The sequence below is a fragment of the Trichosurus vulpecula genome, chromosome 1 (genome assembly GCF_011100635.1).
Source record: "Trichosurus vulpecula isolate mTriVul1 chromosome 1, mTriVul1.pri, whole genome shotgun sequence".
Lineage (NCBI taxonomy): Eukaryota > Metazoa > Chordata > Mammalia > Diprotodontia > Phalangeridae > Trichosurus > Trichosurus vulpecula.
Window position 1 is genome coordinate 51,284,132 of NC_050573.1, and position 141,347 is coordinate 51,425,478.

A 141,347-nucleotide genomic window follows, 5' to 3' on the forward strand; every position below is an offset into this window, starting at 1 on the left:
AAATTCAGCACTCAACTTTCCTTACAATCCAACTCTCATAGCCATACATTGCTACTGGAAAAACCATAGCTTTGACTATACGGAGTTTTGTTGGTAAGGTGATGCCTCTGCATTTTGGTATGCTGTCCAGATTTGCCATAACTTTCCTTCTGAGGAGCAAGAATCTTCTAATTAGATCTCTACCATTTTTGTCTTTTATCATGCTCATTCTGTGCATGAAACTTTCCTTTAATGTCTCTGATTTTCTTAAAGAGAGCTTGACTTTTCCATTCTGTCGTCGTGGTTGTTTCCCCTATTTCTTTGCATTACTCATTTAAGAAAACTTTCTTATTTCTCCTTGCTATTCTCTGGAATTCTACATTCAGTTGGGTGTATCTTTCGCTTTCTCCTTTACTTTTCACTCTCTTTCCTCAGCTATTTAGAAAGCCTCATCGGACAGCCATTTTGCTTTCTTGCTCTTTTCCTTTGGAATGTTTTTTGTTGCTGCCTCCTGCACAATATTGTGAACCTCTGTTCGTAGTTCTTCAGACACTCTACCTACTAGATCTACTCCCTACTCATCGCCTCCACTTCATATTCAAAAGGGATGTTATTTGGGTCATCTCTATGTGATTTGATTACTTCCCCTATTTTCTTCAATTTAAGTCTGAATTTTGCAATAAGCAGCTCATGATCTGAGCCACAGTCAGCTCCAGACCTTGTTATAACTGACTGTATGGAGCTTCTCCACCTTTGACTGCAAAGTCTATAACCAATATGATTTCTATATTGACCCTCTGGTGATGAGCATGTGTTATCGAAAAAGAGTGCTTGCTATGATCAGTGGTTATCTTGACAGAATTCTATTAGTCTCTGCTCTGCTTCATTTTGTACTCCAAGGCCCATTGCCCATTGTTCCAATTATCTTTTGATTTCTTAGTTTAGCTTTCCAGTCTCCTATGATGAGCTTTTTTTGGTGTTATCTCTAGATGGTATCGTAGGTCTTCATAGAACTGATCAACTTTGGCCTCTTCAGCATCAGTGGTTGGAGCACAGACTTGTATTACTATGATGGTGGATGATTTGCCTTGGATTTGCACAGATATCATTCGGTCATTTTTGAGATTATACCCCCGTACTACTTTTTTTTTTTTTTTTACCTTTTATTGACTATGAGGGTTACTCCATTTCTTCTAAGTGATTCTTGCCCAGTGATCATCTGAATTTAATCCACTCAGTCCCATGTTCACTGACACCCAAGATGTCGATGTTTAATCTTTCCAAATCCTATTTGACCACATACAGCTTACCTTGGTTCCTGGATCTTACATTCCAGGTTCTTATGCAATATTGATCCTTCCAACATTGGACTTTCCTTCTGTCACCAGATGCAGCCACAGTTGAGCTTTCTTTTGGCTTTGGCTCAGCTGCTTCATTAGTACTGGAGTAACTTGTAGTTGTTCTCTGCTCTTCCTCAGTAACATACTGAACGCCTTCTAATGGAGGGGTTCATCTTCTGATGTTATCTCTTTGATCATTTTAGCACTGTCCATGGGGTTTTCTTGGCAAAGATACTGGAGTGGTTTGTCATTTCCTTCTGTGGATCACCTTTTATCGGAACTCTCCACTATGATCTGTCCATCTTGGATAACCTTGCGTGGCATAGGTCATAGAGCTGGGGGTCGGGTGGGAGGCTCAAAATTCTATGAGTCTGTAATTAGGCAAGGGAAGGAAGGTTCCTGAGGCAATAACTGTACATAGGAGGCAATAAATAAAAGTTTTTTAAATTTGGTGTACGGACTTGAGAGAAGGAGAAATTATTCACAAGCCAGGCAAGCACTGGATCAGATAATAGAGTACAGTTTGAGTCCCAACATCTAATTCTTTGAATCTAGTCTTTCCTTGGGGTTTATGACCTAAAGGCTGAAGGTGATGGGGGAACAGGATGGGTTCTGGAGGCCTTGTAGCACTCTGCGGCTCTGGGGCTCTGACCTTCCTAGGGTTGGTTGGGGGAGAGAGAACAGACAAACATATGGAGAAAGAATGAATAGTCTAAGTATTAAAGGTGGCTAAGTGGCCTGCAGGGCTGGTGAGTGCCTCTGGAGGGTGGGGTTCAGGTGATTGCCTGAAGCAAGGCAGACTGTGAGGGAGTTATCTGTGGAAGGAAGGTCTAAAATTCCAGCCTGGGGCTCTTGACTTAGTTTTGAGCTGGGCTGGGCTCCGAGCTCTAGAGACTCAGTTCTAGGGTAGATTCTGGGCACTGCAGTGACTCCAAATGGGCAGGGCTGAGCTCTGGCCTCCAAATTGGCTTCTAGTCTGAATCCTGGTCTCTATTTTAGGTTAGGCTCAAGTCTTCAGTTTGGGCTGTATTCTGGTTTCCACTCTGAGCTTTCCCGGATTGGTTCTGGGCTTGATTCTGAGCTCTGGTCGGTCTTCTCCCTGGACTGGGTTCTGAGCTTTGGGCTCCATTTCGGGCATGGTTGAGTTCTGGTTTAGTTGTGTCTCCCTGGTCACAGGGCTAGGTTCTAGGTTCTAAGTTCTCCAGCAGGCGCTCGGGACAGAGGGAACTCTAGGACTGGGGTGGCTGGGTCAGGATCAGCCGGTCTGGCCGAAAGCAACCCGCAGGGAGGGGCTTGGAACTCTGTCCCCTTCTCAGTTTGAGCTTAGAGAGGCAAGATCAGCTTTCGGATCCCCCGCCCCTCACCAGCCCTTACACTACTATTGGTCCTTCCGGAACCCTGCGGCTGCTGATTGGTTGATGCAGTTGCCAGTTCTAGTCCCGGGTTTATTAAGGAGAGCATCGTATTCTGGCGGAGGCTCCGGCGTCGGGGCCAGGAGCTGTTCAGGTAGGAGAGTTTGGAATTCCCGACGGGATTGGAGGGCGGGGGAGACGGAAGGATCGGAAGAACCAGGGGTAGGGGTGTAGGGGTTGAGGGAGCAAGAGATGGGGGGCAGGGAGGGGGGGGACCTAGGATTGGAGGTTTGAGGGCGCATGGATTGAGGATCTGGGGCGGAGAGTTGGGGGCGGGGGACCAAAGTGGGCTGCGCGGGAGAAGACAGGAGTGGTGGGGGGCCCATGGAGTAGATGAGGGTGGGAATGGGGTTGCAAGTTCAGCCCAATTCAGGGAGTATTTCCTAGGCAGGTCGTCCTCCCTGGAAGGTTTGAAGAGAAGGGTACGAGGGAGGCCCTTGAGGGGAGTGGGCTCTCAAAGATGTTCCAGGAAGGACTGAGTAGCTGGACAGGGAAGGTCTGCTATTTTTGTCACCCCCAGTAGGGGAGGATGTGATTATCCATCCTTGTGACTAGACTTGGGGCGCGTGCGGGCGCGGGTGCGTAAGGTGGGCGGGGGGAAGTTGTTAAGGCTTTGTCCTAAGAGAAGGAGGGGGCTGGCCAGGGTGCGGGGTGGCTCTGACCATGTTCCTACTCCTTCCTCAGGTAAGGGTAGGGGCTTACACCTGGAAATGTATATTGCACAGCTTCCTACCAGGGGTTGGTACCAGACCTCCTCTGCTTAACCTAGCTGATGCTTGGATATCACCTATCTTTTCCCCCCAGCCCTGGAGGCCAGGCCTGGAGGTGGGGGGGGGGTGCCCTAACCTCTCCGGAAGCTGGGGCCTGGGAAGCAGCCCCAGGGGCCCTGAGAGACAATGGGCAGGCGGATGAAGCCGCCTAGCTAGGAAGGAAGAATCTTTGTCCCTTCCGTCCCCTCCCACTCCTAAGGATAGTGAGGGAGCTCTAGGGGGGCTTGGGACATCAATCCCTGAATCAAGTGGGGCCTCACTGAGGTCAGTTCCTACAGTCCTTCATGCAGGAAGGGAAAAGCCAGGCTTTCTTCCTCTGATCCTCAGGTGGGCAGCCTCTAATACCTTTGGGCCCCTCATAATAGGACCTGGGACAACCACCAGGGGCTTAGGACCACAGGATTTTAACCTGGAAAAGACGGGCAAAGTCTTCTCTTCTACTCATGTTATAAAAGGGGGAAAGTGAGACTCAGTAAGGAGAATATTTGCCTCAAAGTATCCATATATGCAGATAGGAGATAGAAGTCTGTAGTTGCAGATACCCCACCCCTCCCATCTTAGTTCTTTTTGCCATTTATCCAAGGTTGCACACCTAGTAATTTTGCCTCTTGAGTCTCAGTTTCTTTATCTGTAAAATGGGGATAACTTAACTCTCAGGGTTGATGGGAGGAAAGCACTTTGTAAAACCTTAGAAGTGTGAGCTATTACAATTCATCCCCTCATCAACAGTTAAGGCCTTTCTTCTTCCTTCTTCCTTCTTCCCCCTCCCCAACTTGTCACCCAGTGATAACAGCAGTGCAGGATCCCAAAATAGCTGGCAGGGCCCTGGGAGTCATGATGGGCTAATGAGGGGCTCTTAGGCAGAAGCATCTGGCTTCCTTGACAGCCTAGGGCAGGGGGTAGGCGGGTGAAGCAAGGGAAGCTGTTTACTAAAATCGGGGCTTGGATCTCACTCTGATACACACACATAACACACATGGACATGCTCTATAAAGTGATTGGGTGGGGAGGTGGGTGGTGTCACATGACACTGATAGGCTGTGGTGGTGGTGGGGAGAGCAGACTGTGTGCTTCACACATACATCACCAGGTTCACAGAATCCTTGAATCTCAGACCTGGGTGGGACGCAGAGGCCTTAATGGTCCTGTAACCTCTAATCGAAGAATTCTGGTTTACTATTAGAGACAGCCCCTTCTATTGAAAGGTGCTGGCCCTGAGAGCCAGGGTCCAAATCAGGCCCTGAACTCCTTCATCCTCCTCTCTAAACCCCAAATAGACCCAGCTCCTGAGCTGTTACTGACAGAGACTGAGCAGCTCCAAGTATTCTGGGGCCTCTTTCCTCTGGCCTTTGGCATCTGGCTTTGCTGAGCCTGAGCCATCACCATTTGGGGGGCAAGGGAGCAGACAGGGGAGGGGCACTTGCTCTGGCCAGTTGAAGGAATCCGGGAGGCTGGTATGGACAGACTCTTGACTGGAGGCAAAGTGAATGGGGTCAGAGAATTAATTCATCCAATTCAAGTGACATTTATTATGAATCTGTTAGTTATATCTAAGGCCCTGGACTGGGGATACAAGAACCCACGTTTACATAGGTTTACAAAGCATTACACATTATAACTCATACCCTAATCCCAACGAGCTTCCAACATGACATCTAACTAGGGAGGAACAAGTAAACAAATAATTCTGCTACTAGGGAGTGTGAGAAGTATAGAAGAGAGCAGTGAAGGCACTGTGCTGAGAGTTGTCCAAGAGGCACATTCTTTCCTGCAGCTGGGTCAGAGAAGGCTTCATGCCTTTCTCAGGTTGGCATCTGAGTTGGCCCAGGTGAGGGTAGAGCTTACAGAGCCTTGGGAAGGATGGCCCAGCATCCATATCCATCTCTTGGGTCGAGGGCCCTCCCCTCCTTCCCCCTTGGTGCCTGCCTGTCCAGCTTCAGGGAGCTGGCATGCTTCCAGATGAGACTGGAATGTCTGAACTATGTATCACTGGCTTGGACAGGGGAGGAGTCTCAGATCCCTGTTTTTTCTACTGGCCCCAGCATTCCTGATCTCCCCTTGGTGAGGCAGGGTGGACCTGGGTCCCAAAGACTGCCTTCCTGACCCTGTGACTGTTTTGGCTGCTTAGAGAGCTCAGGCTGCAGTTGCAAACAGATGTTCCAGCACCCTTGGCTTTGTGCTGTGTGCTCAGCTGTTCCTTTTGGCCTCCTCCCTGATTCTGGGCAATGAAGTCACTTCTCCCATTTCCAGGATGTTAGACTCACACATTGTTCCAGCTGGGAGGGCAGGGAGAGGCCAACTTCCTTGCGTATAGATAGGGAAAGTGGGGGCCAGAAAAGGAGGGACTTCCCTAAGGCCAGTGCTGCAGTCAGGACTGGAACCCAGTTCCTTGGGTCCCAGGCTGGGCCTTTCCTTTCCTCCTATTTGGTGAGAGTACTGGACATAAGTGCCCTTGGAGGTTAGGTCTCTTGGGAACCCAAGGCTTGGGTGTTCTCCGCCTACAGCCTTCCTCCCCTCCCCTCCTGCTTGCCTGGATGCCTCATAATGACTCATTTGTAGAAAATGTCCTTAGACCTTTCATCCTAGAATCATGAGATTTTAGAGTTGGGAGGGATCTTGGATGCTGTCTGGCCCAGACCACTTCCCCATCTTACAGAGAAGGGAGGTCGTTTACCTAAGGTTACAGAGGTTTTAAGCATCTTTTGGGCAATATAAATTTGACTTTCTTTTACAAGTGTGGATAAATGTAGTGACCAGTTATTTCTAGGTCCTACAATCATAGGGGAAGGAGGGAATAGGCATTTAAATAGTGCTTGTTATGTGCCAGGCATTGTGCTATGCTTTACAGATATGGTCTCATTTGATCTCGTAGGCTGGGTGGCCTGTTTCCCTGGGATCCTGTATTGAAACTCTGAGTCTGGTCTTACCTTCCTTGGAGCCAGGAGGCCAGCATCCCCAAGAAGTTACTCCCTTTTTTGGTCTAGTGTCATCCCCCTCCTTCCAGAGAAGGTGGTCTTCTTTCACATATCCAAAGTGTCCTCTCTCTGATCACCTCCTAACTGTTTCTTCTTGTTGGAATAACTTACTCCTCTGATCTTTCTCCAACTCAAAGGTGTTCAATGTCTCCTGGCATAAATGGGGGAAGGAATCATTATCTGCTCCTGTTACTACATCTCTTAAACACTTCTTTCTCATCATTACAGCCTTAGGTTTTTAAAACTGGAAGGGACCTTCGAGGTCATCTAGTCCAACACTCTTTACAAAGGAAGAACCTGAGGAGGGATAGTAGGTGAGGACACATCAAGATAATCTCCAGCAGGGTCCTTGGAATCAAAGCAGAGGCATGATTTGAATCTAGGTCTTCTGACTCCAAATCAAGTGTTTATTCCTTCTGTACCATATAATTGACAGTACAAGCATTATGGCTCCTACTTTTGCCCTTTAGGTAAAAGGCAAGAAACTGCCAAGCCTGGACTTGAACCTAGGTCTCCCAACTCTTAGGACCAGGACTGTTCTTTCTTGCTAGGCAGCTGGTGGTGCAGTGGACACAAGTGCTTGGCCTGGAGTCAGGAAGACCTGAGTTCAAATCTAGGCTCAGACATTTACTAGCTGTGTTAAGTCACTTAAACTCCATGCCTCAGTTTCCTCAACTGTAAAATGGGGAGAATATTAGCACCTACTTCCCAGGGTTGTTGTGGGGACCAGATGAGATATTTGTAAAAACAAAACAAAACAAAAACCATTTCATATAGTGCCTAGGATAGAGGAGGAGCTTTATAAATTCTCCTATATTCTCCTTCCTCCCTTCCCCCTACCATACTGTGCTATCTCTCAAATAGATTGAACGTTCAAGCACGGTTATAGAAGCCAGTTTTCTCTCTGTGCCTTTCCACCCTCTTGGTTCTTGGCTCCCTAATGGTGACATAAGTCCTTTGGGCTTCTTGCTAGCCTCAGCAGTAATTGTGTTAATAATAATAATAATAATAATAATAATGATTGGGATGGAAGGGGAGAATCTTGGTTTGGGACCTGTGATGTCATCAGCATAGGGGATTCCTGGTATGGGAACTCCTTCCACCCATACAAATCTATAGCTGTTCTGTAACTTTTAATCTTAGAGAGTCTCCTGAGAAACTTTCTGAGAGCTTTACCTCATGAAGAGGTTAAGTGACTTACCCATCTACGGTCATACAGCTAGTAAATGTCAAATTTGAAACCGAGGTCTTCCTGAATTTAAGGCTGACTATTAGACCATGCTGCATCTTGACCTCCTTTTTTTTGTGGGGGGGGAACCAAACTATTTACCAATACAGATTGGTACCTGCTTTGCAGCTTGTATGCCCAGGCATTGAGAAGTTAAGTGATTTGCCAAGAGTAATTTAGAATAATAATTTTTAAAAAATGAGTGGCCATGGTATATAGGTATGGGTGCTGCATCTGGTTGCTGAGGTTTGGATTCGGGCTCTGCTGCTTGTTAACTGTGTGACCCTGGGCAAGTTCTGGGCCTCAGTTTCTCCATATGTAAAATGAAGGGGTTGGACCCAATGGTTCCTAAGGTCCCTTTGAACCTCACATCCCATGATGAGAGCTCCCATTTCCACATGACTGCAGTGGGCAAAGTGTTTTCTTTGCAATAACCTTATATAATAGGTCCACTCCACTTTATAGAGAAGTTCTAGAGCTAGGAATTGAACCTGGGTCTCCTGACTCAAGTCACACCTTCTTGCTGCAATGGCCAAAGACCTAGTGTGAGATGGGTGTTCCAACTGAGCGTGCTTACTAGATGCATCCCATTCTAGCTGCCCCTCCATCCACTTAGAGTTTCCAGCTTACCTTTCCAGCCCTATTATACATTCATCCCATTCATGCACTCTGTGGTCCCTCCACACTGGCCTGGCTATTTCTTGAACATGGTTCTCCATCTCCTCTCTCCAGGCATTTGCACAGGCTGGTCCCTGTCTACAGCACATTTCCTTTTTCGTCTCTGACTCTTAGAATCAATCCCTTGTTTCCTTCAAAGCTCAGCTCAGGCTCCCCCTGCCCCCTACAATGTGAGACTTTTCCTCATCCTCCCAGCTGCCAGGGCCTCCCCTGCTCCCATTACTATGTATTTACTTCATTGCTAGTTCATACATATTCATATATGTTGTTCCCCCCAAGGAATGTAAGCTTCTTGTGGGCAGAGACTGTTTCATTTCTCTCTTTGTATCTCTAGTACCTGGCATAGAGTCTGGCACACAAGTGGTGCTTAATAAATGCATTTTGATTGGATTGATTTCAAGGATCCTGCTGGGGATAATCCTCATGCCAGCTTGTTTCTCCTCTTCTTCGATGCTGAGAGAGGGGATCTGGGGAAGCCCCATCAGTATAGCCTTCTAAGTCTCACCCCACTCTGCCCCATCAGGAGGTAGGTCACCATGTCCTAGAGGCAGCCAGGTGAGTAGAAAAGGGAGCCTGGAGACTCCACTGTATTTCCTCCAAAGAGCCATGAATTCTCAAGCAAAATGGAGGGAGTGCCTTTGATAGGGGTTGGGTGGGGAATGGGGTGCTCCCTTTAGTCTGGCTTCTCATTGTTTTTGCTTTTAGTCTTTAGGGGTCTTGACACTCCCTGGGGAAGCATCATTTGTAATAGAGTTGGAGTCACTGGAACATAGAATGTCAGAGCTGGGCGGGACCTTGGTTGCAAGTCAGAGTTGGGAGGGATCTCAACGATCATCTCATCCAGGGATTCTTAACCCTGAGGGGCTCGAGGCTAGATTTCAAGTCTATGAACTTGGATGAAGAAAAAAATTCTATTTTTATTTTTAATCATCTCTAACTGAAATTTCTCATTTCCTTCAATTAGGAACATGATTCTGAGAAGGGGTCCCCAGGCTTTACCACACTGACAAAGGGGACTGTGACACAGAAAGGTTAAGGACCCCCAAACTAGTTCAACCTCTTCATTTTATAGAGGAATAAAATGAAGTTTAAACAGGTTAAATGATGTCCTCAGTCACACAGGTAGTAAGTGATTCAGAGCTGGCACGTGAACTGAGGTGCTTCTGACTCCAAATCTACCCTCCCCTTCCCAGCTGCAGAATACTGCCTTAGGCTAAAAGGCCTAAGATCCTGGAGGGCCAGGGAAGGGGCCACTGAAGACTCCATAGTTCCAGGGGAGAGGGCAGATTGGACAGGATCAGGGTTAAACATTTTGTAAACTTGCTGGCCTAGGTTAATACCATTTTTTCCTGCTTGTCCACAGTGACAATGGCCAAGTTTGCTATGAACCAGAACCTGCCAGGTGAGAGGAATTGGGGGTAGGGAAAACTTCCTTCTTTTCCCAAGGGGCTAAAGTGGTTGAGCTGGTGAAAAGGGCAAGGAAACCCAGGCCGTCCAGGCCATTTCCTTTCTGTAACCAGGAAGGGGAAGTGGTGGGAAGATGGTAGTTCCAATATTCCAGCAGGGCATCCTTTTTGCTGTCCTGGATATGAGTGAACTCTGGGTTCCCCCTCCTTCTGGCCTTTGAGTTTGGCCCTGCATTTGCTCCCCAAGTACCTGGGTCTGACCCCATGTCACCTTTTTGGTCTCTAACCCTGATTGTTGCTAGTTCTGAACCATGTATCTCTCCCCACCAGACCTAGGTGGACCCTTTCTATACAGGGACCAGGATGGTGGGGCTCGAAGTCCATACTCGGTGGAGACTCCTTATGGCTTCCAGTTGGATCTAGATTTCCTGAAGTATGTGGAGGATATTGAAAGTGGGCAGGGCCTCCGTAGTAGAGCCCCACTGCCCACCCGTCGACCCCGGGGACCTCGGCCTTCTGGCCCCCGAAGTCCCCGTAGCCCAGGACCCTGGACTTCCACAGAGTCTTTAGCTAGTGAGGATGGACGGGGGTCATCTCAGGGCCTGGGGGAATCTGGGGGAGCCTTGTCCGTTGCCCCAGCACCTCCCCTTAGCCTTGGCCTCCTGCCACCACCATCACCCCGAACAGTCTTAGGGAGAAACCCCAGAGTGGAGAAGACACTGCTAGAGACGAGTCGGCGGCTGGCACAGGAACAGGAGCAGGCACCTGTCAGCACCGGACTTGGCCCTGGTCTGGGCTGGAAGAGCCCACTGAGCTCCGGCCGCAGCAGCCCTGCCCCAGCTGCCAGCCCAGCCCAGCTACAGCATGTCCGGGAGCAGATGGCAGCTGCGCTGAGGCGACTTCGAGAGCTGGAGGGCCAGGTGAGGTCGCTTCCTGCTCTGCAGCAGCAGCTGCGCACCTTACGTGAGGAGAGGGCTCGTCTCATCCAGGCAGGGCACCAGCTGGGCCCTGAACCTGAGCTCGAGCTGGAGCCAGACTCCGTGGCTCGGCCTGGGAAACTGGCTGAGTTACGCCGGCTAACTGAAAGACTGGCCACATCAGAGAGGGGGACCAAGGCCCGAGCTCAGGCCCAGGGGGCTTCCTGTGAGACAGGCATGTTAGCAGTGCCTGAGACCCGGGAAGTAGGCACATTAATGGCGCTCAAGACCCAGGAGGTGGGTGTGTTGGCAGTATCGGAGACCTGCGAGGCAGGAATACTGGCAACACCCAAGACTTGTGAAGAGGGCACATTGGCAGTGCCTGACACCCATGAGGCAGCCACATGGGTTACAGAGGAGCTTTTGGGGGTGCCAGATGCAGCTGAGCGGGAACTAGAGATGTTGAAGAACAGTCTGGAACACCAGCGTGGGGTGAGTGCCTTCCTGCAGGGGCGACTCCAGGAGCTAGAGGCCGTTCAGCTCCTGAAGGAAGAGGAGGCAGCTTTGAGGTTACAACGACAAGAGGCTGCCACCCAGACCCCCAGCCACCTGGGGCAGGAGGCTGTGGCTGACAAGGGCACACAGGCTGAGCTGGGGTCCCTGGAGCTGAGCCTTGGAGAGGCTGCCCCAACGGGGCATGAAGTCCCGCATCCAGTGCCAGCTCAGCAGAGCAAGATCACAGCCCAAGCTGGTAGGTTTGGCTTACCCCTCACCTTCCATTCTGCCTGGCTCTGGGCATACCTGAGTGGTGCCCAGTCCAACAAGCACACTTTGTCCTTAGGTACCCTCAGATCCATCATGAAGAAGCGGGATGGAGCGGCGGAGCCCAGCTCTGGCCCTAAGAGCTTGCAATTTGTAGGCGTCCTCAATGGAGAGTGAGACTCTAGAACCCAATTCCCTCCTCCTGGGCTCTGGGTTCTCTCTTGGTCCCAAGTAAAGAGCACTGGATTTGAAATCAGGGGCCTGGCTTCCCGGTCTAGTCCTTCCACTCACTAGTGGTGTGACCTTGGAAAAGTCACTTGCCATCTTTGGCCTTAGCTTCCTCATCTACAAAAGAGGGGGCTAGTACTAGATAATCTCAAAGGTCCCTTCAAGTCTAAATCCTATGATACAGTGCTTGACTTTCTCTAGCTTAGAGCCCTTGTTCTGGACTATACATTCCTTCCATGATTCAAACACGGAATGGGCTTCCTTGGATAGATGTAGTTTCCCCCTCACTAGAGCATGGTTGATCACTGGTCAGGAAGGTTGGGCAGTGGAGATGCCAGTCCAGAAACACATCATATGGCATGCCTGGAGATTACATTCAGTTCTGAGAGTTGGAGATTCTAGACTTCTATTTGGCACTTAGGGCCTCTCCTCTTTGTTTTCCTCCACCCACAAGTCCTTCTTCCATCAGGTATGAGAGCTCCTCATCCAGTGAAGAGGAAGAAGCCAGTGATGGTGACAGTGATTCAGAACCAGGGGACCCTGAGGGCTCCTCAGATGACAGCTCTGGCTCTGCCGACCACTCCCCACCTCACTCCCCAGTGAGCGGTTCATCTGGTGTCCAGGACCAGTCAGAGCCTGGACATGATGCCCCTGACAGCCGGGAGAAGTGAGTAGGGGTGAAGGGAAGAGTAAGTCAGTTTTGTTCTGTCTCTGGGAGGGTCTCCATCCTATCCAGAGTCTTGCTCTGCCCCTTTTCCACCCCTTTGGGAGCCTCTTCCCTGTGCCTTAGGGCCCCATTATCTAATTTGCTTCAGGTTTGAGTTGAGTCCCCGCCTGAAGGAAGCCTGCCTGGTGCTCCAGAAGCAGCTGAGCCAGCCCAGGGGCAGCCGGGACCAGGAGGGGGTAAGTGCTCAGTCCCCCAGAACCCCTCCCATCAAGGCTCTAAGGAGGTGAGCAGGGTCATGGGTAAAATCTCCTGTCATTCTCTGCTTTTCCATCTCACTTCACAGGCCACCTGCACTTCACGTCTGGTGCAGCAGGAATGGTTTCGTGTGTCCAGCCAGAAGCACTCCCGCCCTGGTCCTGTGGCAGCCCTCCTGGCCACTCTGAATGCACAGTCACCAGCCTTGCTGGCCCACGTGGTCAACCTGGCTGATGGTAACGGCAACTCGGCCTTGCACTACAGTGTCTCCCATTCCAATTTTGACATTGTACGCCTACTGCTGGATACTGGTCAGTGGGGCCTGGGGCCTAGGTTGAGGCATGGGAAGCAGGGCTGGGAGCTGGTCAGTGGGCCCTCAAAGTCCAGGTCTGACTGGAATTTGTAAGGGGTTTCCACTGAGTATGTACTTTGAACCCGGCTATCCTGGTTCCTGTGGGCAAAGGGGCTACCCAGATCTGAGGGAAGAGATGCGTGGTTCAGGAGTCAGGGCCAGAGATGGAAGTCAAAGATATGGCTAGGTCTGGGGTCTGAGAGCTGGAGGTGACCACGACTGTCACCGCTTTCCCTTTGGGGGCTTCATTGCATCAATCAGTATCCTTTGAATAGCCATTTGTGATGTGGAAGAGGAAGGGGAGATGGGAGCTGTACAAGAGTATAGAAACCAGTGCTGGAATGTGTGTTATGATTCAGACTCAGGGCTCCAGGAACTCTGAGGGGAGGGGGATCCATGAGGGTTGCTGGATTAGTCAGAGCCTAAAGGTTCCTGGGTGAATCAGATTCCTAGAGCCAGAAAGCAACCTTGGAACTCTCTAATGTGATCCCATTCCCCAAACAGGGGTTCTCTTTATAATCGCCCCAAAAAGGAGCCCTCCACCTCTGCTTAAATAATCCCAGTGACAGAGAGCTCACTACCTAGAGGAATCACAGAATTTGGAAATGGAAAGGGGCATTCGATTTAATAATTCAATTCAACCAGAACTTACTAACTTATCTACTATGTGCCACCTAGTGTTCTAGCTGCTAAAGATACAAGGACAAAAATGAAACCGTCTCTGCTGTCAGAGAGTTTGCATTGCATTGGTGGACAACAAGGTGTACCGAAAAAATTAAATGTGAATTTACATCAAGTTAATTTCTGGGGGAGGGCACTAGCAAATGAAGGGATAAGGACAGACTTCATTTGTGAACTGAGCTTTGAAGGAAGCTGGAGATTCTGAAATAATCAGGAGGTGAAGAAGGAGAGGATGGGAGACCAGCTGAGGCTGGAGATGGAATGAGTGTTGGGGCAACTACTAGTAGACCAGTGTGGCCGGGTTGTAGTGTGTGTGAAAGAAGGAAAATGCACAAGAGGCCTGGAAAGGTGGGCTGGAGCCAGACTCAGAGGAGCTTTAGGAGCCAAATAGGTTTTGGATGCTACCTCAGTCCAGCTGAGGCAGCTAGGTGGTGCTGTGGTGCACAGAGCGCTGGTCCTGAAGGTAGGGAGACTCATCTTCCTAAGTGCAAATCTGGCCTCAGACCCTTACTAGCTGTGTGACCCTGGGCAAGTTACTTAACCCTGTTTGCCTCAGCTTCCTCATCTCTAAAATGAGTTGGAGAAAGAAATGGCAAGCCACCCCAATATCTTTAAGCAGAATACCCCAGATGGGGTGATGATGAGTCAGGCATGATAGAAAAATAACTGAATAACTGAAAGTCCACTGGAGCCTCACAGAAGTAAGGGCCCACATTTGAAGTAGGGTCTTCTGGCACCATCCAGGGCTTTTCTCTTTATATCTCCATGGATGATAGGGGTTCGATGTTGGTTGTTTCATTGTGGGATGACTGTTAGGAAGTCCTTGCTTCTATTAAGCCAGACTCTGGCTGTGTAACTTCTACCCTTTACCCCTGGTTCTGTCCTCGGGGCCAGGCAGGATAAGGCTTGTTCCTCTTCCTTGTGACAGTCCTTCAGAGGTTGGAAGAAAGCAATGAATGTGAGGCTATATGGTTAACCTTTGCTGGTGAGGTACAGGGCATCCTTATCTAAGTCAGGTTACCTTTCTTGGGCTTCATGGGCTGAAGGAGTAGAACAGAATGCCATCCTGGTATTGGAATTTAGTGAACACATCTTATTTGAACCCCTTTCTAGTATTGTAAACTCACACTGTCCTTTCTTCTCCCCAGATGGGAGAGGCCTCATTCTTTTAGGTCGCTCCCATCTTTAAACCACCAGGACTACATCCAGCCCTTTTCCCAACTCCCTTCCGTCCCCTCCCCCTTGGAGGGCAGGACCAGATCCATAGCAGTGCCTATTCCAGATATGAAATGGATGCCCCAGAGTCTAGAGATGGGAGGACAGGATGTAGAGCTGGAAGGGACTATCCAGGTTACCTAGTCCAAACCCAGCCTCCGCAACATACACAGATGGAAGAAACTAAGATCCAGACAGGTCAGTGTCAGAGTTAGATTTACAAGTCAGGTTTGTGAGATGCCTGTCCAAGTGCTTATTCTATTATCTCATGCTACCTCCTTCCCACAGTCAGAACCTCAGAGCTCAGAGAGACCTCAGAGGTTATCTGGTCCACCTTTCCCCAACTTCTGTATTTTACAGATGGGAAAACTGAGGCTGAGAAGAGGGGAAGGACTTGGCTGTGTCCAAGAATTTAAGAGTGGGCATCTAATCCAACCTGGGATCAAAAGAAATTCCCCACCATAACAAATACACTATAACATATACATATATATAACATATACATTTATAACATTTCCTCCAAAAGGAGGAAAGGTGGGGAGACTCATTTTCCCAAGTGCAAATCTGGCCTTAGACCCTTACTAGCTGTGTGACCCTGGGCTGAGGGAGTTGGACTTCATTGCCTGGTAAGGTGTCTTTCACAAAACCCTGAATGGGGTCACAAAGAGTCTTTCCTCCAATGAAAGGAAACCTATCACCTCTAGAGGCGGCCCATCGCCCTGTTGGATGGCTTTAATCCTTAGGAAGCTTTTCCTGACATCAGACCTAAATTTGCTTCCTTGAGACTTCCACCCATTGTTCCTGGTTCAGACTTTTGGGGCCAAACAGAACCAACTTAATTCCTTTTCTACACAACAGTCCTTCGGATGACTTGAAAGCAGCCATCATGGCCTCTGGAGCCTTCTTTCCTTCAGAATAAACATACCTAGCTTCTTCAGTTGATCCTCATTCAATGTGGACTCGAGGCCTTCGCCATCTTGATTGTCCTCCTCTAGGCACTCCAGTGTTTCAGTGCTCAGACTGTGGTGCCCAGAATGGAACCAAGGCTCCAGATGAGGTCTGATGAGGGCAGAGGATGGTGGGAGTATCATGCATCTACTGCAGGAAGCTAGGCCCCTCAGTGCAGGCCAAGGTGTTACCTTTTCTGGCTGCCTTATCACGCTGCTGATTCGTATTGTGTCTGCAGCTCATCCTTGTTTTCTCTCATTTCAATCACATCTGACTCTTCCTGACCCCATTTGGAGTTTTCTTGGCAAAGATACTAGAGTGGTTTGCCATTTTCTTCTCCAGCTCATTTTACAGATGAGGAAACTGAGGCAAACAGAGTTAGTGACTCATCCAGGGTCACTCAGCTAGTACCTGAGGCTAGACTTGAACTCAGGTCTTCCTGACTCCAGGCCCGGTGCTCTCCCCACTGTACCACCTAGGTGCTTGTGCAGTCTTCTACACCAATCTTCTTTCAAAACAACCATTGTCTATCCATGCCTTTCACCTTTTGCCCCCTTCTGAAATTGACTGTTTTTGTACCTAAGGTTAGAACTTTACATTTATCCCTATGGAATTTCATCTTAACTAGATTTAGCCCAAATGTTTTAGCCTCTCAAAAGTCTTTTACATCTTGACTCTGTCATCCAGTGTGTTAATTCTGCCTCTCAGTTTTGTGTCATCTACAAACTCAATGAACATGCCATCTATGTCTTTATCTAGGTCATTGATAAAAGTGTTAAACAGCACAGGGCCAAGCAAGGATCCCAAGGGGGCCTCCTAAAATGTTGACACTGAACTAGGGACCCTTTGAGTCCAGCCATCTAACCAGTTCTGAGTCCATTGGACTGTATTATTTTCTAATCCATATCTTTCTATCCTCTTTACTTTATCAAAAGTGTGGCTGAAATCTAGACAAAGTATACCTACAGTATCCTTATCTACTAGTTTAATAATCCTGTAAGAAAGGGGGGGCAGCTAGGTGGCATAGCCCATTTTTCATGATCTTTTCAATGTTGCTGACAGTGGCTCAGCCATCACATCTGCCCATTCTTACAGAACCCAAGGATGCACTTCTTCAGGGCCAGGTGACTTGACAATTAAATGCTCTCTTTCTAGCTCCCTGCTCATCCTGTCTCACAACTCCCTGTGAGTCATTTTTGTTCTGCTATTTCCAATGAAACCCAGGTCTCCCAATTCCCAGTCCAGTGCTCTGCTGGGCATTTATTTGGCTCCATCTCTGTACTATCCCTTTCTCAGTGATGAAGTCAGTGTTGAACTCCGGCCTTCTAGGCAGGACATGATGAGGTGCCCTGCATTCTGTGCTCCTGCGGTGGCAGTCAGGGCTCAGTGTGACTCTCTAGGTTAACCTTGGGGAGCTTAAGGGAGCTGGAGATATATTGGGGACATTGTGCTAAAGTGGGAAGCAATAAATATGGAGTCAGAAGAGCTGGGCTTTAGTCATGGATCAGCTATTTAGGGTTATAGCTTTAGAGCTGGAGACTAAAGCTCAGATGACCTCAGACCCCATCTCGTCCAACCTCTTCATTTTACTAGTTGGGTGACTTGGGCCAGATTTTTCCCCTCCCTGTGACTCATTTCCCCTGTCTATAAAATGGGGAAGTGGAGGGTTTGGATTCAAATGCTCTTTTAGCTCTAAATTCTCTTGTCCTACGTTTGAGTCCTTCCTCAGACATTTACTAGCTGTGGATAAATCACTTACTCTGAGCCCCTGGGTAGTTTTCTCAGCTGTAAAATGCGCATGACAAAACACATATTGCCTACCTTTGAAGAAATCACTTTGTAACCTTAAGGCTTGGTGGGAATGGGAGTTATTTACAGAATTTCTTGACATCATCCACACCTTCCCATCTCTAAATCCTGTGATATCTAGATCATAACCTGTAGAGGGTGCAACCCATGTGCTGATCCCTGTTGTCCTTGCCAGGAGATGAGCAGGCTCTCCTAAAGTCTGCTGGGAGAGGAAACTCCTCTTCCTCCAAGGCGCTTATAGCCATGACTTGAAGTCCCTAGGGAGGTGTCTGCTTAGCAGTTTGCCCAGTGAGGCCCTGAGCATAGTACCCCACCCAATGGTACTGGTACTAACATACTGGGAACTCTCCCTGGTACTGACACAGTTCACTGCTAATAATTGTGCCTCACCTAAGTGATCATTCCCATAACCTCTGCTCTTCCAATGACCTCCTACCTCTCTTAGAATTCAGATTCATGCAATCAACACAAATTGATTGTGCCTAATATTTTGCAAGTCATCATGTTGGGCAACAGGGATACAAAGATAAAAAATGACATGGTCATTGGTCTCAAGGAGCTTCCATTCTGCTAAGCAGCATGGGATTTAAGGGATCTAAACCCTTTTGCTTGTTTTGTTTTCATTTTATAAATCTGATCTTAAACACCAAATAACCTGGATTTCCACATACATAGGATAATAGAAAGAGAGGATTGTACAGGAAATTGCAGGTCTCTGTTACGTACAGTTTACATTTCTTTTGAAATGTACTAGTTCGACCTGTAGCTTTCAAAGCTGTCTTGCTTGTGTTTTTTTTCCCCCATTTCTTCTCTGCATAACAGCTCTAAATCTGAGAGAGCTAGTCTGGGGTCCTAATTTTAGAGGTGAAACAACTGAGGCTCAGACAAAAGAAAGGCCATTGTTTTGACCTTGTCCCTTGTGTGAATTCACATCTCCACCTGCTAGATAATGGATCTTGCCTTCTCCTCCTAGTGTGTGATGAAGCTTGTATGTTTGTCCAGTTCCAGCCTGTGCTGTGTGCCCAATCTCTCCCCAGCCTGCAAGATGATATGAGCAAAGGCACAGCAACAAGAATGAGGGGCAAAGCAGTCTAATTGTACTGAGATGTGTAGAGTATATGAGAAGACCTGCGGTGTTGTGGATAGAGGGCTAGATATGGAACCACTAAGACCTGGATGCAAATCTGGCATCTAATGCTTTGTAGTAGGGTGACATTGGCAGAAGGTGGGATGTGCATGTAGGGTCCCTGAGCCTCAGTTCCCTCATTCAGAAGGAAGATGATCATACCTGCAGTACCTTCCACATAGGGTTGGTTCAAGGCTGAGATGAAATAATGTGTGTGAAGTGCTATATAAGTCTCAGTAATTATGTGAAGGGAAGCAATATGAAAGAAGAATGGATAGGTAGGCTGGAGTCGCATCTTGGAGGGTCTTTAATGCCAGTGTTAGGAGTTGACATTTTGCTAGACACTAGGAAGATGCAAGAGGGCTGAATGAGGAAGATCCGATCAATCAATCAATCAAGTAAGCAAGCATTCATTCATTACCTTGAATTGTGCTGGGCAGTGGAGCTAGAGACAAAAATGAAACCTCTCTACCTTCCACAGAAGAATTCAGATCCTGTTGTTTAGAGTCTGGGGCCTGGCAGACATGGTGGCAATACTCAAGAAGGGGTAGGTCCTAAAGCTGGGAACCTTCCATCCACATCCATATACCTGAGGTATTCTGGACATTTCAATATTGGAATCCTACTAAGCTTAGTCCTCAGGGCCTCTCCTGAAGCTTATGGCAGATTTTCAACAAATGTCTACTAAGTGCCTACTAGGCGCAAGGCACTGTGTTCAATGGTGGGGGACAGTCTCTGCAATCAGGGAGCTTATAATCTATGGGGGAGGGGTAGAATATGAACACATAGGACACAAACAAGCTAAGTACAATACAAACGGGGACAAAGTGCAGATAATGTTCCTTGGGAAAAGTAGAGGTGGGAGGGAACACTTCGCTGGGAAAGTTTCATGAATGGCACCTGAAGAAAAAAGATTTCAACAGGCAGGGATGAGGAATAAGCATAGGAGATGGCCTGCACTGTGTGGAGGCAAAGGATGGTAGATGGAGTTTGGGGAACAGGCAGCCCAGTTGTATAGAACATGGACTGTGTGAATGGGAGGAGTAAAGCTGGATGGGTAAGCTGAAGTCACAATGAGGAGGCCCTTTTCCTTGCCAGGGCACACCCCCTCCCTACACCCTACATGCACATCCCACCTTCTCTCACGTGTTGCTTCCTGTTGTCCCCATTTCAGTCTCTCCCCATCTAAAGGCTGTTTCTCTACTGCCTACGAACACACCCGTGTCTCCTTCACCCTCAAAAGATCCTCCCATCCCTGCTGTCATCCTATATTGCCTCTACTCTCTGTGGATAAACTCCTTGAAAAGGCTGCTTACAATAGGTGCCTCCACTTCCTTTTCTCTCTTTCTTCTAATCTGGTTTCCAACCAACACTACTTTCTCCAAAGTTAGCAGTGATCTGATCTTCAAACCCAGTGGCCTTTTCTCAATCCTGATCCTTTGTGACCTTTCCACCGCCTCTGACACTGTCATTCACACTATTCTCCAGTCCCTTCTCTCTAGGTTTTTGTGACACTCTTTCCCGGTTCTCCTCCTACTTATCTGATCACTTCTTACTCTCCTTTGCTGGATCCTCATCCAGGTCATGTCCAGTAACTGTGGGAGTCCCCAATAGGCCCTCCTCTTTTCCATCCTATTTCACTTTGGGATCCCATCAGCTCCTGTGCATTCAATTATTATTCTTATGTTGGTGATTATCGAATATACGTAACCAGCCCCAACTTCTCTGCTGACCTCCAGTATCACCTCTCTAAACCGCCTATTGGACCACTCAAACTGGATAGTCTATAGACATTTTAAACTCATTGTTGGCTCCTCTCATCAATACAAGGTTCAAAGACAGCTCCAAAATACTCATGATAGAAAAAGCTATGCACCTCCAGAGAAAGAATTAGAGTCTCAGTGCAGATGGAGGCAAACTACTTGCTCTTTTTTTCCCCTTCTTTCTCACGATGCATTCCATTGGTTATAATTCTACTTTACAACTTGACTACTATGTAAATAAGTTTAATGTGAAGGTATATATAGAACCTATGACAGATTACATGCCATCTTCCGGGGGAAGGAGAGGGAGGGAGAGAAAATTTGCAACTCAAAAGCTCGTGGAACTGAGTGTTGTAAACTAAAAAAAAAAATCAAATGCAAAAACTTACAAAGCACTTTCTCATTTGTCCATCAGAATAACCCTGTGAAAGCAGATGCTGCTATCATTCCTATTTTACAGATGAGGAAACTGAGGTTGAGGTTGATCACCCAAGGTCACACAGCTAATAACTGTCTGCACTTCCAGTCCACTGTTTACCTTCCAGGGCTCTGTGAGAGGCTGGAGAGCACAGGTGTGATGCACAAGTTTGCAATCGGAGGATGAGAGCTAGGGCATCACCCTCACTTTGTCTTTTCTTCCTTGCAGGAGTGTGTGAGGTGGATCATCAGAATAGAGCAGGGTACACAGCCCTCATGCTGGCTGCTCTGGCTTCTGTGGATGGAGAGGCTGACATGGATGTAATTAGGAGGCTGTTCAGCTTAGGAAATGTCAATGCCAAAGCCAGCCAGGTGAGGCCCCTTCCCTGCTCCTAGGGGAGCCCACAATCTCAACATCCAAGGGATCCAAATAAATCCATCCAGGCTGCTGTAGGGTGTCCAGACTAACAGTACTTCCTTATTCTGATTGGGTAACCATCCTTGGCCTTGGTCTGGTCCCTTCCCCTATGAGCTGGGGTAGGTGCTCCCAGCCCATGTTCTATCCTTGGTTCCTTTAGGCAGGACAGACAGCCTTGATGTTGGCAGTGAGCCATGGTCGGCAGGATATGGTGGCTGCCCTGCTAGCCTGTGGGGCTGACGTGAACCTGCAGGATGAGGAAGGGTCCACAGCCCTGATGTGTGCAAGTGAACATGGGCGTGTGGAGATGGTAAAGCTCCTTCTGGCCCAGCCAACCTGTGACCAGGCTGTCTTGGACAATGTGAGGCTAGGGGCTTGCATGATTGGGGGAGGAATGGGATTCAGACCACCACCCTCTAACCTGCCCAGAATTCCAGCTCCACTTCTCACCTCTTCTTCCTGGGATCACTGTGGGGCCCGTCGTATCATTCCCTTCCTCCCTGATGCTACAGATGAATTTAACCTACCCTCACCTCAGGAGCTGTCTGGGTCAGTCTCATCCCCCAGGATAGCTTGTCCTGATCCCGCGCCCCCCCCCCCACCTCCCCCCAGGAAGGCACCAGTGCCCTGGCCATAGCCCTAGAAGCTGGACAGGAAGAAGTCGCTGCCCTGCTGCATGCACACTTAAGCTCAGCTAAATCAGGGCCTTTGGTAAGCCACCTTTTCATGAACCCTACAAAGATTCTTCCACCATTAGCAACACCCTGTAGAGGAAGGAAGACAAGGCAGATTGATTGTGTTAAGTGCTTTGAGACTTTTATTTGGCAGTATGGGACAAACTGGAATAGGAAATCTGAAGTATATAGTAAACAAACTATTGTAATTGTCCAGGAAAAAGGCGATAAATGCTAGGGTAGTGGACAGTGTCAGAGGCCGACATGAAGCATTTTAAAGACGTGACAGAATTGCTGACTGGCTAGACCTGGGGAGAGGACGGTAACATAAGAAATCAAAAACCACCAGCTTTTCTAGCCTTAGCCACTAGAATGGTGCTCACCAACTATTTGGGGGTTATTGGATAAAGGGAACAGCCGCATTTTAGACATCCAGATGGTGTTGAACATAGACTTGGAAACATGGGGACCCTAGGCAAAAGTCAGAGCTGGAGATAGAGGTTCAAAGAAGGGAAGCTATAGGAAGGACTGAAAACAGAAAAATCATAATAAATAGAAGGAAGAGTAAATATTCTAGCATCATAGATTGGGGACCTCAAAGCTTCTTGAACATGGGCAGAAAACAATTTAAATTGTTTCAAAAGTAACCTTTTCTGTAGGGGGAAGGGATAAGTCAAATACAGTGCACCTTTTTTTTTAAGGGTAGGAAACATCAAAATATATTTGCAGGCAAAGGAGAAGCAGCCAGGGTGGAGTGAAGTTAAAAAAGATCCCATCTGGAACATGGTCCTAAAGGAGAGGATGGGAGGGAAAAAGACAGGCTAGGATTTCATATTCGATACCACCTATCACAATAGGCACTAGGTTAGTAAATGGGATGGCCTTTCCCATCCCATTCAATTCATAACTACAATCCTATTTTCCAGACACCACCAGCTTCTCCTGATTCGGAGAGCAGCGATACTGATGACAAGTGCTGTGAGAGCAAGCAAGATGTTGGGTCTATGTGACTGGCCACATCATCTCCCTGGCCCCATCCCAGCTAAACATAACTTAATGCTCTGTTCTTTTTTCCACTAACCTCCCGATAGAGAATAGCTTGGACCTGGTATAGGCTTCCAGTTAGTGTCCCACAAAGCACCTTAAAGTGAAGAGCCTTTATAAACTAGGGGAGCAGGCACAACGGAATCCCAAGGTTCTCAGGAATTAGGGACTTGATCGGAAAATGGGAATGAAGTACCTCAGGGAAGGGTGCTGGAAGTCACCCAGCAATAACCTTGCTCTCCCCAATTCCAGGCTTGCAACAGGCCAAGAGATATACAAGAATGCCGAGAATTATCCCTAGCACTCTTTGTCACTCTGTGAACTGCTAGTTCTTATTTTCCCCAAGTGCTCCATCGAGCCACCATGCCATTTAAAATGGTTTCTCATTCTTAGTTCCTGTCCCAACTCTGTATCAATCAAAACCCTCCAGCTGCTCAGAAAGGGAAAAGGATGGTAGTGTAGAGCATACCAATTTAGGCTCAGGTGACCCGTACTTGAGTCCTACTGCAAGGTCCAGCCTCCATTTCTTTAGATAGCCATCTACACAAGGTCTCTCCTGCTTTAGACCTTACAAAGGCAGAGCTGGTTAGCTCTACGGTCCTCACCCCAGCCCAAGGTCATGAATAACCAGGTTTCAGTGCTGTCCTGTTCTGAGATAGGAGGTTCCCCATCCAATCTGGGGAAACAGAAACTTTCCAATAAAATGCTATTACATGGTTACGTTTTCTCCTTTCTGTTTTTGGGAGACACACTAGCTTACAAAGGATACCTGTTTACATCCTGCTTGGTTATGTCCAGCGTTCCATCCTCCCCTTCTTTATCCCCTCCGGGGAATAAAAAGGGCCTGGTTCTACCTGATTATCCCTCCTTTAAAAGGTCACACTACTCAGCAGCTTAGACAAAACTCTTTATTTTACACATCCCTTAGCAGTCCTTCCACGACCAGCAGCCTAGGGGCCTCCACCTGAAAATAAAGTCAGTGTAAGGTACTAGGACTTTTCTAGGAGAAGTTCCAGCTCACAGCATCTACCACAGTCACCCCAACCACCACCAGCCTTTTAATTTTACTAATTGGGGTCTGGCCTAAAACCAAGCTTCTTTTGAGAGCCCCGGGCCGGCCTCCCCACGGTACTATCTAAGCATCTGTTGGCCTTTCCCAGCTCCCCTACACGTTGTCTGGGGCTCTGCACGTCTCTCTGGGTCTCAGCTCCCCGCTCTGTCAAAAGGGGTTGGGCTCTCGGACCTTCTGGGGGACAGTGCGGTATGATGGGTAGGGTTAGGAAGAGCCCCCCCCCCCCTCTCCAATCACCGGAAGACCCCGTCCCTCTTCCCCCGACGCAGGGCGGCTCGGCGGCACTCACCGGTCGGTCTCACCGCAGCCTTCGGGCCTCACGTTCCGACTCCAGCAGGGTGAGCACGTCCCCCTCCCGCACGGGGCCCTTCACGTTGCGGATGATGGACCGGCTTGTGTCGTCCATGAACTCCACGCGCACCTGCGCAGAAGGCAGAGAGGCCTCAGCAAGGCGCGGAGGCCGAGGGAAGGGGCCGGGGCCAGGGCCTGGGCAGGGGGCGCGAAGAGGGGAGCGGCGCTTGGCCGGGGACTTACCTGGGTGCACTGGCCCTGAGAACCGGTCCTGCCCAGTACCTTGGTGACCTAGAGACGGACGGCGCAGAGCGTGAGGCCGGGGCCACCCCCCCGCTGCCTCCCTCCCCTCCCAGGCCCCGGAGCAGCTCGGGTTCTCAGCCCCCTCGCTGCAACCAGGCAGCCGCCCCTTGCCCTTCCTTCCTCGGCCCCGAGCCCCCGTCCCGGCGTCTTCTCCTCACCCGAGCCAGCTTGATTGGCTGCACGCGGCCGGTGTCCATGATGGCGGCGGCAACAGGAGAAAGCGGAGGGACGAGAGAGAGTCACGTGCCCCCAGGCGCTTCTTTATACGCTTCCTCAAGTCCCGCCTCCGACGCTCGCGAGACCTCGGCGCGAGCCCTCCCTCTCTTCCTTCCCAGCGGCCTTTGCGTCTGCAGTGGTTGCCCTTCAGCCCGGACCCAAGATGGCGTCCGCTACCGGCTTCATCCAGTGGCTCCGGAATTCGGCCTCCGGGGTGCGGCGACGACCCTAGGGACGAGGGCAGGATATGATGACGCTGGGGGTCGGAGAACTGATGGACTGACGGACTGACGTCCCCGTCTTCCTCCTGTGAACCCCCTGCCCCCTCATCTCGCGCTTTACCTTTACCTGCACCCTCTGACCTGTAAACCCCGCCCCCTGCCTCTTCTGTACCTGTGGCCCTCCCGCCGCATCCCAGCCTCTAACCTTGTCCCCTAAACCCCCTCCGTTTCTGCCGCGGACTCTGCCCCGCTCCTTTTCCGGGACCCTTCTCTCTGCCCTTGTCCGTCCAACCTCCCACCCCGCTGCCCCTGGCCCCTGACCCCTTGACCCTGTACCTGGGGCACCTAGCGGTCCTTTGTCACTGTTTCCACCTCCTTCCTCATGATCTTATATCCCTCCACCTTTGACTCCGTACTTACCCCGAGCTCCGACCTCCAGTCCTCCCAGGCACCTTCCTTCACCCCTCTCCAGCGCATCCATCCCTGTTGGAGGCTCTTCGCGTCCCCGTCTCAGTTCTTGCCCTCCATACCCTCCCTCCTGCACACTCCACTTTTGCCTGTGCCTTGGGATGTACATATTCCTCCCAGGGCTTACCTGCCCTTCCTACCTGTAACCTCTTTCTCCTTTTCTCTTGGGTATGACCTCATTCCAATCTCTGCCTTCCAACTTGTGGAGTCCACCTACCTCTCGAGAGCCTTCATCTCTTGCTCCAGGGTGTGCTTCTCCCTTCGTTACCTCTTTCTGCCCTGGGATATACCCCTGACCTAACCCGCTGGGCACACCCCCTGCCATATATTCCCTGCTTTTACCCCGTGGTCACTACTGTTTTCTCTTCTTCACAGCATAATCTCCAAGCTAAGTTGCAGTTACGTTACCAGGAGATCGCTAAAAGGTGAGCCTCCCATCACTTCCTTCTTTGTCTAGCTGCGGAGTCAGCTCTGTCTGTCCAGAAATTTGCCTCAGGGGTAGACAGGAGAGGAAAGGAGGAAAAGTGGGAGGGAAGAAGGAAGAACAAAGAAGAAAGGAAAAATAATAATTCCATATTTCTCCACCCCCCCGTTACTATTTTCTGTATGCTTTTTTTTTGTCTTTATTTTATTCAGACAGCTCTGTGAATGAGACAGGAAAGATGAGAAAATGAATACTCAGAGCTGAAATAACTTACCCCAAGAAGGAGCCAGAATTCATAAACTAGCTTATTAGTTACAATAAAACTAGCTTACTGTGAGATATGAAATCAACTTATTAGGGCTTAAACTTAAACTCCTTTAAGGCAGGGACTGAGTTTTGCCTCTTCTTGTAACTCTAGTGTTAGAAACTAGTAGGTGCTTAATAAACGTTTATTGTTTCTTTGATTAATTGTACTAGCTGCTTCTTGGGAAGAGGCTTGGTAGATTCTAGGAATTTAGCGACAGTAAAAATGAAGGTCAACCTTGAGGGCTTACATCTTTGAAACAGGATACTAATGTACTTTCATGGGGAATTCTTAAATCCAACCCTCACTTTTGGCTTTCTGAATTCCTACCTTTAATTTGAAATAAAAAATAATAAAACAAGCTCACAATTTCTTATTTCTTAGTTTTCTTTTAGAATGTTCTTTGTGCTCCTTGAGGGTGACTTTTATGAAAATATTAGACAGGAAGGCAGCTTTTCATAGATTTTTCTATAGAATAACACATAAGCTCTTATGTCTAGAAGTAGAAATTATCTCAGAAGCCTCTAGTCCTCACTTTACATATGAGGAAATGGTGGTTCTGGAATGAGAATTGACTTGTTCAAGGTTATATAGGCAGTAAGCATCAAGGATGGGATTTGAACTCTGGTAATGACTTCAGAGCTGCTGCTCTTTCTGTGTTTCACTCTGCTTTTGAGACTTTATCGTCACTTAACTGACTGAGAGATGCAGACAATACAAGGTCTTTGTGTGCGTCGATTACAAAAAAAGGCTTTGTCTTGGTAAAACAAAACATAACCTCAGATATTTCTTCAGTAAGGTTTTTCCTATGTATATATTATTTATATAGTAATAGAAGATTCCTTCATGGATACCTTGATGTTCAAAAGAAAAAAATGAAAATATCAAAATGTTTAATGTCCTAGTTGAAGCTCCTGGCTTCAGGGTAGGAGAGAACAACTCAGTATAATAAAAAAGCTTTGCATTTTTCATGAGAAGTCTTGGGTTTGAATTTTGGCTGGTTCTCACTTATACGATCTTTGGCATCATTCACTCCCTGAGGCTCAGGCCTTCCTAAAGTCTTCCTTCAAGGAAGCTGCTTAGAGGTGGCAAAGTGGATAGAATGTTAGACCTGGAGCCAGGAAGATGAGTTCAAATCCAGCTTCATACATTAGCTTTGTGACCTTAGACAAGTCATTTCTCTGTGCCTCATTTTCCTCAGCTGTAAAATGAGGATGACAATAATAGCACCTACTTGACAGAGTTGTTTTAAGTACCAAGTGAGATATTTGTAAAGCTCTTTGCAAACCTTAAAGCATTATATAAATGCCAGCTATTATTAAATCCTCAAATCAGAAAGATGTGAATTCAAATTCTACCCCTGACACTTGCTAGTTGTATGACCCAGGACAAGTGATTTCACCTTTGTCTGTTTCCTCATCTGTAAAGTGAAGGTTCTTATGAAGATCACATGAGATAATATTTGTAAAAGGCCTTTGCAAACTTTAAAGCGCTAGGTAATTGCTAGCTATTATTGTTAATACTAGAGGAGACTCATTAGGAAAATGAAGGAGCTGGGCTGGGTGGAGTCTTAGGTCCTTCCAACTCTAAGGCATTTTGTAGTTAGTAGATAAGGCTGTACATGCTGTGAAGGCTTCGCTTCATTCTTTTCATTTCGTGTCCGCCATGGTCACACCAAGAACACTTGCCGCTGCAACTGAAGTTGTCTGGGCCTGTTTCTCTATCTGGAAAGTGGGGTAATAATTCCTGTCCAGAAGAACCAAATGAGATCCTGTACTTAGAAGCAAAATAATTCATAAAGTCCTCAATGGAGAGAAAATGTGGAAACCCTTGCCAAAGTACCTGATTTCCTGAGCCAGTAAGGCTGTGTGGGATTTAAGGTCTGGAGTACTGTGTTCACTTCTGGGCAACACATTTTAGGCAAAGTAGAGGAAGTGCAGGGCCAGGTACTAGAGACTGTCACATGAGGGGACATGAGAAGAGCTGGGCATGTTTGATTGGAGAAGATGTAGGGGACGAGGGACAAGGCTTGTTTGGCTTGGCTTCTTGAGAGCTGAATTAGGACTAGTAGGGAAGGAGCTGCAGAGAGGCAGATGTGGGGCTCAGGATGGAGGGACTTCTTAGCACTTAACACTTCCTGGGAAGACCAGAGACCTTTACAGATTCCTCCCAAACTGCAGTTCTGTGATTCTGCCTGTAAACCTTTCCAGACAGAAGAAAGCTCCACTTAGCTGGTCAGCAGCAAGAATAAAGAACACATAGCTCCCAATGATTTCACTGTGCAGTTGGTCCCTTTCTTTATACTGCCCTGGTTATCTCTCAGACACTCCAAGGCACCTAGGCCGCACAGAGTCTGGACTTGGAGTCAGGAAGACTGAGTTCTAATTTGGCCTTATGAACCTCAGTTTGCCTCAGTCTTCTTGTTGTAAAATAGGGATGATAATGGTACCTACCAACCAGGGTGGTTCTGAGGATAAAGTGAGATAACATATAGATGCCTTAGCATAATGCATAGCATATAGTAGGTGCTTAATAAATGCTTATTAATATTTAAAAAGTATAGAGGCATAGGATTGACATTGACAGATGCATGTGAGGGCTATTGCTAGCACAAGTTATAACAATTAAAGTATATTGTTTACTTTAGAACTCAGCCACCTCCTAAGCTGCCAGTGGGCCCTAGCCATAAATTTTCAAACAATTACTATTGTACTCGTGATGGACGTCGGCAAGCCTCTCCTCCTTCAATCGTAATGACCACTGTGAAAGTTTTGGAGTCTGGTCTTCTTGGTAAGAGGTAAGTCTTCTCTGAGGGAGACTGGGTGTCCCCATCTAGTCCCCTCAGGACTAGATGATCCTGCCCAGGTCCTTCTCTCCTTAGCTTGTATTTGCACGTTGCTTTGAGATTTGCAAAGCATTTAATCCTCACAACCCTGGGAGAGAGGTATCCTAGGTGAGGACAGTGAGGCGTGTGGGAGTCCAGCATTCTATCCATTATGGCACACTACCCTCTCCCACCCCAGATTTCATGTGTGTGAACTTAAATTTGCCAACTCCTTTGCCTGATTTTAAAAACTTTTATAATGTAACACCGTCTGATCTCACCAACTGCTCTCTGACCTTATTCATCTTTCAGGCAAACTGTTGGTTTTTTTCTCATCTTTTCTCCTCACATGTTCATGTTCACAAGTATCAGTTGAAGAAACTGGGATGTTTAACTTGGAGAAAAGATTTAGAAGGGTCTTAATAATTGTCTTAAGGATTGCAAAAGCTGTCCTGTGATAGCCTAGGGCTCATTCTCCTTGGCCCCACAGGGCAAAACTGGGGACCTTGCCTAGAAATTGCTGAGAGGCAGATTCAGCCTTGATGCCAAGAAGAATTTCTGAACTGTGACAGCTGTTTTAAAGTTGAATGGACTGCTTTGGGAGTCAGGCCCTTCTCTCATTAGAATCCTCAGGCAGATGTGGAGTTACTACTTCTGGATATCCTTGTTCTGGCATGGGTTGGCCTAGAAGGTCTCCGAGGTCCTTTCTAACTCGGAGATTCTGGAGTTGTCATACAGTTTTTTGCATTTCGTAGAGCACCTCATAGTTTTCAAAGTCCTCTTACCCTTTATTTGATCGTATAATAATTATCTGATGACTTGAGTCCTCACAGTGACTCTGTGAGGTTGGTGAGTAGGGGTTATCCCCCCTTTACAGGGGAGAGAGTGGGCTTAGAGTGAGGCAGTAACCTAGTGAAGTTCACTGGCCTCCTTGCTGTTCTTCATATAAGACGGAGACTTATATTCTGAGACTCTCTAAGGTCAGGCCAGGAGAGAGGAGGAGTGCCCATGGCAAGTTATTGGAAGAGTCGGGGCTCCTGCGCTTTTTCCACTGTATTCCACCATCCCTCAAGAGAGGCCATGGTGCTGAGCCCTGGAGACCCTGTTTTTTTCTTTAATCAGCTGGACTAGAATCCTTTTGTGGATGGAAGGATGCCTGTATTGAAAATGACCAACAAGTAGCTGGGAAAAAGGACATGGGGAAGAAGACTGACAAGTCCTTGCCTGGTTTTTTAGACCTTCCACAATGTAACCCCATCCTACTTCTCCAGCCTTTTTTATTAACCATTTTGTAATAATCCACAACCTAGATCATATTGTAAAAACATGAAAATTGACCCTTCCTTTTACACAGGTTGGAGTATTGCAGCTCACAGCGGTATCAGGTCACATAATGTATTATTGTTAGACACTAGGTCTTCTACCATGCTCAGCTGCCTCGTTAGGACAATGTATGTCTCATCTAGACTTTAGATTTCTATTTGCACTGATCAGTTTTCTTCAGACAGGAAGATTATAGTAAAAATATGTTGAACTGAATTTAGTAATTATACTTCCTGTTCTAAAAATGGAAATTTCAAAAAGCTGCTTGTCGCCTAACCCAAATATAGTCTCTTTTGTGTGCTGGTTTTTTTAAAAATCTCTTTTATAAATTAGGCCCTCCCTAAAGCTATCTTCTTTCTCTAGCTCAGTTGAGACTATGAAAACATCTGGGAAAAAGCCTGCGATACCAGGACCCCCCATGAAAAAGTGGGAACTGTCAAAGGATGAACCATATTTGTGAAATGGACATGGGAAGATGGATATACAGATGCTGAGAGATTGTTTTTAGGGGACTGACTTGAAGGCGCCAGCTCAGCTGCAGAGGCATCGTGGAGGACCATGCAGTGAACATTATATCATGATATTTTATCTTGGGGGTAGGGGAGAAACATATATTCTAATACATGATAAATACACTGAGCTCCAGTATTTGCATTTTTATTTGATTCATTTGAATTGATTGTTAATTATGCTATGGAAATTGTTAACTATTCTATGGAAACTGTCATCTCTGAAATTTGTCAGCACAGCGGATAGGGTGTGGGATTTGGAGTCAGAAAACTTGAGTTGAATTCTGACCTCAGAAACTCCTAGCTGTGTGACCCTGGGCAAGTGATTTAACCTCTCTCAGCCTCAGTTTCCTTATCTGTATGATGGGGGTAATAACAGCACTCACCTCTCAGGTTTCGAGGATCAAATGAGATGATAGTTGTAAAGCACTTTGCAAACCTTAAAGCGCGCTGTCAATGTTAGTTGTTGTTATGCCTGAACTAGGAGTCTAGAAGAGAACTTCCATTTCAAATGAGATTATTTTACAAGTGGAGAAACTGAGATCCAGGGAAAGAAAAAGTTACCCAAGGTCTTCCCCTAATTCTGAAGTGTCAGTAGCATAGCTAGGACCAGAGCCCAGGTTTCCTGGCTCCTACTCTAGAATTCTTTTCACCACATCTCATTGCCCACTTTTAATATGAGTCGTGGTGAACATGTAAGAAAATCCTCCTCCCCATCATCATAGGGAATGCTTCTCTGGGGCTTGCAAAATGCTTTACATCACTTTCTCTCTCTCTCCAGCCTCACTATGCTCCTGTTAGGTGGGCCAAACTGAGGTTTTTATACATGAGAAAGGACATTGCCCCACAGCAAGGTTAGGTGACTTGTCTGAAAGCCATTATTACTAAGTAAGTGATAAAGCTGGCCATGGCATCTGGACTTCCTGACCCTAAATCCTAGAGCTTAACAACATTTCTGGTGCCCTCAGAACCAGATCCAAATGACTTTTGGATTCTTACATCATTCCTGAAATCCCTCCTCTCCTATAGGGATGGGGTGGGGGGTGTGTGTGTGCATGGCAAACTAAATGCAGTTATGTTTGAACACTACATAATAGTTCTAGGCCACATGCAGCATAGCCAGTAAGGAACTGGCCCTTGGAGTCAGGAAGAGTTGGGTTCAGGTCCTACCCCTGACATACACTAGCAGTGTGACAGTGGACAAATAAATCACTTAATCTCTTTGGGCCCCAGGGAACTCTTAATTGAAGAATAGTGATAAATTTGTATTAGTAGAGGAAGTTCCTCTGCCAGTAACATGACAAGTTCAGACTAAGAAAATAAATGCTAATAGATGTTTGTTGAGTTGAGTTGCAAGCTGGAGCATAGTCAGATGATAGCTATGGAGAGGTCTGTGGGAATTCAGAAAATGTCACACAAAGATCAGTTGAAGGTCCTGCACTATTTAACCTCAAGAGAAGACCTCAGGAATATGTGAGCACTATCTTCACATCCTGAAGATCTGTCATAGAAAAAGAGGGAGCAGATTTACTCCTTGGCCCCAGAGGGCAGAACTAGGAATGGTGGAAAGCTATGGGGTAGCAAAATACAACTCACAATAAAGAACTGTTCAGAATTTAGTTGAGCTGTCTTAGAAGAGGGAGAGATCACCGTCTCTGGAGGTTAAGTGGAGCCTGGGATGGCCATTTGTTGGAGCTGTCATATGTACAGGGCTGAACTGAATAAATGGTACTCAAACCTTCTTGAGTTCATACTCATGGACCCTATTTTAATGGGAAAATTTTGAACTCATTCGTGATAGTAACTGCATAGTGAAGTAGCTGTACTGTTAATATTTGTTGACATAGTATGTGTATGGCAATGCGACAGGTGCTGGGGGTACAAAGATGAGGAAAGTTGGTGCCTGTCTTCAAGGAGCTTACTTTGGGAGGGGGAGGGGCTCAGGAAGGGCTTCTGGAGAAGGGCTTCTTTTGAGTTGGGCTTTGTTGGAAGCTTAGGATTCCAAGAAATGGATAAGCCAGCAAATACATTTCGGGCAGTGGTATCATCCTACCTGAAGGTAGGGAGATGAGATAGAATGTTTGGGGAACCACTATCAGGCCAATTGGGTTAGGTACCAAAAACCAGTGCCTGCCTTCATGGAGTTTGCCTCCTCCGTCAGGGGTGGGGAGAGAACAAGATAACCCATGCTGTATGATGGTGGGACAGTGTAATATGTGCCTGGCACATAGTAGAAGCTAAATATTTATTGATTAGTTGATGTGCCAGAAAAAGTAGTTAGAATGCCAGGATTATGAGTTTGTATTTTGTCTAAAGGGAGCTCCTGAAGAGTTTTGAAGAGGAGAGAGACAAGTCTGTTAGTTCATTCCTGGGCTCATACTGGAAGGCTTTCCAGCTTGGTTGGACTTGGCAGACCTCTCCCACCAGCAGCATGGCCTTTAAGAATAATAGCTAGCACTCAAAAACCCTTTAAGGATTAAGAAATGCTTTCTTTACAAACATCTCACTTTATCTTCCAAACAACCCTGGGAGATAGAGGCTATTATGGGCCCCACTCTACAGTTGAGGAAACCGAGGCAAACAAGTTAAATGACTTGCCCAGTGTCACACAGCTAGTAAGTGACTGAAGCTGCATTTGAACTCAGATCTTGACTCCAGGTCCAGCGATCTTTATTCGGGCCACCCAGTTTCCCCAAAGTCCTCTGATGCCTCATGCTAAAGATGATAGCCAGTAATTTATATGACATTTTAAGGTTTGCAAAAGTCTTACATACATTGTCTCGTTTGCTGCTCATGAGGCAGGGATTATTATGCCCATGACGGAGAAACTGAGGCTGAGATTAAGTTCATGCCCAGGGTCACTCGGACTAGGAAGTGTCCAGACAAAATTCACACTAAAGTCAGTGTCGCGTGGTGGGAGCTGTCTTTAGGCGCTTTCCCCCCTAACTTCTCTGAGCTGGGGAGTTCGCATGGTGCTCCCGGTAAAGTGGGAACTGCCGGGGACCGATTCAAGTCTCCCCACCGCCCATCTCGTGCTAGTGATGCGCTGAGCTCTGGTATAACCTGGCTGAGCGCGGAGCTGGGGGTGGGCGTGGTTTGAATCTCAGCCTGCTCTACCTTGGGTCTCTTTATAAGTGAAAGGGGGACGTGCAGCCCCGTCTCAGCCCCTCCGAGGTGGTGGGGGGCGGGGGGCGCGCCCTGCTAGTGCGAGCCAGAAAACAGCTCGGATACGGGAGCGCATGCGCACCGTGGATAAGCGGCGCTCGGGTGACCCGACCGCTAGGTATCGGGCGAGGGGCACTGCAGCTGCGCACGCGCTCTCCCTCCCGCTCTTTGGCAAGTCGCGGAGGGGGCGCGTGCGCGTGCCCTCGGCTGGGGGCGGAGAGAGGAGGACGCGCGGAGGTCGGCTGGTCAGTCAGTCAGGCGCAGGGGAATGGCGCGTGCGCTGCTGCGGCTATTGCCGCTGCTTCTGGCAGGACTGCAGCGAACTCTGGCTCTCAGCCTGCCTTCGGCCCCGGCGCAGCCCCGGAGCCTAGCCCGCCGAGGTGAGTCCAGCCCGGCCCCTTTCAAACCCCTTTCCCCTAGTCTCGCCTCTAGTTGGGGGGTGGGGCGGGCGGTGTTCTTTCGGCAGCTGCTAGGTCCCGCCCCCGTGCCGCCCTGGCCCGCCCCGCCGCCCACTACCGCAGCCCGCTATTGGCTCTGCCGCCCGTCAGTCAGGGTCACTCCCCCAGAGCCGCCACATGGTTTGGGACATTGTTCTGCTCCTACCTGAGTGCAGACCTGGAGGAGGCCGGGGGTCGCCTAGCCAAGAGTCTTGCGACCACCGCTCAGCCGACACTGAAACCCTGCCGTGATGGAAAGGTCCGGACTGAATTAACCCCTACGGTCATCCGGTCCAAGCCCCTCGTTTTGTACTCTTCGGAAAACCGAGGCGCAGAGATGGAGGCACTGGCAGTGGGTCACCCAGCTGGCCACTGGCGACCCTCTCACTTCCGAAGGCCCCTCAGGAGCCTCTTCTTTGGGACAGCCCTGACCCCTAGATGGCTCCTCCTCCTTGAGAGCTCAGATCTGTCTCTCTCCATTTCCATGCGGGCCCTGCTCTAGAAGCATGGCAGGGGGTACCCCTGTTTGCTCGTACTTTCCCTGTCCCTTTGTTAATTGTGTGTCTTATGTCTTGCCAGCTCACTGATGTCGGCCCGGCCTTCCTGTTCACATTCCCCCTCCCCCCTTAACAATTACTAAGTGCGTATGTAAAGCCCAGTACCAGGGGTCCAAGGGCAAAAATGGAACCCGACATTAAATACTAGATAGTTTGAGAATTACCGGAAGAATCTGGAAAAGCTTCTCTTGGGAGAAGTGGCAGCTGACTTCAGCCTTAAAGAAAGCTGTTGCCCTAAGGATTCTTTAAAAAAGAAAAGAAAAGGTGAGGAGGGTGGACATTCCAGATTAAAACTACTCTCCTTTTCTAGGAAACTCAGGCAGGTTGGGAAAAGAGGCATTGCCAAAGATTGGCTGGCAATCATAGTACAGGCTCAACCATTGACTCTCTCTGTGAACTTGGAGAACTCTGTGACCTGAACTCCACTGACTTCTCTAAGATGAGTGGGTTTGGCCTGGGTGGTCTCCAAGGTGTGCTCTGCTTCTGCTGTCCAGTGCTCCTAAAAGCCTCCCAGGCCTGTGGGAAAATTCCATTCAATTAAATTTAGTAAACATTTATTAAGCACCTACTGTGTGCCAGGCATTGTGCTATCTGGGGATAGAAAAAGAGGCAAAGGAGAGTTGCTGCCCTCGGGGAGTTAATGGAAGTCTGATGAAAGAAAAAGCCCATGGAGGAATGCAGACTCCGGGATAGTTGGGGTGAAGGATCATGTCAGAACCGGAGGGCATGTTACAGATTATCTAGTGTAACCCTGCTTTTACAGAGGGGGAAACTGGGCTAGGAAGGAAAAGACTTTGTTGGTGCCACTCCCAAAGAACTGGGAGTCTTTGGCTCCACAGTGTTATTTTCCTTTTTAGTACCGCTCTCCCTCCCCACACCCATGCTTTTTACTAGCCTCAAAAATAACCGCCACTGCCTGTTCAGCTCAAAAGTTGCACCTGTTTTCTCTCCAGTAAAGTCGCTGGGCTGCTGCAACCTCTGACCATGGGTTTTATGACCTGCCTTCATTCAGTTGAGATATCCAGAGCTTAGGGGAGAATGTCTGGGCCCTGCCTTCTAGTCATACAGTTAGAGAAGGAAGACATTGTACACAAAGAATACAATGTCTCAGTATAATAGGAGTTAAAGAAGTCTGGGGTCCTTGGGCTGGAGATGTCTGGGAAGGCTCCAGAGAGGTCAGGCTAGAGCTGGACCACGGTGAGGAGGTAACATTTGGCTTGACGGAACTGAAGGTGACCAAGGAAATGAGCAAATATTGAAGAAATGGAGGCAACTGTCTAAATAGTCCACTGGAGATATTTTGTTAATGTAAGAGGCTCATAGTGGGAAGACAAGACCTGTACTCATGAAATGTCTTTGGAAAGAGCCCCGCCCTGGGAGTCAGAAAGCCTGGGTTCAAGCCCCAGCTCTGTGATGAACTCAGTGGGTGACCTTGAGCAAAAAGAGCCTCATTTTGCCTTCTCTGCAAAATGAAGGGGCTGGAATAGAGATTCTCTGAGGTTCCCTTCAGGTCTAACACTGTTCTGTGGAGCTTCCTGGCCTCTTTCCTTCTTGGGTGTATGTCTTTCCAGTAATATGGTGACAGAGTGAGAGAGTGTGTGTGTGTGTGTGTGTACATGTGTGCATGCCCATGTGTGCGTGTGTGTACATGTGCATGTGTGTGCCTTATGTGCTTATCCCCTTGGAGAGGGAAAGCCTAGGGTCCTCTACTGAGAGATCCCAGTGGGAAGGAGACCCTGTGTGATCCATCCTTTGGCTCTCCTTGGTGGCTGGGAGGTGAGGTTTGGTCAATGAGATTGTTCACTTATGGGCAATAAAGGTGGGAGACAGAGAAAGTAGGGGTGGTAGTAGTGACAATAACACTGAACATTTATTACCTGTGAAGTTCCTCCATGAAGGGAGGCTTTTGAAGGAGTTGACTGCTCTCCCTCTGGCACTCCAATCCAGGGAGTGGCTGCTGAGGGAGATGAGGAGGTTCGGAGTTCATCTGCATGGTGATGAGATTTCAGGTGGTGAGGAGGCAGGATAGGAAGTGAAGAGCTGCAGGCTAGAGTGCAGCCTGCACTTTCTGGTTTGTTCTGGTACCAAGAAAAGGGCTTTAGTTTGGGCAGGAGGGCCCTGCCTAGGACTGGCGTGGCTCCCTCAGGTTGGGTAGGCTCTAGGCCATCTTGAGACCTGGAGATCTCCCGTGGGGACCCTTCCCAGGCTCAGTGCTGGTAGTCTAAGCCTCAGAGCATTAGCTCAGATGCGTCAGTTATAGGGACTGAGCCTCCCATTTCCCTAAGAGTTGCTGAGCTGGGGCTGGTTTCATTTCACTGGTCATGGAAGCTCTTGGAGGTCACAATACCTTATTAGCTGTGTCCCCCAAACCAGGTAATGGGAGTCCTGTCCATTCAGAAAACAAATGGACCAATCACTCCAGCTGGTAGCTTGGCTTGACTTAACTCTGCCTGCACTCTGACTGTTGGCTCCACCAAGTCTGAAACCTTTATTGATTTACTCTTCCCTTCACTGCATAGGGCTGTAGGATATATTCAGGGGCCTGTTATCCCAGAAGGGGAGAGGATCAGGGCTAAGGTAGTCCTGTTCCCCTGCCCAATTCCCCTGGGGGCCCCCTCACTTTGGGAACAGCACCTCGTTGTTGGAGAGGGTATGCAGCCTGGGGCAAGTCCCTTCCACTTCCCCCAGGAAGTACAGCAGGTTCTCAGACTTTGGAAGAATTTCTGTGAAGCACTTCTATGAGGGCAACTGAGTTCCTGAATTTTGAGGATGGAAAGTGACTGCTGGGAACCAAGCTGAGAATAAGGGGTTTGCAGCCCCCCGCTTTGTTTCCCTCGTGGGGGGTCCCTCAAACAGTTCCAGGGACAGGTTGGACTCTGGGGTATTTGGGAAGCAGTATAGGACAGTCATGGACACTCTTGGAGTTAGAAGATGTGGGGTTAAGTTTAATTCAGTCCTTGAATTTAAGTCAAGGACTTAAGTCACTTCCTAAATTCAGTCCTCAATAAAGTGATCTTTTTCTCTGCCCTGGGGTGCATCATCTCAGTAGCTTTAGTAATAGTAATAGAAATGGATGTTTATAGAGTCCTTTATAGTTTGCAAAACACTTTATGTACAGTATTTCATTTTAAATATACAACAGTTGTGTGAGGTAAGCATTATCATTATTATCATTTAGGTATTGCAGTGGATAGAATGCTGGGCAAGACTTGAGTTTAAACACTTACTAGCTGTGGGACCCTGGGCAAACCACCTGACCTCTGTCTGGTTCAGTTTCCTAAACTGTAAAATGGGGATAACACCCCCCCTCAGGATCAAGTGAGATAATATTTGTAAAGTGCTTTGCAGACCTTAAAGCACTATGTGTTAGCTACAGCTATATTTATTGCTGAAGAAACTGAGGCACAGAGAAGTGACTTACCTATGGTCGTACAGCTAGTGGCCAAGGCAGGATTTGAAGCCAGGTTCTTTAGACTCCCAGTCTACACCACCTGGCCCTCACTGTTCTGCTGAGCTCATCTAGCTTTGGCGTGGAAAGGTGGCCCTGCAGCTTCCCCCTCCCCAAGCCCCTTCACCAGAAATGGCATATAGCCCCTGAGAATCCCTTCCCCCTTTTGCAGTAATGCTGAAGTGGCCGCAGCTGGTCAAGCTGTCACCAAGGCTCAGTCAAGTCAAGCAAGCTAGCCATTTCCCCCATGAGTCTCCATAATAGTGGGGCCACTCAGCTTAGAGGGTCCATGTTGAAGGGGGAAGCTTATGTAATTTTGACGAGGAGAAACTTTGGGGGAGCTGAGGTAGAAAGGGGTACACAGCTTCCAGGAGAAAAAAAAAACCAAGAATCCTTCCTTGCTGTCAATGTTTCTACATTTGCAACAAACTCATTTACAATTAATGAAAGTCCAGCTTTTCCAGGAGAAAGTAATGCGGTCCAGGACATTATTTTGTTATTTATTTATTTATCTGTTTCTCCAGTCTTTCATTCTGTCCTTCCTTCTCTTTTCCTCTCCCTTCCCTTCCTCCCCCCTCACCTTACCATTTTAGAGAGAATAATCCAAGAGGAAGAAAGCTTAGAGCTGGTATGTAGTAAAACCAAGACTCAAGGACAAGGGCTTTTGGTTCCCCATCAGGCTCACACTCACCCCCATCGTGTTCTCTTGTCTCATCTGCCTTCCTAGCTGTGCTGCTTTGGCCTGACTGGTGATGCTTTGTTATCTGGGTTTTCTTTTCACCTGTTTCCCAGGCACTGAGGAACCATGCCCACCCTCTAAGTTCCCATGTGGCGGTGGCATCTGCATACCCTCTGAGTGGCTGTGCGATGGTGACAAGGACTGTTCAGATGGCAGAGATGAAACTCACTGCCGTAAGTGGACCATGCAGGCCTGGAATGGGGTGGGCTGGAGGTCACCCAGACTGGGGCAGGACTGAGCTGAACCAAACTGTATAGGTGCCTCTTTGCCCCTTCTGGCTCCGCAGCTTTCTATGCTACACATGTTTGCTAGCTTGCCCTCAGGCTAGTAAAGGATTATGTTTGTGTTGTGGAGAAAGGAGTAGAAGTTTCTATAAGGATAATGTAGACTAATTCTAGAAGACATGAGTTAACCACCTGGGGAGGGAAATCTGTTTGGGGCAGAGTAAGTGGTACCATCAGTCAGTCATATCCCTATAGATTACAGTGGTCTGAAGAGAGTCTCCAGGATTAGTCCTCATTCCACTCACTAAGGCCATCCTGCCTCCCTCTCCTCTGCCAGCCACATTCCACAAGACTTGGGGAAAGATTTCAATTTTCAATACAATTCCTTTAGCCTGTAGCCTGACTGCTATAATTTAATCCCTTCTTACCTGTGAATAGCGGCTGACTCTTGTGCCCCTGGGGAAAAGCGGTGCCCCTCTGACACGTGTTCCCCAGTCAGATGTGAGGGACCTGAATGTACTGATGTATGGATTGAGGCCAGCTGCCCCCTGCCTCCCTGCCTGGCTGAATACCGATTTTGTGATGACATCAACGACTGTCCCAACGGCACAGATGAACAGCTTATGGACTGCAAGAAGCACCGTTCGAAGATGTCCTCCCCACGGTGCACCCGGCAGGACTTCCAGTGTGCCTCAGGAGTGTGCATCCCACATGCATGGGTGTGTGATGGACACCCAGACTGTGTTAGTGGCAATGATGAACTTCATTGTGGTGAGTGTTCGTGTGTGTGTGTGTGTGTGTGTGTGTGTGTGTGTGTGTATGTGTGTATGTGTGTGTGCATGCGCTTGTACCCTTTCAATCAGCTAGAGAACCAGAGAGAAGGAGAACTTAAGAGCCTTAGGCCTTGGGTGTCCCAGGAAGGAGAGACTTTCAGAAGCTCCTGTGGGATTCATACTTTGGCTTTGGTGACAAGATAAGGTACGATGAAGGCAGAGACTGTACAGTGGATTAGAAAAGCTTGAGTGGAATGATAATGGGAAACAGGAAATGTGGGTTGTCTTCCAATCCCAGCCAGCTTCAGTGCCATGTGCCATTAAATGGGAGAGTTACAATTTAGGGAGGGAATCTCCTGGAGTCTAGATCTGGCCAGTGCTGGCTGGAGTCCCTCAGGCTGCTGGACCCTGGTGCATCTCTAAGTTTACAGACATCCTCTGTAACATTGACTAGGGTAGGTTCCCCCACCCAGCTACTGGCCCTTTAGTCTCAGATGTAGCCAGCCATGGTCAGTAGTCAGTAAACATTTATTAAACACCTACTACATGCCAGGCACCATACTAAATGCTGAGGATACAAATGTGAAAATGTGCCCTCAAGGAATTTATAATTTAGTGGGGGAAGCTGAAAGGATGCTGAAAAGCTTGGGGGTAAGGAACACCTGACTTGGGGGTACAGGGGGTAAGTCAGTCAGACAAGTCCTGAAGTTGTTCAGCCAAATGAGAAAGGAGATGTTCTGAGCTGACTTCCCTCTCTAAGGGGGGGTGGGTTGGAGTTCATGGCCCCCCCTCCAGTCAGAGGGACAGAGGGTAGTGATGAGGTGAAATCTCACAGCCGGATGAGGAGGGTTTCCCAATAGTGAGTTCCCTGAGGCATGGTGGAGGTCAGTGAGAGAAATCCCAAGGTGAAAGACAAAGTCCATAGGGACTGAGGCTCCCTCTCCCCTTGGGGCTGCTGACCGGAGGCTGCCTGGTTTCATTGCAGGGACAACAGAAGCTCCCGACAATCAGACTACCACCTTAACTATGTCTTCCACTCTGGGTAATGAGAGTGCTGTCCCTTCAGGAAATCAGAATGCCAGTGGGATGACTATGGCCACTGGTAAATATCCCTGAGTGTGGGCAGCATCTCCGCTCTGTCAGCTTTTCAGAATAGTGGTTCCATCAAATCTGGAACCTCCACGGACCCTTTGTGATGCCTTACCCTGTAGTAGTAGGTTTAGATTTTCTCTGCTGTGGGGAGGTTGAGGGCTGAGGTGGCCATAGCCTCTTGTGCCTCCCATAAGGAGCCTTCACTTTGAGAGGTGAGCCACCAGCTGCTGACTGGATAGTCCTTCCTCTTGCCTGGGACAGGGGCCAGCAACCCCTTGTCTCCTGCCAGGAAGCACCTGGAGTCCTCAGCCTTTGGAACAGTTTCTCTGAGGAGGCCCTGGCACTTATTTCTCTGCTGAGGGTGGGGAGTAGAGAATGCCTTAAGGCATCTCTTTGTAGCTTCTTCAGGGACTTCCTCAGACAGCCCAGAGAGAGGTAGAAGGGCCAAGCCCAGGGAGGTGGGACAAGGGGATCCGAGACAACTGTGCCTCGTGGCCTTGGGCAGCCTCCTCTCCTTTTATCGCCCTCCATGTTGTCCTCTTTAAAATCACTTAATTTTCCTCTAAGGTCCTTTCCAAACCAGAAATTCCCTGAATCTTTGATTCTGTTTCCTTTCTGGGCGGAGATGAGCACTGAATCAGACAATAAGTGTTGGTAGAGTGATGATGGAGGACAGAGGCAGTGCTGGGAGAGGGGGAAGTCTGTTGACTCCCATTCCAGCTCCAGTTGGGGGAGGTATATGTGACTGTATGTCCACACCTGACTAGCTCTGGCCTGTATCGCTCAGGTGGTATCTCCAGGCTCAGAGATGCAGGAAGCCTTTGATCCCTTTAGCTCTAGCTGTAGCTGACCATGGGGGCTAAGGCTCTCCTTCCTCTTGGGTGTTTCTTCCATTTCAGGGGTGACACAAACTGCTGGAGATCAGACCACCACCCCAGGACATGGAAGCCTCACACCTTCAGAAAGACGAAGCGCATATGGCCTGGTCATGGCAGCAGGTGAGACCCCTTGGGCAGGCGGTGTGACTGCTGTGCTCCGCCTGTGTTGTGACTTAAGAGTCCTTCAAGCTATCTAACTGGAACTCATTCACAACCTCCTCAACAAGCAGTCATCTAGCCTGTGCTTAAAGATCTCCATGGAAGGGTGACACACACCTCTTGGGCCGACCCCTTCTTGCTAGGAACGCTTACACCTAAGCATGGTTTGCTCCAACTTCTGCCCACTGCTTTTGGTTCTGCCCCCTGGGAGAAAATGAACAAGTTAAGTCCCATATCCACATGCTGGCCCTTCAAGTCTCCCCCAGCTTTTCTTGTTTCTAGGCTAAACATGTCTAGTTTCCTAAATGAGGTAGCTCAGTCACATAGTGATTAGAGCCCTGGACTTTAAAAAAGGAAGCCTTGAGTTTGAATCCTGGCTCAGACGTGTACTCACAGTATGACTCTGGGCAAGGCACTTTTGGAAAAAAAAAAACAACAACAAAACCCTTCTCCTGCCTCAGTTCCCCCAACTGTAAAATGGGGATTATAACAGCACCTACCTACCAAAGTTGTTGTGAGGATCAAATATCAAATATCAAAATATGCAGAATGCTTTGCAAACCTTAAAGCAGCAATATGTGCATGTTAGCTATTGTTAGGATCTCCAGGCCTTTTACTATCCTGATTTCCCTTCTCTGGACACTCGAGTTTGTCAGTATCATTCCTTCAGTGTGGTCCCCAGAGCTGCCCTCCATACTACAGATTTGGTCTGACCAGCGCAGAGGACACAAGACTGGCTCTTCCTAGGCATCTCTTGGCTGTCGCCTGAGATCATATTAGCTGTTGGTGCTGCTGGAGCACACTGCTGACCCGTTAAATCTTCAGGCCACTAAAACTCCCAGCTCTTTTCAAATGAGCTGTTCTCGAGCCTGCTTCACCCATCTTGTACTGGGGAAGTTGGTGTTTTGAACTCAAGTGTAAACCTTTTCATTTGTCCCTCTTAAATTCATCTTATTAGATTCAGCCCAGCATTCCATCCTGTCAAGGTCTTTTCTATCCTGACTGTCATCTGATGTGTGAGCTTTCCCTCCCAGCTTTATGTCATCAGCAAAATTGCTAAGAATGTCATTTTTGCCTTTATCCAAAGCAAAGCAGAGATCCCAAGGGTGCTGGTCTGGAGAGGTGTCCCAGAGTTTATACGGAGCCATTAACAAATGATCTTTAGGTTCGTTCACTCAGCCTATTCCGTGGCTACGTTACTGTGTTATCATCTGACCCACATCTCTCTGTCTTGTCCACAAGCAGGGGACAAGATACTTCGTCTTGTCAGTTATGGTTTTTTAAAAAATATCAGATAAGCCATATCTGATCTCCCAGTCTATTAGCTGTTAAAAAGAGCTGCTGAGATTAGTCAGCCATGATCTATTCTTTTTTTTCTTTTTTTTTTGTTGGGGTGAAAGCAGGGCAATTGGGGTTAAGTGACTTGCCCAAGGTCACACAGCTAGTAAGTGTGTCAAGTGTCTGAGGCTGGATTTGAACTCGGGTCCTCCTGACTTCAGGGCTGGTGCTCTACTCACTGCACCACCTAGCTGCCCCACCATGATCTGTTATTGATGAATCCATGCTGCTTCTTTGTAATCACCACTTACCTCCTTTTCTAAATGTTCACAAAGCATCCCTTTTATAACATGCTCTAGAGTTTCACTAAGAATCAAAGTTCTGTTTGTTGATGCTGTTTTCTTGCCCTCTGTGACAGTCAGCCCACATCTGCCCCTCTCCAGGCCTGCAACACCTTCCCTGTTCTCCACAGTCTCTCAGGGATCAAGACTAGGGCCTCAGCCTTCCTTCTGTCTGTTCATTCCCTTGATCCCCACTTCTGCTGTCCGGTGACCTAAAATCAGGCAGGTGGTTTCCTTCTGTCATTTCCCTGCTTAGCTTGGACTTCAGCTCTCTTATTAGCCATTCCCAGTCTGATGCTCATTCTTGTGGGAAGAGAAAGTGAGCCAATTAAGAATGGAGCTGCCCTATTTTCAGTCGCTAGGAGCAGTTCTATCCTTCTGTAACTCTCTTCCTTCCACTTTTGGTTGTTCCTGTCAGAGTCAGAGTCAATAAACATTGACAGGGTACCTATTATGGCCAGGTACTCTGCTAACGTAAGCCCTGGGATGTAGGGAAAAGCTTAAGACAGCCTCAAGATGGAGGAAGCCAACATGTAGAAGCTGCACAGCCTCCTTCTTTGGTGGAGGATCTGGGAGGGGCTCCCTGATGTCCCTTCCCTTCCCTCCTTCCGTCTTCCCTGGCAGAGGGAGGGAGTGGCCCCAGGGCCAGAGGGGCCTGAGGAAAGAACAGTTTCAGAATTGATGTCATCTTGCAGAAAGGGAAGGGAGTTTCTGGAGAAGATGAAGTCCAGGAAAGTATCCTGGTTGGAAATGTTCTTGGCTTTCCCTAGAAAGCTACAGCTTTGTGCCCATCAGTGCCCAGTGTGTTCTCCCTGCAGTCTGATGCCCCTGTTTGTATTTAGCACCCATTATGTTCTCGAAACCTGGACTAAGCCCCTCTTTCCTGCTCTACCCCATGGGAACAGTTCCCTCTTCTGCCACTTCTCTGGAAGTCTTGGGAGTTTCTGGCCTTCAGATCAGCATCTGTTAGGAGCCTAAAGTGACCTTTGCTAGTGTGCCCCGGGGTAGAGCAGGCATCGGAGCAGGGCTGAGTGTAAGGTGCACTTTCCCTGTGCCTCTGATAGCAGTGCAGAGAAGGACAGGTGGTGAGCTCTACACCTGGAGTCAAAAGACATGGGTTCAGGTCCAGGCCCTACCACTAATCTGCCATGTGGCATTGGGCAGGTGACACCTTTCTCCAACCCTCATTTCAGTCCTCTGTAAAATCAGGGGGTTGGACCAGATTTTCTTAAGATCCTTTCCTGTGCTGACCTTTTCTTAGTCTATGATCTTTTTTCCTTTTCAGCTGCCCTGAGTGGAGTTCTGGCTGCTGCCTGTCTCCTTGTATGTTGCCAGACGTGGGCTCAAGTCCGTTGGCGCCTCCTACCCCAGCCAAACCTGGTAGAAGTTGTGAAGGAGTCATTGCTGATGCCTGAGAGGACACCTTCTTCCTTAATCTGAGGGCTTCCAGAACGGCTTTTGGTCTTCCGGGTCCATTGTGAAACTGGCCCAGGCCTCCCTAGGGCTGAACCAAGAGTCCCCCAGGAGGAGAAAAGGCAAAGGGGTGGGGGAGAGAGACTGTTAGCTACACAGAACCCTCTTCCCTTTGGGCCTCCATCACAAGCTATAGCTCCTGACCTTGTTGCCTTTTTCTGCCACCCTGGGAGGCCTTGCATCCGGCACCCCTTGGATAGGGCCGGATGGGCGTGGATCCTGGTTCCTTCCAACAGAACACATCCTGCCTGCATAGGGGTGGGTGGGAATTGGCTGTTGGCTCCAGAGCTGGTCACACAGCCCGATCGCTCTCTCATGCAGCTGGTTTCAGGGGCTGTACTCTATGTTGAGCAAGGCTGGGTGTCCCTGGCATTAGCCACAGGGCAGGGCTAGTGGCCCAGGGGTGAGACACTCCGTTCAGCTCCCAGGTGGACTGCAGGTGAGGGGGAGGACAGCCTCAATACCTAGGATGATCTACAGTTCAGTAATTAAAATAATTTCTCACAACTTAAGCCCTTTCCTCTAGTCTTTCTCGTGAACTCCTTTCTAGATCTCCCCATAGAAGAAAAAATCTGACCTAGAGCTCCCAGGAGGTAGGGATGGATGCAAGAAGAGAAAGAAGACTTACCCTCACTCTAGAGGGATTTACATCCTCCTTCGGGCCAATGGAGTATCACAAGTGGGGGGAGTGGGTCTAGACAGTCTCTAAGGTTCTAGGAGTCCCTGTTAACGGTTCCCTGCCCTCTTCCCTCCATTGTGAGAAGTTACAGATGCAACAGAAACTCAAGCCGGGCATTTTGAAGGTAGTAACTTAGAAAATAGAGGCACAGACTTTTAAGTCAGACTGACTTAGGTTCATGAAAATCACTCCCATTTTGGTAACACTGTAAGGTATACAAAGTGCTTTCCCCATAGTAATCTATTAGGTAAGTAGTACAAGTGTTATTATTCCCATTTTTTTGGACAGGAAGACTGAGGCCCAGAAAGGTTAGATGGTTTATTTGTTGGCATCATGCAGCATCAGAGCTGGGATTTGAACCCTGATTTCTTGACTGCAAGTGTATATGCCATATTTCCTCCCATAGAATTGAAATCCCTTGAAAGGGATCTTTGAAAGCTAGTTCAAGTGTCCACTCCAGATGGTAATCCCTTTGATAGCATCCCTGCTAGGTAGGAGCAGGCAGTGTGGCATGTGGAAGTCAGAGGGTCTGGGTCTGGGGCTCACCGGACCTGCTTGACTTTGCCATTTAAATCGTTTGACCTCATCCAAATAACCCAGTCTGTTTCCTCATCTATAAAGCGAGGGCTTCAGTTAGATTCAATTCAGCATTTATTCAGCATCTACTATGTGCAAAGTAATGTAATAGGCACTGGGGATAGAAAAACCAAATTAAAATATGAGGAATTCACTACTGAGGGGTGCGGGGAGGGAGACAACACTGAATCACAAGAGTTGGGTGAGACCTTGAGGACCATCTAGTTCAATCCATGCCCAACAAGCAGTCATCATGTCTTTGCTCAAAGACCACCTAAGGAGGAGCCCCTAAGACAGCCTATGCCCTCAAGGAGCTAGCAATCTAATGAAGAAGTCAACACGTAGAGAAGTCAATTCTGTGTCATTTTAGGAGGGAGAGGGCTTTCCTGGGGTCCATCAGGAAATCCTTTAGGAGGTGGCACCTGAGCTGCACCTTGAAGAAAGCTAGGGCTTCTTAGGGGTGGAAATGCATTCTAGGCATGGGTCAGGGAGGGGAAGAGAGATGGAGACCACCTATTTACAGGTACAGAGATCGGAGGTTTCTGTTGTGTGTGTGCAGCTTGTTGGAAAGCGTGAAGGGAAGTAATATGAAGTAATCAGCCCAGAAAGGCAGTAGGAGGCCATATTGAGGAGGAATTGAAATGTCAGCTTTGTATTTTACCCTAAGGGCAATAGGGAGCTTTTGAAGATTTTAAAAGGAGAGTGACACAGTTAGACTTACATGTTAGAAGTGGTAATCTGGTGGCTGTAGGGAAGATGGATTGGAAAGGGGAGAGAGTGGGAGCAGAAAGGCCAAGTAGTAAGCTACTGCAAGAGCCTAGGTGGGGCTGGGGTTGGAGTTCTGAGCTAGGACAGTGGCTGTGTGGGTGCAGATGAGGGATGTGTGTGAAGGTGAATTGGTACGATTTGGAAAATGCTTGGATATGTCAGATGAAGGGAAGGGAAGGGTCAAGGATGACTCCAGGCTTTCCAACCTGGGTGACTGGAAGGATGGTGGTGCTTTCAGCAGAAATGGTGACTTGGGGAAGGTCTGGGCGGGGGGAAGAATCGTTGCCCATACTGAGCCTTGAGTATTCACTGGGGCCCATGGGGGGAGTGACCCACAGGAGAGGTTTCAGGAGATATCCCTGTCTGCTGGAACCCTTGAACCCAGACAGGAACTTGGAGCTGGAGAGGTAGCAGGAGTGTTCAGGGGGCTTTTTCTCAGGGATCCTGCTTCTGCCAATTCACTAACCACGTGACTTTGGGCTACTTAACCTCTCTCCCAGTTTCTTCATTTAGAATTCCAGGACCAGGGAAGTGTCAGCCCACTGTCCTCTGTCCTGGTCTGACTACTTGTATTCAGTCCAGAGTATCCCGTTTTAGGAATTATAGTCTGGAGTGTCCAGAGGAAGGCAATCAGGATGATGAAGGTGTCTGTGATTATACCGTATGAGTTGGTTGAAGGACCTGGGAATATTTAGCCCATAGAAGAGAAGGCTCAGGGGAATGTAATATTTGTGAAAGAGGGTTTTGACTTGTGCTTGGTTTCAGAGGGCCCGCACGCCCAGGCGCAGTGGGTGGAGGTTGTAGGAAGGCAAAGTTAGGATTTGCCTAAAGAAAAATGTCCTAAAAATAAGTTAACCCAAAGTGAAAGGTGTTTTGCTTGGGAGGATGTTTCTTTTTCCTGGAGGTCTTCAAGAGACAGCTGAATGAGCTGCTGTAGGGTATGTTGAGGGGATCCTTGTGGGAGTCCAGGTTGGACAAGTTGGCCTCTGAGGTGCCTCCCAACTCTGAGATAGTCTCATTCCAATGAGTTCTATTTTACACGTGTAGTCAGTCAATCAATAAACATTTATTAAATGCCTGCTATATGCCAGGCACTGCTAAGGAAGGTTGAAGACAGTCCCTGCCCTTGAGGCTCTCACAGTCTAATGGAGGAGACGGCATGCAAACAATTATGTACAAACAAGTTATATACAGAATAAACAGGAATAATCAACAGATGAAGGATGCTGGAACTGAGAGACTGGGAAAGGCTTCCTGCAGAAGGGATTTTGCTGGGCCTAGAAGGAACTCAGAAAACAGGGGTGAAGAGGGAAAGCATTCCAGGTATGGGGACATCCAGTAAAAATGTGTGGAGTCAAGAGATGGAGTGTCTTATATGAGGATCAGCACGATCATCTGGAATCTGAGATGCTGCTGGGATGTCCTGGCATTTTGTGATAGACTGGAATTTGGGAGGGAGTATTATGACTGAATATATACATCTCAGAGCCATCTTCACAAAAATATTAGAATGTTTGGGAGTGGATGAGATCACCCAGAGAAGGTCCCAGCTCTAGACAGGTGATCCTGTGGTCATCCAATCTCCAGGGTTTGAACATTTCTAGTGATAAGAAAACTTATCCTCTAAGGCAGACCATTTCACAACCTTCTGTGTTGGAACAGCCTTCAGAAAGCTAACCCATACGGGCCCAAGAATCCCCTTGTTCAACACACCTGGCAAAGGGTATCCAGCCACTGCCTGAAGGCCTCCCTCCAGAGGGAGCTGTTTGCATGGGTCTAATTATTATAGCAATTTCATGGTGTTTGTCATGAAGGTTAGATAAGACAGGGCATGTGGAATGCTTTGCAAACCTTAAAAATCCATTGTTTTACAGAGAAGGGTGGCAAGGTTTATTTGATTCATTTCCTCTGCTGTAAAATGAATAGTTTGGTCTACATCAAAGGTTCTTATATTTTGCTAGCTGTATTTCAATACAATGGGTTTCTGTCATCATCTTACATATTTTATACATCTAAAAACATTGTTCTGAGAAGGGTTCCTTAGGCTTCACCAGAATGGCAGAGGGGTCTATGACGAGTTTAAGAACCTCTGGTCTAGATGACCTTTCAGCTCTGATAGTCTCTCTTTCATGACTTCCTACCATTGTCTTGGTGACCGCTTATGCATTGACTCAATTTCTGCCCTACTGGGGCAACAGGGAAGTTGACAATCTCAACATAATGGGAGTTAGTTCTGGTACAAGGAAGAGAATCGGGGAGAAAAACCCGTTGCCACAAGGGCCAGACGAGCAGAAGGTTATGAACCTGCCATGTCCTTTCTGGACACTGGGGGTCCTCAAAACCCAGGCTGTCAATGCAGGATGATGGTATGGTGTCCAAAATACCTGACTTTGAGGTAGGAGATTTATTTAGAGTCAAATCCAAGCAAGAGGGACAGTCCCCCATTGGATGCCCATGACCAAATCACTTCTCTTGTCTTATTCGCAGCTTCCTCATCTGAAAAAATGGAAACCGTGATAACCTGTTATACCTACCCCATGGGGTTGTTATGGGGATGAAATGAGAGAGCATAGTGCTTTGCCGGCCTTCCTTGGTTACTAGGTCAATCCAGTTCACTCAGTAAATAAATATTAATATAATTAATACAGCACCTGTTATGGTGTGTGTAGAGCCTAACACAAGTACAATAAATGAAATTTATTTCTAGTACCTATCAAAGGATCCGATCCCTCCTATTGGGCTCTTGGGTTAATAGCCATTTTCAGATAGTTAAGAACTTAGATCAAGCTGAAATCTACCCTCCTTGTGACTTTTACCAACAACTGAGCTTACTTTTGTTCTTGGGGTGCCCTCGATTCCAAAGTAGATGCCTCTCATCTCCTCCCTACTCCACCAAGATTTGAACACTGAAATGAAAATCATCTCCTGCTTAAGAAGTAGATATGTCATTGGACCTCAAGTCAGGAAGACCCAAGTTCAAATTTGGCCTCAGATACTTAGCTGGTGACCCTGGGCAAGTCACTGCCTTCTCTCTGCCTCAGTTTCCTCATCTGTAAAATGGGGAATAATAACAACAGCACCTACCTCCCAGGATTGTTATGAGGATAAAATGAAATGATAATTGTAAAGTGCTTTGCAAACCTTAAAGTATCATTTAAACACTAGCTTTTGTTACTGTTTTATTATTATCTAATTTTCCCCAAGCTAACCACTCCCAGTTTCTTCAACCAAACCTCATATGACACAATTCTGAGACCTCTTATTATTCTGGCTTCCTTCTCTGGGGACCTAGAAAGAATGGAACAAAATATTATAGGTGTGGTCTTACCAGGGCAGAGAACAGTGGGACTGTCACCACCCCCTAGAAACAGATTTCAGATTTTGTTGTAGCTAGGTTTATTCCTCCTCCTCCCCCACTTCTTGATTTTTCTTTTTCCAGTTTCCAGGAGGTCAGCGCCTTTCCCTCTAAGAATCTCAGTCCAAAACTTGTTAATAATAAATCTTTTAAAAATCTTTCCCTTGGCTGTTTCCCCATTTTTTCCACTCCAGAACATCTCATTCCAGCCATCACCCCCTCCCCAGGGGATGTTTTCTAATTGTCCTAGAAGGAGAGAGATAGGGTTTGGAGACTGATGCAGAGTGTGGAGGTGAGATTCAGCAGATGAAGCTTATTCAGTATATTGGGCGGGGCAGGGTGGAGTGGGGAGGAGACGGAGAGGATTTTTTTGAGAAACAGGTGATGGGAAATGGGGGTGGTGGTATTGAATTAAATGTTCTTTAAGGCCCCTTTTACCTATGACATTCTGTGATTTTATATACCAAGTGTTAAATGACTAAGACATTAAATACCAAAGGAGTTTAGAAGAAGAGATTACTTTCAACCAGTGCAATCCAGAAAAACTTCACAAAGGAGGTGAGATTTAATCTGTTCCTTATGGGGGGTGGGGGGAGAATATCAAGAATTGGAAATAATGATGTTGGGGACTAGAGGTTGTTGGGTATTTCCAGCAGAGTAAAGTTGTTAGCTAAAATAGAGCTCAGGAAAGTACAAGATATATTTGAGGAATGGCCAGTGGAACAATTGATTGGAGGTCAGAGTTTATGAAGAGTAGGAAATCAGACTGGAAAGGTAAAAGGACTGGAGAAGACCTTGAATACCAGGCTAGAATTTGGTTTTTATTTGGAAGTCAACAGGGAACTATTGAAGATTTTGGAGTAATGGAATGACCCAATCAGAGCTATGCAATAAGAGGATTGGATGAGAGGATCTGTCGTGGTCCTTATCATTTCAAGTCACACTTCCCTGGCCACCACTCTTCTATAACCCTATTAGAATGTTAGCTCCTTGATAACAGGGTCTGTCTTGCTGTTTGTATTTGCCAACTCCTGGATACTCTGTCCTCCCTGGTTTTCATAATACTGTTCCCTCCCGGTTTTCCTCATATTAATGTGACTACTCCTCTTCTGTCTCCTTTACTGGATCTTTATCCATGCCACACCTTTTAACCACAGATATCCCTCAAGGTTCAGTCCTGGACTATCTTTTCTTGTTCCTCTCTATTATCTTGCTTGGTGATCTCATCAGCTCCCATAATTTCAATTATTATCTTTAGGCAGAGGATTGCCAGATTGTCTCTGTCCTGCACCCCAGTCCTATATTACCAATTGCCTCTTGGACATTTCAACCTAGATTTCTCAGGCATCCCAGTCTCAATGTACAAAATAACTCATCCTTTCCTCCAAACCCTTCCAGCTTCCCAATGTTTCTTATTGCTGTTGAGGGTATCACCGTCATTCTGAGTCATCCAGGCTTGTGAACCTCAGTGCTATGGCCTCCTTCTTACTCAGATTCATCCCACTTGTCCAATCTTGCGTCAAATCTTATTCTCTCATCTTCACATTTCTCTACTCACAGAACCACCACTCTGGTTAGTTTAGGGCCTCATCACCTCTCACCTGGACCATTGCCTCCCTTCCCCACTTCAATCCATCCTCCACTCAGCTAAGTGCAGGTATGACCATGTCACACCCCTGTGTGGCTCCCTATTACTTCCAAGGTCAAATATAAAGTCCTCTGGTTGGCAGTTAAGACCCTTAATAACCTAGCTAGCCCCTTCCTAGCTATCTTTCTAGTCCTCTTATACTTTACTCCTCTCCAAGCACTGTGTGTGTGTGTCTCTTTCTCCTGCCTGGAACTCTCTCCTTCCTCACCTCTGATCCTTATTTTCCCTTGCTTTCTTCAAGGTTCAGCTCAAATCCCACAATATGGGGGGTCACTCCTGGCCCTCAACACCAATGCCTTTCCTCCTGAGATTCTTTTATATATCTACTTAGTTCCATGTTGTCGCTTTCATTCCAATGTGAATTTCTTGAATACAAGGGAGAGTGGTTTTGCCTTTATTTCTCAAGTGCCTAATCCTGTGCCTGGCACATAGTATGACCTTAATAAATGCAGGTTGACTGACTTCCTGGCACACGAGTGCTTTTTCATTCATTAGTCACCCATTCATTCATCTCAAAGGTATCTATAGTGGAAGGAGCACTGGATTTGGAATCCAATGACCTGGGTTCAAACCCTAGCTTTGGCACTTGCTATCTGATCTTTTCCTTCTTCTCTGACCCTGAATTTTCTCATCCTAAAATGAGAGTCTAGGTAATCTTCCCAGCACTAAATGATGTTAGCTCTGACAGACAGTTGGGGTTTTTTTGGTTGTTTTTCATTTTTTTTTTAAGGCAATCAGGGTTAAGTGACTTGCCAAGGGTCACGCAGCTAGTAAGCATCTGAGGCTGAATTTGAACTCATATCTTCTTGATTTCAGGGCTGGTGCTCTATCCACTGCACCACTTAGCTACTCTCAGAGAGTTGTTTTTTTTTTTTAAAGGACAATTGTTCCTTTGGGTTCCTGCTGTGACATGTGACATTATATTAATTTGTCCCTTGAGAATGTGAAGGCTTCTTTCTCTTAACCACATCAACTGCTGGACCTTAGACACACTCAGCCTAGATTAGAGGGGCTTGGAAAGGTGTTTCCTACCTCAGCTCTGTCTTGGTTGTCAGTCAGTCAATAGACATTTTTTAGGTGCCTACTCCAGGCTTTGTGATGGGGATACAAAGCAAGAATAAATCTCTGCTCTCAAGGAGCTCAGTCTAATGTCACATGCAAACAAATGTGTACAAACAAGCTATATGCAGAATAAGTGGGACAGAATCAATAGGGAGAAGGCACTAACATTTACGGAAGTAGAGATCTTGTTCATTTCATTAGATCATGATCTTTTCTTGATGACAGGGACTGTCTTTTGCCTCTTTTTGTATCCCTGGCACTTAGCACAGACCCTGGTGTGCAGTAGGTGATTAAATAAACATTTACTGACTGACTGGCTGATATCCTGGCCAGGGTGTGGGAGGGTACAGATGAGAGCACAACCAAGGTCCAGTGCCAGTGGGTGGTTGGGTGACAGGCTTTCTCGGTTCTAGTCGGTCTACCTATTAGGGATAAAGGGTGGGTGCTGTGCCTTGCCTGGGATATTTCCTTCCTTAATTTAGCCCTTTCTGTAGTTGTCTCAACTGTGGTGGACTCCTGGGACCTTGAATTTAGGTCTCTCTCCTCCTGCGTAGCTAGGGGAATCTGGATGGATTTCCTTATCTGTAAAACTCAATTTCATTTGATTCTCACAACAACATTGCAAATGTGCCATTATTATCTTTTTTACAGTTGAGGAAACTGAGGCATATAGAATGTGTACAACTAGTGCACACACGACTAGTAAAGGTCTGAGGCTGGATTTGAACTAATTTTTCCTGACTCCAGGCCCAGAGCTCTACCTGCTTTGCCAGCAGCTGCCCCAGAGAGATGAGGTAAAACTAGAACCCGGATAAATAGAAAATAAGGTCATTGGAGGAGAGAGTGCACCAACAATGGTGGTGGTGGTCAACTGGGGGTTGAGAAAACTTCATGTAGGGAGGAGGGGCTGAGCCTCAAAGCACTAAGTACTCAGAAGTCTTCCGAGAGGCCAAGGGAGTGGGGCATTCTAGGCACGGGAACAGTTTGTGCCAGACCATGGAGGAAGGAGATGGAACGTGAAGTTCCAGAGACAGTTAAGCATTTCAGCCTTCCTGGAACAAAGAACACCTGAGGGATTATGATACGAAATGAGGCCATAGTCACACAGGGATAAGGGTCGGTGCGCCACTGCCCTCATGGGGCAGTTGGAAGGAAAGCACATGATAAACTTCAGGTGTCAGAGGAATGCGATGTATTTATCAAACCACAGTGGATCTGATCCTGGGCTCCCCAGGAACAAAGACCGGGTTAGAGTGAGAGAACATTAGGGAAAAAATAAGGGATGTAGACAGAATCAGGGCTTTTAGTGGTTGCCTATAGGCCCTGAGATGCTGGGGGGTGGGGATCAGACTTGCTTCTGTTCCCAATCTAGGGTTGGGGCTCTGGGTCTCACCCATTGGATCCCTGTACTCGCTGGGCAGGCAAGCCCTGAGAAGGTCCTTAAGGTCCTGGAACTGACTATGGGACAGGGAGAGATATGGATCCAGGGCACAGAGCCACAATTGGACTGAGATCCTTTCCACGGGACACATCAGGTGAGGGCCAACCAACACCTGGGCCTGACAGAACTCTAGAATGGAAGGAATCCTAGTCTATCTTCTGACCTTGGCTTCACTAGATTGGCTGCATGGCCGTGGCAAATTCTCTACCCCCTCTCTGGACCTGTTTCTATATAAAATGAGGTGGTTGGACTGTAAACCGTGCCTTCCAGCTCTACCATTCTGTGTCCTATATTCCAAAGTCCATTCCAGTGTACAAAAGGCTCGTGCCCCTAGAGTATACCGGTCGTACAACTCCTCCGCTTGATACTAGCTGCTTTCTGAGGACTCCCGGGGAGCAACCCTTGAATAAGGGAGCGTTGCTCCCATGTAGGCTCCTAGAAAACACTACTCTGGGGGCAGAAGATTCTAAGGACCTCTGAGAAGCATCGTTTCTAGGATCATAGAATCTCAGAGGTCATTTAGGACAATCCACTCCTGAACAAGAAATCCCTTCAACCTCATAGAGTCATGGGATTTAGGGCTGGAGAGGACCATGGACCATTTTATAGATAAAGAAATAGGACCAGAGAGGCCAACATTGCTCAGTAAATAAGCAGGGCCAGGATTCAAACCTAAGTCATTTAACTCCAAATCTTTTGCTTTCCCCACTTCATGAAATATCCTGTCAGAGGGCCCGGCCCCATCATAATTGTGAAGGAGGATGAACATGAATTCTGTGGGTTTTGGGAAAACATCTCCCCAGATAAAGAAAGCTCCAAGGACAAAGACACAGAGCTATGGGGTTGTATCAATGAGACCCTCAGACTGTATTTTATTCTTCACTTTACTGGCAACAACAAGATGAGCCAGACCAATTCTGTCTTGAAGGAGGCATCCTCTATCTTAGACACTATTAACTAACCATATGGTGGGTGAGATTTTCCCTGGATTCCCATGGAACCCAAGCTGGGAAACTCCTACACCACCACCACCACCACCACCACCACCACCACCACCACCACCACCACGCATTTATTAAGTGCTTACTGTGTGTTAGGCACTGTGCTAATAAGCACTGAGGATTCAAAGAAAGGCAAAAAAAAAAAATCTCTGCCCCGGTCATTCTAATGGGGGGTACAACATACAAACAGCTATGTAATACAAGGCATATACAAGCAAAATGGGAGGTTATCTCAGAGGGAAAGGGCTAGGGAAGCCAGGAGGCACAGGTGAGGAGGAAGAGCATTCTAGGAATGGGGGACGGCTGGTGAAAAGGAGATGGAGAACCTTCTGTAAGAGCAAGAAGGCCAACGTTATGGAGAAGTCCGATATGAGAAGAATGGAAGAGGAGGGAGGGGCCAAGTTTGAAGGGTTCTAAAAGCCAAAGAGAGGATTTTATATTTGATCCTGGAGGTACTAGGGAGCCCCTGGAGTTTACTGAGTAGGGCAGTGACATGGCCAGCTCTTTAGGAAGATGACGACAGCTGAGTGGAAGATGGATTGGATTGGGCATGGGGTAGATTTGGGGTAGACCAAGCAGCAAGCTTCTGCAGTAGGAGCTTGTCTTTCTCAGCTCTAGATATGGGCTCCTGCTTTGGGGGTAGAGGGTCAGATTTGTAGGGTCTCCTTTCTTGGAAGCTCTGATGTTTAATCAATCAATGAACGAACATTTATTAAGTGAATGCTATATGCCAGGCACTAGACTAGAGTTGTGGATACAAAGGTGAGATAGTCCCTGCTTTCAAGGAGCTCACATTCTAACGGGGTAGACAACATATGTAAATATGAACAAAATAGAGTAGATGGAAGGAAACTTGAGGGTGGGAGGGCATATCTCAGGGCCAACTGGAGTCCCCTGCCCGCTGAGACTCTGCTTTGTTGTGGGGCACAGATAATCTCTGGGATGGAGCTGATAGAGCCGGGGGAGGAATCACCTGGGGTGAAGATGTGTCCAGGGTAAATTGGGCTGATGGTGGAGAAAGCAGAACAAAGAGTTCAGCACTCCACACGTGTGCAGCTTTGTGGGAACACATCCTCCCCTGCCTGCCCCTCCAGCTAATGTCTGGAACCTCACCCCTTCCTCCATCTGACTTTCTTATCTTGCCCAAGGCTTGTGGAGGGCTGAGGTAGTAATCACTTTACAGAAAGAGGGTTCAAATGCTGCTTTTGAATTTCAAGAAGCTTTATCAAGTTGCCATTTCCATGGGATTCATAAATATACGAAAGAGGAAGAGGATGGAAGCTTTAGTCCCTGATGGGGTTTTATAGAAAGGATGATGGCAGCAGGGGAAGAGGATTTAGAGGGAAGTAAAAGGAGGCAAGGATGGCTGGGGGAATGGCCATCCTAAGATCATACCTGGAGGCTAGGATTATTCCCAGCTCCTCTCTGAAACTCAGCTTTATGCTGTTACTCTGGCCTGTTTGAGGGATAACCCTGGGAGAAGGGCTCTCCAGGCTTCCCTCACCCTGGCAGGACCAGGTTGGGGATTCTAACTGGTTAAGCTGGTACCTCACTGTCACAACCAACATTCAAATCTGGGTCTCCTGCCTCCTCTCTTTCAGGGGCAGGAGACAAGTCTTTACAAGTACAATTAGGGAGGTGAGGGAAGTCACTTTTCCTTTTCTGAGACCCCATGATTATTACATCCCTTCTGCTCCCTCCGTTGGGAGACCCTCCCACCACACTCTGGGTCTGGCTGCCCACAAGTGCCCAAGGCAGTCTGCTGGACCTGAAACATAGTTGGACCTGGCTTCATTCTTTTGCACAAACATGTACTGTTAGCACACCCATGTCAGTCTTTCCCAATTGGTTCTTGAGTGAAACATGTGAGGGTTGGGAACCAAACTCTTTCCCTTCTGTATCTTCTGAGACCACCTGGGAAGCAAGCTCTTCCTTTCTGTTTAGCAGGGATCAGGTAGGACAGGAAATGAGTGGGGGCACCCAGTAGCCCCAGTCACTGCGATGGAAGAAAGGAGATGAGGGAGAGGTGAAGGGGAACGTGGTGTACCATAAAGTACACTGCATCTGGAGTTAGAACACCCGAGTTTGAATACTGACTTGGTGGTTTACCAGTGTGTGACATAGGATGAGTTTTCTCTCTCCCTGCCTCATTTTCCCCACCTGTATGGGCTAGATGAAATCTAAGGTCCCTTTTCGGAGCCAATGCTTGAGGCCCTATGAGCTGGGGGTGGTTAAACTACCAGGGGAATCTCTCCAGCTCTTTATCCCCAACCTGGAGTTCCTTTCCCACTCTCATTCCTAATACCATGTCAGAGACTCACTTCCTAACAGTGTCCCTACTTCAGGCCACTGAGCTGGGAGCTAAGGGAAGGGGGAGGTTTTGCCATGTTTTCTCTCTACATATCTATCCAATTTTCAATTTTGTATGTTTAAGCAATCTGCTTTGGGGAGGTAAAGGAGAGTGTGTGTGTGTGTGGGAGGGGGGAGGACGGGACTTTGCTACAAGCAAGGAGTCCCAGACACCACTGTCTGGCTTGTCTTGGGGTCGAATTGTCCCCAACTGAGGTCAACCAAAGAGCTTCTCCCCAACTCCATTGCTATCCCATGGTTGGGGGAGGGATGAAATTGGGGATGGGCGTTAGTGGTAGGAGGACTCAGAGGAGTGAGGGAGATTTGGATTTGACAGAGGAAAGAACTTTTAAATTCTTAGCAATAATAGCTGTTCTAGAAAAAGAATGGGCTGTCCCCATAGGCAGTGAGCTCCTCATCATGGTAGATATGCAAGCAAAATCTGAATGATCACATGCTGATTGGGATGTTGCTACTAAAGTAAGGCTTCAAATAGAGGCCCTTTGAGGTCCCTTCCAGTTCTGACATTTTAGGGCTCTATGATTAGTACCATCACACAGGAAGGCTCTGGAAGAGTGAGCAGTGAATGAAAGAGGCTAGGATCTCAGAAACAGTGAAAACTACTCCAATTCAAGTTTTATTGTTCCCTCTCTGAGTCTGGGGAAACCCAGGATGCACACCCCAATCCCTATCCTGAATGGGCTTCCCTGTTCCCTAGGGTTTGCAGAGGTGAGGCTTCAGACTGGGATGGAAAGAGAGGTCTTAGGCTGGTCAGCCCAATCCAGACCCAGGCCTACAAGCCCAGGTTCCTCTCACTGGCTCAGGAAGAAGCCTGCTCCTTCTTAGCCTCCATGGGGATGTAGGGCAACCCTGGGAGGTGGGGGGAGGGGGTGCTCTGAGGGGTCCCTCAGTTCTCTCCTCAGGTGTACCTGATTAGCAGAAATGGAGCCTTTCCCTAGTATCCCCCATCACCCTGGCTTTCTAAGGCCTCAGTAGCCAGTCCAGGGATACTGTCTCAGGATAAAGGCTGTTCAGGAGAAAGATCATTAAGCCCACCCCCAAATCTGCAGAGATTCTATCTTTCTTCCTCCTCCCTCAGGTCCAGCAGAGGTGGGGACAGAGATGAGATGGAAAAACAAGTAAAGGCCCTAGTCCAGGCCTATGGAGTCCATGCTCCATTAGATTCTGGGAGATTTCCCATAACAACCAAATCCTCAGTGTGCAGACCAGTCATCCAGATTTCATCCCTGAGCCAAACCATCTGATAGCCCTGAGCCAGACCAGGCTATGTTGCTGGGACGTGCCCATTGGCCAGCTGGCTGGACCCAGCCCCCCGAGCACCCCGAGCCCGGGGGAAGTTACAATTGTCTGTTCTGTCACTGGGTTGGAGACTCCCATTCTTCTGTCGGGGTGCCTCGGACTGCTCATCACTTGTGTTCTGCTCTTCCAAGTCACTCCTTATGTCATTCTCCATCTGAAAACCGGAGGCCAAGAGGGGAGGCACCGACAGGGAGACAGGGGGGTGGGGAGAGGGGGAGAGAGAAAAGGGATGAGGAAGAATGAAAAGAGACAGATGGAGAATGGATCAAGAAAGAAGGGGAAAGTGGAGACGAGGGGAACAAAAGAGACAGGCAGAGAGGGAGAAAAGAACCAGGAGAGACAAGCAGAGGAATGGGGAAAAAAATATGCAGGGAAAGAGATGAGAAGAGAGATGGAGGGAGAGTAGGGGAAAAGAGATTGTCAAAGGTTCGGGCTGAGACTCCTTGCCTGGACCACCTGGGTGCCTATTAGCACTAGGATGCCAGCCCAAGTCTCTACCTTTTCCACCACCCAGAATCCCTTGAGTTCATAGTTCCCAGGGACCAGGCTTCCTGTTCACCTGCCCCTGATCTGTCTGAAATGGGCTTAGGACAGGAGACTTACTACAGTATCAGGGACCAAGCAAAGTCAGGGACATAGCCCAGCTCCATGTACATACCCTGCCAACTAAAACAAACTTGTAGACCATACGGATGATGAGGCCGGACCAGAAGACATGGAGAACCTGAAGGACCATGAGGAGGATATTGAAGAAATAGTATCCAAAGAAGGGCTTGAATTGGATCATGGAATCATAGTAGGTAGTGTAGAGGATTCTGAGGAGAGAGAGGAACTTGGGTCACTGTGGGGCCAGGCTCTGAGAGACCTGTCCAACTCATGGTGAAGGCTTGGTCTCTAGACAAGTCTTGGTCAACAGAGGGTCTTCATTCCCCCAGAATCGCGAAGGAATGGAATAGAAACCCCAAGAAACCACCAACTCACGGTGAGGGCTTGGTCTCTAGACAAGTCTTGGTCACCAGAGGGACTTCATTCCCCCAGAAATGGGAGAGAATAGAGTAGAAACCCCAAGAAACCACCAACTCACATTGAGGGCTTGGTCTCTGAACAAGTCTTGGTCACCAGGGGGTCTTCATTACCCCAGAAATGGAAGAGAATGGAATAGAAACCCCAAGATATAGGAGAATAGCATCCTGAAAGACCCCTAGACCCTTCTGGTCTGGCCAGGGACCTGCTCTATACCCTCATTAAGCAGAAGCCACACTTCTCTCTGGAGGGACAGCTCTGGGCAACAGAAGGTCCTAAATGAGGAGGGTTTGGGACCCCAAGTCTTTCCCATGGATCATACCGAGTCCCCCTATGCCCACCCTACCCCATCTCTTGAGACTAGGCTCACTTGGTTGGGAAGACAATGAGCCGGCTAACGATGAACACCAGGGCAAAGATGACGAAGAGTGTGTCACAGATAAGCCTCCGCTGTGCATAATTAAACATTTTACAGGCCTAGGAGGGGAGGGAAGAGAGAAAGAGAATTTTAGAACCACTTCATCTCAAGATTTGGGAAGGGCCTCAGAGAACATCTAGTCCAACCCATACTGGACTAGAAATCCCCTTCGGAATTCAACAAGTGGTCATCCAAGATCTGCTTGAAGACCTCAGATGATGAAAACTTACTACTGGGGACAGTTCATTCTATTTTCAGATTACACTGATCCTTAGGAAGTTTTTTTTTTATACCTGGCCTCTATCTGCCTCTCTGAAACTTTCCCTCATTGTTCCAAGGTTTGGTTTCTTAAGCCATCCTGAACAAGTGACCACTTTTTACCAAGTCTTCTAATTCCTTCATTTGATGCATGTTTGCCACAGTGCATTTGGCATCCTGGTTTTCTGTGGCTAGAAGCTCTCCAATTCTTTACTTCCTAAGATACAGCACTCAGTCTTCTACACCATGCTCAAGATGGGGTGTGACCAAGGCAGAGCCCAGAGGGACCGTTACCTCTCTCATTCTGGACACTGGGCTTTTCCAAATGCAGCCCCCAACATCATGTTATCCTCTCTGGGGCCACCATATCCCACAGCTGATTCATACTGAGCTGCCATCTACCAAAATCCAAAATCCCCTGGGTATTTTCAGAGCCTAGCCACACCTCCCCCATCTTGTCCTTGTAAACTTAACAGAATTACTACATACTGCTGAAGATTGTGAGGGACCCTAACTGTCATGTGGCCTGTTGGAACTATACCCAGCAATGGTTTGCTAAGCTACTTCTCCTGCTTTTATGGAGCCTCTGCAGGTTTCCCCAAGTTAATATCTACCCTGTTCCCCCTTCTTCCAGACTTACCTTCTGTTTAGTTATTCAATAAGACCTACTATATGTCAAGTATTGTTCTGGGGAATATAAAGACTACCCCCCCTGCTGCCAGGGAGCTTAGCTGCTCTAGTAGAGATAACAGGTACACACATAGGTATATAAAAATGATATTTAAACAGCAGTTGGGAGGAATTAACAAAAACCTCCTGCGGGAGGCAGCCTTTGAGTTACACATTCAAGGAAACTCAATATGCTAAGAGGTGGAAATAAGAGGGAAAGTGTTCTAAGCATGGGAGATAGCAAGGAGATGAGAGATCACCGTGTGTGAGGAACAGCGGAAAGGCCTGTTTGGCTCGACTGGAGAGTATGTAAAAGGGAAGAGCGTGTGAACAACCTGGAGCGGTAGGCCTGAGCCAGGCTTTGAAGAAAGGGCTTTAAGTGCCAAACGGAGGAGCCTGAAGAGTCCGATCTGAGAGGCCACTGAAGCTCTTGGAGTAGGTAAGTGAAATATTCAGACTATTTTAGGAATGGTGTTTCAGGAAGATTATACATGGTGGAAAACAGATTGGAGCGGGGAGAGATTTGAAGGCAGGGAGGTCTATCGGGGCAGTTCAGTTTCCTCATCTGTAAAAGGAGCTGGAGAAGGGAAGGGCAAATCATTCCAGTATCTCTGCCAAGAAAACTCTAAATGGGACCACAAAGAATAGGTCACGACTAAAATGACTGAACAATCAGGAGGCTACTGTGATAGTCCATACTCCAGATTAGAGACAATGAGGTCTTGAATTAGAGTGGTAGCCATGTGAGTGGGAGAAGGAACATTTATTAAGCACCTACTATGTGCCAGGCACAGCACTAAGCACTTTACAAATGTTATCTCACTTGAGCCTCACAACCACCCTGGGAAGTAGGTGCAGTTTATTATCCCTATTTTACAGATGGGAAATCTGAGGCAGGCAGAGGTAAAGTGGCTTGTTCAGGGTCACACAGCTAGTAACTGAGGCTGGATTTCAACTCAGGTCTTTTTGACTCAAGGTTAAGTGTACCATCTACTGTGTTACCTAATTGCTTTGGAAATAGATATAAGAGAATAGATAAGACCTGGCAATCGGCTGGATATGGTGGGGTGAGAGAGGGTGAGGAAAGATTGAAAGCCTGCTGCTCCTCTGAGTATGAGGGGAAGTAGCAGCGCATAGGGCTCTTTCTCTGGTCCAGAGGTAGCAGGCTAGAAAGAGATGGGGCAAAGGCCCAAGTATACAGATTTCTACCCCTTACTCCTGCCCCTACCACCTGACAAAGCTTCATTACACATTGAAGAATCCCAGAACATTAGAACTAGGAGGGCTCTTAAAAATATTGAAATCGGGGGCAGCTAGGTGGCACAGTAAATAGAGCACTGGCCCTGGAGTCAGGAGGACCTGAGTTCAAATCTGGCCTCAGACACTTGATACACTAACTAGCTGTGTGACCTTGGGTAAGTCATTTAACCCCAACTGCCTTCCCCTCTCCCCTCAAAAAAAAAAATATCGAAATTGGCTGCACCAATATAATGAAAATGACAATGGGGAATAAGCATTTATTAAGTGCCTACTGTGTACCAAGCATTTTACAAATATCTTATTTGGTACTAAACTAATTTACAGATTTAGTGCTATATTAATCTAATATTTATTAAACTAGCCACAACAACAACAAATTTATTTTGGAAAAACAAAAGATCTAGAATCTCAAGGAAAATAATGGGGGAAAGTGGGGGGGGCAAAACATTTCTGGAGCTCAAATTATACTGTAAAGAATAATTGTGAAAGCTATTTGATACTGGTTAAAAAACTGAAAAAAAAAAGAAGATCAGTGAAGCAGATTTGCCGAGAATCAGAAATGAACAGACACAATTACCCAGTGGCTGGATAAACCCAAATTACTTATGGAAGACCTCTGATTTGACAACAACTGCTCAGAAAACTGGAAAGCAGTATGGTAGGAATTAGGTTTGGGTCAACATCTTACACCATTTACCACAATATGCTCGACACAGATATGTCATTTGAGTAAAGGTCACACTATAAAAAACAAGTAGAGCTTCAATCATAGCTATGGTTAGGAGATTCTTAAGCAAACAAGGGACAGAAGTAAACATAAAAGATAAAAGAGATTTGTACAAAGCTTTTACACCAACAAAATTCACAGCAAACAGGATAAGAAAGGAAGTTTTTGATGGGAAAAAAATCTTGGCATCGAGTATCTTTAATATCTAAGATGTATGAGGAATTAATACAAATATTTATGATAAAAAGCTATTCCCTACTGAAAAAGCGGTAAATAACTACAAACAGACTGTTCTGAGAATAGAGCAGAAGAGCTGCAAACTATTAACAACTATATGAAAGATTATCCCAAATCATTAAGAAGAAAAATTCGATTAAATTTAATTCAATTAATTATTGAATTCAATCAATCAAAATATTGATTACAATTGAATCAATTAAATTAAATTAAATAATCCAATGTGGTAAGTGGAACAGAAAGTTGATAAGAGAGGTATGGTAGGATTGCCTTGCAGCAGTAAGGACCTAGTTGAGGTTGCGTAACATAAATTTTAGTGGACCCAACAAGAATGGGGACTGCTCCTAATGTTTTCCTTCCCAAGTGACCTTGCATTAATTTTTTTGTGTGAATGCATGCATGTATGTGTATATATATATACACATGTGTGTATGTATGCACATACACAAACACATAAATAAACTGGATAAATCTCTTCCTCCATTAAACAAAAAAGAGAAAAAAATAAAATCAAGGCAACTTAAAAGGTTTAACCTTATATCCATCAAATTGTTGAGGATGACAAAAGATAGTAAACAGTAATTGTTGGAAGAGTTTCAGGAATATAGGCACACTTTCAGTAGAACTATTTTCAGTCCAACTATTTTAGAAAGCAATTTAGAGTCATTGTAAAAAAGCGAGTAAAATATCTACTTGTCAACCCAGAGAACCAGTATGAAATGGTGGAAAAAGTAATGGCTTTGGGGTCAGATGATTTGGGTTCAAATCTTCATTCTGTCATCTTGTTCTTTCTTTCTACTAGCTATGTGACTTTGGGCAAATTACCCCTGTGCACCTTAAAATAGGGAGGTTTGACTAAGTGACCCCTAAAGTTCTTTTTGGCTTGAAATCTATGACCCCATTGCTAGGAACTATCTCACAGACAGAAAGGATAGGAAGAAAAGTCTCATAATACGCCAAAATATTTATAATAATTTTTTTTTGTGGGAGCAAAGAAGTGGAAACAAAATCTATTCTTATTGATTGGGGAATGGCTAAATAAATTGCAGTACATGACTGTGAAGGCCTATTACTGTGCCATAATAAAATGATGAATATGAAAAATCCAGAGAAACATAAGAATACTTACATAAACTGATACAGAGCCAGGAAAAAAAAACATACACTATGACTACCACCATATTAATGGAAAGAACAAAAAACCAGAACTGAACACTGTAATAAATAGCTAAGAGAAGAGATGAAAAAATGGACCTCCCTCCATTCTGGGCAGTGGTGGGGGACTGGGCACGTGGAACACTGCATGTATGGTATTTTCAAACACAGCTGATGTTTATTTAGTTAATTCTGCTGAACTGCTTTTTAAATAATTCTTTGTTACAAGGCGTGGCTCTCTGGACAGGGAAAGGGGAAGGATATATTCACCCCCAGAATGTGACATGAAAACAAAAGATATCAATACAAAAATTTTTCATATTGATAAACACAAAAGAGAAAAATAGAAAAGTAGGCCATGACTATAGGAAGACTGAGCAGGAGGCCTAATTAATGGATTGCCATTGAGGTGGGAGATTTGGAGACCATTCTGTGGCCTTCTTTGGGGCTGTAATTCTGCTTCCCCAAACGCAAAACTTCCTTGGGCTCAGACTGACCTTGGGAACACTCTACTGGGACCTCCACACTCCTCCATTAATACGTTCCCATTTACCTCTACAATTATACAGTACTTTAAAGGTTTGCAAAGTGTTTTATATCCCTTATCTCATTTGAGCTTTACCTTCTCTTCCCCATCTTGGGATTAGAGCCCAGGTTTTCTGACTTCATGTGCTGTGTGCTTTTTCTACAGGATCATAATATTTGACAGAATCATGAAGTCTTAGAATTTGAAGGGACGTCAGCAACCATCGAGCCTCACCTGGATCTGACCAAGAATCCCTATAACATGCTCAGCTGGGGGGGCTAGCAAGTTTTGGCTTAAAGATCTCTGATGAGGGAGAAACCCTTCACTTCCCAAGACATCCCATCCATTCCATTGTCAGACAGCTCTCATTGTTAGGAGGTTTTTCCTGACCTCAAAATCAAATCTATTATTTCTTTACAACTCCCCCATTGATGCTCCTAGTTCTGCCCTCTGGGGCCATGCACAAGTCCAATCTTTATTCCACACAATGACCTTTCAGATACTTGAAGCTATCAAGATCCTCTAAGTCTCTTCTCCAGATTAAAGATTCCCAGTTCCTTCAATCAATACCCAAAAGACACGATCTAGAGTCCTTTTATTATACTGGCAATGGATAATCTCTGATTTACCAATGCTTTTTCTATGATGGGGCATGAAAAACTGGATATAAGCTCTGGATGTGGTCTGACCAGGGCAGAGTACAGTGGGACCAACACTTCCCCGGTACTAGAATTCCCAAAGAAGAAACAGAGAATGAAGGGAGTTGGGTGAATTGCCCAAGGTCACACAGTCAGTAAAACGGCAGAGGCAAGATGTCTGAGGCCAGTCCTCCCTAAACATTTCTGCTGCTTCTTAGACAGAAGGCCCTGATGCTATCTGGGCCTATGGAGTTCCAGAGGGGAGAGAGACCTAATTTTCCTGAAGCAAAGGGTATGCTGGTAAATGTTTAACAATCAGCTCTCTGCTGGGGGTGGGGAAGTATACACAACATACTTAAGTTTAATCTACATTATTAAAATTTTTCCATCACTTTCTCAGGCCTAGACAATCAATGGAACAATAAATCAAGCCCTGTCTGGTAGTGTTTGCTAATTTCTGTGACGTAAATGCTCACCTTGAAAATTTAGTAATTAGCTCTTATGAGCTGGTTTGAGCTGGCTCTAATACACCTCTGCCTGTCGTCCTTTCTTTAAGTCATGCCTTCCCATAGGTTAATACAGATGCTTGGTGTAGGCCCTGGAAGATCAGAAAAAAACTGATGCCTGGTTCACTCACCTCCAGGAGAATGTCACCTGTGTCATGTAGCAGTAATACCAGGGTACCAATGCGCAGGAGGTTGGCAGAATAAGAGAATCCAATCAAGATGATAGTGACAAAGTGGTGGATGATCTGCTCCTTTAAGTCCTGGGAAGAGGAAGGCAGCCGTCACACCAGGACCACTGAAACTGGCCAAGTCTATACCTAGGGTCAGATCCTACCACTCAGGTGCCAAGGGGTATCCACCATGAAGAAGCCCAGGTCTGTCATGGGTCATCAGATACACACCCAATGAGACCCAAAGAGGATAGGCAGGAAGAGGAGCCCAAGAGGAAGAGAGGAGACAACGTGGTAGGAATTGGGAGAAAGTTGGAGATGAGGGAATGTGTAGATTTGGTGAGAGGCTGGCAGGCTAGGTTTCCTTGAACTCCAAAGGGAAGGTACTAAAATCGCTACTTAAGTTCCAGGAATCCCTTGCTCAATCTCTGGCAGAGCATGCTGAGCTTTGGCTGACCCAGCCTGCTCTAGTTGCCTCCATGGGCCAACTCCCTGTGCCTGGCCTCAGGGAATGGCCTTTAGAGCCAAAGCCAAACTTGATACTTTCCCAAGGAAGGCAGGTATGAAAAGTTGGCCTCTCCATCAGACTAAAGGAATGGGGCCTTTTCCCTCTGCCTGGGCTGCCCCTAGACCAAGCCTGCACAACATACAGCCCTCAAGCTGCTTGCAGCTGCCAAAGTGGCCCACCGGTGGTATGGTGGACAGGCCTGTTTGTTTTACATTCTCTACATTTTTTGCAGGCTGCCTGAAATCCTTTCGCAGGCCATATGTGCAGGCCTGTCCTCGACTCACCTTCCTCTTAATATCAAAGGGTAGCATCAGCACCAAAGAGAGGTAGAAGCCAAGTTCAAGGAGGTACCACCAGTACATGGCAGGCTGAAGAGGCTGAGGATCAAAGAAATAACATGGTTAGATGGTATGGACTGGATATAGAGCTAGAAAAGACAGAACTATTTCATCGGGCTAAGGATGCTGCCTTGTAACTTCTCTGCAGAAGGCACAGAGGATGCCAGAGACCTATCCCCACCTAAGTCAAATTATGACACACTAACCTCACTAACCTAATCTTTTAATGAAAGGGTTATAAGACTGGAAAATTGGGGAATGCCACAGATAGAGTGTACCCAGATTCTAGCCAAGCATTTATCAATAAATCCCTCACTTAATTCTTGTGGAAAAAGACAGAATATAGGCTAGATAACAATAGTTAGGAAGATTCATGACTGGTTGAATAGTTGGGCTCAAAGACTAATTGTTACTAGTTCAATGTCGACTTGTACAGGTCTCCAGTGGGATGCCCAAAAGATTTGTGCTTTGCCCTATGCCATTGAAATTTTATTTTTAAAAAAATCACTAATTTTGGTAAAGCCACAGATTGCATGCTTATAAATACGCAAATGGCAAAAAGGGAGAGATAGCTAACACACCAAATGACAGTCAAGATTCAAAAAGTTTCTGACAGGTTGGAATGTTTGGTCAAATTTAAAGGACATAATGTAAAGTCTAAGAGGTTCAAGAAATCAGCTTCACAGGTAAGGAGAAGATGGGGTGGCTAGATAGTAAATCCCCTGAAAGAGATCTAGGGTCTTTACTGGACTGGAAGGCCAAGATGAGTTAAGAACCAAGAAAGCTGATGTTATATCAGGGTGCACAGAGATTAGTTTTTGGGACTAGTGAGGTGATGGTGCTGCTGTACTCTGCCCTGGGCCCCATTTAGAATATCACGTTCAGTTTTCAGAAGAACACTGATAAATTAAAAGGGGTCCAGGAGGGTATAATTAAGATGGCAAAGGGCCTTGAAATCATGTCATACAAGGATCTGCTGAAGGGACTGGAGATGCTTAGTAAGGAGAAGAGATGAAAGGGAAGAGGGGTTGGTTTGGATACTGGGATAACTGTACTTAGGTTTTTGAAGGGATTGGTCCCCTTGGCCCCCAGAGAGAAGAAGTTGAAAAAGCAATAGGTGGAAATTGTAGGATTTAGGGCAGGTTTAGGATTGTTACTGGGATCAGAGGTGCCCCGAAGTAGAATCAGAGGCCACAGGAGGGCTGCTTACCTGGAAGGGGTATCTATCCCAGCATGTCTTGGGTTCCCATAACCATGTTTCCTAGAAGATAAACAAGGGATAGGTTTCAGGAAACTGCTCTCAGCATTGCCAGTCCCCACTAGGTAATAACTTTGACCTGTAATTTTAGGGCTGCCCTCAGGGAACTCCAAGCACTCAACAGAAATGATCTCATCCCCTCTTAACAGCACGTTCTGCCATTATCTTGGCCTCCCTCTTCTTCATTTTCCCAGGCTGTGACAAGGTCAGAGTTAAACCTGTTGGGTGAAACCTGATTTGAGAGGAGGTCTGCTGCCTGACTCCTGCAATCATTTCCCCCTCCCTCCTAAAGCAAAGGTCTGACCATGTCTTTTGACCTACTGGATAAATTTCAATGGCTCCCTAATACCTTAACTATCAAGTTACCTTAACTATCAATCCTCTGTTTGGCTTCTAAAGCCCTTCAAAATGTGGCCCCTTCCCACCTTTCTAATCCTACATTTTCCCTACCTTTACTTTCCTCCAAATACTCTGGCATTCAATGCATCTTCACTGGCTCTCCCCCATGTCTGAAATTCTCTCCCTCTTCATCTCTGCCGCCTCGTTTCCTTCAGTTTTCAGCTAAAATCCCAGTGCCTTCTATCTGTAATACCTTCAATTTACCCTGTATATGTCTTGTTGACATACAATTATTACATATTGTTCACTATATTTAATGAAGTCTCCTTCATTAGAATGGGAGCTCCCTGAGGGCAGCATTGGTTTGGCCTTTTACCTCCAGCTCTCAGTACAGTGCTAGGTGATTAGTAAGCACTTAGCAAATGCTTGTTGACTTTGACTCAGAGCCATCTGTTGGCTCTGGCAACAGATGGTGGTTGGGCAACCTTTATTTTCCTCCTGTCCATGTTTCTGACTCTCTGGACTTCAACAACTCCCTCCCTTCTCACCCCCAACCTTCATTCCCCAGCCCAATTTTTAGCTTCCTTTTGCATGTCTCCTCTCATTGGAATATCAGCTCTTTGAGGGCAAGAGCTGTCTTTTTGCTTCTATTTGTATGCCCAATTCTTAGCACAGTGACTGGTACATGAATCGATCACCTGACCATTCTGCCTGCCTATCTCTCCACCTCTATCTAGCTTCTTTCCCCATCATATTTGGCTCAGTCTTGTGTATGGGTCTCTCTCTGACTTAGAGTTCCAATTCTTTTTGATCATGCTGGCCAGTTAAGCTACAGCCCCCCTAGAGAGGCTATGGCCAGGCTGGTATCCCCAACTTTCAGTGACTTGGAGAAGGGTATGGGAGAATGGTGAACACTGAGAGAGGAATGGCCAAGGTGGGAGGAGGACATGGTTGAGGTGATGGGGTCAGAGGGAGATGGATAAAAAGACCAGGGAGAAGGATGAAGAGGAGGATTGAGTTAAGGAAGTACAAGAGAAAGAAAGGAGAAGGATGGAGAGTATGGGGTCATAAAGAGACTGAGAGGTTGGGGAGAGAGAGGATGGGAATGGAGGGGAGAAGAGAGGAAGAGAGAATGGAAAGGAAAATAAAGGGAAATGAAGAATATGTGAATGGAGAGGATGGTGGAACAGAAAGAATGGGGATGACTAGAAAGGAGAGAGATGAAGAGTAAGCAAACAGGAGGGAATGAAGAAGGCAAGGGATAGATGGAGAAGATGAGAGGTCAAAGGGAGAGGGATGGAAGAAAATATAATAATATGAGGGGGAAGGATAAAAAGGATGGAGATGGAGAGGATGGAAAAGATGAAAGGAAGAGGAGAACTGAGGAGGAAGAAGGGATGAAAAAAAGAGGGGGACAGAGGAATCTGTGGTGAGGATGGGGGAGGACATACTCACATTGTAGAGCACGAGGAAGCCTCCAAAGAAAGAACAGAAGTAAAATAAAAATCTCCAACTGAAAATACAGAACAGAATGTGGACTAAGTTTGGGAAGCCCCAGTCCAGGGGTAGGAGAGATGGAGGAGGGGAATGATAGAAAGGGCTATCACCAGGGGGAGGTCAGACAGACTAAAAAATAGGACCCCTAGTTTCCTAATTAGGCATGCCCTCCACCCCAGACCCTGGCCTGGTTCCCTTTTATGAATGGCACTCCCCAAGGCCCTCCTGAGCTCACCAGGATTCACAGAATTTCTTGCTCAGTAACGGTCGCTCCTGGTTTCTCCGGCGCCGAAACCAGCGCTGGGCCTGCCTCACAGAGAGGCCACACTGGCTGGCCAGATGACTCAGCTGACCCTGGGGACAGAAGGACAAGGAAAGAGGGAGGAGGAGAAAAGGCAAGACCTAAATTTCCAGTGATACTGGGGAAGATGTCCCCTCAAGCTCATTCAGGCCACTGCCCTCCTCACTAAGTTGCCACTCTGCCTCTAGGAACCTGGAACTTCATAGATCCTGGTGAGGACTACACCAGAGGGTTTGAGAGACAGGGGGCTGGTCTTTGGGGTCAGGGTTAATGGATCTGACTCCTCCCTTGCCAGAGAGGGCAAGTCCCAAAAATAAAGCATTGCCCAATTCACACCCAGGAAGGAGGGAGGTGGAGATTGGGGCAGGGCCATACGCAGGGAAAATCTCCCTAAAAGGAATCCCCTTGAGATCAACTTTAGAACAGGGACTTTTCAGAGGTGGGATGATTCTCAGATTTTCAGATCCAACTCTTTTCTACCCCCTAGTTTTATACATGAGAAAACTAAGGTCCAGAGAGTTGAACTGGCTTGTTCAAAGTTATCCAGGCAATCAGTGGAAGAAATGGGATTAGAACTCAAAGTCTCCTGGACTTCTAGTCCTCTCTGACATTGGAGATTGGTAGATCTTGGTACTTAGATCAACCTGAGACTGAGTCCACACTGGGCACTTACTTAACTCCTCTAACGAACCAATAAGCAGCAGGGATTTCCCACAGGGAAGAGTTTAGTCATCCAAGGTTCCTTAATGGCATCCAATCCTGGGACCTGCTCACCTCTTTCGGATCCTTATTGTGGGTCCAAAAAAAGGACTCCAGGATGGGGTTGGGGGCAGCCTTGATCCTGAGTCGATCACGCACACCCAAAGCTCTGCTCAGAGGCATCGCGATGGCCCTAAAAGAAAAGATAGGAGGATGTGAATACCCAAGAACCCCTCTCCCCCATCTCTGGTCCTTTGGGAGCTTTTTTTTTTTTGCCAAATACTGTCCACCAACTGGACTGCCCCAGCTAACTCATACAGCCTGCAGGATATGTGAGTGCGGGGGGATGTGAAGAGGCTCTGTGAGCAGGGGAAGGAAGGGGCAGGGGCAGGGGGGTCTCAGAAGGGGTAAATACAGGGTGATAAATCTGAGCAGAACACTGAGATGTTGGGGAAGGGGAAAGAAGCATCCCTGCAAATGAGTTCCTGATCAGAAGAGGCCCCTGAGATGCTAGGCCACAGCCAAAGAACATTCTCCTCCCCTTGATTTCAGCAGGCATTTATTAAGTGCCTATTGTGTGTAAAGCCCTATGCTTAGTGCATTGGGGAAGTCATTTCATCTTTCTGGACTTTGTTTCCTCATCTGTAAAATCATTGGGGTTGGACAAGCATGGTCCAGTTAAAGGGTCCTGCCTTGGATGGATTTCAAATCTGAGAACTTGGATGAAATACATTTTTATTTCAATATAACCGGTTTCCGAGCATTGGCCCTGAAATCAGGAGGACCTGAGTTCAAATTCGACCTCAGACACTTACTAGCTGTGCGACCCTGGGCAAGTCACTTCACCCTGATTGCCTGCAATCTGATCCTTTTATTTTATGCATTTAAAAAGATTCTTCTGAGAACGGAGTCATAGGCTCCCCTAGACTGCCAGAGCTTGCCCTACACTGGTACAGCCTATAAAAACTAAGGGCCACTATCAAGCTATAATGAATCACCAGAGAAGGACTAGAATACAACACAGAGCCCCTTGAAGACAATCATTAACATCTTCTTGGAAAGTATTCATTCTTTCCTTATATCAGTTGTAAATTCATGGGCCTCTTTGTTTGTGTGGCAAACCCTTCTCCATTTTTATAATGGAAGTCAGTGACAAAATACGATCTGTTTTAGAAAAGTTTTCCTTGCAGTCCCCATCCTTGAATGCATTGATTCCTTTGCTGTGGGTATCACTATACCAGGCTGGCTGTCCATCCTGGGGAGGGGGGTTAGCTGTTAGCCCATTGAGCTTGGAAAACTGACAAATCACCCCTCTTTGGTGCTTGAAGATGATCATCTTAGTTCTATAGAAAACACCCTCTTTTGGCCTGGCCAGAGGCTGTGATAAGGGCAGGAACCATCAGGATAAAAAGGATGACAATCCTCCCTTCAGTACTGCCTTCTCCATAACAGCCCAGTAAAATCAGCAGAGCATGGAAAAATATTCCCATTTGGCAGATGAGAATCTGAGCCTCTAGAGGCTAAGTGACTAGCCCAAGAAGAGACATGATTTATGAAGCCAGGTGGGCTCTAGTTGGTGGTTATGCCATGATGGCTATTGGCAGATATGAACAGGTTTTTTGGTTTGTTTTTTGCCCATAGGTGCCCATGTCCCAGGACCAACAGGGAAGGAAGCCCACAATTGACTTACCTCTCAAAGCCAAATCTGATGACCATTAAGACCAATGCTATGGGAATGGATGCCAGCAGGTCCCTGGGGTGAGGGTAGGTGACCCCATCTGAATCCTCTGTGTCAGCCCATGAGTACCCAGGAGGGAACCAGTACTCATCCCTCCAAAACCACTCGTACAGGCCAGTCAGCATCCTGGAGGCAAAAAGTGAAGAATTTTACTAGAAACATCTCTAGAGGGAGGGGACACAACATTGGCAAGGGAAAGCATGTGTTGGTTAATCAAAAACTCTGGTTAACCGAGAGTCAATATACACAGATCATTGATTTTAGAAAAAGAGAATATCATAGATAAGAGGGACCTTGAGGTAAGTCCAACTCACTTATTTTTGCAAATGGCAAAACTGAGGCCCTAAGTGGAAGGAATTTGTCCGAAGTCACATAGTGAGTCTGGTACCCAAATGTGACTCCCTGTCAGGGGTCACTTGCCCCCTCAAGGCCAGCAGAGGGGTGGGCCTCATCTCATACATTGGCTACTGTCTAATCTTCCTTGGCAAAAGAGACCCTGGTGTCCCAGACTTTGTCCAGCATCTGCCAGCCCCTAGCTTGACCCAGCTGACTTGAACACTGATTGGGGAGGTCACGGGGTTAGGGAAGGCAGCTCCTTCAAAGGAGCATTCTCCCTTACAAACTAATTTCTGCTAAGCAGAGGGTTCTTTGAAAAGACAAAAGGTGGGCCTCAGAACGGGCTTATCCCTTCAAGTTTTCCAGATGGGGGATAATCTTCCTTGTGGCCTAGAGGCTAAAATTAGCTCAGCTGTCTAGGAGAAGGGGCTTAGGGCTTCAGTGATGCTCCCCAGCCCAGAAGTGTGAGCAAAGGCCCCCGGATCAAGGAGGGGAGAGGTGCTGGGATGGTGAGTAGCAGCCAGGGAGTAATAGTCTCAGATACAACAGGCTCTGCCAGTGGGGCTTCCTGGCCTTCCCTGGAAGGAGCCAGAGGAAGTCCCAAGGATGTGGTTGTGTTGAAAAAGTCGACCAGAGATGAAGATGAAGAATACAACGTGAAGTCTGTCCACAACCAAGTTTCCCCCTTGCCTTCACTACCATCTGTGGTCTTCTCTCCTCTAAGGCTCAGAGAGCCTTCCCTCACTTGTCCTAAGCACACTAGGCCTTCCTGGACTCAGTCTGTTAGACCTGGAAGGAGTTTTAAGGTCTATCAAACTCAGGTGGGTCCAGGCTTTGGAGTTGGAGGACCTGGGTTTGACCTCCAACATTTACTACCTGTGTGGTTTTGGACATATCATTTAACCTCTCTGTGCCTCAGTTTCCTCATCTGTAAGATGAATAAGTTGGACTAGATGGCCTCTGAGTTCCTTTCCACCTCTAATCTCTGATCCTGTTTCTAAATAAACAGAGGCCCAGAGAAGGGAGGGATACACAGCAAGCTAGAGGCCCAGGTCCAGGATTCTGTCTTCAGTCTCCTTTTCCCCCACACTTAATCAGAAACCAAGTCCTGTCTGTCATACCCCAATCTATCCCCACCCTAACCTCTTCTTATTACAGCCCCCCCCCTCTGCTTTCAATAATTCTTTCACAGCACATCATTCATTTTATTAGAGCCTAGCTCAGACAAGTCCACTCTCCATACCTCTTTTGGGGTCCTTAAAGAGAAGCCCAATTTTCTAAGCCTGGCACCCAAGACCTTTTACTGTTCCTAACTTACTACGCCAGCTTGAATGTTTCTTGGGTTCCCCGCCATATCTCCTAAGCCTCAGCCAAACCCAGCCTCCGTACCTTATAGAGGGTCCTCACTGAAGGCTTCTGAGCCTTCTGGAATGCCCTCCCATCAAAGCCCAGCTCAGCTGCTACCTCTTCTGGGATGTCTTCCTGAATTCCCCTGGGTCACAAAGACCTTCCCCACCTCCTCTCTAATGCCCTTATCACAGAGTAGTGGAAATGCTAATGCTGCTCTTCCTCACATATAGTAAGAATCTGCGTAGCAGAATGGAATAGAAGGATCACCTGGTCCCAGTTGAGAAGTGGTCGGAGGGAGTAGGAGTCCCCACCCTTCCGAGAGACCAGGTCGGCCAGACTCACCCGCGCGATCCTTCCTCTAAGGAGGCTCAGAGGAGCGAGGTCTAGGCTTCAGGAGTCACCACTTCCCTCCTCTATCAGCCCGACCTGGCCCCACCCCTTGCCCCGCCTAGTCCCATCCCCTAGGACAGCTCAGCTCAGCCCAGCCCAGCCCAGTCCAGCACAGCCGGCCCCTGCCCCTGCCCTGAACCTTCCGCGTAGGCTGATGCTCCCGGAATTCGGAAGAGTCAAGTCCCCAGGGCCCAGTAGAAGGTCTCAGGGCTGCCAGACAGCTCTGTGACCCGCGGCAATTCGGTTTTCTCCCCAGTGAAGAGGAGGTGGGGGTGGGCCTCTAGTCTTCACACAAGCAGGATTCATTCACGGACCATTAAATTGGGAATGGCTTTGGGGGTCCGTTCTCACTCTCCACTTTTCTTAGGCTCCCCCCACCTATCTCTGCTCCCTTGATGTCGGAGAGACTGCCAAACCCGTCAGCACTAAGTGGCTCCAAATCTCTCTGTAGCCTGGCCACAGAGCTCATCGTTCAACTAAAACTGCTTTCTCCAAACTTCTTGAGATATTTAATATCTTATTTCCCCCAATTACATGTGAAAACAAATTTTAACATTTGTTTTTCAAAATTTTGAGTTCCAAATTCTCTCCCTCCCTCCTTGAGAAGGCGAGTTATACATGTGCAGTCATGCAAAACATACTTTCACATTAGTCACGTTGTGAAAGAAAACACAAGCCAAAAAAAAAAGCCAAAAACAACCCAGGAAAAATAAAGCAAAAAAAAAAAATGCTTCAATCTGCATTCACTCTTTCTCAGTTCTTTTTCTGAAGATGAATAACATTTTTCACCATAAGTCCTTCGGGATTATCTTGGATCATTGTATTGAGGAGAATAGCTAACTCATTCATGGTTGATCACTGTATAATATTGCCGTTCTGGTGTACAATGTTCTCCTGGTTCTGCTCACTTTACTTCGCAACAATTCATTTTCTAAGCCTTCCCAGGTTTTTCTGAGAGCGTCCTGCTCATCAGTCCTTAGACCACAATAGTATTCCATCACGTATACCAATCAGCCATTCCTCAACCCACGGGCATCCCTTCGATTTCCAATTCTTTGCCACCACAAAAAGAGCGGCTATAAACATTTTTGTACATATAGGTCCTTTTCTGGGGCAGCTAGGTGGCACAGTGAGTAGAGCACTGGCCCTGGAGTCAAGAGGACCTGAGTTCAAATCCAGCCTCAGATACCTGACATACTAGCTGTGTGACCTTGGGCAAGTCACTTAACCCCAATTACCCTGCCTTCCCCCCTCCAAAAAACAAACAAACATATAGGTCCTTTTCCGTTTTTATCTCTTCAGGATACAGACCTATTAGTGGTATTGCTGGGTCAAAGGGTATGAATGATTTTGTAACCCTTTGAGCATAGTTACAACTTCACCAACAGTGAATTAATGTTTTAATTCTCCCACATGACCTCCATTCTGTCATATTAGCCAATCTCATAGATGTGGGTTGGTACTTCAAGATTTATTTTAATTTTCATTTCTCTGATCCAATAGTGATTTACAGCATTTTTCATGACTACAGAGAGCTTTGATTACTTCGTCTGAAAACTGCCTGTTCATATCCTTTGACCATTTCTCAATCGGGGAATGACTTATATTCTTATAAATTTGACTCAGTTCTCTACATATTTGAGAAATGAGACCTTTATCAGAGAAGCTTGATGTAAAATTTGTCAGTGATGATTTCTGTTTATTTCCCTCCATCCTATTTTCCCCTGTTCAATCTACTCTCTCTCCTTCCACTCTGTCCATCCTCAAAAGTATTTTGCTCCTGATTACCACCTCCCTCAATCCATCCTCCCTTCTATCAGCTACTCTCCCTTCTCTTCTCTCCTTCCCCTCCTACTTTCCTGTAGTATAAGAGTGTGTGTTATTTCTTCTTTGAACCAATTCTTGTCGAGTAAGATTCAAGTGCTCCTCCCCCCATCTCCCTCATCTTCCCTTCCTGTGTCAGAGCTCTTTCGAACTTCTTTTATGTGTGATAATTTACCCCCGATCTACCTCTCCCTTCCCCCTTCTCCCAGTGAATTCCTCTCTCTCCTCCACCTTTTTTAAAGATATCATCCCATCATATTCAACTCACACCCATGCCCTCTGTCTATGTATAAGCCTAACTGCCCAAATCATGAGAAAGTTCTTAGGAGTTACAAGTATCATCCTCCCCATGTAGGAATGTAAACTGTTTAATCTTATTAAATCCCTTACGATTTCCCTTTCCTGTTTACCTTTTTAGGTTTCTCTCGAGTCTTGTATTTGAAAAATCAGAATTTCTATTCAGGTCTGGTCTTTTCATCAGGAATGCTTGAAAAGCCTCTATTTCATTGGATACCCATTTTCCCCCTGAAGGATTATATCCAGCTTTGCTGAGTACGCAATTTGGTCGTAATTCTAGCTCCTTCTTTCATTCACACAGTCACCACCCCAGTACAAGCCTTCCTCACCTCTTGCCTGGACCAAGAACCTTCTGATTGGCTCTCTGCCTCACTTCTTTTTCCCATCTTCTCCATCTGGAACTCAGCTGTCAGTGATTTTTTTAAAAGTGAAGTTCTGCCCATGTAGTTCCATTCCCCCACCCCCAACATACCCTATTACTTCTAGGATCAAATAAAAACCCTATGCTTGTCTTTTAGGGTCTTTTATAAGCTAGCCCCTTCCTACTTCTCCACTCTCCTTAGTCCACATCTCAGGGGTTAGGGGTGCAGCACCCCTGCAATCTGGAAAATCCTTGTAAAAAATTTTGGCCCTCTCTTCACACCAGAAGTCTGAATTTTTTCTTTTTCTTTTATAGAGTGTTTACTGTATTGAAAGATGAAACATGTTAATAATATGCAATACTATATATATTTTATGCACTTTTGAGTTTCTAAGCTTTTTCTGTGTTGTCTGCTGGTCTTTGCATGTTGTCAAATTCTGCAAAACTCCCCCAAAATTCCCATTTAATTTCTTCTGCTGACCCATGATATACTGAAACCGAGATGGGGAAAGTCTCAACGGGGATAAGGCTGTGTATAAACATATGTAGCCTAAGCTAATGCCTTGTTTTGGTTGGGTTCAATTAGAGATTATATGAAACAAGTCGAATGAGTACTATCTTACTAGGGCACTCAGTCCTTCCATGAGAATCCCAAATGATAGAAAATAAACTTGGATCTCTTCTAATCCAGCCACACCCATTCTGATACATTAGCCAACTGTACCCCCAAAGCCTCCCAACTTATGTCGAGAAACAATATTGCCCAGGTCTTCATTCCTTTTCTGCCTTTTTTACCTCTCTGTCCATGAACTTTGACTCCCTTCCCTGCATGCTCTCATCCAGCCACACTTGGCTATTCTTCACACATTTCATCTCCAAACTCCATCCTGGCACTGGCTATCACCCAGGCCTGGAATGCTTTTCTGGCTGCCTTCAAGACTCAGATTAAATCCCACTTTCTGAAGGCCTTTCCCAATTCCTTCCACTGTTAATACCTTTCCTCTTCCACTCGCACTGTATGTATATTTTGAATGCACAGTTATTTACATTTTATCTTTCCCTCTAGAATATGAGCATTTTTGATGACAGGGACAGCTATTGCCTTTTTTGTAATCCCTGGATTACAGTGCTAGAGAATATTAGCATAGTCCCTGGCACATAGTAGGATATTAGCACAGTATATGGCACAGAGTAGGTACTTAATAGGTGCTGATTGACTCCTGGCTCAAAGAAGGGGTATAGGGGGTAGGGTGTTAGATTTTGAAGCAGGAGAGCCTGGATTCAGATTCTATCTCAGACACTAGTTGTATGACCCTGGGCAAGTCACTTTACTAAAGCTCTGTTCCTGTTTCCTCAACTGTAAAATGGGGATGATAATATAGCACCTACCTTCCAGGCTTGTTGTAAAGATCAAATGAGAAAGTATTTGCGAAGCCCTTAGCATAGTGCTTTGTACACAGTAGGTGCTTAATAAACTCTTTTCTTCCATCGTACTGCCTTCTCTATCCTCTGTCCCCTTGTAAGATACTGCATATGTAATAAAGGTTGAATGACTATTGAATGGGATGGATAATTGTGAAGACTTCACAGGGTATGTCTAAGGGAGTAGAAGAGTTTTGGGATTTGACCTTGTGATTCTGGAAGGTCAGGGCCTGGAGCTGTGGGCATGCCCTTCCCCCTCTCTCTCAGATGTTAGAAGATAATGAACTTCCTGTGAACTATTTGTTCTCTGCTCCAGGAAGGTCTCTCCTCCCCCCCACCCCATTTCTTCTCCTAGACTTTCAGAAACCACCCCTGGCAGTAGAGTTCCAATAGGGAAAACCTGAATGGACCGGATCAACCTTGCTCCTCTGTCTAGTTTTCGGGCCTAGACTGTAAGCCCACCTCCCAGCCAATGGTGAGAAGGGATAGAGGTAGGCGGGAATCTTTTCATTAAGAATATAAATTAAGGTAGGTTCCCTTTTACCCACCTCCTCCATTATGGAGGTGTGCCCAATTCTTGCAAGGTTTGTAAAATAAATTTACTTTGTTTCTCCTAAAGATGTCTCTCCTATTTTTCATTCATGTATTTGTTTATTTATTCATTCATTTATTTATTTATTTATTTATTTTTTGTGGGGGTGTGGTTGTGGGGGGAAAGGCAGGGCAATTGGGGTTAAGTGACTTGCCCAAGGTCACACAGCTAGTAAATGTGTCAAGTGTCTGAGGCCGGATTTGAACTCAGGTACTCCTGACTCCAGTGCCGGTGCTCTACTCACTGCACCACCTAGCTGCCCCCTCTCCTATTATTTAAAAATTATGTTCCACACACTATTGCAACAGCTTCTTTCCTCATCTTCCTGACTCAAGTCTCTGCTCTCTAATCCAAGCTCCAGAGATTGCCAAAGTGAAAATCATTTCACTGCTCTACTTAAGAAACTCCAGTGACAGTCAGTGATCTTTAGGATCTTGGCACTGAAAGTCTTTTGCAACCTGATTCTAACCAACCTACCTTCCCAACCTTATTGCATATTTCTCTTTTTGTTGTTTAGGCATTTATCTGTCACGTCCAAATGTTTGTGACCCCATTTGGGGTTTTCTTGGCGAGGATACTGGAGTGGTTTGCTATTTCCTTCTCCAGCTCATTTGACAGATAAGGAAACTGAGGCAAGTAGGGTTAAGTGACTTGCCCAGGATCACACAATTAGTAAGTGTCTGAGGCTGAATTTGAACACAGGTCTTCCTGACTCCAGGCCCAGCGCTCTATCCCTTGTGCCACCTAACTGCCCATATTTTGCAACAGACCAAACAAACTGGCCTTCTTGATATTTCTTACACAAATATTCTTTCATTTCCCATCTCTAACTTTTGCCCTTGCTGTTCCTCTGCTTGACTTGTACTCCCAGCTCTCCTGGGCAATTAATAACTGCATGCTGATTGGTTGTTACTAGGAATTAAGGTTCAGTTGAAAAAACACTGTGACCTTAGCCACACCAATGACCTTAGTTTCCTCAGCTGTAAAACCAGGATTATAGTACTGTTTAGACCTACATCACTAAGATGCTGCATGGAAAGCATTTTGTAAGCCAGAATTCTTTTGTTTCTTTCGAAACTCAGCTCAAGAATCACTATCTACACAAAGTCTTTCTGGATTCCTCCCTGATGCCAATGTCTCTCCTTCAAATGACCTTGTGTTTGTTTTGTTTTTATTTACATTTTTTCTTTGTTATTGTAAACTCAATCATCTCTCACGCACTCAAGCGTTTCAAGAAACACAGAACTGATGAGGCCTATATAAGAAACGTAATTTTAACAAGGTAGTAACAAAGTGGCTCTCCCTGTGTCCTCTTCTAAAATTTTCCCTATACCTTTAAATGTTTTATTATGTATTTTAATATACTTACGTATGTGTTTAAGATGATAGCTACAGAGATGGGAGGGGAATTGGAGGCTACCTGGTCTAATCTCATTTTATGGGTAAAGGAAACCAAGGCACAGAAGCAAAGTAACTGGCTTGATGTCACATAAGTAGTAAATGTCATAGGGAACAAGGCTCCTCCCCATAGACCGCATCTTAAGGTCAGGAACTGTTTCATTTTTGTTGTTACAACCCCAGCACCTGGCATGCGCTTGGTGCTTAATAAATGCTTGATTGGATCAGCGAGGGGTACAAGGTAGATCAGGGTGAGAAATACTGGCATGAAGGAGGGCGACTGTTAAGAAGGGAGAGAGGAGCTTGAGACAAGGGGGCGGTGATGGCAGAGTTAGCATTTTGTTCTTGCTTTTCATTCTTACAGTAACTAACTACAGTATGAAGACTGGGGGTGGCAGAGGGATGAGTGGGGAAGAGAGAAATGGGTCCTAGCTTAGTGCTATGTGATTTTGGATAAGTCCCTTTACCAATCTAGGCCTCAGTTTCCCCATCTGTAAAATGAGAAGACCGGACTTGATATTCTCTAAGGGCCCTTCTGGCTTTCATGGATTGAGCTGACAAACTAGATTAGAGTGAGGCTCACCATGTAAAACACATAGCCCCTTCCCCCACCTCCATGGTAGCTTCACTTCCTCTATCCTTGGTCTGCTGCCAACCACCAAGAGGAAGTACAGAAATGGTGCAGCCTTCCTCTTACATTCGAGTCCTTTGCCTTTGACAACCACTGATAAACAGAACTGTTGCTGGGGGGGGAGGGAGAAAGGGCTTGGAGAACGTTCACCCACAGCTTAGAGGTTGCTGTGGCTCCCCAGGCTGGATAAATCAGATGGGATGCTTTAAGGACAAATGTTAAGTACAAAGTAAATGGCAGGTAGTATAGTGTAGTGGATAGAGACAGCTCTCTATCCTTGGAGCTAGGAAGATCTGGGTTTAAATCCTGCCTCTGACATGGACTAGCTGTGTGACCCTAGGCAAATCACTTGTCCTTTCTAGGCTCAAGACAAGTCTCCAAATCTGAGTTGAATAGAAGCTGTTAGTAGATGAAGCCCATCTGGAAGCTCCCTATATCAAGGAAATCACAGGTTCAGTCTCTATCCTGAACTTACACTTAGATTAAAAACAAAAAACAAATATAAGATGAGGGAGACGGTGGCCACAAAAATCTCTGGCCAAGTCACTTTACCTCCATGTGCCTCAGTTTCCTCAAGCACCAAATGAAGAAGTTGACTGAATGGCCTCTGAGACCTCTTTTCAGCTCTAGTCCTAGGACTAGCTCTCTGAGCCTCAGTTTCCTCATCTGTCAAATGAGGGGGCTGGACTGGATGGGATCTTAGGATACATTAAGGGAGGCTTACAGGAAGGAAGTGGTAGTCTCCATACACTTTGGATCCAGTCAAATCACACCTAGAGTATTATGTTCATTCCCAAGGGGCCTCATTTTGGGAACAACACGGTTGGAGAGATGACCAGAGTCCACGCCGCCTGAAATTCCATTGAGAGAAATGGAAATGTTTAGCCTGGAGAAGAAAAGGCTTGGAGCTGGGGGGAGGGGGACAGGCTTCCTCTCTTCAAGTCAGTGGAGTGTCATATGGAAGAGAAGAGGGAAGGAGGAGCAAGGGATGAACATCACAGTGACAGATTTAGGGTTAACTAAGGCTGAACGTCCTAATGAGAGCCAGCCCAAGCCTAGAGTGGAGAAGGACCGAGCACAGACTCGGTGAGGACTCAGGGAGTGTGTCGGGAAGGGGGCTCCTGGTCAGCACCAGGCTGTATCAGAATGGTCTCTCTGAAGGGCTTTCACACTCTGTGATTCTTGGGAGAAGGAAGGGAGAGTGGGAGGAGAAGAAAGACCCATTCTACCAGGTGAATTCCCTGGATAAGGATCCCTTTGGGCTGTCCCAGGGAAGGACCACCCCATGGGAATTCACAGGATTTAGAACTGAAAGAGATCTTAGAAGTCTCTTCATCATTTGACAGACGAGGAAACTGAGGCCCAGAGAGTTAATTGACTTAGTTGAAGCATCGAAATTACTAATTAAGAAGAGCTAAGACTCAAACTCAGGTTCTCTGATGCTAAATCCAATGCTCCTTCTGCCCAAAACTGAGGTTGGGAGGATCATTGGTTAAAAGGCCTCAGAAGCTATCTAGGGCCTCTATCCCATTTAACAGAAGAGGAAACAGAGGACCACAGAGTTTAAGTGCCTCACTCAAGATCACAAAGGTAGTAAGTAGAAGAAGCAGGGGTTGAACCCAAATCCTCTGACTCCTAAGCTCTTTGAACTCCTCCAATACTGCCTCTCCATCCCAGGAAGGCCTCCTGTTAAGTTCTATGTTTTCTTCCTCTGGTCCCCTCATGGGCCAGAACACCTTTAATGTTCACTCCCTTCCCCATCCAGGTCCAATAGATTCAAGTGTCAATTTTTCCCTACCTCCTTTCCCCCATCTGCTCAGCAGGAAGTGCCTGGCAAAACTAATGCCAACTCTGAGACCCTGGCTTGCATGCAGCTGCCATGGAGAGCTTAGCTCCTTCTTCAGAAAGGCTGGCACCACCTCTTGGCTAGGCTAGGGTTCCTTTGTATAGGTAACCCCTGGGTGTTGCCACCTGGGTTTCCCCAAATAAAAGGGCTGGACTGCCCATGCACCAATCTAGGGCAAGCAGAAGAAAAGGACCTCTCAATTCAACTTTTAAGACAAATTTGTTTGAGAGGAGAAAAAGAGAAAGACGCTTTAGACCTGAAGGCCCTACCGTGGGGATCATACAACCTGAGAGTGTTACCACCAGGGGAGGGCTTAAGAGGCTAGGTGAAGGAAGAACTCCTCAGTGGGTAGAGGGAGGAGATGGCTCACAAGGTGCCAGATTCAATTGTTTCCATCTGCTGAAGAAGTTATTTGTCAAAACACTAAATTTTGGTTCCCTAAGGCAAACTACTGATCACCACACCCTAGTTATAGCTCTGGGCTGGACTAAGTAGCCACTGAAGAAAACTGGATGGAAAGAACATGAGATATGGAGTCTAAAGGCTCAAGCTCCAGCAATGCTTCTTACTAGCTGAGTGACCTTGGACATCTTAATCTCATATCTCTGGGATTTGACTTTCCCACCTGAAAGCAGATGGTGGGTAGTAAATGGTTTTTAACCTTCAAGGTACCTTTTGGCATTCAGTGATTTTATGGCTTAAAATGTCTGGGGAGAGGAAAGCCCACAGTGGGTGTGGGCTTTAGGTCTACTATGGGTGCAAAGTCACTGCAGACGTGTAAGGTTGATGAGTATCTTTGGAAGATGTTTCCTGGGTTAGTGGGAGAGAGGGGCAGGAAGGCCCAGCAATAGGGGAATCCCTGGGAAGTTTTTACCAATATAGAGTATAAGCTCCTCGAGGAGAAGAACTGGTCTTTTTTCATCAGCACCGGGCATAGTGCCTGGACACATATAAATGCTTGTTGAATTAGACTGGAGTTGAGCTAGCTGACTCTACTCCCTCTCTTCTCCTCCCCTTAGTGCAGGCATTCCCTACAGCCCTGGGAGTCATCGCCTCCTCATCATTGATAGTATATTCAACTCACACCCTCACCCGACTGGTGTTCCATCCCCAGAGGACCTTGGGGCCTTTGGACTACTCTCACCCTGTTAGCTTCTGGTCAGTCGTTAGGACAGCCCTTATAGAGAGTCTGGCAAGTATAGAATGGAAGAAGGAAGAAACAGAAGAAGCCTTTTGCCCCAGATACAGGATAGAGCATGGACCTAAGGAAGTGTCAGGCTGAGGAAGAAGCCCGAGTTTTCACTTGGGCAGTAGCACCAAAAACAGGGTGCCATCACAGGCTACTATTGATTACAAGCTGATAAGAAGTCTGGTTCATAGCCCTTTTCCTTACATGGGGTAGTGACTGTCAAGGCTGATTGGCCTGAGCATGTGATGCAGGAGAGGAAGAGGAAGAAAAAAAGGAAGAGAAGTAAGGCAGGAGAGATAAGGAAAAGGCAAAAATGAAGAGTGAGTGCACATGGAGGGAAGAGAGAGGGTTACTTTCCCCACTCAGTCAAATCCGGAGAGATCAGGGCTGTCTGGAACAAGTATTGATCCAAGGCCAAGAGCACTCAGAATCCTCTGGCTATTAAAAGGAGGATAAGAAGCCAGCCTCCGGGGCCCAAGGGCCCCATATTGTGCTCCTCTCATGAAAGGGGGGGAATAGCTTTGGATGTCACCTCTTCCACAGTGACACCCATCTCCCCTGAAGCAGAGGAAGAGGAGGCCTAGCTCTTTTGCTAGGAGCAAGTTCATAAGGCGAGGGGAGTGGGTGGTTTACCAGTGGAATAATCTTATGGGTCAGAGGAGCACCTCATCCCCCCCACCCCAGATGAGGCCCCGGATGCTACCTTTACACTCACTCTGCAACTCAGAGTCATGGAGAACTGAAAAGTCAAATGACTTACCTAGAGTCACACAGTCAGTATTGGCTGAGGCAAGACTTTGACTCTTGAGGGCAGGCTGCTGAATTAATAGTTTTCTATCTGGGAGTTCTGCCTACCAGGCTGGTTCTGCCTTCTTCCCCCCCTTCAAATAATTGACATTTATCAGTCAACATCATCTCAGTGGATTCTCAACATAACCATGTAAGGCAAGTGCTACAGGTATCATCACCTCCATTTTGTAGATGAAGAAACTGAGGTGCCAAAGGATTAAATGGTTTGTCCATTGTCATACAACTAGTAAGTGCCAGAGACAGGATTTGAATCCCAGATCACACCTGACTGTAGGCTTTGGATTATTATTAATTACAGGACATGGGATATCAGGGCTGGGAGGGCCCTTAGAACAGGAAATGTCAAAGATAGAAGGGACTTTAGAACGTGGAAGCTGAGCGGGCCCTTAAAACCCAGAATGTCAGAGCTGGGAGGGGCCTTAGAACACAGGTCAGAACTGAAAGGTAGCTTAGAACCCAGAATGTCAGAGCTGGGAGGGATTTTAGAATGTAGAATGTCAGAGCCGGAAGGGCCTTAGAAGAGAGTCTGTCAGAGCTGGGAGTGGCCTTAGAACACAGGTCAGAGCTGAAAGGTAGCTTAGAACCCAGAATGTCAGAGCTGGGAGGGATTTTAGAATGTAGAATGTCAGAGCTGGAAGGGCCTTAGAAGAGAGTCTGTCAGAGCTGGGAGGGGCCTTAGAACCCAGAATGTCAGAGCTGGGAGGGATTTTAGAATGTAGAATGTCAGAGCTGGAAGGGCCTTAGAAGAGAGTCTGTCAGAGCTGGGAGGGCCCTTAGAACACAGGTCAGAGCTGGGAGGGGCGTTAGAACCCAGAATGTCAGAGCTGGGAGGGACTGTAGAATGCAGAGTGTCAGAGCTGGCAGAGGCATTAGTATATAGGACGTCAGAGCTGGGATTATTGTTACTGTTGTTTGCCCATCATTCTTAAAGAGGACCATGACATCAGGTTGGTGATGCCATGACATGTAAGTGAACTGGATTTAAGTGGGAGAGAGCTGTGCAAAGTCACCAGTGGAACCATCTGGGTCCAGTGGCAAAATATAGATCAGGACTATGCCCTAGACTGGGAAGAAGATTTGTTCATTTCTTCCTTCAGGTAGCAGATACCTCCTGCCATCTTCCTTACCAGCAGCTAGGTGGTACAGTGGATAAACAGTGTTAGGCCTGATGCCAGGAAGACCTGAGTTCAATAGAGTAGACCCTTACTAGCTATGTGACCTTTGGCCAAGTCTCTTAACCACTCTGTCTGCCTTAGTTTCTTTAACTGTAAAATGGAGATAAGAATAGTACCTACCTCCAAGGGTCGTTGTGAATATCAAATAAGATAGTATTTGTAAAAAGCACTTAGCACAGTGCCTGGCACATTGTAGGCACTTTCTAAATGCTAATTTCCTTTTCTTCCTGTCATGGCTAAAGGAAGGCCAGGAATGGGTGGGACAGAGAACAAGATGGGGGCCTTGCTTTCTCAGTTTACCCAGAGGAAATAAGACATAAGTGGAGAATGGGCCAAAAAAGATAAGGACACTGGATGAGGGACTCAGATTGGGGCTAGGTCACTGTGGGTTGGGGAATTGAGGGATGGGAGAGGGAGAATGAAGGTCAATGTCAAGGTTGGTGCGACAGTTCTATGGAGAGGCCTCAACTAGGCTGACAGTCTGTATGAGTGAAGGAAAGAGGTAGGTTGGAGGCATTTGGCAGAGGTAGCCTGGCTAGGATTTCATGGCTGAATGGCAGAGGGGAAAGAGTCAGGAATGACTTGGAGTCTTAGAGCCTGGTGGGGATGAATGGGGCAGGAAGCTTTGTGGAGGGGGAGGACAGGTTTCAGCAGATGATGATGATTCTGGATTTGGACCTGTTGAACCTGAGGGTGCTGTGGGCCTTCAAATTTACATCTGAATTTTTATTTATCACAGAGGGAAGAAGTGAAACTGTGGGAGGGGAAGGGATCACCATGGATTTCGAGGTCATGGAGGTCACCAGAAAGAACCTCAGAGGCCCTCTGGTTCAATCCCCACATTTTTTTTTTATCCTTTTTGAGGCAATCAGGGTTAAATGACTTGCCCAGGGTTGCATAGCTAATTAGTGTCAAAGGCTGGATTTGCACTCAGGTCCTCCTGGCTCCATGGCCTGTACTTTACTGTGACACCTAACTGCTCCAATCCCCTAATTTTATAGATGAGGAAACTGAGGCCCAGAGTGGTGAAGCAACATAAGTAATAACTACCAGCCATGGCATTTGAACCTAGGTCCTCTGATTTCAGAGCCAGTCAGTATTCCTCCTACTACGAGAACATGGAGAGGGAAAAAAAAAAGAGCAGAGAAGGCTGAGAACAAGAGAGCCCCAGGGAATACCTAAATCATGGGATCAATAAGTAGGAGACAGGGAACGAGAAAGACAGGATAGAAGCTAGACAAAGCCATCACAGAGATGGGAGAGTGGTGTGTGGGGGTGGAGGTGTGGGGGAAAGGGAGTTAGGACACCTAGCTTCCAGTCCTTACTCAACTGACACATGACTTTTTGGCCTTTGAGACATCCCTTCCCCACTGACCCTGGGTTTACTCTTCCATAAAATAAGGGAGCTGGGCCTGATGAACTCTCTTGACTCTCCCAATTTCGATGTTCTCTGAGTCAGTTTGAAAAGCATGATGGATGAGTAGTAAGAGCCAACTTACGCTCTGTGATTCCTTCATATCCAATCATCAGGCTTTGGTAATCAAAATCTGTCTCTACCTTGAAGCCCTGACAGTGCTCTTCAGGCTTTTAAAGATTTTCAAAGACCCTCTTCTCCCCTCTGATACTGCCAGCACTCTGCTATAGGCCCTCATCACCTCATGCCTGGCTTACTGCAACAGCCTGCTGATGCGTCTGCCTGCTTCAAGTGTCTCCCTGTTCCAGGGTATCCTTCCCATTCAGCTGTCAGTGATTTTTCTAAAGCACTAGTCTGATTATTTCACCCTGCCCCTGAATATTAACTGCTGTGACTCCCTATTGCCTCCAGGATCAAATACAGAATCTTGTGTTTATTGATCAAAGCCCTTCATAACCTAGCCCCTCTTCCCTTAACAGTTTTCTTGTATCTTACATTTATCCCCCTTCTTTCTCACCTCCCTATACACCCTTCAAACCAGTGACACTGGCCTCCTGGCTGTTGTTGACACAAGACACTCCATCTCTCACCTCCTGGGCATTTTTACTGGCTGTCCCCGTACCTGAAATGCTCTCCCCGCTCACGTCTTCTTCCTAGGCTTCCTTCAAGTTCCAGGTAAAAATCTCACCTTTTAGAAGAAGGCTTCTCCAATCCCTTATAATTCTAGCACTTTCCTTTCCTTATTTCCTATTTTTCCTTTCTATAGCTTGTTTGTACATATGTGCTTGCTCATCATCTCCCTCATTAGACTGTAAGCTCCTTGAGGGTAAGGACTCTCTTTTGCTTTTGTGTCCTCAGATCTTAGCCCAATGCCAGGCAGATTATAGGTACTTCCATTGGGGAAAAATAAAATAGATAATTTTTATTAGATAAAATAAAGTTTTTACACAAATAAATCTAATGACATTGGGCAAGTTATTTAACCTCCGAGTGCCTCAGTTTTACCATCCGTAAAATGAGCTGGGTGGACTTAATTGTCTCTAAGATCCTCTCCAGTTCTAAATCTATTATCCTACGACTTGGATTCAAATCCTGGCTCTGCCCTTGACTACCTGTGTGATCTTGAACAAGTCACTTAACCAGAAGTTCCTTTCTGGAATGATTTTAGGGTGGGAAGGAAGGGTTAGGCTGTCACAGCCTCTCTTCATTCCTCAGACAATCCTGGGCCCCCATCTGGCCTCCTAAAGTCTAGTCCAGCTATACTGTAAGGGAAGCCTAGCTGGTTGTGGGTTTATCAGATGGTCCCCACTGGGCTATCATTGTCCTTTTTAAGACAGGTCATGTTTAGGAAGACCTTCATTACCCTTCTCTATTTATTCTCTCTTTCCCCCTTTCTTTTTTCCATCCCTCCACAACTCCCCACTGCCTACTACTTCACTCTCCTGTCTATGGATCATTTGCAGTCAAATGATAGAGAAAATCTAGGAAACTTGAAAGCCTAGTCTAGAAATCAATAGTTTCCTTCAGGGATTTTTTGCCTCCCAGGTTCCTCTCCTATGCCTCACAGAATTGTCTGCCCTGCCCTGCCCTGCCATGCCTCCCAAACTGGGATGGTTCGAAGAAAGGCCAAGAGGGCTCTGGGCTCTGTACCTCCATCCAACACGTCAAGGCCAACCCCACTCCTCTCCTGGCTTGTCCAGGATCCAGGCAATGTTGTTTTAATTCCAGTATACCCCAATCCTCTGCAATTCCCGAGTAACCTATCTTTCCTGGAAAACCAGCAGCTTGGCTAGTAGTATAACTGGGACTTGAATGAAGATTCCCTAACCAGACTTGTTCCATGTGGCACCAGGGGACAAGAATTCCATGTCCCAGCCATTCCACCACATTCCACCTTGGAATGGCTGGGGAAACTAAGGCTTGTGGAAATTAAACAAGTCACCTAGTCACATAGCTATTCAAAATCCCTTTAATTTTAATTAAGCTCTATTGATACTCTCCCCCTCCCCCCAACAGTGCTCCCATTTTCCAATGACTTTCTCATAGAATCCTGAGGAAAGAAAATTAAAGGTTGTGTGTTAAAAGGCACCTATCCCAGGTAAGAAAAGTTTTTTTTAAATAAAATATAACCTTTCAGGGCCATATTTCAGTCATGGGTCTTTCTTTTCCCACTAAATCTCTATGAGATCAAATTTGCTTCCTTGCATTAGACCCCCTAGTTCATCTTGCTTGTTACCAATACTTTGTATACTTTTTGAGTTTGTCTCCTGTGAATAACTGTTAGTCTTCCTTTATAGTAGCCACCCTCCAAGATATCTAGCCTGGCATATAGACATACTTAAGTTTCCTCCTTCCCCTTTTCAGTTTAAAACCCGTTTGATTAGATTTTTAAAGCTCCAGGCAAATATATTTTAACTAATCCTTGTTAGTTACATTTCACACCTACTCAGGAGCCTGTCAGTTTCATATTTTAAATCAGGGCTGTCCAACCTTAGATTTTTATTGAAACAATAGACAACAAATTTTGATTTGCCATTTTAGTGAGAACTCCATGGTAGCTCAGCTTTGTTTATTAAAGCATTTATGTGAATTTCTATGCTTGTAGGTGGGCCACATAAATCATACTGGGGGCCCCATTTTGGACAGCCCTGTTTTAAATCAAGGTCATAAATGACAGATTTATAGTTGAAAGGGCCTTAAGAGGTCACTAAATCTAATCCCTTTGTTTTGTAGATGAGGAAACGGAGACAAATGCCACTCTCAGAAACCAAATTCTTTACCAGCCATAAATAAACATTTCGTTTCCAAATCCTTTGCGTCTTAGGCATGGCAACGATGAAAACATTGTCTGAGCCCCTGAAATCTGCAGCTTCTTGCTCAAGACTTCATCTTTGGCAATGTTTTCTAGGTTCCTTCCGGAAAGATCATTTGTGCCCACACAAATCACCTGAAATAGGTAGTGGTCATCCTGTTTGGCAAGTCTTGAGAGGTCTTCTGTCACATCTTGCATGTGTTCTCCAAGAAAGTCAGTGGACAAATAGCTGTCTCTGTATTTCTCAGTAGGAAGCTGTCAACCACTCCTACTCATCTCTTGACAGTACCCTCGGTTCTAGTTCTTTGGAGTCCAAGCTGCTACTTCCTCCTCAGGAAGAATCTCATTTTTGTTTCTCAGCTCCAACTATGTTCAGTTGTGTATCTTCCCTCTCTCTCCTCTGTGACATTCTTCTATGCCCCAGCCTTCTAACCTAAGTCAGGATTCCTCTCTTGGCTCTCAGATCAGTTTTCACACTGAAGCCCCTTTCTCATTTTTTTTAAATAAAAGAAAATTTTCCTTTCTTGATGGCCTAGAAAGGGGAAAGGCATTCCCCTAGCCCCACTATCTTGTAGGATCATGGATTTAGAACTGTAAGGGACCTCAAAGACCATCTAGTGCAAACTTCTCATTTAACAGATCAAGATACTGAGACCCAGGAGATTGTCAGCTTACTTACCAAAGTGCTTACAATGTGTCAGGCACTGTGTTAAGTTCTGGGGATACAAATAGAAGCAAAAGGAAAGACAGTCCCCTGCCTTCAAGAGACTTACATTCCAAAAAGGGAAAACTGCACATAATAGGGAGCTGTAAAAAAGTGGCAGGGGGTGAGGGGTGGAGAGGAGAGAAGGTGGCAAAGTCCAGAGAGCCTGGAGAAGAATGAAGCCTCCAGGAAGAACTAATCAATGGGAGGAGACTACTGGCTGAGACCCCAAGAGATTAAGTGACAACTAACACCACACAAATCAGAGGTGGGAATTTTACTCAAATCTTCCTTCCTGAGCCAATTCCCTTTCAATTAAATTATACCAATTCCTTTTTTTCTAGGAGGGAGATTAGTCTATACTTTGAACACAGGTAGCAATCATATAAGCATCATGGAGTCACTGCAGATTGCTGCAAAATTTGACCTGCTTTTTATATGTAGGGGAAGTGAGCTTCTCAGGTTGCCTTTTTTTAGAGCTACCATGGACAGTTCCTCAAGAAGGTATTTGAGGACACCTCCCTCCACCTCCCAAACCGGCAACAACTTAACCTTTCTCTTTATCACTCATTATTTTTGCTTGGCATGGATAGTGTCAGCTCAGTAGGACTCATACTTTCCCACCTCTGTGCCTTTGCCCTAAACTCTCTTCTATATTTGGAATGTCTCCTCTACCATCTCTGCCTAATGAAATCTCTGAGGAGCAGGTCACTTGCCAGGTTATCAGTGCTAACCCCCTTTAAAGCAGTACTAAGTATAATGGATTTTCTATTGTTGTCTGACACATTGGCCCACCTCACAGAGGGGAATGAGCTGAGACCCACTTTCTGGCCTGCCTTGCTAGGCTTTGCATTGAGCATCTAATCACTGCATGACCCGTAGGTGGGTTGCAGGGAAACATAGGGTCTCTGACCCTCCACCTGCAACCCCTTGGCCAAGATAAAGGTTTCAAGGCTGAGAAGTAGCAAGAATGTTCAGGGGGGTATTGGCTCAGAAATCCTGACTCCCCACCTTGCCAAGTGTCAGACCATGGACAAATCATTTAACTTCTCCCATTCATAGTTTATTAAATTTTTCATGAAGAGGGAAGTGGCAGTCATCCTGTGGGCTATGCTAGTTAGACCACATGCAGAACCCTGGGTTCAGATGATTTTATAGATACTGGTGAGCCACTGAGTAACCAGGATGATGAAAGACCTCAAACTCATGCCCCAGAAGAAAAATTGCAGGAACTGCAAACATTTAACTTGGAGAAGACTTGGTGTAAATGGATCATGATAGCTTTCTTCAGGTAATTTGTAGGGCTGTCATGGAAAAGATACTAGCAATGTGACCCTGGGCAAGTCACTTAACTGTGTTGGCCTCAGTTTCCTCATCTGTAAAACAAGCTGGAGGAGGAAATGGCAAACCACTCCAGTATCTCTGCCAAAAAAGATGTAACTGGGGTCACCAAGAGTCTGAAACAATTGAACAAAACTATCTTCAGGAAGATTGTTACCATGTTGGCCCAAAGGATCATAGGGTCAAAAGATCTAGGTTTGGAAAGGGCCTTAGAGGTCACCTACAGAAACCTGTTTGACTATTTCGTGCTCCTGCTCTGAAACTCTCCATGGCTTCTTATGTCTCTACAAAAGATATAATTGGCCTGACACTGCAGTCTATCTATAATCTGACGCTAGCCTGCCTTTCCACCTGTCTGTCACATCATACTTCTTCCTGCACTTTAAATTCCAGTCAAACTGGACTATGAACTGCTGCTATTTCCCGAAGTCAGCATTCCATTGACCAACTCTGTACAACTGACCCCTCGCATTCAGAGTGATCTTACTCATTATCTCTTCCTCTCAGGATCCTTTTCTTCCTGGAAGGCTCAGGTGTTACATAGTCTCATGAAGCCTTTTCTGCTTTCTCTGGTTACTAATTATCTCTCCTTCCTCAAATTATCTTTTTTTTTTTTTTACTTATCTGTAGACCTATTGTTGACTCCCTCTCTGCATCATCTGGTAGATTGTTAGCTCCCTGAAGGAAGGAAATGTTTTTCTAATTATCTTGGTGTCTCCAGTACCTAGGCCAGGACCCTATTCATCCACAGCAGGTACTAAATACATGCTTATAATATTAATCAACTCTAACCCTGCCAATATAGAAACTGAGGTTTGGAAAGGGAGAGTGATTTGCCTACATTACATTGTGAACATCAAAGTCAGGATTTGAATCTAGAGCCTCAGACTCAAAATCCAGGGGTTTTTTTGCCTTAGATTACATCAATTTTGGGGTGAGTCAAACCTGCCCTGGGCCACAGAGGCAGAGAGCCAACATGCTTGTGCCAGGCTATCATCATCATTACCATCATCATTAGTATTTACATAGCAAAGCACTTTACAAACAGTATCTCTTTTTATCTCCTGCTGATAAGACACAGGGAACAACTGAAGATCGTTTCTTCTACTTTTGGATAGCTTCAGTTGTTAAGATATTTTTCATGATATCAAACATGGATCTCTGGGTCTTGGAGGGCCTCTGAAGTTGTTAGTAGAAAGTTTATAAGTTCCCTAGATTCTGTGGATAGGGGAATGGGTGAGGGACATAGACACACACACACACACACACACACACACACACACACACACACACACACACACCATGGTTACTTCACAGATGTGCTCTAAACAATGGCATGGACCTTCTGGGTTAAGCTTGTCTTCTCTCTGGGCCAGAATTCTTTCTCTCTGAATGGAGGGAACCTAGAGTTGTCTCCCCATCTGTTTAGGTAGGTCTGTTCCCAAAGAGCTACCTTTTCCTCTGACAACCTATCATAGGGAGGATTCACTTTGGGTCTCAATAAAGGAAAACATTCTAACCAATGCGATCATCCCAAATTGGAATAGGCTTTCTTGGTAGGCACCAGAAGTCCTCAAGTGGAGACTGGATGACCACTGGTCAGAGATGTTGTCAACAGAGTTCCTCCTTGGAGGCATCTAGGTGGAGACTGGATATAGCATTGAACTAGAACTCAGGTCTTCCTGACCAGCTGTGTGACCCTGGACAAGCCACTTCACCTCTGTTTGCCTTTTAATCCACTAGAGAAGGAAATGGCAAATGACTTCTGGTATCTTTGCCAGAAAACTCCATGGACAGTATGGTCAGTGAGGTCATGAAGATTTGGACATGACTGAACAAAACAAAACAATTTGTAGTTTGGAAGAGGCGCCTCACGAAGTTTCACTCAGCTCTCATATTGTATGATCTCACTATACAAAGAATTTCTCCATCTAAGACAGGACATAATCCCTCCACGTGATCTGAAAGTTGGCTCACTGCACCCTGCATTTGTGGCTCTGCCTAGGGAACAAGATTCCTGACCCAGCCCCCACCTCCCCAGCTTCTCATTGTTGTGGTTTAGTCAATTAGCATGTCCAACTCTTTGTTGGACTCTTTGGGATTTTCTTGGCAAAGATACCAGAGTGGTTTGCCATTTCCTTCTCCAGTTTGTTTTTTTGGGGAGTAGGGTGGGAAGGCAGTTGCCTCTGCGGCTGTATTTGAACTCAGGTCCTCCTGACTCCAGAGCTGGTGCTATGATCCACTGTACCACCTAGCTGCCCCTTTCTCTAGTTCACTTTACAGATGAAAGAAACTGAGGCAAACAAAAGTGACTTATCCAGGGTCATACAAGTAGCAAATTCCTGAGGCTGGATTTGAATTCAGGTCTTCCTGACTCCAAGCCCAGCACATTATCAACTGCACCATCTAGCTGCCTGTACAAATTACGGGATGTTAAGATTGTTGTTCAGTTGTTTCAGTTATGTTCAATAATTCATGGCCCCATTTGGTTTTCTTGGCAAAGATTCTGGAATGTTTTGCTATTTCCTTCTCGAGCTCATTTTACAGATGAAGAAACTGTGCCCAGGGTCACACACTTACTGTTCATGTGTTCACAGGCAAATCATAACTTCTCTGGATCTCAGTCTCCTTAGCTCTAGAATGGGGATATTCATCCCTATAGGACCTTCCCAGTAAGTGTCTGAGGCCAGATTTGAACTCAAAATCGTGAGTCTTCCTGACTCCAGGCAGGATATTCTATTCACTGAGCTGCCTAGCCTCCCCAAAACTCATCACCATGCTTCCAATTCAGGCTTGGACTGATACCACCTCCTTCGATTCCTCTGTTCTCTGCCTGGAGAGTGAAGTACCAAACTCCTCTCAACGTCTTCCTTTACAGAGGGCAGAAATTTGACTTTTTGGCTCACTCCACTGTGCATCTGCTACTCTGCCTGGTTTCAGTTCCTTAGAACAAGATGCCCTCCATGCAGGGTGTCCCTTGGCACCCCATTGCCTACCTGATTCCCTGTCTCCTTTTGTGTGTTTGTCTCTCCCCATTAGACTGTAAGCTCTTTCATGGCAGAGGGTGCCTTTACATTAATTGTATCCCCAGGGCTTAACACAGTGCCTGGCACACAGTAAGTGCCTAATAAATTTTGATTGGATTGGTTGGAAGGGCTGAGATTAACATTCCCATTTTATGTTCTCCCTAAATTGAAACACTCAAGGAGTATTTTCCAGGCTCTAATAGAAACTTTAGATCATTACAGCATTTTTTTGGGGGGAGGGGGGGTGGTGGGTAAGCTAAGTGGTGCAGTAGGTAGAGTGCCAGGCCTGGAATCAGGAAGACTTGAGTTCAAATCTGGCCTCAGATACTTCCCAGCTATGTGTATCCCGCTATGCATTCACCATCCAGGAGCATGTGGAAATTCAGCCAGTCCTCTGCTGCTGAAAGGGACCCATTGGCAAAAATGAAATAGAATGAAAAATGTAAGCCCTGGGCAAGTCGCTTAACCCTGTTTGCCTCAGTTTCCTCATCTGTAAAGTGAGCTGGAAAAGGAAATGGCAAAACCACTCCAACATCTTCGCCATGAAAACCCCAAATGGGGTCATGGAGAGTGAGACATGACTAAACAACAAAAGGACCTTTTAGCCTGGTTCCACCCCAATAGCCTCAGACCCTTTAAGTCTTCCTGAGGGACACACACAGACCTATCTAGTGTCCATTTGGTTCACATATGGATAGACACCTGGGAATGACTTAGATGGGGGCAGAGCTCATCCTGAGTACAATGAGTGAGTCCTACAATGTGCCCAGGTCTGTGCTGGACAAGCTGGAGGCTATGGAGGGGGAGACAGGATGGAGGAAGAACATTCCCTGCAGGCAAGGACTTCCCTGTTCTAACCGGGGGAGACTAGACCCTGAAGAAGGCATCACATAAAGGAGGCCCACAGTGCAGGCAACTGTGAATGTTGGGGGAGTTTTCAGGAAGCAGGTTAAGGAAGAATCTAGGCAATAATGGAAAGCTTCATGGAGGAGGTGGGCCTGGAGATACTCTCCAAAGGATCCGGAGAATCTGGATAGGCAGGAGGAACAGAAGAAAAAAGGTGGTAAGGCAGGAATGAGTCTGTTGTGTGCCCTGTGGCAGTCCTAGTGGAAAGTATGTTAGATTATAAGTACAGAAGACCTGTGTTTGAATCCTGGTTCTGACATGTACTGTTTATGTGTTCATAGGCATGTTACAACTTCTCTGGGCCTCAGTCTCCTCAGCTGTAGATAGATAGATATCCCTGTAGAGGGATATTCTTCCCTCTAGGACCTTCCTCGCAGAGTTGTGTGGCTCAGATGAGACAGAATCTATAAAGTGCTTTGCAAACTCTAAAGCCCTGCATGTGTCAGTTTGGGGGAAGAGGTCTTAGACTTGGCTTTGGCCCAACAGGTCAACAGGCAGAAGTTACAGAGACAGATTAAGGTTCAATTTAAGGACGAGCTTCCTAAAGGGGAATGGGCTGCCCCTTCCTTGGAAGTCTTCGAGAAGGAAGCTGGGAGCAGTTAGGTGCCACACTGGATAGTGCACTAGCCCTGGATTCAGGAGGACCTGAGTTCAAATCTGGCCTCAGGTACTTATTAGCTGTGTGACCCTGTCAACTGGACCAAACTGGTCTCTAGCCTGTGGATGGGCTGAGGCCAAACAGAGCAGGCCAGAGACAGGAGAGTCAGGAATCCAACAGAACTTTAATTTCAAAGTGAGGGAAAAGGCTTTCAAGCAAGGAGGCAAATTAGATGCATGTGCCAGGGTCCTGCCCCTAGTGGCAGGACTTGAGGCAGTGGGGCTGAACCTTGATTTATATACTTGTGGCTAGACAAAGAGTCAAACGTAGTATAAAAACAGTGAGGCAAGGTTGTCTAGTGACAAAAAGTCTGTTCATAGCAGGGCTTCATGTCTGGGTCTGCTGGTGCTTGCCTGAGCTCAGGGAACATCAGTTTCAGAAGGTGAGAGCAAAGGATTGTTGTTATGACAAACTCAGGGCATAACCTACTTGCTCTGAAAAACAGGGTGTCTCCTAATGATATTCTGACAACTCTGAGTAAGTTAGTTAATCCCGATTCGATCCCCCCCACCCCCTAACAAAAAGAAGCTGGATGATCTCCCCACAGAGATGTTGCAGAAGAGAGGCCTAGATGTGAATGGTATGGAGTCTTGGGTCTCATCTAGCTTCAAGAGTCTGGGTCTTGGTGGAATAAAAGACTAATAAGCTACATGAAGGTAGGTTGCAGGAGGTGAGAGCAATGAGGTGAGAGTCGGTCTTGAATACCAGGTGAAATTTGGCCTCGCTGAAAGGACACAGGGAACCACTAAAGATGACAGATTTGGACTTTAGGAAGATCAATCTAGAAGATCGGGTGAAATAGCCAGGAGGAGGGAGAGCAGGAGACTGGAAATGGTCTAGGAGAGGGAAAGGTGATCAAACCTGGGTCAGGGTAGGGGTCATGGGATTGAGAATAATCAACAATGCATCTCCGGTGACCCTAGGAGTGTCTCTGGACCTCTCAGGGCTCAGGTGAACAGACAAAGGAGCCTTTTTAGGTGTGATAATCACTTTATATCATGTGAATCCCAATAGGGGCCAGAGCCAGAACTAAATCAAGCAGAAGAAGAAGTCCCTCAGGCTAACATACTTCCTTATTTGTTCTCTGAGTATACTCAGAGAATACCTCTTCCTATGTCAAAAGCCAAATGGGGCTGACTTGAGAGCATTTTTTCCTCTGTTTATGGCCATTAAGGATGAGACTCTTAACTCCAGACACTATCTTGAATAAAGGGACTTTTCTTATCTTAATGTTTTATGGACATTTTATGGCATGTTAATGGTAAAGAAAACACAGATGTCCTGGGTTGTAATTTCAACTGACACTTTGCCAACTCTCATATCTTATTGTATTTACCATCTATTCAATTAAGAAAATTCCTTTCTCATATCATGACCAAACATATAGGGAAATCATAAATTTGACTGACACAGCCACCCTGAATTGGGATGGCTCTAAAACGTATTTAAGCCTTCTCATTTGTTTTGTCAGGCAGTAAGATTTTATCTGGCTCCATACAAGTATGCTGCTAGCTTTAAGGGAATAAATAATATAAATATATAACACCTAGCCTGTTTGCCTCTTTTAACCAAACTTCTAGGTCAACAGGTGCAGAGGTCCCAGGAACCAGCCTGTAAGCAATCCCCATAGACCTATGATCCTAGAGGAGGTAACTCCACCAGGGAAGTCACCATCTCTAGCTGCTGAACCTACAAATGTCTAAAGATTGGGGGAGGAAACTGAGGTAGCTCCTCCAACAAGGAGGGACTGCTGAGTAAGGTAGAAGTGATGGAGACCTTAGAGGGAGGTAGCCATGTCCTCCTGGGGTTTATGATAGCCAAGCAGGGAAATAGTGGTCCCCTCCTAAGGCAGGGGTCAGCAACCCAGGGGTCAATGGGCTATATATATTGACCAGTGAGCTAAAATGATTTTTATATTTTTAAATACAATAAAACTTGCAGGTGAAATGAGTAAACCTGCTCTAGCTCAGGGAGAAAAAGCCATAGGAGAGTGGGAGGTTGTAGCCACACCCAAGTTAAAATAGTATAATCAGTATGGTATCTCTCCCATTACAATGGAAGCCTGGGATGATTTCCCTCTTCTTGGTCTTTCTATCACCAGAGGCTAACACAGTGCCAGCCCATAGCAGGAACTTAATAAAGGCTTGTCTGCTAGATCCAGTTGTGTTAGGAATGAGTTCAGGCTTGTAATAAATAGGAGGACAAAAAGGTCTCTTTTTAAAGTTACGTAGGGAGTCAGAAGAGCTTAGCCCATGGTTTGGGAGGACAGAACGAAAATAGATGAAAATTTCTGACTACAGGGAGAAACAAATGAAGTGTTGTGTTCCTTTCTGGGCACCACATTTTAGGAAACACATTTATAAGCTGGAAAGTGACAAAAGGAGGGCAAGCAGTGGAGTAGAGGGCCTTGAGTCCATGCCATATGACAAGGAGAGGAAGAAAATAGAGATGCTTAGCCTGGGGAGTGGGGGTGATGGAGGTCTTCAGGTATTTGACGATAATACTTGTCTCCCAAGGGCAGATCTAGGGGTAATGGGTGAATATGACTAAGAAGCAAATTTGGTGATGTCAGGAAAAACTCTCCCAATAATCAGAGTTATGGAAAAGTACAATGAGTTGCCTTGGGAAGTATAAGGTTCTTCCAATTCAAGCAAAGGCTGGATGAGTTCTTGAGAAGTTATGTCAGAGATAGGATTGGTGAGTTGGCCTAGATGGGTTTTCTTTGTGTGTGTGTGTGTGTGTGTGTGTGTGTGTGTAAAGTTTTTATTAATCTTATTTTATTTATGTTTTTATATTTTATATTTTGTATATTTTATATTTTATTTATTCAATTTATTATTCATGTATTCATTTTAAATGTAAATGCAAAATGAGAAAAGAAAAGAACATTTCCATGTACACAGCAGAACCAAGGGGAGGATTCAATGTAAAACAATTTTCCATTTCAAGAAAACCTATGTAATACTAGAAGGGTTTTCAAGTCTAAACTCTGAAATTCTTGGAAAGCAAAAATGTTTACCTATTATTTCTTTTCTTTTTAAAACAAGTTTACTACTCTGGTGGATATTAGGGCCATACTATGGACCTCTCTCAGAATCGATTTTTTCATAGGAAGGATAATAATGTTCACCCTACCTGCCTGACAACACTGCATAAATCATAAACCAAAGCTCTTATAGGATGCCTGGATTTCTTGAAAGGGATTTGATAAATCTCATAACGTGCAGACAGGATAGAGAAATGTGGGTTAGGAAACCATATTATTAGGTAGATTTCGAACTGCCTGAATGACCAGACCCAAAGAATGGAGATGAATGAATTGATGTCAGCCAGGGGGAAAGTCTCAAGTGGAGAGCTTCAGAGATCTACCCTTATCTCTGAATGGATCAACATTCTTATCAATAACATGGATGAAGGCATACAGACGTATGCATGTAAGTCTCAAATGAATTGATGCAGAACAAAGCAACCAGAAGCAGGAGGACATATTTAAGGAAGGCCAGTGATAAGCTGGAATGTGTCCAGAGGAAGGTAACTCAGTTGATGAGAGGGGGTGGGGGGGCTGGAGACCGAGCCACACAAGGATCAGTTGGAAAAACTTGGGGTGTTTAGCCTAGATAAGAGAAGGCTCATAAGGGCCATGATACTGCCTTTAAATGTCTGATGGACTATTCTAGATCAGAGGAAGTCAGGTCTGCTCCTATGCTTCCTTGGTCAGTCTTGGAAGTTGGGCACACACCCACTCTCCTCTGGCTGCACCTTACCTCTCTGCTTCCCAGCTGTTCAGGTTTGGGAGAGAGGGAGAGAGAGAGAGAGAGAGAGACAGAGAGAGAGAGAGAGAGAGAGAGAGAGAGAGACAGAGAGAGAGAGAGAGTGTCTGTCTGTCTCAATGCCTTGAGCTTCCCCTCCCCCCTTTTCCCCTCTCCGAATCCTCCTCATACTCTAGCGTTCAGCTCAAGGACCACTCTGAGGATCTTCGGCCAGGTCTGTTTATCTCCTCCAGCATACCAAGATCCTGTTTCCTATAGTTTGGCCTCTAAGACAATCCTCCAAAACTCAAGTCAGGAACTTTGGGAAGGCAGAGGCCCCTGGTTATTTGTGCTCTCTCCCTCCTCAAATTATCTTAGATTACTTATCTGTTTGTGTGCTGTATACCCCAATAACAGGTCAGCTCTCAGAACCAGATGTCTTTTCAATTTTCTCTTTTGTTTTCCCAGTCTCTAGCATGGTCTTGTATATATAGCAGGTTGTTGAACTGGACTGAGTGGACTGTGAGCTCCCATTTCCCCTACCAACAGTAGGCACTCAGCAGGTGATTGTTGAGGGATGAGACAAGGAAGGGGAGGTGGAACCCAATTTGGGGGGATGGGGCAGGGAAGAGAGGCCACTGGCCAATCAGGGCCCTTCAGCTGTTATCCTCCCCAGGGAACTGAAGAAGACCTGGGATTCAGGAGACCATCTTTCTCAGCACCCCCCCTTCCCCCCTCCCACCTCCCTGCCTGGGCCTAGCTTAGGGGCTTAGAAACTAGAGCATCCTGATCTGGAGGCTCAGGAGATCAGGCTAGAGCTTGGAAGCAAGCCTGTGGGGCCCACATAAGGAGGGAAGGCGGTAGCTGCTTAGCATTTCTGCCTGTCCACACTCTACAGAGGAAGTCCAGGGCCACCCCTTATCTCCTCCCCCCTCCTTCCCAACCTCACCGTATATCTCAAAATACCTCTGGGCCTTTCTTGTTAGGCACAGCATAACAACAAAAAGAACAGCTCACATTTCCGGAGGTACAGGAGCTAGGGTGAGGATTACCACAGTATTATGGGATTTAGAGTCTGAAAGCACTTTAGGGTTCATCTACTTTAACCCCTCTCCATTTACAAATGGGAGAAATCGAGGCTCAGCCCCAACTTCAAATCTAGTGCTCCTTCTCCTAAACCCTGGCTGCTCCAATGTCTCTCTCCATTTTTACAGGTGAAAAAAAAAAGATTCTGAGGAAGGAAATGACTTTACATAGGTAGCATTTACATAGCACTTTAAGGTTTGCAAAGTACTTGCAAAATATCTCACTTGATCCTCACAAATACAATCCTGAGAGGTAGGTGCTAGTAATATTCTGATTTTATAGTTGAGGAAACTGAGACAGATAGAGGTTAAGTGACTTGCGCAGGGTCACACACCTAGGAAGTAGTGGAGGCTGGATTTGAACTCAAGTCTTCCTGACACCAGATCCAGCACTTTATCCACTCCAACATCTAGCTGCCTCTAACGGTCAACTACCTTGACTTCCCCAAGCACAAAGCTAGCAAATGGTTAGGAAGAAATTAGACGCAAGGCTCTGCTCCACATTTCATTTCCAGTCCAGTTTTTACCACACCATACTATTTCTCAGAAGCAACTGGAAACCACATTGTTCCCAGTACCTAATTAGCTTCAACTCAGATTTTGCATCCTCCAACCTCCTATACCCTTTTCAATTTTCTCCTTGCTAGTGTGGAAAGAGAACCAGATCTGGATTCAGAAGACCTAGGTTTAAATCAAGGAGACCAGATTCTGTTCCTTCCTAGAGGCATACACTCGGATCCCTCTCTGGGCCTCAGCTTCCCTCCTCTTTAAAATAAGGTTGGACTTGATGAACCTTAAAATCCTTCCCAGCTTTAAATCCCAATGCCTGTGACCCAGCCCCCTTCTTGGCCAATCTACTGTCCCCTCTCTTCCTCCCAAGAGTCCTCTCTGATGATCCAAAGCAGACTCTGCAACTGTGCCTGCATGTTGTACTGGACTTGGTGTCAGGAAGATGTGGTTTCAGATTCTGCCCAAGACACTGCTCCTTGCACACAGGGTAACACTCCGTCTCACCTTTGAGAAGGCAATGACTATCCCCCATGGCTGGAATGCATAATTTCCTCTAGAACTACATCTTAGACTCCCCAGCTTTCTTAAAGTCTGACTTAAATATCTCCCTCTACATGAAGCCTTTCCAGATTCTCCTAGTGGGAGGATATTTCCATTTTGTATAAAGCTACACATACACACACACACACACACACACATGTGTATATATACATACACATGTGGAAGCCATTTCCAGTTGTCCTGATCTATATCTGGCCACTGGACCCAGATGGCTCCGGAGGAGAAAGTGAGGCTCCAAGTCACTTGCAAGTCATGGCATCACCTTCCTGATAGTTCTCTTGGAGAACAAAGGACTAACATCAACAACCTACATACACACGAATATATGTGTGTGTAGGTATGTGTCTATGTGCATGCATTGTTTCCTCCAGTAGAACACAAGCTTCTTGAAGGCAGGAATTATTCCATTTTTGTCTCTGTATCCCCAAGGACTCTCCTTTTAATTAGGTGCTTTATACCTGCCATCACCCAATTTCTTCATCTATAAAATGGGAAATAACTGTAGCAATTATCTCCCAGGGTAGGTTTAAACATCAAAGGAGAAAACAGAAAGCAATTTGTAAACCTTAAAAAAAAGCCTCAGTTATAATTATGATTATTTATGGCCTCAGTTTGTACTAGGCTGCTCCTTACTGTCAAGTAATCTAGGCCCTGTTCTAGTCACCCAACTCGAGGCAAGTCGGCAACTTTTCTGCTGCTGCAAGATGCCTCTAACTAGTCTCAAGGAAGGAATCCCAGAATTTTAGAGCTGGAAGGAATTTCAGAGGTCAGGTAGAGAACAGTGTTCACTGCAAGTAACCATCCAGGATGTGTCAGTGTGGGGGAAACCTTCCACTGCCTGAGCCCATTCACTTATAGATGATCTAATGTTTAGTCAAGTTTTCCTGATATCGAACCTAAATATACCTCTAAATGCCTAAATATATCACCATTATTCCTAGTTCTCCTCCCAGGACCAAACAGAACAAGGTGAATCCCTTTCCTATATGAAAGCCTTTTAAATACCTTTGACACCTAGCATGTGTCTCTGAGCCTTCTCTTCTCTGGGCTAAATATGCCCAGTCACTCCAACCCATCATCCTGACATGGACTCAAGGCCCTTTACCATCCTTGGTTGTTCTCCTCTGAAAGTTCGCTAGCCCATCAAAGTTCTTCGTAAATTGTGGCCTCCAAAACCAAACACAATAGTCTAGATGAGTTCTGATCTGAGTAGAAGACCAGAATGTCCCGATTCTTGGAAGTTATATCTATCTTAATGAAGTCTGAGATGATACATTAATCAGAGCTAACAGCTAACACTGTTAACACTGGCACTTACTGTGTGCCAGACACTGTTTTAAGCGCTTTATCAATATGTTTGATCTTCACAGCTCTGGGGAGAAGGTGCTACTATTATCCCCATTTTACAGTTGAAGAAAATGATAGCAGATAGAGGTCAAGTGACTTGACCAGGGTTGCATTGGCTAGTAATTGTCTGGGGTCAGATTTGAACTCAGGTCTTCTGGACTCCAGGCCCAGAGCTTTACTTGCCACATCACAGTTCCCAAATATTGAACTTGTGGCTCACTAAGGCTCCCAGATATTTTTCATGAAAGCTGTTGTCTAACCAGCCATGCCTCTGTTGTGGTCTAGGGATTCTGGGAACCCTGAAGTTCAAGGGCAAAAGGTGCCCTCAAAACAATTCAACTGGAGCCTTCTTTCAGTTGGGGTGAGTGAGATTTTAAGAATCTGCCCATTTGTACTGCTAATGCAAGCAGGCCAGATTCTTAAGGAATCTGCATAATTTAATGGGGGAAAGATGGACACATATACAGAAAGACTGTGGGAAGATCTGGGTATGATCAAGGAGTGGCCTATAGCTTGGGGTGACTGGAGAAGGGGCCAAGATGGATTAATTCCATCTAGTGGTGAAATAGTCTGGGGTGGGGCCAGGTGTAGACAATAAGGGCCACATTGAAAGGGCAGTTAAAAGGATTATACTGGGATGGGCCAAGAGCCTCAGGCAAAAGCCAGACTTAGTTTGTGAGCTTTGGGGTCCTTTTAGGGGCCCAGTATGAATCCCATCCCCATGAATCCCATCCCCCATAACCTCCCTCATGTAGTATTTGTGAAGTTCCTTTTTTGATACCATGAGTAAGATTTTACCCTTCATTAATACAACTCAATGATTACACTTCTCACAATCCTTATGAATACTAAAGCTGTTATCTAATGTGTTAGCTATCCCTCCCTGGTTTTGTGCCATCTGAAGATTTGATGAGCATGCTATCTTTCCTTTTAACCAAGTCATTAATAAAAAAGAGTAAACAGAAAAGATCTTTGGTGCAGAAGTCCTGGTTTAGATCCTTCTCCACTTCTACACCCCCCCCCCCCATTTTAAGTCTTATCTGACAATTAGTTTATAACTTATAATGTTAGAGAGTTGTCTGGGCACCTAAGGAGTTAAGTGACACAGCTAGCATGTGTCAGAGACAAGATTTGAAAGCAGGTCTTCCTGGCTCTAAGTGGATAAGTCATTTTGTCTCTCAAGCAAGACTTCTTCTTGATAAAGGTGCACCAGCTCTTTGTAATCACAGCTTCTTTTATAAGATGCTTACTAACCAGCTCTTTAATGATCCATTCTAGAATTTTCCCAGGAATGGAAGTCCAGCTCAGTGACATATAATTTGCAGACTCTCTTCTTTAAATTGGGTTATTAGCCTTTTTCCAGCCTGGTGGGTGGCACTGCTCCCATTCTCCTTTCAAATACCAGTTGGCTGTGGCTTGGCAACCACATCTAGTTCTTTTAGTGCCCCAAGAACCCAGAAGTTTCCTGCTTTTATCCTTTATCTCTTCCCAGGAAGAGTGATTTATCTTTCACCTCATTCTCCCTGGGGAAGCCACGAGGAATCAAGAGAGCTGACCTAGCATAACTCCCACTAGTGAACCCTGGAGACCTTCCTTGGCTCAAGGGGTGAGAGAGAGAGATGTCATGTCAGGAGGGGCTGGTGGAGAACCTAGCCCTGGACGTGACTATGGAGAATTGTTTCCTTCCCCAAGAGGGTAAACCGTGTAGTGCAAAAAGCCCTGGGTTCCAATTCTAGCTCTGGGTCTGTTAAACCTGATAACCATTATCAGGTTCCTTCTCTGGGTCCTAGTTCCCTCAATCTGTAAACTAGGCATAACCATACTACTGCTCCCTACCTGACAGCACAGGGACAGCTGGCAGGTATCATTATTACTCCCTACCTGTTTTACATAGTCTTCATTCATTCAACACTAATTACTTAATTATTGATTAAGTGCCATCTAGGAATATAAAACTAATTAAAAAACCAACAGTCTTTGCCTTCAAGGAGTTTATATTCCATGGGAGAGGCAGGGCTAGGGGTGGGGAGAATGACATACACCCAGGATGTGACTCATACATAGATGAATAGAATTCAAAGAATTCAGAAAGGAGAGGATGATGAGGGATTTGGAATAGAACTGAAGTCATCTGACATTAGACAATAGTCCAGAAAGAGTGTGATAGGCACCAGCAAGGAATGTTTGAAAGGCTGTCATATGGAAGATGGATCAGCCTTGTTCAGCTTGGCCCCAGCTTAACATCAGAGCTGTCCAAAAGTGAAATGGGCAGTCTTGGGAGGGAGTGGCTCCCTCCCAATAATAATGTCTAAGCCCTCTAGCTACCCAGCTGCCTCAATGCTCTGCAAGCAAAGGGTAGATGATTTGTAGTTCGTAGATGTAATTTGCATTTGCCTAGATAGCAGCTGAGGTCCCTTCCAACTGCAGAGATTCTATGATTCTGCCATGGGAAAAACTCTGAATTTGGAGTCCAAAAGACTTTATTTTCCAGTCCTGGCTCAGTCCCTCTGTGGGGCTTAGCTTCAAGGACCAGTGAAATCAAAGGGTCGGCCTCCAGTATCCTTCCAACTATAATCTAAGATAAGAAAGTAGCCCAAAGAGGTGGCCTAGGAGTAACAAGTCACTCAGAAGTTAAATCAGGGTGAAGAGGCTTTCAGATTCATTCTTGCAGAATGGAAACTCCCAGAAGGCAGGGACTGCATAGCTTCAGCTCGGTCTTTGTCTCACCACAAAGCCTTTCCAAGAGTGGTAAACAGGATGGCCACGAATTTAATCACTAATCTCCACTGGTTCAGGCTCTATTTGGAAAAAAAGGATTGAAGCTGAGTTTCTAGGTCACTTGCCTAGCCAGTTTTTCTGATTCCTACCACCAAACATGTTGGTTTTTTTCTCTTGGTCAGCAACTTCTTCTGATAATAGTAAACTAATTTTCTTTTGAGTTTAGGACTTCAGGGATAGGTGAATCTCACCCTCAGAAAAACCAGATGGATTATGGGCCAAGTTTGAAAGAGTATTCGAGAGAGCTCCAACAGGGGCTGTTCTTGACCAGAGGCTCTCAGACCCTTTTTTCGGGACATCTATTCTTGCAATTTGAAGGGGGTACTACCTTTGACTCTTTTCTAATTAATTGCACTGTTGATGAGTCTTTGCTGTATATTTATCTCCAGGTTTGCTAGCCTTTGCTAGTCATTGGAGTCCACAACATTCTCAGAGATACCGTTTTGGAATCTTGTAACTTCAGCGCAATGGGAAAAATATTGGTTTTATAGTCACAGGGCATGGGTTCAAATTCTGATTCTATAATTGTACTTACTAACTGTGTGATTGTGGGCAGGTTGGTTGGCCTCAGTTTGCTCACTGTAAAATGAAGATGACACCTTCCAGTTGTATGATTCTACAAAGATAGAGCATGATGGGAATGAAGAAGAGATGTGGAGAAAGTGTTTTAGGAAAATTTGAGGAAGGAGGGTCTATTCAAGGTCAAGGAAGAAAGGTAGGTATTCAATTTGTAGTTGTACCTGGTCTCATCTTTGCATTTAGGTATGGTAGTGGATGGCTCATTGGAACTACAGGAGACCCGTGTTCAAATTTTGGCTCTGATGTAAGATGAGTCACAGGCCAGGGCTGCCTAAGATTTCTCCTGCCAGGAACTGAAGCCCAGGCCCGGTTCAGGGAGAGGTCAGCGTAAACAGGGCTTTAGCAACTCTAAGTGCAGGGCCCCCTTTTAATGCTCACAAAGGGTGCAGGAGACTTGGTCCAGTTTGGGCCTCCTTTTCCCAGGCCTCCTCAACCCACATACCCCCAAGGCAGTAACAGCTCAGACCTGCCAGGCATACACTGGCATCACTGTGCCCGATTTCCCCTCCAAATGAACATTCTCCTGCCTCAGAGCCCAACCAAGGTGGGGAGAGATGAGTCCTATGTCCCTCCCTTATTACTTCCACAAGTGGGAAATTCTCCAGGAATTTTGCCAGATTCAGGTTAGGTTTGTGAACTGGGAACAAACCTAGGCCAGTTATTGTTCCTAGGAGTGTGTGTGCTTGAGAAGCAGAGTGGTGGGTAGAGTGTGTGTGTGTGTGTGTGTAACCTGAGTGTACTAGAGCTCTTATCTATGGGATACTTGAAATGCATGCACAAAAGGGTGAGAGAGAAGCATGTGTGTACAATTTACACAGGGGCGAATATGATATGGGAGCTGTGACAGAAGAGTGTGTGTGTGTGCATAGGGAGTGGTGGTTATTTGATGGGAATGAGGGTTATTTGATGGGAATGAGGGTCATCTGGGAGCCACAAAAATAGAACAGCGAAAAGGGGAGGTGTGTGTGCCACTGTGAGGAGAGGCCTTTAAGGGCCCCTGAAAGCCCCTGTGGCTAGGCAGCGGTGCAGTGTAGACGCCAGGCGCTGGGGCTGGAGAGGGAAAGGGCCGACTGTGTGGGTGTGAGTCGGCGGAGCCCCTCAAGGCTCGAGGTTGGTTATCTCGGCGGGCAGAGGTTAGAGGGAGTGAGGAGGGAGTTCCTACCTGCAGCGGCGGCGCAGACAGACAAGCCAGCTGTTAGGGCAGATGCTCCCCGCGGGCAGCTGGGCTTCGGTGGTGGAGGTTTCCGAGTCCCTGTCGCCGAGGCAGACGTGGCTGCCCAGGATGCTCCCTTGCCGAGGCAGCGACTGGATGGGTCATTGGACACGCGCCTCCCCTCCCCTCCTCTTCTCTCCCCTCCCACCCCCGGCAGCCAGGACTCAGTTCCAAGAGAGGGAAGGAGGGGCTAGGGCGGGACCTGGGCTGGGGAGGGGGGGGGAGGTTGGACAAAAGGGGGGGGGCGAGAAGCGTGGTTATTGGAAGGCAGGGGGAAGGGCTGGGGATCCGCGCTGGGACTGGGGGCTCAGAGCAACCGAATCTTGGATCCAGGGAGCGAAGCGGGGCCCCCAGAGGGGATTCTGGAGGTGGCGTGGCCCTGGATAACGGAGGATGAGGCTCAGAGGAGTTGGCGGGGGGCAGTCTGGGAAGGCGGGGGCGCAGGGAGAGGGCGGGGGTGCCGGGATTGGGTAGGATGCTAGGGAATGGGCTGGGGTGGTGGGTCTGGAGGGGCCAATGAGGGGGTAATAAGAACCTAGATGGGGTTCAGGGTGTGATGGAGCCTGGAATAGGGGAGAGCTAACGGGTATAGGGGATGGCCCCTCGGAGAGCCCTGGCGGAGCTCGGGCGGTGGCTGGGAGCGGGGGAGGCACGCGAAGCTGAGGCTGCAGGAGCAGGTGCTGGAGGAGGAAAGGGGGGGAAGGGGTGGACGGGGATGGGGAGCCGGCCCGGGGTCCGTAGGAGGTGGGGTTAGAGCCTCCGAGAACTCGCGGCTGGAGCTTAGCTGCCGACTAGCCTCGGCCCCGCCCCGTCCCGCCCAGTTCCTCCTCGTCCGGCCCGGCCTCGGCGCCGCCTCCACTCACATCGCTGGGCGGGACGCTGGCGGAGAGCCCTGCCCCGAGGCCCCCCGTTCCTTGCCCGCCCTCTTTGGCTTCCAGGGCTCCTCCTGCAGCTTCCGGGAGCCCAAATCCTGCCTCACCCCTCCTCCACCAACCTGGTTTCCCCGAAGCCACCTCAGTCCCCCCACCCTGCGCATCAGATCCCTTCCTCTCCATCATGAAAAGAACATGGGGGCACACTGCCAACCTCCCCTTTGGAGACACGAGCTACCTGTGGGGCCCTCAGACAAATCTCTATGTGCCACATGGCCCTCCCACCTGTGCCGAGCCTTCCCAGACACAGGCTCATGGCCCCTGGCACAACCTTCCCGGCTACAGTTAGATGCGTACACGCGCCCCGCCTCATATAGACAGTCTGGTGCAGGCCCGATCTCGCCTATCTTTTCCTTTCTTATCGTTCTTTGAACTTTGGAGTGAGTGTCTGAAGCCAACAAACCGTTGTCTGCCTCCGTTGTTTACCAACTAGACACACACACAAAGACGCCGTCTTGTGTGTGCATCAATCCCTTTCCCCACCCCCATTTCTGGCAGAGGCAAGATCCTGAAATTTGGTTTCTGCCCGCCCCAACCTCCGGTCTCTGCAGACCTCAGTGTCCAATAACACAGTGCACACGGTAGCAGGTGTAAAATAAAGGTTTTGTTAAATTGAATTGAAAAGAGCCGGCCCCTTCTCTGGGTGGGCCTTCTCTGTTGAGCCAGGCCTGGAGGGAGACTACAGGGCCGAAGGGGACCGGTCCCTGACTTGTAGACCCTCATAGAAAAAAAAAACGAGAGCCAACAGGAGGAGATAAAAGAGTCATTAAAAGATAATTTCCTCTGTACTGTGAGAGGCTGGACCCAGAAGTCTTTCAGTCATGCCACCTAACTTTGAATAGACCCGAGTTTGGCCGGGACCAGAGATGTGCTCAGGGAATTACAGATTACAGGAAAGGGAGGAGTGCCCGATACCTGGGGCTCCCAGGGAGAGATGCCTAGGGTAAACTGAGAGGTGAGGCCTGGACCTAAGGGGACGTGCCTCAGGCTGCAATCCAGGTGACCTGTACACCTCCAGGACAAGGCCGAGGTCTGTTCTGGGAGTTGGGAGAAAGCTGATTACACAGATAATGGGGTCAGACTGGAAAAGCTCTTGAGGTTAGGCTGAATGAGGAATATGGCTCTTTTTTTCAATAGCATCAGTTCTGGAGAGAAGGGTGGGCAACCACTAGGCAATCACTAGTGAAAAGAGCATTTGAATTAAAATAAGATATGGGTTTGAATTTCAACTCTGTAACTTACTGGATTCCCATTCATCTCTGGGCTTTGGTGGAGGTGACAACATAGTAGAACGGAAAACTGGTCAGAAGAATTTAAGGCCTGCCTTTGACCTTGGCCAAGTCACCTTCCTTCTCCTATCTTCAGTTTTCTCTTTAATCAATTCAATCTTTCTCAAAGGGTTGGATGAGTCCTTGCCTAGCATCCCTTCCAGCTCTTAATCCTAACAATCCTTAGAGTTAGTGGGTAGGGGAAGGTCAGGTCATGTGGGACATGAATCTCAACCTCCTTTTTTTCTCAGCCTCCCCTCTTTTTCTTCTCTCCCACCTTACCATATCCGGAAAGTTTCTATGTGTCATCATGGCAAACATAAGTGTCTGACTGTCCCCTCTATGTATGAAGGCCAGAGGCCAGAGATTAGAGAGAGGAGGTGGCTGTTTTGACCAGTCAGTAGCTGTTGTTCCCAGAGACCAGAGAGGGCACTGCTGCTGGCTTAATAATCTGTTTCTCACCTTATGATTGTTTATTTAACTCAGTCAGAGATAGTGGAAGTAGAAGAGAGAGCCCTAAACCAGCAGGCAGGAGGTTCTAACTTACAGTAGCTTGGCCACCAAGGCTGTGTGGTCTGGGGTAAGGTACTTCCTTTCAGAGTTAAAATTTCTACCTGAGGACTGGCAGGACAGGAGAGGGATAATAAGGATTGACAGCTACATTCAAACAATATTTGTAGAGCTTGAAATGTCAGAGCTGGGAGAGCCCTTAGAACCTACAATCTCAGAACTGGGATTGCCTTTAGGACCCAGAATGTCAGAACTGGGAGGGCCCTTAGAACCCAGAATGTCAGAACTCAGAGGACCCTTAGAACAATGGTGTTAAACTCAAATAGAAATGAAGTTCACTAATCTGTGTATAAGTATGCTTGTGGGCCACATATTGGCTTAGTTTTAAAATGTAATATCTATGTTTTTATTATATTTTTATTTGTTTTGTTAAATATTTCCCAATTACATTTTAATCTGGCCTGGGCAGCCTCTGGGAGTGTTGTGGGCTAAACTGAAGACTGCTTGTTTGACAACCTGCCTTAGAGCATAGAATGTCAGAGCTGGGAGAACCCTTAAAGCAGATCTGGGAGGGCTCTTGGAACACAGATTCAATCAATAAACATTGAGCTTGAGCGACTACCACGTGCCAGGCACTATGCTAAGTGCTGGGATGGGAGGGCCCTAGAACGCTGGAGGCTAGAGTTGGGAAGAACCTTGGAACACAGAACGTTAGAGCTAGAAAGACCTTTAGAACATATGATATTTTAAAATTTAGTTTTTCTTTTCAGTTCTAAATTCTCTCCTTCCCTTCAGCCTCTGCCTTGCTGAAGGCTATAAATATACCCATTAAACATATGAAGAGATAACAAAACATTTCTACATTAGCCATAGAACATAGACTGTCAGAGCTGAGAAGAACTTCACAGACAAGTTCATAGATTTCAACTTGGAGACTACCTTAGAGACCCTAGTCCAACTTTCTCAATATACAGATGAGGAAACTGAGGCTCCCAGATGGATTTTACTGCCAGTGGGAGGTCACACAGAAAGTAAGTAGCAGAGCAAGGATATAAAGCCCATTCCTCTGACTCCAGAGATAGTGTGTCCTTTCTACCTCAGCCATGTTGTTTTTCTAGACAATTCATTTGAACTCAATTCAAGAACTAATAGGCCTTCTATGATTCCAGCAGATCATCTGGCCCAACCTTCTTGTTGAACAGTGGAAGAAATTGAGGTGGATTTGCAGTTCGGCGGTAGAGCTGCCCCCAACACTCTATACCTTTTATTGTATCTATTTCTGGACATGTGCCACTTTTCCTTCCCCTGGAATATAAGCTCCCCGAGGGCAGTTGTTTGTTGTTTAATTGTGTCCAACTCTTTATGACCCTGTGAACCATACTGTCCATGGAGTTTTCTTGACGAAGATATTGGAGTGATTTGCCATCTCCTTCTCTGAAGGATTAAGGCAAACAGAGGTTAAGTGACTTGTTGACCATCACACAGCTACTAAGTGTCTGAGATAAGATTTGAGCTGAGGCCTTCCTGACTCCCCAGGCCCAGCACTCTATCCATTGAGCCACCCAGCTCCCTCTAACAACAACAACAACAACAACAGAATGCAAGCTCCCTGAGGAGGGAGGGCATGGAATATGCCATTTCCATCCTTGTATCTCCAGCGCTTTGCACATTTTTCAGGGCTGCTTTGGTGTCCACCTTCACCTAACTCCGACCTGTGGCTCCAAGAAGCTATAGCATGCACAGCAGCCACACCCTGGCAAGACCTTCTTGGCAGAGGGGCTAAAACAGGTTGAAGGTAACTGACAGGCCTCAAACCTGTTGGTGAGGGTGATGTCTGCCCCCAGCGCGTGAAGACTTCCTCTGTTGCAGTGGGCAGATGAGAACAATTTGTTCTAATGGCCATGAAGGCCGCTGAAGCAGGCACTGTGGAGTTTGGTCAGACACCGAAGATGCCAAGGTCATCCGCTGCATCCTGGACCACCTCCAGTTGTCTTGACTTTTGTCCTGCCACTGGACTTTGATTATTGAAAGAAAGAGTGAAGCAACTCTACCTCACTTAGATCCAATTCGTGTTGAATCAAGATAACACTGTGTGATGTGAAATCGCTGATCCTCTTCAAAAAAAGACAACTAAGCTTTGCACATAGTAAGCACTTAATAAATGTTTGTGAAATTGACTCACTCCTCTGTCCCATCCCTCTCTGTGCTTTGTATTATAGTTACCTATGTGATCTTTGTAATCCCCTAGTAGAATGTAAGCTACTTAAGGAATTGAAAGGATGCCTTGAATAGACAGCTAGACCTGGAGACGGGAAGACACAAGTTCAAATCCAGCCTCAAATACTTACTAGCTAAGTGACCCTGGGCAAGTCATTTAATTTCTTTGAGCCTCAGTTTCCTCACCTGTAAAATAAGACTAATAGTTGCACCTACCTCCCAGGGTTGTTGTATCAAATGAGATAATATGTGTAAAGCATTCTGCAAACCTTAAAAGGCTATATAAATACCAGCTGTTAGTATTATTAAGGGCAGGTACTGTATCCTTTTCCATTACTGTACATTCCTAGGACAGCTAGGTGGCACAATGGACAGAGTGCTGGGCCTAGATTCATCTTCCTGAGTTCAAATCCAGCCAAAGACACTTAGTAGCTGTGTGACCATGGGCAAGTCACTTTAACCCTGCTTGCCTCAGTTTCCTCATCTGTCGAATGAGCTGGAGAAGGAAATGGCAAACAACTCCATTGTCTTTGCCAGGAAAACCTCAAATGGAACAATGAAGAGTTGGGCATGACTGAACAACATTCCTTGCACACTATAGATGCCTAATAAATTTTTTCCAAATTGTGCTTCCAGCCCCTAAAGAGGAAATATAGTATTTTCTTCAGGTAGTCGTATCTTCTGTTTCTGAGCTTGTCTATAATCTCCTCTCATCTTCCTGGCCCCTGTCCTCCGTTTCTTGGGCTTGATGTTTTTAGCAGGGCTTTCTGGGAGGGCTGTGCCCATAAAGGGGCTCCATCCTATCAAGAATACAGCTTAGGTAAAACAGAGGTAAGCAGAGGACGGATGCTCAGGAAACAAGGCCCATTGTTTTTGACCTATTTGTTCTGATCCTTCCCTCTTCAGGCCCTTTCCTGGGGCAGCTAGCTAAGTACACAAAATTTCTGAAGCAACCAGTTCTAGATTTTACAGTGCAGCTCTCTGGAAAGGGGAGTTCTCCCTTCTGTCTGGCATCCATTCCCTTCCTTCTTTCCTCCTCTCCTCTCTCTTCCACTCCCTCCCTCCTTCCCTCCTTCCTTCCCTCCTTCCTTCGATCCTTCGTTCGTTCCTTCCTTCCTTCCTGAATCAGTTTTGCCCTGTTTCCCAGCATTCTTCCCTCAGGACCCACCTTCTACCATTTAGTAGGCTCTGGTACTTACTTGCTGGGGGTAAGGGTGGGATGAGGTGGGGTGGAACCTAGCTGTAAAATGCAGATAAAAATTCTGGCTCAACGCCCCTCACAGAATTGACTCCAGGAAAGTGCCTTGCACAAAGTACTCAATAAATATTTGTGGAATTTAATTGAATTGTTTGAGACTCTGGGCAGGGCTCTCTATTATCATTTTCCAGTTGGGGAGACTGATGCCCACTAAAGGAGAATGACTTGTCCAAGGTCACCTGACCAGTTGGCACTGTGGCTTGTACGAGGTAATCTTCTACAAATATTTGTTGAATTGTGGAATTGAACTAGTGGAGGAAGGGAGGCCTGGAAAATGGACTTTGAGTACAGGGTGGACTCTGAGGGTTTTCAGGCTGTTGAGAATGGCTGTAGTGTCTCAGAGGGTCCTGATCCCAGGTCTGAGTCAGCTCCCTTGATGTCTGTCTGAGCCGTAGGCTGGAAGAGAGTCTTCTGGTTCTGGTGAAGAAGCCCAGGGGTTGCTCATGTGCAAAAAGGAAGCTTTATTGTAGTTCAGTTGTGTCTGACTCTGCATGATTCCATTTGGGGTTTTCTTGGCAAAGATACTGGAGTGGTTTGGCATTTCCTTCTCCAGCTCATTTGACAGATGAGGAAAGTGACTTGCCCAGGGTCACGTAGCTAGTAAGAGTCTGAGGTCAGATTTGAATTCAGAAAGACTTATCTTCCTGACTCCAGCCTGGCACTCTATCCACTGCCACCTAGCTGCCCTAAGGGAGCTTAGTGAGAGACAGAAAGGGAAAAACTAGAAGACAGCTGACCTGGTCTCTAACCCTAGATTTCCTACTGGCTCTTTGGGCCTCAACTTTCAAACTATAAAATAAAGGCATTAGGTCTCCAACATCCCTTTGTAGACCTGATGTGCTATGATTCTAAGTAGTAGGGGGTAGTTCCATAGCGTACAGCTGATTCTTTTCAACCAACTACGAGACATTTACCATATGGCATCATCTGCTTTTGTTCAATCTGTACTTAGTTTATGCTTTGCATTAACTGAGTGATTCAATACATGGGTCTAGGAATTGTTTATCCCAGTACACTTTTGATTGATTTATTGGTGAACTCAAACAAAGAAATATTCTTATCTAATAAAATTATCAGGGCCAGAGCATCCTGTTTGTTACATTAATTAAGGTTGAATGGTGTGGTATGTTGCTCTTATACTTGCTTATGAGTCTTTTATGCCTTAAACATTTCTTGTGTAGTGGAGGAAGTAAATAGCTGTCCTATGCCTGAATCTACTACTTGGTAGATTGAAAAACTTTTCTAGAACAGACCTTGTTTTATGAAAAAAGACTTGATTAACACATTTTGTTTTTATATCACTTAGGTTTCTCTTTTTATTCTTTCCTTCCCTCTCTTTGAGAGCCATAATAGGTTTAAAAAGAAAAAGAGGAAGAAGAGAAAATGATTTAGCAAAAACAATCAACACTTTGAGGAAAAAAATCTGACATATGTAATTTTCTACATCTGTGGATCCAAATTCTACAAAGTAGCTGAGTGAAAAGTGGACCTAACATAGTGTCTTGGGGTTTACTATGATGAAAGGATTTGACTTAAGACTCAGTAAAGGAGACTGAGAAGGATCAGGTAGATAGCTAGGAAGCCCCAGGGCAGCTCACAAAAACTTAGAGAAGGGAATATCTAGAAGGAGAAAGTGATTGAGGTGTCAAATGTAGCACAGAGTTCAAGGAAGATTAGGAATGGAAAAAGGCCATTTGACTGGGCAATTAAGACATAATTGGTGACTTTGGACACAGCAGTTTCAGCTAAATGATGACTCAGAATCCTTTTGGGGAGACCCTAGACATGAATCCTATCTCAGCTCTCTGTTTCCCTCCTCAACTCTCTGGTTGGGGTATAATGAGCTAGAGAATATGTATGTGGAGAGGAAGGCTTGATCCTCTGTCATTAGGGTCAGGCTTCCTCAGGACAGACTTGTCTCTGCTTGAGATCAAAGCCAGGCCCTCTTTGTAGGAGTGTTCTTCTCTTACTCTCAATTTCTTTCGACCCAAGTATGATAATAAAATAATGATGACAGTAATGGAGCCATTCGTGCTTACTCTTTCACCTATAATAACACTTTCAATTCCATTCCCACATTTAACACTCTCAACAAGCGTTTGAGACAAGGACAGGGATTATCATCCTCCATTTTACAGATGAGAGAACAGGTTTCAAATTTTGTTATTTTATTTTTAATTTATGGAAAAAACCAAACATTTCTATACCATAGTGTAATAAAAAAGATGATTGCACATGAAACTACAAATCTATTATATACAACTTGTCATTCTTTTAAAATATATAATAAGGTTACCATGTAAATTTCTTTTTTCTTTTTTTCTTCCTTCCCTCTCCCTTCCTGCCTTAGAGATGGCTGCCATTAGACACAAATAGATATGCGTGTGTGTATGTATATGTATACACACACATGTATATATATGTATATATATATATATATACATATATATATAAATTATCCTATACACACTTCTATTTATCAGTTTTTTTCTCTGGATGCAGATAGTGTCTTTCTTCATATGTCCTCTATAGTTACTTTGGATATTTATAATAGTCAAAATGACTTATTCATTCATTCTTTTTTTAATTTATTTTTTATTTTTGGTTTACAACACTCAGTTCCACATGGCATGTAATCAACTATAGGTTCTACATATACCTTCGCATTGAACTTATTTACATAATAGTCCAGTTGTAAAGAAGTTATTTGCTCATCCTTAAAACAATATTGTTGTTACTATATACAGTGTTCTCTTGGTTCTGCCCATTTCACTCTTCGTTATTTCATGCAAGTCTTTCCATGTTTTTCTAAGATCTGTGAGCTCATCATGTCTTATAGCACAGTAGTATTCGATCACAATCATATACTACAACTTGTTCACCCATTCCCCGTTTGATGGGCACCCGTGCACTATCCAGATAGCTGCTATAAACCTTTTATAATATCTAATTTCTTTTCCTTTTTTCCCCAAAAACAGGGAAACAGACGGAGTAGTGGTATTAAAAGTCATTAAAGAATTATTAAACTATTCCTCCCATTCTCCATAGTTAATGCTTATACATTTGTAAAACAATGAAGAAGTTGATGGTTTGAAAAAAAGTTTTACAAACTACAAAGTCCATATAAATATGAGCTTAAAATCTTGCTGTATTTTCAGGAACCAGCACAGGTAATGATAGAGCGCATTTACATGGTGCTTTAAAGTTCGTAAAGCCCTGCACATGCATATTGTATTTGATAGGCAAACTATACAATATATGGGGTACTAGAAAAGGGCTACCCACTTCTCTCATATAACTTGGTGAGAGAGGGAGATTTGACTATTGGTTTCTCTCTCAGGTTTATAGATTATAGAGGAAGGACATATGCTTTGGCATCTTGCTAAGAAGACAAATGCCAACACCTGGTTGGTACCAGTGATTGGAGTTGCCACCAAGGTGATTGGTTGGCTAGCTGAGCCCTCCCTTTCATCCTTTGCCTGAAAAGGAGAGCAATACCTTGCCCAGAACCCTTTTCACCTTTTTCCTTCTGCTTTTCTCAGGGAGTTCCACAGTGGGGATCAGAGAGGAAGGAATTTTTCCCTCCTCCACCCTTGGCAGTTGATAGCAACTTAGAGAAGAAGCACATGGCAGGCATGGATAAATGTTTACATTAGAGAAGAGTTCCTGGGAGTGGAGTTTTCCAGCCCAATGGATGGTAGCAACCAGGCAATGATGGATCTCCTCTCCATGAAAGAATCAGAGAGAGAGAGAAGGACAGAGAGAGACAGAGACAGAGACAGAGAGACAGAGAGAAACAGAGAGACAGAGAGATGAAGAGAGACATACACAGAGAGAGACAGAGAGAAACAGAGAGACAGAGAGATGAAGAGAGACATACACAGAGAGAGACAGAGAGAAACAGAGAGACAGAGAGATGAAGAGAGACACAGAGAGAGATGGAGAGAGACAGAAAGAGAGAGAGAGAGAGAGAGAGAGAGAGAGAGAGAGAGAGAGAGAGAGAGACGGGGTGCAATTTCCTGAACATCATGCTTCTTAGAGGAAAAAAGGGATTGTCAAGATGGCGCCCAGGCTGGAGAAGCAATTAAGAATATACATGACTTGAGACAGTAAGGGACTTGAGTGATTTGGACAGTGCAGGTCTGATGGGAAGGGGTATTGCTTGCTAAGTAACCCTAAACTATGATTGTCTCTTGAGGGGAGTTTATGGGCTCTTTATTTGCTTCATGTGCTTTTTGTGTGAATTAATGAACTTCTGTGAATCCTTTGAGTGCCTTCTGTGTTTTTTGCATCTGTTAATAGGCTCCTGTGAATACTTTCTATCTTTTGCATATTCAGTTGGGTGAAGTAAAACCTCCCTATATCTAATACCCATAATACCTTTGTAGTATGAGGGCAGAGTTTATAATTTCAAAGAGGATCATATATATGTCTGAAAGGCTCAGAACCGTGAGATATAAGGAATCTTCAAAGTAGGAGGCAGAAGATTCAAAGTATATATTTAGGCTCCACAGTAACCAACCCATAAACCAGCATCCCCATTTTGATATTTTGATCAAAAGCTTCCAGGCCCAATAAGTCCGCTTCACAAGAGTAACCTGGAAGCCACAGAGAAGCATGATGGTATAAAGCAAAATCATATACATGCTTCCCCTCTATGGTAAAAAGATTACCCACTGGCCTCAAGTCCTTGTTCAGCATTCCTCAATCCTCACATAGTTCAGCTCTGCTACCGGCAGCTCCTGCTTCAGCTTTGGCTGTAGCTGTAGCTGTAGCAGCCTCTGGCTCCAACGGAAGCTGTTTTTAACCATCTGACTTCTGCGGGGGTGTAAGGTACGCCGGGGAAAACACAGGTTCTTTTGGTCTGCTTAAGCAAGGGAAGCAAGGTGAAGGGGCCGACAAGCTTACTCCAATCCAACATACAAACAGCATTCAGTTAGTTCGGGGAAAAAGGCAAACTATTCAAGGGCACTTGTTGACTAAGTGCTAAGGAGCCCATTTTTGGTTACCAACACAACCTTGAGTGCTTATGTAGGAGCTGGGGAGTGGACAGCATTTGGGACCTTTTGTTGTTTAGTTGTGTCCAACTCTCCATGACCCCATTTGGGGTTTTCTTGGCATAACTGGAATGGTTTGCCATTTCCTTCTCCAGCTCATTTTACAGATGAGAAAATTGAGGCAAATAAGGCTAAATGACTTGCCCAGGGTCACATAGCTAGCTAATAAGCATGTAAAGCCAGATTTGAACTCAGGAAGATACTACTTCCAGGCCCGGCATCTAACTGCCCTTGGAAAAAAACTTGACACAAGCTATTTCTAAGCAATACAATTTGGCTATTGCCTATAGTAAACTCTGGATTGGGGCATAATGAACCAAAGGGAGAAAATGATTTGGGTTGGGGTGGGGTGGTTAGTCTCCAGGATCAGACCAGGAATGTGTGAACTCATAGTGCTTTGGGAAACTCTCTGCCATGGATTGTACATAAAAGACAGTGAATGTCTTGAAATGTATGGATAGATTTTAGAAATGATGTAGTCTAACCCATTTATTTGAGAGATGAGGAAACTGAGGCCCAAAGGGATTGATTTGCCTTGCCCATATTACACAGCTAGTTAGGTCATTAGAGCTGGACCAGGTTCTGGATGTACCACTTTTAGTAATCTTAATGATACCCTAAAGTTGCAGACTTAGCCCCAAACCAATGCCTTTCTGAGGCACCCAGCATAACCTGCCTTGGTCTGGTTGTTTTCATGCCTGTCATCTTCCCTAATGAATTTAAGCAGAAATGGCCTGGCACACAGTAAATGCTCAATAAAGATTTGTTTGATGAGTGGAAATGGATGGACCGTCAAATATCATGGGTGCATAGAAGAATTTCTTATATAGTGTATGAAGAGGTTCAGTTAAGGAATCACCTCCCACTCCTACCAGGAAGGAAATAAAAGTTGGCAAAGAAGTGAGTAGCAGAAATGATTATTCATTGGGATGGAGCATAGAGTGGAACTGGCTACCCTCTACTGTGTCCCTGGTGCAAGCCATCAGAAGATGTTCTCTCAAAGGGTCATAGATTTATTTTGAGCTGGTATGGAACTTAGAGTTAAAGTTTGGCTCCCTTAATTTACAGATAAGGAAACTGAGGCATAGTGTAAGCGACTTGCCCAGCATCTCACAGTTAGTAAGTATCTGTGTTAGGAGTCAAACTTAGGTCTTTTTGACTCTAGGTTGGGTCCTATTCACTACAACATATTGACACTTTGCCTAGTGTTAAGTGCATTCTCCTTCAGCTTTAGCTTGATGAGAGTCTCTTTTGCTCTCTTTTATTTTTCATTATTCTGACATGATTAAAACTGTGTTCATCATGAAAATATTGGGACAGCCTGGGAAGTGGTGATATGGTCAGATCTGTGTTTTAATAATATCAATTTGACAATGCTGATGGGAAAAAAGACAGAAAAAACTCAAAGTGGGGACATCAATTCAGAGGTTATTGCAAATAGTCCAGGAAAGAGGTGATGATGTAGAGGAAAGAGGTCATGAAAGTAGAGAAAGGAGGAGATGTGGGAGAGATTTTGTGGAGACTGAATCACTAATAATTGAGAACCGATTAGATGGATGGGTGTGGGGTGGGACAGGGAGGTGGGAAGAAGGCCAAAGAGACAAGGATTACTTCAAGGTTTCAAACCTAGGTGACTGGAAGGACGCCCTCAACAGAAACAGGAATGTTTGGAAGATGGGCAGGTTTTTGATGGAGGTAGGAGAAGGGGATGTTATAAGCTTTTTTTGGACATGGTGAATTTTTTATGGCTATTGAGAGCTGAAGGATAATTCAGGTAAAGGTGGAAAACAGGCAACTGACAATAGATTTTAGAAGAGAGATTCAAGTTTGGTGTAAAAAGCTGGGAGTCATCTTCATAGAGATGGTAACTGAGAGGTTAATGAGAGTGGATAAAGACACTAAGAGAGAAAATGTAGAGAGACAATACGTGACCCAGGACCGAGCCTTGTGGGATTCCTATACTCCCTGGGAGGGAGGAGGAGGAGGATAAATTAGCAAAAAAAGACAGAAAAGTGGTCTTGTAGGTAGGATGCGAACCAAGAAAGAGCAATGTCACAGAAACAAAGGGATGAGAATGTCCAGAAGGAGGGTGGTTGTCCAATGATGCAGAGCTGGCAAGTAGAATAAGGCCCCAGAAAAGCGCGTTGACTATACCATCTAAGGCATCATTGTTAACTTTGGAGAGATCAGTTTCAGTGGAGTAGTGGAGTCAGAAGCCAGATTGCAAAGTGAGAAGTGATTGAGAATTGAGTGGAATTTGAGCAAAGGAGGCCACAGTTAGAGAATATTTTCTAGGATTTTGGTTGTGAAAGGAGAAAAGAGATATAGAATGGTTGCTTTTGGGGATGGATGGTAGGATCAAGTGAGTGTTTCTTTTAAGGTTGGCAGAGACATGGACTATGTTTGTAAGCAAGAGAGAAGGAGAGATTAAAGATGAGAAAAAGAAGAGAGCTGAAAAAGCTATCAGAAAAAGATAGAGACCCATGTGGAGGGGTTACTCTTGATGACAAGGGTCACCTCTTTTTCAGAGACTACAGCAAATAAAGATAGAGACTAAAAGATTATAGGGAGAGGTTCTGAGTGTAGAGTAGGGGAGGAGAGGGAGCTTGCATAAATGGCTTCTATTTTGTCAGTAAAGTAGAAGGGAATAATTCTCTGTTGAGAAGACCATTATATAGGCTCACTTTGCCTTCTTATTGATTTGAATGTGATGAATGTTTAATTGCATGTGGTACTCAGTCAGTTGACATTTATTAAGCATTTACTATGGGCCAGGCATTGTGCCAAACTCTGAGAACAAAATGAAAAACAAAACCACAGTACTTGCCCTCAAGAAACCCATATTCTAATGACAAAGAAAACATGCAAATAATTATGTATATGCATAATGTACAAGTATATGTAAATGGAAAGTGATCACTGAGGGAAGGCAATAGTAGTGGGATTAGTGAGCTGAGTCGGACTGGAAAAGCCTTTTGTAGAGGGTGGGATATGAGCCTTTCCTTTCCTTTTTCCTTTCCTTTTTCCTTTCCTTCCCTTTCCTTTCCTTTTTCCTTTCCCTTTCCCTTCCTTTCCCTTTCCCTTTCCCTTTCCCATGCCCTTTCCCTTTCCCTTTCCCATGCCCTTTCCCTTTCCTTTCCTTTTAAAAAATTTCCCCCCACTTAATAACATTTTATTTTTTTCCAATTATATGTAAAGATATTTTTCAACATTTACTTTTATAAGATTTTGAGTTCCAAATTTATTCTCCCTCCCTCCCCTGCCCCCTCCCCAAGATGGCAAGCAATCTGTCATAGGCTATACATATACAATCATATTAAACATATTTCTACATTAATCATGTTGTAAAGAAGAATCAGCACAAAAGGGGAAAACCACGAGAAAGGAAAAAACAACAAAAAAAGAAAATAATGCACTTCAATCTGCATTCAGACTCCATAGCTCTTTCTCTGGATGTGGATAGCATTTTCCATCATGAGTCTTTTGGAATTGTCTTAGATCATTGTATTGCTGAGGAGAGCTGGGTCTAACAAAGTTGATTATTATACAACGTTGCTGTTACTGTGTACAATGTTCTCCTGGTTCTGCTCACTTCACTTAGCATCAGTTCATGTAAGTCTTTCCAGGTTTTTCTGGAATCCACCAGCTCATCATTTCTTATGGAACAATAATATTCCATTACATTCATGTACCATAACTTGTTCAACCATTCCCCAGTCGATGGGCATTCCTTCAATTTCCAATTCTTTGCCACCACAAAAAGAGCTGCTATAAATATTTTTGTACATGTGTGTCCTTTTCTCTTTCTTATGATCTCTTGATATGAGCCTTTTCTTGATGGAATCCAGGGAAGCTAAGAGGTAGAGGTGAAGAGGAAGATCATTCTGGGTACAGGGGACAGCCCATGTGGGGGACATGAGGGAAGTTGGGGGGTAGAGTGTTGTATTTGAGGGATAGAAGGAGACCATGGTTACTAGATCCTAGAATACATGGAAGGGAGTAGGGTTTAAGAAGACTGGAAAGATAAGATTATAATGAGCTTTAGATGCCAAACAGAGCACCTTTTATTTGGTTTTGGATATAATAGAGAGTTACAAGAGTTCATTTAGTAAAGGGAAGTGAGGTAGTCAGATCTGTATTTTAGGAAAATCACTTTGGCAGTTGAGTGTAGTGTGGACTGGAATGGAAAGAGACTTGAAATATGGAGATGAAACAAGAGGCTATTGAAATGGTCCAGTCATAAAGTGATAAGGGTGTCTGCCAGGGTGGTGGTAGTGTCAGAGGAGAGAAAAGGACATATGTATGAGATGTGATGAAGGAAGAATTGATGGATTTTGACAATAGATTAAATATGTAGGGTGAGTTCAAGTGCAGAGTTTATGATGACACCAAGACTGTGAGTCTGGGTGATTGGGAGAATAGTGATACACATGACAGTAAAGTTCAGAGAAAGGGAGGGTTTTGGGGAAAGATAATGAATTGTTTTGTACACTATGAGTTTGAGATGTCTAAAAGTCAGTTGGAGACATGGGATTGATGCTTAGGAGAGACTAGACTTGGACACACACATGTACATATATACAAACATGCATATGCATATATACAAACACATATACACATATGTGTACACATGCATATCTGGGAATCATCTGCACAGAGGGGAAAATTGAACCAATAGGAGCTGTTGAGATCATAAGCAAGACAGCACAGTGGGAGAAGAGAAGAGGGCCCAGGACAGAGCTTTGGGGGATGCTCGTTGTTAGTGAGAATGACCTGTATGAAGATGTAGCAAAGAAGACTGAGAAAGAGCAGCCAGACAAAAAGGATAAGAACCAGGAGGAAGCAATTCCATGAAAACCTAGAGAGGAGAGAGTATTTAGGAGGAGAGGATGATTGACAGTGTCAAAGTCTTCCAAGGAGTCAAGAAGGATGAAGATTGAGAAAAGACCATTAAATCTGACAATGAAGAGGTCAGTAGTGATGTTGGAGAAGGCAATTTCAAACAATAAAATCAGAAGCTAGGTTGCAAGGGGTTTAGGAGCAAGTAAAAGAAGTGGAAATACTTAGTATAGACAGCTTTCTCAAGATAACTAGCCAAGAAGGGGAAGAAAGATATAGACAAAATTTGCTTTTGTGTTTCCTTCATTAAGCCCATATGACGATATATCAATGTATTAATTATCCAGCAAGAGAGTGCAACACATAAGTTCCTTTCTAAGCAGTGTTGAGCTTAAGTCAGCAACTGGGTAACACCTCAGCTCCTCTCTGGCATCTATAACCATCTAAAAGTCTGGAATGCCTTTCTGGTCACTAGAGTGTGCTCATCTTGTAGAGACTTAAACTATTTCCCTTACCACTGAACCTCTGCTTCTATATTGACAGTAAGTAGTTCAAACTCCAGTTGGCTAGACTTGGAGTTATCTAGGGGATGGAAAGAAATATTGTTCATGATATGTTTTAAAAATTATAAAATCTATAGTATGTAGGAGGGCTTAAGTTCCCACTACATATCTCTTCTCTCTGGTTATAACCACAGATCTTGTCCACAGGTATTATTGGGGGTAGGGAATTCTTGATGGGTTCCAGGAAAAATGGGAAGAACAACGGAGGAAATCAGTCCTTCCTTCTTTGTTCACCATTAGATGAAGTTCTCAAATAGCTGCCAGTCTTGAGACTTGAAATCTTTGTCCCTCACACTCGGGTCTCCATCTCTGCTCCTAACATCTGGTTGGCAGACTTATTTACTGGCTGCTTGCGTGTTGGGATGATGCAGCAATAATGGCCATAACCACAGTCTCCGCTACTCCTTTGGCAGTCACTGGTTGACAGTTGCCTCCAGGGAGATGGTCAGAAATCTGAATATTAAAGGCTGTAGAAAGGAGGAGAGGCAGCCAAGCCATCATTTGAAGATACAGGTCTCCTGATCTATCTTACTGTGTAGCTTCCTGCCCCTTGACTATGTGCTCTCTGGGACTCCTGGGGTTGGGGATGAAGACAGTTAAAGTCTCCTGTGGACTGGGATCCTCAGAATTACTCTGCCAGATTCTCTCTCTTTGAATCATCGACAACCTGAGCCCAGAGGAAGATAATAATGCAGATGATTGAGAGGATGAGGCATGGTTATGCATTTCAGAAAACTATAATCCTGGAACCAGGATTATAATTAGTATGACAGTTATAATGAACACATTTATTTAGTACAACTGTTATGATTAATCAGAACAATATAAAGATGGATTATTGTTCTCTGCTCCCACATCAGTGAGCAAGTCCTGTTGATGTTATGCCCTTCCCCAACAAATCCCTCCCAGCTGGCCACTTTTCTCCCCTTCCCTTGGTCCTCCCCCCAGCATCCAGGATGTCATTTTCTCCAGGCAAATTTCCTCCTAGTGTTGCAATTGTCTTCTTAGAGTCTCAATGATCTCCAAGGTCTTTGATTATGAGACTGGGTACTTTTTACTTAAACCCTCATTTCCAATGAAGCGATGCCACCAGCCACTTAGAGAGGGTAGTGAGGGAAAGGTGAGATGTGGTGATGAATTTAAGGGAGCCAGGGGTGACCACCTTTCCCCTGGAAGCATAAGAGGAAGGAAATATATGATATAATGGATAGAGAACTCTATAGGATGGGTGAGGAAGTAGGAAGAGAAAGATGGTGGTCCTGAGGGTAGAGTTGGGTAAATGTGTTCACTTTCAATGATTACCCACAGGGCATAATTAATTCAAAATAAAGGCATTTAATGAAATAGCATAGTAAGAAAATAGTGACAGGTAACACTTGCATCTAAGTATTTGAAGGTATCTCATATGGAAGAGAGATTAGACTCATTCTTCTTGATCTCAGAAGGCAGAACAATGGGTTGACTGCAGTTGACTGTGATTTGAGTGAGGGAGGGCTGTGCAAGATCACCAGTCTCACTTTCTCCTCCAGAGTCATCTGGGTCCAGTGGCCTGATATTCACCAGGATAACTAGAGATGGCCCAAGATGCATTGAGAGACCTAAAAATGAGCACTAAGCAAATGGGCTGCTTTGGGAGACAGTGTGTTCTTCTTCCAAAAGCAAATCCTGGATGAACTCTTATCAGGATTGTTGGGGAAGGGATTCTTTTCCAGGAATGGGTTGGATTAGTGTAACAACAACGTTGCTAGCAACTGCTGTTGGAGTGTAAGGCCAATAACACCAGCACACAGGAGGCACAGGAGGGCTGCTAGCACAGGTTCTTTGATCTGCTTTTCTAAGGAAAGCAACTTTAAGGGATTAACAATCTCACTTTAATTGAACATACATATATCATTCATTTAGTTCAAGGGGAAAAGCCAGTACTCCGAACTTCAGAGCAAATACAAACAGAAATTACAAACAGAGACAATATAAACAGATGAACATTTCTGTCTAACCAAATCACAATACAACATCTGGGTTTTCAAAGCTGGCGGGGCGAGGGGGGGTGGGTGGGAGGTGGGGGGAGGAATGGGGGGAGGGGCCTGCTTCAATGGCTTACCCAGAGTTTCATCACCAACACTCTTTCAATGAGTGTGCCCCCAAAGGCAAATTGCTAACTTCTGAGTTTACATAGGGTGTTACAACCATGTGACTCAAAACCATGTGAGGCTTCTTCAGGAATCACAACCATGGGACTCAAACCTATGTGAACTAGGCTTTCTTGTTTCTTAAGCAGGTCAAAGACTCTTGATTGAAACAAAAGACAACAAAAAGTCCATTTTGCTTGCCATTACGTTTGAAAGGCAAGATTCATCAAAGGTACCTTAGCATTCTAAAAGAGAAAACAAAAAAGTCCTGCTCGATCTGATTACCATTACAATTAGATGGCCCTTTAAGACATTTCCAATTCTGAGAGTCTGTCAATAAGAGGTCTCCATCCTGAGATCCCATACCAGGGGATCCCAGCCCTGAGCTCCTTTCCTTAGCACTGAGACCTGCCAATTTTTAGGGCTAGAGCAAATGAGACCATATTATGTAATGGAAAAAATACTTGAGTTGAGTAATCTGGTTTAATGCTAATTTTGTTATTTATTATTCATATGACATCAAGTCGCTTTGAAGAGGTTTAAGCAAAATGATGATGGTAGGGAACTGTAGGTTTCTAGGGGCACTTGAGACCCCAAAATACCTACATGCCGGGTCCTGCTGAAAGAATTCGACTCAAGCTTTCTCAGCCAAGGAAAAAGACAAAGTTTATTAAGGAATTCACCATAATGGGTTGTCTTAAGAAATCCTACCCTTTGTGATGCCTGTTTTCACAAGGGGGCCAGATCCAATCTACTGAGCTAGATTGAATCTGAGCACCTTCATGGAGGCAAGATGGAGATTATATACACAAAGATTGTAGGAGGGATTGAGGGGTGGTCTGGGGTGACTAGAGGAGGGCTTTAGGGAGGGTCTTGAGGAGGAGTCTAAGGAGGACGAGATGAGGTCAGGCTCCAGGATTAAGGGTGGGAAGTAGTTGAAGGCATGGATGTTGATGTTATCTAGGGTGGGAAGTAGCTGGACAATAAAGGGTAAGGCTGGGTAGAGATTTGGGCCTAATGATAATGTAAGGCTTATGGCCTTAGGGAAAGGCCAGATCTAGTTGGAAGATTCAAGGACAGTTCAAGGGGGCTCCCAGAGACTGTATTCCAGATTCAAGGGGTTTCCCAGAGACTGTATCCTCATCAGCTTTCTCTTTCTGGGCTTGTTTCTTCACCTATAAAATGATATATTTGAATTAGATAAACTTTAAGATCTCTCCTACCTCTAAAACCCATGATTATGATACAGCAGAGGGTCAGAGTGCCAGCAATTGTAGGGTTTAGTCTCCTTCCCTAGGTCCAGGGTCAGGAAAGAGTGCAGCTCTCTAGACCAACTTGCTTGTCCTGAGAAGTTCAAGTTTGGAAGGAGTAGGGCCTGGAATAGACAGTACTGGAAGGGCCAAGAGGCCAGCAATCACTGAAAGCCCCGACTCAGTCACCATAGGCTGTTCTAGCTTAAAGGGCCAAAGGAGAAGTCAGGAAGGCCAGAGAGGATCTCAGGGAGAAGCATGAGTCAGATAAGGGGAAGGACTTTCTGATTGTCCTGGGGTGAGTCTATAGGCAGGGGAATGAAGGGTTTTCATATCCACCCATTCTTTTTATCTGAGTTTGACTTTCTATTCATATGTCACCTACTGTGGACTCTACATGAAGACAGAGAAAAAGAATTCGCAGGTGATAAGATTATGGGTCAGAGTCTTAGAGTCATCTACTACAACTATCTCATCTTATGACTGAGGAAACTGAGCCTAGATTGATGAAGTGACTTGCCCAAGGTCACACCAGTGGTAAGTGACAGGCAGAATTTGAATCAAGGACTGCTGATTCCAAATCTAGTGGGGTTTTTTTTCCCCAACGTTACACAGTGTAGTATCCTGTACTGCTATAGTTGGTGCCTGAGACCTTGCGGGAAAGGGAAAAGACCTGTCCTGAAGCTTTGGGAGGGCTCTTGTTGCTCTAGCAGAGACTGAGATGGGTAGTCACAAGGAGACGAGATCCAGAATTACCAACATTGCCAACTATCGTGAATCCCTTTGGGCAGGTGAGTTAAGGGAACGTGCGTGCGTGCGTGTGTGTGTGTGTGTGTGTGTGTGTGTGATGACTCATTTACCCCTATGTCTTCAGCTTTCATTTGTTTCTAGTCTATGATCCCAAGACTGTGTGTAAACATCCCTTTCCTTTTTTCTTTTCCATGAGTTGCTGATGCATGTGATCAAGAGCTCCACTAGCCATACCCAAAGATCTGAGAGGGTAACTAAAAGAATGAGGTTTGGAAGAAGGCTGGAGGTGAATGGCTCCATTTGGAAATATTTGCTCTTTTCCCTTTGTGTGGGATGAAAGACCCTCACCAATTAAAAGTTAATAAGGAGCTATCTCAGGATTGGAACAGAAATAAATTTTATTCAATTCTCGAGAACTGGGCATCCCCCACTAGAACAAATCCAGCAAGGAAGGTGCTTTACAAGGGGCTAGACACCCATAATTATACCTAACACAAGAGAATTCCTGCCCACCTCTGACCCTTCTCACCATTGGCTGGGAGGTGGGCTTACAATTTGAGCATGAAAGCTAGACAAAGAACCGGGAAATTGAGGCACAGAAACTCCAATTCCCATTCCCTTAGTTAATGATTACAACTGAGGTGACATCTATAAATCTAAAGAAGGAGATTTGGATAAGGGGAGGGGGAGACCCTCTCCATTCTTTTACAGTAGAGGAAAACAGGTCGTTATGACCCTGTTCTTACTGAGAAAATCTTTAAACCGGAACCAGAAGAAAGAACAAAAAAGTTTCAGGGTAAACTTTCCCAGAGGCTGAGCCATTAGCCTCTCATGGCCTCAGAATCTTCCCCTTCCTTGTATCTTGATTTTTAAACACTCCTGTATATAGATATGAATAGATATGAATATTATACACCTCCTCCCCTGTGAAGTCTTCACATTTCATTTATTTACCTCACAGTCCTTTATACTTTATATTACATTAAACAAACTATGTTATCATAGCATACAGATTCCCTGGATTCAGTGAATGTAGGGGGTGCTATGAACTGAGAGAGGGCAGTCTAGAAAGGGCAGAGACTGGTGAGTTATATATTATTGTTCAGTTGTTTCATTTCTGTCTGACTCTTCATGACCCCATTTGGGCTTTTCTTGGCAAAGATTCTGGAGTAGTTTGCCATTTCCTTCTCCAACTCATTTTGCAGATGGGGAAACTGAGGCAAACAGGTTTAAGTGGCTTGTCCAAAGTTACACAGCTAGTAAGTGTTGGAGGCTAGATTTGAACTTAGGAAGGTGGATCTTCCTGACTCCAAGCCCAGTGTCTATCCGCTGTGCCATCTAACTTTTATACCTTAACCTTTTAAGTAATAGCCCATTTCATTCTTTTGCTTTGTTTCAGGCCTAGCCAGTGGGTCTGAAGATCCAAATGAGTCCTTGCTGCTGAACATCAAGCTGTTTGGGCTTGGTGATAGTGATTGTTGTGGTAGTATTGGTGTTGGTGGGGGACATTTAGGTGGTGCAGTGGCTAGAATGCGGGGCTTGGTATCAAGAAGACTCATCTTCCTAAGTTCAAATCTGGCCTCCAACACTTACTAGCTGTATGACTCTGGGCAAGTCACTTAACCCTGTTTGCCTCAGTTTCCTTATCTGTATAGTGAGCTAGAGAAGGAAATGGCAAACCACTCCAGTATCTCTGCTAAGAAAACCCATAAAGGGTCACAAATTGTTGTATACAACTGAAAACAACTAAACACAACAACAACAAAAAGTATTGGTGGAGGTGCATTCTAGGCATTTGCAGGCTGAGCTCCAGGGTCAGCCAGCAAGGTAATCCATCTCATTAGAAAGGCATATGTTAGACAAAAAAAAAAAAATACCTAACAAGACCACTGTGCTGATGGCTTATGCCCTGACCGGTAGCTAAGATATCACACTACCTCGCTGCATAATTCATACAATGATAGTCTGTCTTACTCTAGGCTTAAAGAAGCCATCACTCTTGCCACATGACTGAGGTTCTAAGGTGCAGGGCCAAAAGGAACATCACACTTGCAATGCTTTATAGGTACAAAATATTATATGTAATCATCATAACTTACATCTACTTGTCATGCTAAAGTTTATTAAAAACTTCCTTGATTCACCAAGCATTTATTAACTACCTGCTATGTGTCAGGTACTCTGCTAGGTGCTAGAGATACAAAGGCAAAAGTAAAAGCAGTCTTTATCTTTTGGGAATTTATAGAGCAATATGTATGTCAGAAGTGCTTCTAAACGCTTCAGCCTCCTTTAATCTTTATTGCCAATCTTACAGGTTTTAGGGTTTCCAGCCTTTCAAGGTGTTGACCTGTTCCTCCGCCCTCTTTTTTTCTGTCCGATGGGATTGGAACACGTTTCTCTGTTAGGCTGCTGTTTAGGGCATTTTTTTTTGGCCCTGGCTCCTCTTTCTTATCTCCTCCTCATTTTAATGCTGTTCCTTGGCTCCCTCGTGTGGTGTATTTCAGAATCACAGCATCCCAGAATCCCAGATTGGGAAGAAAGCTCACTGCCATCTTCGTCCTCTCTGGTGTCTGTGCACGAATCCCTCCTACAATAGCCTGACAAGTGATGGTTATCCAGTCTTTTCTTGAAGACCTCCATTGAAGGGAAACCCACTCTCTCCTGAGACAGCCCTTTCTACTATTGGACGTAGTAAGTACCTGTCAATTGTGACTGCATAGCTCTAATTATTACTAAGTAGCATTACTTACTAATACCTGAGTATCAACTGGAAATCTTCCTCTTTGCAGTTTTTACCCATTATTGCCAGTTCTGCTCTCTGGGGCCATGCAGAACAAAGCTAACCGGTGAAAGAGATGGTTGGAGAATATTTGGAAAGGGATGAGAGGATCCCAAAGAATATGACTGCATTAAGAACAAACTAGGTCAGGCCAGTCTTATTTTCTTTTTTGACAGGGTTACGAATTGCTGTAAATCTAATTTTTACTTAGATTTTAGGATAACACTTTATAAAGTATCTAGTTATTCTGTAATTGATTAGAACTCACTTAGTTTCTAGTTATTTGTTACAATAAAAGATACTTCTATGATTTTTTTTACATATGGGCTTTTTCTATCTTTGATCTCTTTGAGATATATACCCTGTAATGGTACCATTGACTTAGTGGATATATAGAGTTTGGTAACATTTTGGGGACAGTTCTGAATTGTTTTACAGAATGGCTGAACCGGTTCACAGTTCACAGTTCACAGCTCAAGAGTGCATTAGTATACATAAAAGAGAAGAAACAAATAAACCGGCAAAACAAACCAACTGAAAAAAAATCTTAAAATATATGCATTGTTTTTCATGCCTGCAAATCTTCACTTCTGCAAAAGAATAGGGGAAATGTTTCCTCACATCTCTTCTCTGGAATTAAGCTCAGTCATTAGAATTTTGCAACACCCAGTTGTGATTGTTTTGTGGTTGTTCCTTGCATTTATCTTGTGGTTATTGTGTATACTCTGCTTACTTCATTTGTATAAGCTCATATGAGTCTTTCAGTGGATGGGAAAACATGAATTAAAATCTGGTCTCATACACTGCTAGCAATGGGAGCTTGGGTAAGTCACACCCTCTGTCCATTTAATTTTCCTCATCTGTAAAAAGGAAATAGAAATAGTACTTACCTTTGCATGAAATATTCCCTTGGTGTCTCTAATTTTCTTGAAGAGATCTCTGGAGAAGGAAATAGCAAACCACTCTAGTAGCTTTGCCAAGAAAACCCCAAGGACAGTATTAAAGTGATGAAAGAAATGACATCAGTAGATAAGCCTCTCAGGTTGGAAAGTGTCCAATATGCTACTGGGGAAGAGCAGAGGACAACTACTAGTAGCTCCAGTGCTAATGAAGTGGCTGGCCCAAAGCTGAAAGGAAACTCAGTTGCAGATGTGTCTGGTGATGAAAGGAAAATCTGATGTAAAGAACAGTATTGCATAGGAACCTGGAATGTAAGATCTAGGATCCAAGGTAAGGTGGATGTGGTCCAACAGGAGATGGAAAGACTAAATGTTGATATCTTAGATGTTAATGAACTTACATGGATGGGAATGGGTGAATTTAATTCAGGCAATCACTATAGATACTGCTGTGAACAAAAATCCCTTAGAAAAAATGGAATAGTCCTCATAGTCAATAAAAGGGTGAGAAAAGCAGTACAGGGGTATAATCTCAAAAATGATAGAATGATATCTGTACAAATCCAAAGCAAACTGTTCAGCCTCACAGTAATAGAAATCTATGCTCCAACCACTGATGTCAAGGAGGCCAAAGTTGATCAGTTGTATGAAGAACTACAATATCTTTTAGAACTAACACCAAAAAAGATGTCGCATTTATCGTAGGGTGTTGGCATGCTAAAGTAAGAAATCAAAAGATAATTGGAGTAAAAGGCAATTTTGGCCTTGCAGTAATGAAGCAGGGCAGATACTAATGAAGTTTTGTCAAGACAACTCTTGTCAGTCATAGCAAGCACTCTTTTTCAACAGCCTAAAAGGTGACTCTACACGTGGACATTACCAGATGGTCAATATAGAAGTCAGATTGATCATATACTTTGCAGCCAAATGTGGAGAAGCTCTATACGGTTAGTTATAACAAGACTTGGAACTGACTGGCTCAGATCGTGAGCTTCTTATTGTAAAATTCAGACTTAAATAAGAAAATAGGGAAAACCATCAGACCATATAAGTCCCATATGATTATGAAGTAGAGATGACTAATAGATTTAAGGGATTAGATCTGGTAGATGAAATGCCTAAAGAACTATAGACAGAGGTTCAAAATACTATACAGGAAGCAGCAACAAAAACATCCCAAAGAAAAAGAAGAGCAAAAAAGCAAAATGGCTGTCTGATGAGGCTTTACCAATAGTTGAGGAAAGAAGAAAAGCAAAAGGTAAAGGATAAAGGGAAAGATATACCCACCTGAATGCAGAATTCCAGAGAATATCGAGGAGACATAAGGATTTCTTAAATGAGCAATGCAAAGAAATAGAAGAAAACAATAGCCAAATTTAACCATAAAATAAATGAGAAAGAAGCCAAGGAGATGAATAGAATCTTAGAAAAATTAGATATGATAGACTTCTGGAGAAAAATGAATGGGAATAGAAAGGAGTATACCTTTTTCTTAGCTATACATGGTGCTTTCACAAAAATTGACATATACTAGGACTTAAAAACTTTACAACCAAATGCAGAAAAGTAGAAATATTAAATGCATCCTTTTCAGATCACAATGCAATAAAATTACATTCAATAAAGGGCCATGGAAATTTAGGTGAAAAATTAATTGAAACTAAGTAATCTGATCCTTTTTTTAAAGTAAGTTTAATTTTTTTTTATTATGAACTTAACAGACATCAATAAACAGAAACATTCCAGGTTACAAAGAACAGGAAAAATATTGCATGAGAAATTAAACTTCTGTCATGTAGAGTTTTTTTTTTTGAAGAAATAATGAAATATGCAAAGGTTAATAAGGCAGTAAGAAAACTGTTCTATTTGCATCCTTTCCTGCACTATTTTCTTCTTTATGTAGTATCCCCTTTCTGGACTACCTCTAAGCCTAAACTCACAGGTTGGATCCCCTGGGGAAAGATTGTTCCTAGTTGAAAGTACTCTGTGGGTCTGTACTCCTAAATAAGTAATCTAATCCTAAAGAATGAGAGACTTAAAGAACAAATCATAGAAACCATCAATGATTTCATTAAAGAGAATGACAACAATGAGACAACATTCCAAAATTTGTAGGATGCAGCCAAAGAAGTATTTAGGGGAAATTTTATATCTCTAAACATGTAAATCAATAAAAGAGAGAAAAGCAGATCAATGAATTGGGTATGCAACTAAAAAAACCAGAAAAAGAACAAATTAAAAATCCCCCATTAAATGCCAAAATGGAAATCCTGAAAATCAAAGGAAAGATTAATATAATTAAAAGTAAAAAAAAATTGAACTGATAAATAAAACTAGGAGCTGGTTTTATGGAAAAAAAAAAACAACAACAACCAGAAAAGCCACTGATTAATTTTATATATATATATATATATATATATATATATATATATATATATATATGAAAACAAAGTTACTACTATTGAAAAAGAAAAAGGTAAATGTACCACCAATGAAACTAAAGCAATTATTGGGAGTTGTTTTGCCAAATTACATGCCAGTAAGACTGATAATCTGAGTGAAATGAATGGATACTTACAAAGAATTTCAGATGAACAGAAGAGGAAATAGAATACTTAAATGGCCCTATCTTAGAAAAAGAAATTGAACAAACTATAACTGAGCTCCCTAAGAACAGCACCCCCTCACCCCCCAGAACCAGATGGATTTACAAGTTAATTCTACCAAACGTATAAGGAATAATTAATTTCAATACTTTATAAACTACTTGAAAAAATAGGTAAAGAAGGACTCCTATTACATTCCTTTTATGACACTAATATAATTTTGATACTTAAGCCAGGGAGAGCAAAAACAGAGAATGAGAACTATAGACCAATTTCACTAATGAATATTGAAGCAAAAATTAAAAAAAAATGCTAGCAAGGAGATTATAGTACTATGTTGCAAAGATCACACACTATGACCAGGTGGGATTTATACCAGGAGTGCAGGATTGGTTCAATATTAGACAAACTATTAGCATAATTGAACATATCAATAACAAAACAATTAAAATCATATGATTATCTCAATAGTTGCAGGAAAAGTCTTTGACACAATAAAACACTTATTCTTATTAAAAACACTAGAAAAATGGAGCGTTTCTCAAAATGATCAATAGTATCTATCTAAAATCAAGAGCAAGCATTATCTGTTATGAGGTTAAACTTGAAGCCTTCCCAATAAGATCAGTGGTGAAGCAAAGATATCCATTATCACCACTATTATTCTGACCTAGAAATGCTAGCTATAGCAATAAGATAAAAGGAAACTGAAGGAATAAAACTAGGCAACAAGGAAACAAAACTATCTCTCTTTGCAGAAGATGTGATGGTATGCTTTGAGAACCCTAGAGAAATCAACTAAAAAACTAGTTGAAACAATTAACAACTTCAGCCAAGTTGTAGGGTACACAAATAAATCCCTATAAATCATCAGCATTTCTAGCAGCAAGAGATAGAAACTCCATTTAAATTAACTACATACAATATAAAATGCTTGGGAGTCTATCTCCAAGAAAACCCAGGGATTATATGAACACAATTACAAAACACTTTTCACACAAATAAAGACAGATCTAAACAACTGGGAAAATGTGAATTGTTGCTCATGGGTAGGCCAAGTCAATGTAATAAAAATGACAATTCTACCCAAGTTAATTTACTTATTCAGTATCATACCAATCCAACTACCAAAGAATTTTATTTTGTAGAGTTAGAAAAAAATAGTAACAAAATTTATCTGGAAGAACAAAGGTCAAGAATAACATGGGAATGCTTCCCATTAACAATCAGCTATTTTCTTTAATTAGCAAAGATGTTTACTATGGTGGTAGACTAAGAACAGTTGGTACAAAACTTTTCACCAGAAGCTTGGGAGGCACTTTCTCCCCAAAATGCATTCAGGTCAATGGGCAGAGTGGGCACAAACTTAAAATAAAATGGTGGTGTGGTGCACCTGCAGGTTACACATGTGCCAAAGAGATAACTCAAAGCTCTTAATTACTGAAAGTCTTTCTTGAGTCTATAGCCAGTATTCTTTTCTGGTACAAGGGTAACGCTTCTTGGAACTGCTTCCTCCCTTAGGTGGCGATCTTTCACGGTAAGTTCTGTTATAAATATTTTGGGGAACTTTCTTTTTATCAATAACTGCCTTGGGTTTTATACCTAGAAGTGGAGTCTCTGGTCAAAGGGTATGAGCATTTTAGACATTTAATTTGCACAATTCTAAATTGCTTTCCAGAATGGTTGTGCTAATTTACAGCTTCACAAATAATGCCTCAGTGTACCTGTCTTTATGTGATTCTTCCAACATTGTGTATTTCTATCTTTTATCTTCTTTGAGAATTTGTTGGATATAAGATGAAAGCTTGGGGTTATTTTTATTTTTATTTCTATTATTATTGGTGATTTGAAGGATTCTTCCATATGGTTGTGTAGTGAGTATGCCCTGGCTCTTTCTTTTCTCTAGTATCTTACGTCTCTCCCTTCAGGGTTTCAGGGAATCCTGAATGGTCTGAGGGTGTCTCTCCACTGCTATTGGATTAAGTGCCCCCCCCCCCCCCATCCCCCAGCTATGTTCTCACTGTTAAGGGCTAGTTACTAACACTTCAGTTCTATTTATTTTGTAAATAATTTTAAAAAATTGCTTGTTTTTACTTTGCAAGATTTCTTCCAGCATCTCTTTACCATTTAGAAAGTTATTCCTCTAAACAAAGAATTTCTTTTTTAAAAAAGGAAAAGGGAAAAATCAGCAAAACTGAGCAATACATTGAAAAAATATGAAAATATATACAATGTTCCACACCTATAGATTTCTGTTTGTACACAGTAGTTGATGGTGGTGGTGGTGGTGGTGGTGGGGGCAGGGAAGGCATATGCTTATTTCTTTTCCTTAGGACTATGCTAGTTCCTTGCAATTTTGCAATATTCTCTTTTGATTATTTTGTGGTTGCTGTTCTTTCCATTTGTATTGTTGTATTTATCCTGTTATATTGCTTTCTTGACTGTTTCATTCTGCATCAGTTCATGTAAGTCTTTCCATGCTTCTCTGCATTCACCATATTCACCTTTTTTTAATAGCAGAGTAATATTCCATTACATTTATATACCACGATTTATTTAGTCACTCCCTAATCAATGGGCATCTACTTTGTTTCCAGTTTTTTGTTGCCACAAAAAATGCTGGCTATACATATTTTGGTGTCTATAGGGACTTTATTCTTATCAGTGACTGCCTTGGGATACGTGCCAAGAAGAAACCTCTGGGTTAAAGGGTGTGGACATTTTAGTCACTTTATTTGCATAATTCCAAATTACTTTCCAAAATGATTGTACTCATTTACAACTCCACCAATTATGCACTAGTGTGCCTATCTTTCCACAACCCCTCCAACACTGACTTTTTCCATCTTTTAATCACTTAATATGGATTAGCTTTTACAAAGGTATATTTACGTTGAAGATACAGCAAAAATATAGCAAAGATATAGCATTTTTTCCTTAATACTTCAGGGACATATTTTCCTTTATATACTACCTTCTCTCTGGGGTGGAATCCTCTGAACTTAGTTCAGTTCTTATACAGTATTGGTTTCACCAAGTTCACATCCCAAAATAGCATTGCTGTTTGCCAAGTTCTTGTCTTTGCAGTTGCTGGCCTGGGTCATCCCAAAGGTTGATCTTTGCTTTTTGTGGCAGCCAGGCTGGGCTGGGTGCAAAACTTGGCCTGGAACACTGGAACACCAGAGTGCCTTGTTGAGCTTTAGAAACTCAGGATGCTGGAGGTTATACTCATTTCACCTAACACAGAAAAAACCAAAAACCAATGCAGACACCAAGAATCAAGGTACATTTCTTGGGGCCAAATGACCTCAAAGGTGAGAAATCCCCAAAGCCTCTCCTCTTATATCATGGTCTCTTTCCAGGGACTTAGAGAAAAAGATTCATGACACTAGGAATAGAGAAGTCTGAAGGAGTAAGACAAGAGACACTAGGCTCCTGAAACCAGTCAAAGAATCTGGCAGTTGCCTTGTGGTTAGTGGACCAGAACCAGCCACAATATGTGCCCTCCAAGGCAGCTCCCTTACATGTCAGTGTGACTCTTCTACAAGCAAGCTCCCCAGCCTCTCCACGTGAAGTGATACCATCTAAGACATTCTGCACATGTGTAAAACCCCTGTTATGTTATGTGTCAAACCCCATTTGAAAAATTGACTTCTAGGGGTTATGTGGTGGGTCTCAAGTCATGATCATGATCCTGGTGGCTGAGAGGTGGATGTGGACTTTGAGGGAGACCTAGAGGCAATGAAAATACATCTGGTTTACTGCAAGATCACTATCTTGATTTAACCTGGAGAACTGATAATAACCTCATTCCTTGAACTCTGGATGGAGTGCTGAGAACAGGGCTGTCATCCAGAAAATGTTATTGGAAGAATATTATATGTCTAACAAACCACCTCCAGACAAAGTCTGACTTGATCAAAAAGGAAAGCAATAAAAC

The 141,347-nt window shown here is 45.3% G+C and overlaps 5 protein-coding genes and 1 pseudogene across 14 annotated transcripts; 4 read left to right on the top strand and 2 right to left on the bottom strand.

The window, feature by feature from the left end:
• The first annotated feature begins 2,748 nt into the window (after positions 1-2,748).
• Positions 2,749-23,784, top strand: KANK3 (KN motif and ankyrin repeat domains 3). 7 transcript variants are annotated; one of them, XM_036755697.1, is made up of 12 exons: positions 2,749-2,825; positions 8,784-8,937; positions 9,746-9,784; positions 10,119-11,456; positions 11,547-11,640; positions 12,165-12,362; positions 12,511-12,598; positions 12,706-12,928; positions 21,158-21,300; positions 21,507-21,707; positions 21,959-22,057; positions 22,947-23,784. In XM_036755697.1, the coding sequence occupies exons 3-12, from the start codon at positions 9,751-9,753 to the stop codon at positions 23,028-23,030; spliced, it is 2,502 nt and encodes an 833-aa protein (XP_036611592.1). In that variant the 5' UTR covers positions 2,749-2,825; positions 8,784-8,937; positions 9,746-9,750; the 3' UTR covers positions 23,031-23,784. The 7 variants fall into 7 exon arrangements, with proteins under 7 accessions (XP_036611592.1, XP_036611584.1, XP_036611569.1 ...); XM_036755689.1 differs by having other exon boundaries at positions 2,775-2,825; positions 8,717-8,908; XM_036755674.1 differs by having other exon boundaries at positions 2,781-2,825; positions 8,784-8,908; positions 12,150-12,362.
• A 174-nt stretch (positions 23,785-23,958) lies between these two features.
• On the bottom strand, positions 23,959-25,025 carry RPS28 (ribosomal protein S28). Its single transcript, XM_036755706.1, has 4 exons — positions 24,889-25,025; positions 24,671-24,718; positions 24,426-24,557; positions 23,959-24,028 (listed from the first exon to the last, which is right to left on the bottom strand). The coding sequence occupies exons 1-3, from the start codon at positions 24,925-24,927 to the stop codon at positions 24,435-24,437; spliced, it is 210 nt and encodes a 69-aa protein (XP_036611601.1). The 5' UTR covers positions 24,928-25,025; the 3' UTR covers positions 23,959-24,028; positions 24,426-24,434.
• A 43-nt stretch (positions 25,026-25,068) lies between these two features.
• Positions 25,069-31,155, top strand: LOC118847089 (NADH dehydrogenase [ubiquinone] 1 alpha subcomplex subunit 7-like). The gene is made up of 4 exons (XM_036755699.1): positions 25,069-25,160; positions 26,011-26,060; positions 29,011-29,160; positions 30,874-31,155. Exons 1-4 carry the CDS (start codon positions 25,110-25,112, stop codon positions 30,968-30,970), a joined length of 348 nt encoding a protein of 115 aa, XP_036611594.1. The 5' UTR covers positions 25,069-25,109; the 3' UTR covers positions 30,971-31,155.
• A 3,180-nt stretch (positions 31,156-34,335) lies between these two features.
• Positions 34,336-46,095, top strand: CD320 (CD320 molecule). Of its 2 annotated transcripts, XM_036750884.1 has the most exons (6): positions 34,336-34,564; positions 39,419-39,538; positions 40,028-40,360; positions 41,348-41,464; positions 42,354-42,452; positions 45,396-46,095. In XM_036750884.1, exons 1-6 carry the CDS (start codon positions 34,453-34,455, stop codon positions 45,548-45,550), a joined length of 936 nt encoding a protein of 311 aa, XP_036606779.1. In that variant the 5' UTR covers positions 34,336-34,452; the 3' UTR covers positions 45,551-46,095. The 2 variants fall into 2 exon arrangements, with proteins under 2 accessions (XP_036606779.1, XP_036606788.1); XM_036750893.1 differs by lacking the exon at positions 41,348-41,464 and having other exon boundaries at positions 34,384-34,564.
• A 12,976-nt stretch (positions 46,096-59,071) lies between these two features.
• CERS4 (ceramide synthase 4) lies at positions 59,072-111,165 on the bottom strand. Of its 3 annotated transcripts, none has more exons than XM_036741381.1 (11): positions 110,300-111,165; positions 74,000-74,173; positions 72,385-72,502; positions 71,545-71,663; positions 71,268-71,325; positions 69,426-69,476; positions 68,162-68,254; positions 67,331-67,459; positions 61,176-61,282; positions 60,441-60,597; positions 59,072-59,936 (listed from the first exon to the last, which is right to left on the bottom strand). In XM_036741381.1, the coding sequence occupies exons 2-11, from the start codon at positions 74,170-74,172 to the stop codon at positions 59,748-59,750; spliced, it is 1,194 nt and encodes a 397-aa protein (XP_036597276.1). In that variant the 5' UTR covers position 74,173; positions 110,300-111,165; the 3' UTR covers positions 59,072-59,747. The 3 variants fall into 3 exon arrangements, with proteins under 3 accessions (XP_036597276.1, XP_036597278.1, XP_036597277.1); XM_036741383.1 differs by lacking the exon at positions 110,300-111,165 and adding an exon at positions 76,076-76,164; XM_036741382.1 differs by lacking the exon at positions 110,300-111,165 and adding an exon at positions 76,001-76,089.
• A 29,504-nt stretch (positions 111,166-140,669) lies between these two features.
• The window catches only part of LOC118856533, a 1,127-nt pseudogene continuing 449 nt past the window's right edge, over positions 140,670-141,347 (top strand).

Excerpts from the sequence above, each read along its gene's own strand:
- KANK3 (XM_036755674.1), top strand. The coding sequence starts at position 9,751 with ATGGCCAAGTTTGCTATGAACCAGAACCTGCCAG. Across the intron at positions 21,301-21,506 it reads TCAATGCCAAAGCCAGCCAG|GCAGGACAGACAGCCTTGAT; the intron begins GTGAGGCCCCTT and ends TGGTTCCTTTAG. Across the intron at positions 21,708-21,958 it reads ACCAGGCTGTCTTGGACAAT|GAAGGCACCAGTGCCCTGGC; the intron begins GTGAGGCTAGGG and ends ACCTCCCCCCAG.
- CERS4 (XM_036741381.1), bottom strand. The coding sequence starts at position 74,172 with ATGCTGACTGGCCTGTACGAGTGGTTTTGGAGGGATGAGTACTGGTTC. Across the intron at positions 69,477-71,267 it reads GCTTCCTCGTGCTCTACAAT|GAAACATGGTTATGGGAACC; the intron begins GTGAGTATGTCC and ends TTTATCTTCTAG. Across the intron at positions 61,283-67,330 it reads CAGGTGACATTCTCCTGGAG|GCCTGTAAAATGTTTAATTA; the intron begins GTGAGTGAACCA and ends CTCCCCTCCTAG.
- LOC118847089 (XM_036755699.1), top strand. The coding sequence starts at position 25,110 with ATGGCGTCCGCTACCGGCTTCATCCAGTGGCTCCGGAATTCGGCCTCC. Across the intron at positions 26,061-29,010 it reads TACCAGGAGATCGCTAAAAG|AACTCAGCCACCTCCTAAGC; the intron begins GTGAGCCTCCCA and ends TGTTTACTTTAG. Across the intron at positions 29,161-30,873 it reads TCTGGTCTTCTTGGTAAGAG|CTCAGTTGAGACTATGAAAA; the intron begins GTAAGTCTTCTC and ends TTCTTTCTCTAG.
- RPS28 (XM_036755706.1), bottom strand. The coding sequence starts at position 24,927 with ATGGACACCGGCCGCGTGCAGCCAATCAAGCTGGCTCGG. Across the intron at positions 24,719-24,888 it reads AGCCAATCAAGCTGGCTCGG|GTCACCAAGGTACTGGGCAG; the intron begins GTGAGGAGAAGA and ends GTCCGTCTCTAG. Across the intron at positions 24,558-24,670 it reads CTCAGGGCCAGTGCACCCAG|GTGCGCGTGGAGTTCATGGA; the intron begins GTAAGTCCCCGG and ends CCTTCTGCGCAG.
- CD320 (XM_036750884.1), top strand. The coding sequence starts at position 34,453 with ATGGCGCGTGCGCTGCTGCGGCTATTGCCGCTGCTTCTGGCAGGACTG. Across the intron at positions 34,565-39,418 it reads CCGGAGCCTAGCCCGCCGAG|GCACTGAGGAACCATGCCCA; the intron begins GTGAGTCCAGCC and ends CCTGTTTCCCAG. Across the intron at positions 42,453-45,395 it reads TGGCCTGGTCATGGCAGCAG|CTGCCCTGAGTGGAGTTCTG; the intron begins GTGAGACCCCTT and ends TTTCCTTTTCAG.